The sequence below is a fragment of the Gasterosteus aculeatus genome, chromosome 4 (genome assembly GCF_964276395.1).
Source record: "Gasterosteus aculeatus chromosome 4, fGasAcu3.hap1.1, whole genome shotgun sequence".
NCBI lineage: Eukaryota > Metazoa > Chordata > Actinopteri > Perciformes > Gasterosteidae > Gasterosteus > Gasterosteus aculeatus.
This window is the reverse complement of record NC_135691.1, coordinates 21,857,300-22,001,478: the sequence shown is the minus strand read 5'-3', so window position 1 is coordinate 22,001,478 and position 144,179 is coordinate 21,857,300. Positions and strand designations below refer to the sequence as shown.

The window sequence follows — 144,179 nt, the reverse complement described above, 5'->3', positions numbered from 1 at the left end:
CACACATGAATCTAAAAGGTTCTTCCTATGCCCATGCTACACCCTTCCACCACGTCTTGTGAATTGAAGCACTTACAGGTATTTATGTTATCCTGCTGTCATAGGTGGGCGACCATGGGTGAGTGGGGAGGACGGTTGTCCTCCAATCAGGGTTGGCGTCCAACAAGCCCACTGAAAACATAAACTGCTTCTCATTCCGTTACTAATGCACTATAGTTTGTATACCATCCCTGCAATCTTGAGCCAGGACTTGCAGGTAACCATTAAGAAAATCAGGCGGCGTGGCATAAAGAGCTACATAATTGCCGTAGTGTTTTTTAAAAAGTAAATATTTCTGTGTAAATGAGTTATGTAACAAAGATTTTAACCCAAAGCCCAAGCAAGGAGTGTACAGTTCCTTCACTGAAGGCCTTTGCTGGACAGCTATGGCTATATTTTTGTAAGAATAAAAACATTTGTAGAAGGACGCACACATTTTGGAGGTAATGACTGAAAGTGTTCCTTTAAACACCCACAGCTAATAGACAAACAGAATTTTTCTGTCCTTTGTTTTGATTTGATGGTTCTCTTTTGTGGCTATTCATCTTGCATATTCACTAAGTGTCTGGTTTGGTTAGCTTCCCTGTGGTTCTCTCAGCTGTCTAATTGGATATCAACGGGACGGAGGTTGAGCGTGTCCCCAGCTTCAAATTCCTGGGTGTCCACATCTCTGAGGACCTCTCTTGGACCCTCAACACCTCATCCCTGGTAAAGAAAGCACACCAGCGTCTCTTTTTCCTGAGGAGACTGAAGAAGGCCCATCTGTCTCCTCAGATTCTAGAGAATTTCTACCACTGTACCATAGAGAGCATCCTTACAAACTGCATCTCAGTATGGTATGGCAGCTGCTCTGTCGCGGACCGTAAATCACTGCAGAGGGTGGTGAAAACTGCCCAACGCATCACCGGTTGCTCACTCCCCACCATTGAGGCTGTCCAGAGCAAGAGATGTCTGCGGAGGGCACACAGCATCGAAAAGGACAGCTCTCACCCCAGCCACCGACTGTTTGCCCTCCTCCCCTCTGGGAGGCGTTACAGGGTGCTCCGTTCCCGGACCAGCAGGTTCAGGAACAGCTTCATCCCTGCGGCTGTCATTCTACTGAACTCTGCCCCCCCTGAATTTTGAACTCTGCCCCCCACCCCCACACACACATCTCCCTCAGTGACTGGCCCCACCCTGGCTTGACTGCCACACACCTTCCTCCAGCCACACAACATTTGCATGTTATTGTATATCCATTTCTCACTGTTCATATTGCACAACTATTTCTTACTGTACATATCTATTTATTCACTTATTACACTTTACATATGCACACACTGGTTGGATGTTAAACTGCATTTCGTTGCCTTGGTACTTGTACCCTGTGCAATGACAATAAAATTTAATCTAATCTAATCTAATTATGGGAGAGTTAGTCAGTTAGGGTTAGAGCAAATTACAAGGAATATTAGGTTCCATTGGCTCTTAGTTTATCACACCATACTGTGGCGAGCTGCGTAGAAGGATTCCGACTTTCTTTCTAAAAAGTTTCTAGTTTCTATGCCTTTTATTGAACATCGAAGAACCCAGTATACACACACTGACCAAAGGCTACCAATCTCCACTTGTTCATGGTTATAAATTAAAGTTACTACAAGGAACTTTCGTTTTGTGTTTATTTTTTGGCGTTCCCAGTGCACAAAAAGTTAACTTTTAGAAAACCTCAAATGAATGGCAGCAGGTATCAAACAATCTACAGCCTGTCCGTTCTCTCCAGTGGCTCATCAATACGGCAAATGATCAGAATCTACTCACGTTTTTTAAATAAAAAATGCAAATAGCAAAACACATCCTACAAACTACACTTCTTTGGTACATTTTTAATAACAATATGTAGCATATCCCTCCCGACATATGGTCTGATGCCTTACTGCTTGATTGTACAATTTATTCATTTAATCACACAAACCACCATAAGAGCTTTTGCCTTTCGGGGGGGCACTAATACCGTAGCCGTCCGTTATGGAATGCCGTTTTAGTCCAAATTAAATAAATTAATAAATACATAAATACATGAAATATGCATTTGAAATACATCATGAAATAAATAAATGAGGCCATAAATACATAAATATTAAATACATTTAATTATTTCAAGGTACTTTTATTTTATAATGCCACTTTTCATTTCATGGTACTTTTATTTATAATGCCACTTTTCATTTCCAGATACTTTTATTTCATAATGCCACTTTTCATTTCCAGAGACTTATTTCATAATACCGTTTTACATTTCACGTTCTTATATGCAAATCAGGGGGCGTGGCTACATCTAACATTCAGAACAGACAACAGAGCCGTGTGCAAAAAAAGGCTGGCTAAGGTACGTGAGTGTTGACATAATGGAAGAGATCGGTGGGCTCCGAGGTAGCACGCTAGCATTAGCAGATCAAATCGAAAAAGAGTAGGGTGTGGTGGGCAAAAACATTTATAATATTGGCGCTTTTTGCCCCCCTTTTACGGGCTGTGGATCCTGGACTATACTACTTTCCCATATATTCTAAAACCTTTAAACATCCCTAAATATTTGCACATACTGCACATTGCACACTGCCCACCATAGCCTACTCTTTAGCTCAATATGTAAGTTAACTTACCTACGGCCTTCTTCGGCCAATCTACTCTGAATCGTGCTGGATGACACACCAAACAGATCCGCAATTTCTCGGGTTGATAAACAGGACAACAAAGTTAGCTTGTCGCCAGGAATATCCAGAGGCGGGCGTCCAGCACCTGTGCTTGTAGTACCAGCGCTAATATTGACTTCATCAACTTGGACCTCTTCCACACGCACGCGGTGCTCAATCAGTCTTAAACAATTTAAAACTTTGTCGTCTATGTATACATCTTGAAGAGCACTTATCCGCCCTGGTATTTCCAAAAAACCCTCAGTATGTGTCAAAATCGGATCTGCAGAAAACCCATGTTGATCGATTTGATCTGCTAATGCTAGCATGCTACCTCGGAGCCCACCGATGTCTTCCATTATGTCAACACTCACGTCCTTTAGTCAGCCTTTTTTTGCACACGGCTGTGGTCTGTTCTGAACGTTAGATGTAGCCACGCCCCCTGATTTGCATATAAGTCTCTGGAAATGTAAAACTGCATTATGAAATAAAAGACTCTGGAAATGAAAAGTGACATTATGAAATAAAAGTACCATGAAATGAAAAGTGACATTATGAAATAAAAGTACCATGAAATAATTAAATGTAAATAATGATTTATGTATGTATTGCCTCATTTATTTATTTCATGATGTATTTCAAATGCATAATTGATGTTTTTAATTTTGACTAAAACGGCATTCCATAGTCCGTTTACTGACTGACGTTTTTTCCGTTCCTTTTCCTTTCGCGGTCTTTTTCCCACATTGACTTCCGTTTTTCACCCAAGCCCCGCCTTCAAAATAAAAGCATCAAACTCAGGAAATGCACAACAAAATCAACCAAAAAACATGTAATAAAAGGAAAAATGCAAATCATTCTTCAATACTCAAACTGGGTTAGTTGCACAATATTCATTTTTAGTATTCTGAATCATCTTGTCCATCCAAATGGCAAATCCTCATTGTTTTTTTAACTGTGCCAAGTAAACTGTAGCAGGGCAGTCTGATATATAATCCATAATGTATCAAAGATATTTATTGGTGCATATCTGGAAGGTAAAAACACACACACATCCTATACTCAGTCTGAAATCAAATTTTTTCCCTACTTGGGCCCAATTCCATGTTAGAGAAGTGCTAACAGTCATCCGCTATAAATCAAACTTGGTATTGAAAGCAGGCTTGTGTTTGTGCCATGGCATGCAAAAAGGCCTTCATAAAGCTACTGTATTGTGGCTACCTCCAGGCTATTCTACAACAAGAGTGCATTGAGGGAGAGTGTTTCCATACCAGGGGTGGTAGAAACAGTAGAGGACTGGGCAGAGTGGCAGAGTGTCACTGTGTGACCTCTGTGAATGCCGCAGGGTGAGCTGATGAAGCGCTATCAAGTCAAATTGGATATGTTCCTTTATCTGTTGTGTGGGGACAAGAATATCTCTAAAGCAATGAGATAAACTGTCATAAAGAATTATTATTAGCTCATTTGAACTTTCACCACAAAGAAATAACTATTTTCTAAATAGGCCTATGTGATTTATGTACACTCAGTACAAGGATGAACCCCCTTGTTCCTTCAGAACTGCCTTAATTCCTTGTGGCACACTTTCAACCAGGTGTTGGAAACATTTTTGTCCATATTGACATGATAGCATAGATCTGGTGACTGTACAATGAACTCATGTCATATTTGAAATGATATGATGGTGCAGCATTTAAACAATGCTCTATTGGTACTAAGGGCCCCAAAGTGTGGCAACACCATTACACCGCCGCCACCAGCCTGAACCGTTCATACAAGGCAGGATGGGCCCATGCCTTCTATTCGGAGGAGATGGGCAAGCATATCCGTGCTGGTCACATCGAGAAGCTTCTGCCTAACGAAGTGAACCAATCTGAGGAGGCATGGTACCTCGCTCATCACCTTGTGTGCCACAACAAGTCAAGACTGGTCTTCAACAGCTCTTACAGGGAGCCTTAATGAATGACCACCTGCTACCTGAACCCACGCTGGGAGCTTCCCTGCTAGGTGTCCTCCTACAATTCAGGAAGCATCAGGTTGCTGTGAGTGGAGAAATCCGTGCAATGTTTTATTAGAGGGACAAAGGGACCTGCACAGGTTTTTAAACTTTTTTACAACAGATTCAACATCCTCTGTGTGGACTGTTGATTTGAGACCTTTTCGCCTTTTCACAACGACTGAACGGAACAGAATTTTGACTGCGGAGGAGTGACCGAGATGCTGTATACACTCCTGGTAGATACCTATCCTTCACTGACCTGACCATAATGTGGTGTGGTCTATTTTACTCTAAATGGACCATGATTTATGAAAAGAACATCATGCTGTATTGAAGAAGGCTTAAAACAAGTGATCTAGACCGTTTTTTACTGAGGTAATAAATCAAGTCTTCTAGACTTCCAGACAACCAGACTTGTTTTTCCTCGCTGCTGGACATTAGAAATTTTAAGACACTTCTGCTTTGGCTTCACTCTTCAGCAACAAAGGTTGTCGCTTTGTTGACTGCAGGTAAAAAGCCCATGTGACGAGCAAAATAATCTGAGCATTGGCCAAAATGCAATATGGAAATCCACCAGCTTTCTTATATTGATTCAGCTATTTAGTTATAGCTTTTTAAAATTCTCAGAAACTGGCAATTTAAACAATCTGAGTTCTGATTCTGAGATTGTCAAGGGTGCTATATGATTCACATCTTCCTTTCTCAATGACTCCAACCCCTGAGGTTGTACTAAACAAAGATTTCATACATGTACAAAAATGACTTTAGTCACAAAAACTCCCAACGCCAAGCACAATAAAAGCATTTTTCCTAATATTAAAGAAAATAAAAACCACTTCCTGAGCATTTGTCTCCAAAAACAGGCTAACCAACAAAACACTTTAGATAAATTGACTGAAAGGACCATGAGACTCTTCTTTGCAGCTTGAGCAACACTGACAGATGGTGCAATTGGTGAGTTTCACTTTAAACGAGGGGAGTCTGTCAAATGGTTAGAGAAGTCCAACTGAACACCTGCGGAGAGCACTCCCCAGATTTTGCCTTTTTTGCGTCTTGCTAGACTTATTTAAATGAATTGCACTCTTGGAGTCATTTGTAGCGAATGTGTAATGAAGCTGAGGTGTCTGGTGTAAAAACACATAAATTAGCAGAGGCGATTGAGGCTAAAGTAAACAACCTCAATTATTCATTGGTTTAAGGCAGCAAAAGTAAATATCGAGTGATCTCCACCAATAACACCCCTCCATCATGGCATACATTAAAATCCATTCAGACCACGGTGGGTAATTTGTTTACCACAAGCCTGATAAACTGCCTAATTGGGGTCACTGCAAAATAGTTCTTACAAACAGCAGATTGGATTTAGGCCAGCTATGGATTAGAGATGTTGCAATGTGTAACGTGACTTTGCTCTGAAACATGAGCAAGAATAAAGGGAGAACTAAAATAAACTACAACAATATTTTACATGTCATTTAGCGGACGCTTTTATCCAAAGCGGTCACTGCTAACTCGACTAGCCGTACCCTGCAATGTGAGGGGCCAAAATGCATACACTGTAAGCAGAGGTGGAAGTGAGAACAATGTTTATTAGGTAGAAATTATGTTGTAGATCTTCAGGTGGGGGGGGGGACCTCAGGAAAGGAGATGCACTAGATAAAGAAAAAGACTGTTAGGAGGGTTGAAAAGAATGATGCATCCAGTGGGGAGGTTGGTAGTCCTTACTGCAGTAGAGGCCAGATAAGAGAGGAGGGTGCTGGCTGTATGCGGAGGCTAGAGTCTGCGGTGGGGCGAGCAGGCAGGCAGTGAAGGCTCCAAGTGTAGCAGATTCCGGCAACGGGAGCTAGACTAGAGTAGACAAAATGGCGAAATGTCAAACTCAAAAAAAACAGCTTCTCTCTCTCTGAAGCGATACGTGGAAGCCGTATTACCACTCTAGAAACGAGATAATCTGGCAAAGACTGGAGCTCCTGCAGATCCTTAAGAAGGGTGTTCACAAGAGGGTAGATGATTAACAGGTGTGATGGCAGGAGTGATCCAGCCTCCGCCCCAGGAAACCTGCCCCGCCCTCACCCAAGACTCAGAAAACAGCAACAGCCAAGCATGATCGTGACAAAAGCGACTTGCATTGAATTTTTAACCCATGGTTTTCCATTTTGTCCGGGGAGCAATTATGGGTTAGGTGTCTTGCTCAGGGACGCTTCGATATGGGACATGGACATGGGGTTCGGACCGCCAACCCTGCTGTTCCCGGCGGGCCCTCTCTACTCCATGAGCCACGGTCGGCCAACATGCTCTTTAAAATAACATAACATTCAGTAATGTGCTGTTTATTTAGCTGTGGTGAAGCCGTTAGAGGGCACAGAGTTTATGGGCAGTATTAAAGACCTTGCTAACCTCCAGCAGTCAATATTGGAAAAATAACGCCAGGAAAAAATAATAAGGTAATTTGTAAGTCAGGGGTTGCATTATGGGAAATGTAGGATATATTTTAAGGACCAAATGTTGTGATGTATGTTTTTGTTCGTCTTTCAGTCCCAAGCAGTCAATTATTGATACAGCACTTTGCCTTTAACTTAAAAAAGTGAGGTGGTTTGCCTTTTGAAATGAAAAATGAATGGTGGCATCAGCAAGAGAAAGCTGATCCCCACCTTTCATTTCATTTATTTTCATTCATACTATACTTCCGTCCTAGATTAGCCGGCACTGAACATGATTAAAGACCTGCTTCTGTCTAATGAGTCAGAGGAATTAAATAAGAAGCTGACGGCCTCACATATTCCAACATCAATCCAATTATCCCGATGCCCTTGTACTTTTTGTCCCTGTGCAAATGCACACAAAAAATTGAGTTCATGCCCTCTAAAAAACATCAAAGCGTGGAAACTATCGCTTTACAGGATCACCTGCCAAAGTCCACCGGTCGCATCGCCAGTCCCCTCAAATCGGAGCCGTCTTCGATCGTGGCGGGAGGGAGGTCATTAGGTTTTATCAGTATGCGTGGCACGTTGGAGAGATTTTCCATTCTAAGCGCAGAGAAACAGAACCTAAATCTTCAATCTGCACAATGACATGCATTTAAATTCAGCCCCAGTTCTCTTATCAGTCCTCAGAGACACACACTGAATCCTTATGAATACATGTCACAGATATGCAGACAGGCTAAAATAGAGCAAGATGCATTGCCTGCAGCTGCTACACAACAAGGCAAGTCGCACGTCAGGTCCAATCGATTGGCTGCTTAAAAAAACATGTAAAATTGTCTGTTTTTCTAGATGTGTAACCAAAAGGATTGCTTTTAGGTATCTTTTGACCTAAGAAGTTTCAATACTACTGGATTATTTCTGTCAATACCCAGCTTTGGGGGCTCGCACAACCTATGTGTGAACACTCACAAACCACAAAAAACTCTGTCCTGGCTCCTCAAGAGAATGCGTGTGTGTGTGGGTGGGTGTCTCTGAGGGATAGCACTGATCGTAAACAACGGCAGCAGCGGAACAAATAGGTGCTCTCCCCATAGGCCCCATCCCCGTGCCCAGTTGATGATGCATGATAACGCAGCAGCGAGGCCCCCGGAGGAGACAAATAGATCGGCAGCATAGTCGCTGTCAAGCACTCTGGCAGCAGAGCACCGTGCTGTTTTGCATCTCCAGATGAGGTGGTGTTGGAGTTAATTAAAAAGCCCAGTGTGTACGTAGGAGTGATTGAGTACGGTGGAAATCCAGTTCACACAGGTTTTTGAGTGGTTGTACATTCTCAATCATTTTTATGTGCAACTTTTTGTTGTTGTTTCTTTTTTACTTTTTTACTGTGACTTTGTCCATCTGAGCTAGTCACCTTGTTCAGTTGGTGCATGTTCCTATGCTAGAATACATTGGGTGTATGCAGAATCACAGTGTCCCCTGGATGCTAATCTATTCCCGGATTCACTTGCTGGTGTACTGTATGACCTGATTGGTATGATTTAGAAATGATGAGATGCTGGCACAGACCACTGGTGTGATTTGCTCACTCAGCCTCAGATACTGACTGCTTGGCATCCATTCGGGCTTACTCTGGGGGATCATGCACACAGGGTATTCAGTTTCTTCAGTTCCATTTTTGTCAGATGCTTGGTTGACAGCATTCATGGAGATGTTAGATGGATGGATCTGGATTCGGTATTTTTCTTGATCCGCTGTGGCCACACCAGATGGAATAGATAGTATCATTGCATCAATCAGAAATCACTTTTACGGCTAAATACAGCAAATATTAAACCATGACACAGAGACCATGAACATGTCCCTGTACAATGATTTGTAGAATATCTTACAAAAAACCTTCTCATTTCTACGAAACAAGTGACAGGTGAGGATTAGAAAAAGATTGTGTTTGGGGTTAAAATAACAGTGACATCAAATACGTAACAAAAGTTACCAAAGTTATGGAACCCAAACAGTGGTCACTGCGCAGCGTCAGAAAACTCACCAGTGCTACAGCGGTCCGTTGCAACTACAGTAGAAACAGTCTTCATAGAACTACATAGCATTGGCCAGGTGAGTTAGTGCCTTTTTGCCGAGTCGTAAGAAATCATGCATCACCTTTTAAAAGGAGTGGATGTATCTTTGTGTGGATGTTAACTTTAATATAATTAATGTTAACATAGAGTTAATATTAATATAAAGTTAATATTGTTTACTAATATTTTTCTTCGACAGTAGGAAATACCTGAATTCTTTATTTTCTTCGTCATTAACTTATCAAACAGAAATCACAATTTAATATGTCCTTCTGTTAATTTCTTCCCAGAGCTGCTGACTGCTGTTGTTTCGGGACTGACAATCAGGTTGTGTATCTTACTTTCGTTATTTAACTTAGCTCACAGAGGAACTGTTCAGCTTTAGTCATTCAGCAGCTAAAAGTCTTTAAGAGTCAAGTTACGTTTTAGGAAAATCATCTGTGTAATGGGGCCCCCAACAGAAGCTGGCATCAAAGCCAGTGTGTATGTTTGAAGTAAAGGGCCTTCGGAACAGCAGCCGTTTGTTTTTATGATGGTGCTGTTGGACAAATAGGACATTTTTCATGTTGTTGGGGCTTTGGGATAAAGGGCTGTTGGTGGGGTTATAATAATGGGGGATAATCAGATCAGCCTTTGATCAGGCCTAAAATCATCAACAATTGATTAATATATAAACTGTCCGTAAACACATGATCATGTTGAGCTTTGTATTGTCGTGTCAAAAAAAGCTGTAATATCCCCTTAAAATTCTCTTTAAAGAGGAAAAATATTTGAAAGTTGCGCTCAGGAATGAATCTCTTTTGCTGCCAGCCTGCAGACTGAAAAATGATCCCCTCCATTGACAATGCTGATAAGGGCATAAACTCTGGGGCACCTTCAAATAGATTCATTCAACGAATGTGCTGGATGGGATCTCGCCATCAGGAATCACGGGACGGTAAAACAGATGAGCGCCGCTGGGGCTCTCAGTCAAAGCCAAAATGTCTGAAATGTCAGATGAAACTGGGGTGAGCAAACTTGGACTGGCATCCTTTCTGCTGGGGCATTCGTTTGTGTTAGTTACTATTTGTCCAACTTACAAGATAAGATAGAGAAATACATGAATGAGTTTAGGTAAGGGAATACAATGTTTATTGAAAAGGACTGGATTTCTGATAAGAGGGAACGGCGATGAGACGTGAGGCAATCAAGAAACTTTAGACTTTGACTGCTACACAGTCAGAGTCTCCTGCTCCCAAAATCAAACTTAAGAGTTGTAATTCTCAATGAATACCCAAAGTTATATTTAGATCCTGTGGATATTATTATCTCTGATACCTCTGCTCATTTCATTTCACAGGGTCACATTTCTGCGGGGAGGCTTTTCTGATGAGTTTTAGCTCAAGCAATATGATTTTCAGTCAGTTTCTTTCGGTTCATCACTATTCTTTGTCAGTGCGGGAGTGTTTGGGCTGGAGCGAAGGTCTCAGTGGATCATTTTTATTCGTGAGTGCTAGAAGAAAATGTTAATTGCCTTGCCAGCCACATTTACAATTCAGGCACTCCTCCCTGTTTCTCTCACACACACACACACACACACACACACACACACACACACACACACACACCACAAAAAAGGTCAATAGAAGAATAGTCAATAATATAAAATGTATTCTTGGCTCCATTACAATTTAACTCAGAAAACATTGATTTTGAAAACAGGATGAAGGGGCTTTTCAAGCAAATATCAGATCCTATGTCCCAATCTGAAAACTAAAGCAGGAAATTAAATTTTCCTTAATAAGAAATAATTGCCTCTCCCCGTGTTGGCACTGTAGTGACAAAGCTTTAGTGTGTGTACATGCAGCTGGTGTGTGTTTTGGCCTGTATGTGTCCTCCGCCACCATCTGTTCTTTTAACCTCCTAATTCTTTTAAATTGACCTTTCGACCTCAAACAGGAAGCACTTCTTCCCCAGATCCCCATTCTTTACTGATGCCAAGCTGTCCACCGCAGTCCATCAGAAAACTGTCTCTTGTAAAATGCCACACAAAGTACGGTCACCACTTCCTCATATGTCATCGCCTTCCCCTGTAATTCTGTTGCAGAGACAAATGGCCGATGTATGGCTGCTATGTGTTGGATAAGAAAATGAATGAGGGTGATAAAGTAACTGTAGGCCTCCATCCATCCTTCCTGATCAAAGGAGCTTCGCTTGACAGATCTAGTGAGTCAGAGGGAGCGTTCGTCCTCAGCGTGCAGCACAGTCAGCGTTTCCACGTTTCTGTCAGTCTGTCGGCTCCATTTCTGAAAAATGTCTCTCATTAAAAGATAGGTATATGGAGCACTGATAATAATAAGCAATAGCGATCAATAGCACAGAGGAAGAAGATATCTAACAATTATATAAATGAATACATTTAGGCAGAATGTGAGGTACATTTTAAAAACAGTGCAATTTCAAATAGATTTTATGTAACTATGTACAGTTTTATTTTTATGATCTTTATTCTTTATGAATCTGGTGTTAAATGATAAGATGTCCAGGGAAAAAGAGGGAGCCTAAAGTGACAATGATAGAAAGACTGAAGCTTCTGGTGAGATTTAAAAAATCAGTCAGCGGTTGCGGACACCGATCGCACGCATAACATCTCTTCAGCTGCTTCAAGGGCTGCCAAGGATATGCTTCTAAACACACCTTTAGAAAGACTAATTAATTGTTATTAATCTAAGAAAGAACAACCTTTACTTTAAATGTACTGGACTGGGTGGGATTGAACTCCTAACACATTCACATGTCCCTTTCAGTGCGCTACACCAGAAAAATCCAAACCCTTTACACACTTAATTTTTCTTAGCTGTACCCAGGACAAGGATGCTGATAAATCTTAGCATATGAGTTTATGAGTCAGTGCTACACATCAACAACCGTGTGGGACAGTGCTCCGCACAGCATGCAGCACGGCGTCATTGTGAAATAGAGATTGCAGACTATAGCGGACTATTAATGACAGCAGAAGGGAAGGAGAGTGCTGAGCGCGACACAACTATGCATGAATGGAGCAAACATGTCCTTGCATTGGAGTCCTTGCCCAGCATCACATCTCCAGCTCTTCATCCTCTACATGTGCTCTAGTCGCATTTTAATCGCAGTCAGGTTGGACAAAAGCAAAAGACCAAATAGTGGTTTCTTCATTACAGCGCCCGGCTCGACTGCCTTTGACCTAACGGAGGACTGAGGGGAGATATCGATCAGAGCAAGGCCTTGGCTGACAGCTGCACAGATAACAATAACTAAATGATGGATCTTTCAATAGGCAACCCCAAAGACAGCCTTGGGAACAGATCTCCGCCGCCTTCAGCCAGAACTAAGTGCAGGCAGCGGCCCCCGGGACGTCCCCTCTTATCTGTGATTTATCAAGCTGTATTCCGTAACTGCTTGCCAAACGCTGCCGCCTGTGTTCCAGCGCCGCAGGGTTAGTTTCTATCTGACTCAGACTGCCGATGGGGTCCTCAGATCTGACTTTTTTTAAAACCTTTTTTACCTTGTCCTCCCACCTCTCTACCTGTCAAACATTGCAAGCTCCTCTACCTCCAGGCCAACACAAACACCCGGTTGGTGTTGATGGACAGCGACAGTTAGTAGAAACAATACAATACTTGTGAGCGCACACACACACACACGCAAAAGACTGTTTATAGGGTGAAACCAGAGCTGCGTAGCAGATTAACGACTTTATTTCCCAATTAGCCCACTCAGCAGGAGAGGAAATGGCTCTAACGGGCCTTCTGTTTCCTTTCTTCTCAGTGCATGTGTGTGTCCCTAAACAAGCGTTGGTGTGTGTCGGCTTCCTCTGATCTAATGCTTAAGTGTTCAGCTCTGCTCTCTGACAGCTGCCCGCTTGCCTGTGGCAGTCACATGTTGCTCTCACCTCCTGTTCATGTGAATTCCCCTGACACAGGTCTGCAGATCAGGATGAAGGGTTGAAAGTGTATCTTTACCTACCAGTAGCGTAGTACCTGAGCTATAGCTTTTTTTCAGTAGTTTTTCTGTTCATCTTCATCTTATGACATTTACTTTGAGTTATTTTTCCTTGTCTTTTCATTTCATTTGCATTATCTTTTTTTATTTATCATTGAGTAATATCACTTCATGCTGGGGTTGCTGCCCAGTTGTCAAACTGTCCCCTTTTAGCCAATCACGTGTTCCCAGGACCTAGGAGAAATGCTTTGGGGTCATTGCTTCCTTCCCAGGGTCCAAAACATTTTGTCGGTTTCACTTTAGTTAACATAACCAAACCAGGCAAAGGAAAATACTGTTTCTTGGATTGGGATATGTTGTGTTCTGTCACACAGACCTTTCTTACTTCTCAGTTTCTTACATCACTCCCTGCCCTCTAGCTCCCTTCCCTGTGGGTATCCTCCTACTTCACGAGGATCCCGGCCGCCCCTGTGCTGTCTGCCAGACAGTGCTCTGTCAAGCTCCATCCTCGAGCTGTTGCCATAGAGACCGTTAGCTGTGGAGAAGTACAAGCGGATGGATAGTCTGGGAAGAGGACAGTGAGCGGTAGCGATAGTCGGCCACGCCTCACTGCCAAAACGACAACATAAAAGAAATGTTATCCAAACGTTCAATCGAAATGAAAATGGCCACGGTTTTGGAGACCCAAAGTGTAATGAAATGTGTAAATTCAGGCAAAATATTGGCCTGCTTTTTATTTCGATAACATTCTTTACGGCAAGTGATTTTAATTTCATTACTGCAGTTATTTTGAAATTATTTATTTTAAAGTCTGTAAATAAAGTTAACAGAAGGTTAAAAATAGTTATGGGATTGAATACCTTCTAATAGTATAGCTACCATGGAGGAGAAAGCAAGATAAGACATAATAATCCGCTGGGGTTTATTTCCGTATGTTTATTCAATCAACAGTTAATAATTCTAAACATTTCAAGACCACTGCTTCCAGGGACTAATCTATAAATTCTCCTCTCTGAAAGAAGTTCTCCAGTAAATAGCTAATGCTTCTGAGGCCATGTCCTTTTGACAGCCAGAAAAAATAGTGGCAATGCTGTAATAAGGCAGATAAACTAGAAACACCTGTGTGGGTGGAAGGAAGGGTCAAAGCGACAAACAATTACTCCATATGCAGCTATTGCCGTTCACTTTCCTTATATGAAAGGAAAACTGCAAATATCTCAAGCGACCCTGTAAGTTGTTTATAAGGCATTAGCTTACATTAGTAGCAGTAACGTGTAGTACACTGATGGTTGTCCATCTTCAATTTTTTTTTATTTTTTATTAAAGGTTCAATTAAATGTGAGTTGAAGTTTTTAATATTATTTATTTTTGAATGCCATTCTCATCTGAGCTGATGTATCTACTCAGTCTCCTATTGTCCTTGAAGGGTTAACCGCAGAAGACCCACCAATGAGATAAAGTATTTGTCATATCTTGTGATACTAGTGGGTAAGCACTAGATGACTAGATTTGGGTTGCTGTTGTTTATTTTACAATTTTTAAAATGTCTTTATCTGAGCAATATGCATAGTTCACTAGAAGATTACGAAAATGCATCATCACATTCATCTCTTCAAGTTAACACTACACTGACCTATATTACAAGTCAGTTTCTCTGTTTGCAATAGACACTTTACATGTCAGTAGGTCGGACACTGCCTCATCTAATACAATGAATAATGGATATGTTTGAGTCAGAGGCAGCAATTGCCAACACTCGCTAATGCCAGCTCATTAAACCAATCTTCTATTTCACCCTTACTGTCATCCAGGATTCATAGAACATTATTACATACGTAACTTTTGTTTTCATCAAGTGAGATTGGTACAGAAGCAGTTCATCTATTAATTATTTTATTATATTTTTTACACTACTCAAAATACTCTGATACTCTGAATATAAGTTATCTTCTGAAATGTTGTAGAAGTGATTCACAGGTTGGTGAATTCCAGTCAAATCCAGTGGTCAACCAAAGGCAAATAAGATTCTTCCCTTGGATTTTGGTTTATTTCAGAATGAATCTCTTACGTTTACGACACATACATTAGCATTGTTGATTTGTGAATGAAATTGTCAGTAAACTAATACTATGCTTTTGTTAGGAGGCCTTTGGGTTGGTCTGACTGTAGCTTTGTACTAAACATACAGATATCAATCCAATGTTATCTAATCTTTTATCTAATCGAACACTGAGAGAAAACAAATGTACCTCCCAAAATGTCCAACTAATGCTTTAACACAGTGGGCAATATAATACACACAAGTGTAAGCATGGTATGTTAACAGACTAATACAGATGTATAAACATTCAAAGCTGAGCGATAAAAGTCCCAGCGCCATTTGCATGCATTTATCTTTGCTCTATTGCGGAGTTATTTGGAGGTATGCAGGAAAATTGGGGCTTAGGTAAGTACCAACCTGCAAGCACAAAGGAAGCAAGCCCAAAATGCAGAAGTGAACTTCAAATGTGGTCACATTGACTGATCAACTGTCAGGAACGGGGTAGGCAGAGGCAGGACCCAAACGCAGACCTCTAACAGAAGCTCAATTAACAGCAACAAGGGATCCAGAATTCATAAACCGGGTGCTTCTACTAGGACACGCAGGCATAACATGCAATGACGCGACAAAGGACACATGACACACATGGCTTAAATACACAGGGAAGGTGCAAGTGATTGGACACAGGTGGAAACAATCAGAGACACAGCAGACAATCACAGGGGACGACAAGGCAGGAAGTGAAGTAACCCAGGGACACAAGAGGCAGAAAACTACAAAATAAAACCGTAAACAAAACCAAACCGAGACATTAATATCATATATTTATGATTTATTTATTTTTAGCTTCAGCTGAAAGCTGAATCACATCAAAAACATTATCCCAATAACAAGTTAAGAAAGCTGAAATTAAGCATATTCCCACCTGCCCCTTTTTTAAAAACAAGGTGACGAGATTCAGAATACTGGAGCTAAAGGTGAAGTTGCTTCTCATTCATAAAAGCCGGTAATGACGGGGTAGTCTCGTCAGCGGCTCACAAGTAACACACTTAATATGCAACAGCTCTATTTGGGTCATTCTTCAAAGGAATTTCATCATCAATAATGAATGGCTCGGCTCTGTTTCACAGTGAGGGGTTATCTTGATCACACGTTCACAGTAATGAGGGCCGGCAGTGGCTTGATAGCTAATTTACCAAGCATTAACTGTACTGTGTACATACTGTGGCCCACAGCGCACTGTGGCTTCACACGGGGCCAAGTGGTAAATGGGTGCTACGTCCCCTTTAAGGGGCAGCAGCCATCTTACAAGAGGAGGGAACTACAGCTCCCAGAAGGCTCATGTCTCACACAGGTGTAGGTGTTTAGGCCACCTGATTAAGCCTAGACTTAAGGATGGGACGGGCAGAAGGGAAGGGTACGAGGAGGAAACCAACAGGGCGGATTGTTTGTTTGATTAAGAAATCATTTTCTCCTTTGGGATGCTTGAAGTTGTTTTTGTGGTTTTTGTTGGATCTTTATTTTTCTGGAAACAAGTTAGAAGTTAAGAAGTAACAAGTGGGCTATGATACAGGAAAATAAAGCATTTTTTCTTCATTTAAAACCCTCTGATAGTGGTTGTATATGTTCTCTCATGCACTGCTCCCCTCTAGCTGGCCGTTAGGACCGCCCGTGACCTCACAGTACACAATCCACCTCTGTGAAGCTGTCTTAAACAACGGAAGTTATGATGTAATTGTTGGTCATTCCATTTTTTAAATGTCCTTTAAAGAGTCTTCATTTTACATTTTTCTCCTACAAGACAACATAATTAAATAGTATAATATAGTATAATTAGATAGATAGCACGACATAGTGTACTAGTTCATCAATTACAGCAGGGGTCTCAAATTCCGGCCCGCCTGGTGCAGCCCGCCAGCGACGGGGGGGGGGATACGGCCAACTTTGGCGTACCGTCAGCACCACCCCCTCGCCGCCCGGACCATTAGCGGCGCCGGCAACTCCCACCCACTCGTCGACCGTACCGCACCTGAAATGACTTTGAGATCCCTGAACTACACGGTCATCATATGTGCAGTTCATTTCCATATAATGCAAGAGGCCCCAGAGTGAAGTATAACTTACATCTAGTGTATCCATAATGTATAGTTCATTTCAGGTGGTTTTCAAAAAGTATTGTTATTCATCCCAAGCTGGGCAATTATGCTACTTTGTGTGTAGGTGTGTGTGTTCCTACCGTTGTCGAACAATTTCAGACTAAATACCAGTTAATTGGGGACAGCTTGTTGAATAGAATACTGCAGAAATGAGAAATGACACCAGGAATTCAGATTGAGGCACTTCCAGGATAAAATGTTAGTAAATAACCCACTAAGGAATTTTTTAAATTTTACGCTTCTTAAGGAGGGCATTAACAAAAATAGTGACTAAGGTTACTCTCGTTATATATTAATTGTCAGGGATGCATGGAGAAGGCAGGACTCAAACGCAGACGTCGAAAGCAAAAGGACTTTAATCGTCAAAAAGGCAAAAAGCAAAAGGCCAACGGGCAAAAACACACACACAGGAACTGGGGGGCAAAAAGGCACACAGGAACCGAGCACATCCAGGATGATAGACAATGACACGACAAGTCACACAAGAGACACGCGGCTTAAATACACTAGGGAGGTGCAGGTGATTGGACACAGGTGGAAACTACGATCACAGGGGATGACAGGACAAGGCAGGAAGTGAAGTTACCCAGGGACACGAGTGGCAGAAAACTACAAAATAAGACAGGACGTGAACCACACCGTGACATTAATGAAGAATGTATTGACCCTAACTTAACCTGATTAAGCCATTTGTTGGACATGGAGCCAGTGTAAAGACTTGGTGAACTGGTGTTATGTGATTCAATTCAATTCAATTAATTTTATTTTGTATAGCCCAAAATCGCAAATTACAAATTTGCCTCAGAGGGCTTTACAGTCTGTACACATACGACATCCTCTGTCCCAAAACCCACCATCGGCACAGGAAAAACCCTTCCAAGTGGAAAAAAAAGGGAAGAAACCTTAGGGAGAACGTCAGAGGAGGAATCCACTTTCTTGGTCCCAGTAAGGACTCAAGCTGCAGTGATGTGGATTAGCTGAAGCTTTCTGATTGACTTTTTGCAGACAGACAGTAGTTGAGTCTACTGAAGATAAATGTATGGACAAGTTATTCCAAATCTTGTTCAGACATACATTCTTATTTATAATCATTGATATATTCTTTAGGTGAAGTACCCTGATTTTGTAACTGTCTTTATAGGGCTGTTCAGGTTGAGGTCTGAATCCATAATTACACCTAGATTTCTGGCTTGGTTTGTGGTTTTTAACATCACTAATCAAAGCCCAATCTGACTTTTAATCATTCATTCTTTTCACCAAAATCTATTGATTCTGTTTTATCTTTGTTTAATTAAAATGTTTTGGCACATCCAGTTGTTGATTTGGCCAATGCATTTACCCAGCCCCTGTATTGGATTATAGTCTCATGGTAAAATAGTTATGTAGATTTGTGTGTCTGCATAACACACTTTGTTGTTTTCCATAATCTGAGTTAATAGAAGCATGTAGATGTTATGCAGAAGGGGCCCTAGTATTGAACTTTGGGGAACTCTTCAGCTCTGTAATTAGCTACAGACACAACTTTTTAGAGTAGGATTCAAACCAGTAAAGTGCTGTGCCAGAGAGTCCCAGTTGATTAGTCTGCCCACTAGTATATCATGGTCTATCTTGTAAAATGCTGCACTGTGATGAAGTAATATAAGAAATTGTGCCATTGTCTGTGTTTAAGTGGATCTTGTTGAAAACCTTAATAACAATAGTTTCAGCACTGTGGTGCTGTCAAAAGCTTGGCTAGAAGGCACAAAAACATTTTAAAGTAGTTTTCCTGTTGAAAAAACATTTTTTAAATGATTTTACTTAAAGAAGACAGGTTTAATATGGCCCATACTTTGTAATTGTTGTAGCGTTTAAATTATCCTTCTTTAGGAGTGATTTAATGACAGCATTTAATAGGGCTTGTGGGAAGAAACCTGAGAGGAAGGATGTGTTTACAAAGACATCACTAGTCATGCAGTTTGAAATATTTTTGAAAATGTGTGATGGAAAGATGAAGAAAATCTAAGCAGCGGGAAATGAAATGTCCCCGAAAAAGACCTGAGTAAACACAGCGTGCAGATTTAATCAAGTACAACAAATTACTGAAGGACAGCAAATATTGGGCCAAAAATATCAGAGTTTTATATTAAGGATGAGATTAAAGTCCGACCTCAGAGGGATCCAATAATGTTACTCTTTTACATGGAGAGAAGACTTCAGAGGAGATGATGAATTATACATACAGTGTGTGCGTGCTGACTGTACTGCATGCTACATCACAGTCTGTCAGGCTCCCAAATGTTTCATATGTTGGGGGAAAATGACATAATTCCTTTGTGTCATTACTGTTTCAAAAATTGTACAGGATATGAAAACTATCTCCAAAGGTCGCTTGGAGGAAAGTGTGAACCACAGTTTGCATATGTAGCAGCATCAAAATTGTTTTTGTTGAAGGATTCTGGAGGGAGGTATTTGTGGATTTCTTCCTGCACGCATAGTAGGATGTTTTTGATTGGAAAGGGTTTCATAGTTTGTACCAAGCGTCGCAGCGAGAGCATACGTTTGAATTCCAAAAATGCTCGGGAAAGGAGCGTCTTTTCTACTTTATCCTTGATCGGTCTGCACAATCCAATATAAAAGTTTCTTAGGTTCTGCAGTCCCACAGTTCATTGTTCCCACAATATTCAAAGAGTGATGTGAAAAAACAAATCTAGCATCTGATAAAACTAATATTGTAAGGTGGCATTGTTCTTCCCTATGTATCTGAGGACCTATCAAAAGTCAAAGGAAATGGCATACTCTATTAATATTAGCTCTTGTATAATTGGTCATAGACTAGAAGCATTTATTCCCTCTGATTGTGAGAGCTGACCAGTATTTCCGTAACTATTTTCGGTCAATAAATGCCATGGTTGTTAGACTCTGATTGAAGCTGTTCGATGCTACGATTGGCCAGTCTAAGGTTAAGATAAGGATACATTTCTATTCTCACTCCCCTTTTATATCTGCTTTGGTCTCCACCAACAGTGAAGGAAAATATACAGCTCGTCCGTCAGCTGTGACATTTTCCATTATGTTTTTTGAGGCAGATAGTTCTGTCTGCGATTTGCTAATGAGCCGGTAGTGGTCAGTAGTGTCACGGTGTGGGTTTGTTTCCTTTTTTTATTTTGCTATTTCCGGCCTCTCGTGTCCCTGGGTTAACTTGCGCTGCCCTGTTGTGTTTTCCCCTGTAATTGGGATTGTCTGTCGTGTCACTGACTCTTACCTCCTGTGTCCAATCACCTCCACCTTCCTAGTGTATTTAAACCAGGTGTGTCCCTTGTAAATGGTAAATGGACTGTACTTGTACAGCGCTTTTCTAGTCTTCCGACCACTCTAGCACTTTAACACTACATGACATCATTCACCCATTCACACCCATTCATACACTAATGACAGGAGAACCATACACAGTGACACCTGCCATCAGTAACTACCATTCACACACTGTAGTCGTAGCTACCGGAGCAATGTTGGGTTAAGTGTCTTGCCCAAGGACACACCGACATGCGGGTTAGCAGAGCCTGGGATCGAACCAACAACCCTCTGATTGGTGGACGACCGTGCCCCCCGCTCACCCACAGTCGCCTGGGTGGTTGTCTCTTAGGTTCATTGTCTATGTCGGTGAGGTTTGTTTGCTTGTATTCCTGGTGTGCATTTTGCCCCAAGGCATTTATGTCGAATGAGTATACGGTTAGTCTCGTTGAAGTTTATTTGCTTTGCTTTTTGGTCCCCGTTTGGTCTCCTCGGCATTCTATAGTTTAGTAAACTAAGCTATCTCTGTGCTAATTGTGAGTTTGAGTCCTCCTGCCTCAGGTCCTGGACTAACTGACAAGTAGGCTCCTCAGATCTTACTGAATGAAGAAACACGATCAAGATGATGATGGGGGCGGGACAGAACTGAAAAAACAGTGGCGGGTCATGAAATTAAAACCATTAGCTGAAAGACACTAAAAGGCTAAATAGAGCTTAGGGAATCGAAGAGTCATAATTCACCTTTTATATTATACATTGTCTTATCACCCATTGTCAATACAAAAATATAGATTATTGCATCTTTAAGTCCATTCTGCATAGGTGGTGCTCCTTTTAACTGTCAGCTTTAGCTCCCCATCCAACCATTCAGTGCAATTAAAGGCTCAATGACACACTCCAGTTCAGCCCGTTTTATGCAGACAACTCAATACATAGCCGATGAGCTTTGGGGAGTGTTACCTGGAGAACAGGTTAAATTCAACTATGCCGGGTTTACTGAGCCGGCTCCTCTTGAGCTATTACTCAGTCCAGGCTGGCAGCTGCCCTCACGGTCCTAATCACGGCATTCAAATTCAGTCTCTTCCTCACTCTCACGTACGCCTCTGCAGTCTCCTGAACATCGATAAGTGCGACAGCATCGTTCCCGGGAGACAAATGCATGTACCTGTCTGCAAGAGTGAATATTAAGAGGCAAGGGGGGTAAGAGATCGAAAGGAAGAGGGAAGGGAAATAGCAGAGGGGAGGATGGACGTGCTGACAGAAAGAGGAAGTGATGAAGTGTGTTGGATTACAGGGTGACATTGAAAGAAGCCTCTTCGTCCCTTTTTTACTTGATCCCTCTATTCCACTATTCACTCACGGCGGGGTCTTCACTTCCCACATATCATGCAACTCTCCCCCACCTTCCTCCCCCGTCCGTGAGGGTCCACCGGCTGTCTGGTGACAATGTGTCCGTGTCCGTCTGCGCCTCGGAGTGTCACAAACATTTTCCCAAGGCAGCCGTGAATGAGATCATTGTCCTTCGCCGCATGCACGGCGGGAAGCGGGAGGGAGGGGGGGAGGGGAAGGTGAAATGGAAATCAGAAGAAGGCTGACAGTAGACATCGAGAGGGGAGGAAAGAAGAAGGCGAGAGGAAATTAAAGGAGGGAAAAGGAAATGAGAAACTAAGGGAGGAGCCAAAGGGGGAAGGGAGGAAAATGATATGGCTGATGGAAGGGGCAAGAGGGTTGGGAAAGAGATAAAGAGAGGGATATGGGTAGAGAGGGATGGAATGAGGAGGGAAATTAAAGATGGGAAATATAAGAGGTGTCGTCAGGAGAGTGATAGCGAAAATACTTAGAGGCAAGGGGGAAATAGATACAAGCAAAAGCAATGAGAGGAGATTCAGAGAAATTCATAGATGAGCTGAGAAAAGGGATGAAGTGTCAGAGAAGCGATGAGGGGGATAAAAGTTAACGAGTGGATGGAAAAAAAGGGAAGAGTTAGCAGTCAAGGCAGGTACAAGGTTAAAGGAACCAAGGGAAATGAAAAAAGGGAGGAAGTAAAGGGGAAGGACGAAAGGATGAACATGAATTCAACATAATGCACATGCTCATATTTCAACAATACATAAATATTATAAAATAGTATAATATCAACCAAACTAATAATTATGGAGGCCCATATTTGGTTATGTTTTTAATCTGGAAATAAAGACTAAATTAGCATCACTATTCAGAATCACTATTTTTCATTTTTTGTGTGAAATTGTACCGCAATATTATTGAGCTTTATCATGATTTTACGCATGCGTCTGCAGTCATTGTCAACGTCAAAGTTGACAATGACTGGATTTTACTCAGTCCAGGAAATGAGTTGGACCATCAAGCTCTCGACACATATTTACTTGATGATAGACTGGATGTTTCCTTGAGGTATTCTGTGTAAGTATGTTCTATCTAAATGTGTGTTACTTTTTGAAGTATTCTGCCTCATGTTAATGTGACTTCAATCTTTACATATTGTAATGTTATGCATTGACATTGATTCATTTTATATGTAGCTATATAGAATTGAATGAATTAAGATTTTTACACTATAAATGCTGCCATGTTTATCTCAAAGCATACATTTTCATTGATGTTAATAAATGGTAAAGAAGCAATTATTGTGTAGACAATTTTGGTACATTTTTGTCTCTTTAAAGTCCAGAATAGTTTGTCACTGGGGGGTACCCTTTTAAATGACAGGAAAGTACCCTTTCAATGAGGTACATTGCTGTACCTGTATAGATTAAAGGTACATTTATGTCTCGCAGGGTACACAACTGTACTTGAACTGGTACAATTTGATAAGGTACATAAATGGACCAGGACTGAAAGGTACACAATTGTCTCTCAAAAGGGTACCTCCCCTGCGACAAGCATTTGTACCGATTTAGGTACAAACTGGTACCTCTATTTTTGAGTGTACATGATGATAACATAGTAAATTCCTTTAACAGGACAGTCTCCTTATGCCAAGTCTCCATTAAAAGCCAACCGCACCACCACGGCACTGATCCCAGGGGATCGACATGCTTCCCGCCAGAAGAAAAAACTGACATTACACAGGTTAGAACCACAACTCCCCCCTCTGTGACTCCCGGGGCTGTGGCATTTCTGCCACAGAAAACTATGAAACGCACACATCCTTTAACAAGTGCTCAGAGCAGCTGAAGACAGACTCAATGCTACAGCGACTCGGCATCGACTCTCGAAGAACTAGTGTTATTAAAAAACAGGAGGAGAGCTGATTTGCATGCTCATTTCAGTAAATATATCTGCAAGAAAATACATAACACAAACCCTGTAACCTCTTTACAATTTTTTAGGTGACACACCGCACCTTTGAGGATCTGTTTGTGACAGTGGGGATCTGTGGAATAAATTCAATTCATAGGTCCTTAGTCAGGTCTTTGCTTTACACCAGCTATGAAAGCTTTGTACTCCTGTGTCGCCAGATTTCCTAGATGATCTAGAATTTCCCTTCAACAAAACAAAGAGGCATCGACAGGTCCGGCAGGCCATTATTTTGGGGCACAATACAAGTGCTTCCACGCACGGACAAACACACACACACACACACACACATACAAAATAAACTAGAGCTATAGAGCTAAAGACGGATAATACTTAAATGCGCTGATTCTGAATGTTAAAAACACTAATAAGTAAAAAGAAAAAAAGGCAACATTACATTAATATACAATATATAAGTCTATTTACCTAACCTTGTGCGTGTGTGTGTGTGTGTCTGCTAATGAAAGAGTTTCGTTGACCCCAAATGCTCACAAAGGAGGTGGGGCCACCATGGATTATAACGAAGCTCTGCATGACTCTTAACCATATTACTAAACCCCACTAGAAGAAACGCTAAAAGCGTTGTGGGACTCATTCTGTTCACCTGTTAATCAAGGTGTGGGTGACCAGTGGCATCATCTTACTACTCCTGCGAACAACACACTTTCCCCTCTGTAATAGAGACAGGTTGTACTGTTTACGGTCAACAAAAAACAATCTGACCTTGAAACCTTGAAAGATTTTTGTTTTTTGAGTGCACCAGATAACTTTACACAATAGACCTGCACTGTACACCGTTTCTGGGAAATGTCCTGTGTAAAAGGATATTTTCCATACAGGGAAACACTGACTCACAAACGACCAGAAGGTAATGCCGTTATGTCCTCATAAAAAGCTGTAAATAGTACGTGTGTACGCACAATGTAGCTGTGCAGCCTTAAGTGTATAGAATATAATTTCAATCAGGAGAGACTTCTGAACTTTTAACAAGCAGAAATATTAAAGTCCAAAGTTGTTGGAGCTTGGACTCCATCCAGCCGGAGGATAGACCAGTGCCGAGATGAGAGGAGGCATTTCCCCCCCTTTGTGAGTCCAGACACTGGTAGTGGTTGTAGATTTTCTGCCTATACATATCTATTTCAAATCCGTTGTGAGTATACATGACCTAAGGTTACTCATTATTGTGATGTGTAACTGTCATATTTCTTTCAATGATAAAAGGAAGGTGGAGGTGGAAAACAAGTGAAATCTGGCTTTTTGGGGAGATACAGGGTAATATTAAGAAGAGGCCTCACTTTCAATATACACGCACCAAACCCTGCACACACCCATATCACAGGCCTACCTGTACGCAGCCCTTAACAGTGTTACATCTGTTCGCGTGGTGAATCATCATGTGCTTCGGCCCACTCACATTCCAGAAGACTGAACAATGTTTGCATGCATCCCCAGGATACTCTGCACGGAGGGGAGGGACTAGGCAATAAAAGATTAGGTGTAATTGGAGAGGATTGAGTGGAAAATGTCTGGTCTGTTGTTGCCTTTCAAGGACAAAAAGGTGGCGTATTCATACCGATTTGGCAAATGTCAGGTACTGTTGTCACGGAGCGGGCACGGCTTAACACACACACTGCCATAAGACTCATTGTCTGACTCGCAGTGGTCACATCACTGACGTCAGCGGTTCTTCAGAATGAGAGTGGATTCTTGCAATAACTGCAATATGTTGCAACCCTCTTTATTTGGGGGAGGATTGTTTGCCAATTTTGTCAGTTTTCTTCGTAAAGGTGGGTCATTTCAGAAACGCTTTCATTATTCAAGCGGCAATCTTCACACACACAGACACACAGATTCTTTTGGTATACAGAACTTTACCTCCTGCCCACAGGCTTCGTATCCCTCCAGCCAGATTTATAGAGTTGTTGGTGGAGACACACAGCATGGTGGAAAACACCAAGGTGAACTCAATTTGGGAAAAAATAAGTAGCAGAATGTATGTACTGAACGTAGAGAGAAAAGATAGCTAAAATACTTTACTCATGAATTATAATCTGGGCCTGAGCAAGTATTACTTATTTTTGATTTGTTCAAATTATAATTTTTCCATGATGCATAAAACTAGAAGGTCATTACAATGTGCACAATTTGAGTAGGGACCAATGTAATAACTGTCTACCTAGGCTGTCCTAAAGCCATCACAGTGCCAGTGAACTGTGTTGTGAATAGCTAAACAATGTGCACACACTGCAATGTGTGAGTGTCTGCGTGGATAGCTGGCTTTGGTTTGCTTTATCTTGCATAGCAGCTTAATTCAAATGACATCACGCAATCGGGGAGAATTGCGGGATCGTGACGGGCTCCATTAATGTGCCCGTGAGCACACCAATCAGCACAGGAACTGCTGGCGTTAATCATCAAACATCTTGTTATGTTGATTGGAATGCCTGTTCAACAGCAACGCTTTAAGTTCTGAATCGTTCCCATGCTTGAAAAAATATACATATTATACACTTTTTTTCATTTTTTGGAAACGCTTATTCAGTAATTTGGGGCTGCTTTAACAAAAGGAGAGTAGTGAGAACCCAGAAAGACATCTACAAAATGAGGGATTCTCTCATATTCAGAACTTAATGAAATGGTGCCGTTAAGATCAAGCTGATCATCAATCTAACGCAGTTCCCTCATAATGTCATGTCAACGGTAAAACAATAACATAACTGCCTGCTCTGTAACGAAATAGACATTGAGAGGGTAAACATGAACATTTTTTTTACTGCCTTATTTTAATTGTCTTGGTATACATTGAAAACATGACCACATGCTCTACACAAGAACATCACAAAGGCAGATTCCTTCCATCCAGCTGCAGCTGAACGATCACATGTAATGCACAGTTCCCAACTCCAATTAGGAAATTTTGCACACCGAAGTAAACATTGTCTTTGCCCTCGCCCCGTTGTCTCCTCAGACCTTATGGACTGAGCCTAGATTGGGGTCAGTCCACACGGTGACAAATTGGCCCTGGAATGTCTTCCCGCAGACTGCAATAGAGTTTAAAGCACAGAGAGGGATTTTTACGAAGCAGGACCTTTAGACGTTTTATTTTGTTAGTACGGGACACTAGATCTAGGGCGACTGCGGGTGAGTGGAGAGCATGGTCGTCCTCCCATAAGGATAGGTGGTTCAATCCTAGGTCCTTTACCCCAACATTGCTCCTGTAGCTGGGACTCGTGTGCGTGTGAATGCTAGTTAATGATGGGCCGGTACGAATGGGTGTGATTGGGTGAATGGGTCGTAAGACAAGAAAAGTGCAATACTAGTACAGTCCATTTACCATTCAGTCTCATTAACATATAGGGAGAAAATGATAGCATGTAAACACCACCTTATTTAGAGAAAGGACGAAGCTCTCTTCATGGACATAGCTCATTTTCCACAAAATCCACAGAAAAAGCCACTGTTAGTTGCCAAATCGGTCTTGGGTCCATTTTCCAGATGGATTTGCCTGCAAAACATTACGCCTGTCTCTATGTTTTTAATGACTGTTTGGCTTCTGGGGGAAAATAATCCTGTGTAACAATAGTGTTATCTCATGCAAAAGACCAACTGAGCTTTTCATACAAAGAGAAGGAGGTCAGTGATTGGTTGAGACGCAGCTGCCTTGCCACCGTTAGCCTATCGGTGACCTTGAGGGAGCCAGGAGAAGGTTTTGTCCGCTCAGCTGCCCCAACTGCTGTTATCTCTGACAGATACTATCCCACCCTTTGTGTGTGCGTGTGTGTGTGAGTCCCTGTCTACGTGACGGCTTACATTTCACCAAGTACATCTGTCTTTCTGTATTTGTGCTCAGAGGTCTGCAGCTTACACCACCTGTGTGCTTATACTGATAGGGGAGATAATATGTGTGTCTTAAACACATGTTCCCTGTTTTCCTAACTGCTGACAAAGTGCTTTCAGAAAAACAGCAAAAGCAAAAAAATGAAAGTCGAAAGTATTTCTCATACCGGTGATTCACAAAGTGTCTCACAAACAGCATGAGGAATTCATGCAAATGTACACCCACTTTACAAGTTGAAAAAGATGCAATGTGTAAGATCGGGCAAAACTTTTAGTCAACAGAATATTCTTCATATTCTGCAATGTTGATGCCGCTAGCTGCGGCCCCGCCAGTCTTGTCATACCACTTGTACCTGGAGAGGTGATGGTGAGTCACACCACAAGGAGCAGGATGCCCTCAGGATGAGAACCCCCATGCTAGGTTTTTTACTAGTAAATGCTGCAGCAAACTGTTAATTGAAGGTCCGTTCGCTCCCCTTTGGAGTAGAGTAGTAGAGTATTCTTAAGGTGGCGGAGAAGAGGAGAAAACACAAGTGGTTTTCAAGTTTCTGAAACCTCAGTGGTTGTCTCAAAGAGAGCTTTGATCCCATCAGATTCAGCCCGCGTGTCTCCATGTGAGAGAGGCCTGGGGTCCTAGGTAGGCTAAGATTGTCATAGTCTCCAACCAATCAGATCTTTAGTTTACCAATAACAGCGCAACATTAAGATGCGCTGTGATTGGTCAGTGGGCCAGCGTGAGAAACAGTTCACGATGAACTTTGTCTGTAGATAGCATTTGGTAAGTGAACAGCTTTTGTGTTTTTACATCTGCAGTATCACGTTCATTTGTGTTAGTTTGTGTTGTTTTTTATTATATGATTAATATTGTTTCCTCTGATGTAAATAATATTTGAATGGCCCATGCTCTTGAGTCTTTTAGTGCTGCAGTTTTGATTAATTGTTTTGTTCCACCTGAAGTCCCTCACCTACCCCCTCCTGGACCCCCTACAGTTTGACTACAGAGCCAACAGATCTGTAGACAATGCCTTCAACATGGCTCTCCACTTCATCCTCCAGCTTCTGGACTCCCCAGGAACCTACGCCAGGGTCCTGTTTGTGGATTTCAGGTCTGCATTCAACACCATCATCCCGTCTCTGCTGCAGGACTCTCCTAGCTGCACGTGCCCGACTCCACCTGCAAGTGGATCACAGACTGAATTCACAGACAGGAAGCAGCGTGTGAGGCTGTGCAAACATGTCTCAGCCTCTCAATGAATCATCACAGGTTCGCCCCAAGGCTGCTTTCTTTCCCTTTTGCTTTCTCCCTGTAGACAAACAGCTGCACCTTCAGTCACCAGTCCGTCAAGCCCTTAAAGTTTGCGGATGACACCACCCTCATTGGAGTCATTTCTCGACTGGGGATGAGTCCGCCTACAGGTGTAATCTGACCATCTGGTGACCTGGTGCAGCCGAAACAACTTTGAGCTTGACGCTCTGAAGACAGTGGAGATGGTTGTGGATTCAGGAAGAATGCAGAGCTACCACCCCCATCACCATGTGTGACTACCCCGTGACCACTGTGGCTTTGCAGATTGGAGTCCGTTTCCTGGTCTCCATCATCACCCAGGACCTCAAACGGGAGATGAACAGAGGGAGCTCAGCAGAGCATGTTCTTTCTGAAATTCAACATGCCAATGACGACGATGGTGCACTCCATCCTCTGCTCCTCTATCACCATCTGTTACGTTGCAGCAACAAACCAAGGACAAGGGCAGGCTGCAGCGTGTCATCCGCTTCAAGGACCCTGAAGCGAGCTAGAAAGAGTGTAGCCGACCTCTCTCACCCCAGACAAAAACTGTTTGTTTCCCTTCAATCTGGCAGGAGGCCGAGTTCTCCCACTGACTGACCTTTGGACACTTTCAATAGTATTTCTGTTTGCCGGTGCACTTTCTTTTTCCTGCCAACTTTTTATTTTTTTATTTGGTATTTTATATCTTATTTTATATATCTTTCTATTCTATTGTTAATTTAATTCTAAATTATTCTCCTTTGTTTCATGTATGAACCACCCACCATGACAATTCCCACATATGTCCAACATACCTGGCTAATAAACATTTCTGATTCTGTTCGGAAAGCCCTCGAGGGAGGCCTCACTCCTTTGTTCTCGTCCCGGCCGGAAACGAAGATACAAAAGAGTCAGCTTGCGTAAATTCCAAAATCAAAAAGTATTTAATAACTAAACAACGTTATAAGGAATACAATTACAAAGTGAAATACAAAACGAACAGTAAAATATTTCGCGAAATAGAGAATTCTCTGAGCAAGTCTAAAGCGACTTATCAAAGTGGCTGCAGGAAAATTGTAACAGTCCTTTCCCCGCTTTGGTCCTTTGAAAACTCTTGAGCTGTCTTCTTGGGTGCATTTGAATGTCATTGGCTTCTCCTTCAAAGTGTCCCCTCCTGGACTGTCCCCTTCACATCGAGGTGTGAAGCTGCAGCTGTAACCTGAACCTCTGTCCCTCACATTCCAATGCATTCAATGTAGATACATTTGGCTTTATGCCTCAATGAGTGAATATAACAAAGCATGCATAGTTTAAGTCTTCATCTTCTAACTAGTACACCTTAATTACAACACATCATTAATGATCACCGTTCATCACACTTCATCATAAGATCTAAGACAGTTCATGTGGTCCAATTCTCAAGACATTTGCCTCAATCGGCTGTCTTGCATTAAGTTGTTCATTTACTACCTGACAGGAGAAAAAACTCAGAAAAACCCTCTTTGAGGAGGCAATTAGCATCCGTCCCCAGGTTTTAACATCACATTGTGATAATGTTAATGTGTACAGTGTTTATATAATTTACATGACTATAACTTGTGTTTGATTCAAATTGCATTCACATGCTTTTGTACTAACTAATATATAATAACACACAAACTACAATTCTAACACTAAACATTATTACACGTATTATAATTTCCACCACTAGGGGTGCACTTCTTGCTTAAATCCCTAACTATTCAGGATCAGGATCAGGAATCAGGAAACATTTATTTACCAAAATATGCCAAACATACAAGGAATTTTTCTTGGCGGTTAGTGCGCGACAGTAGACAGACAAGACAGCAGTGCACAAGTAATAAAATAAAGTAAAATGAAATGCTAATGCAATGGGTTAGTAATGGGTTGCTAATGCAATGGGTTCTGATTAATGTAACATTTTATTTTACTTTGGATGTTACAATGTCATGTGAATATGAGGTGTTTACACAAAACAAATGGTAACCTGTAACTCTGATGTCATGATGAGGTTATCAGGTTATTCAGCTGTAGTGAGACGGCACAGAAGGCCCAGGTAGAAAATACACAGCCCGCCATTGTGAAACCTAAATAAACCGTCCAAGCATACAGCTACAGTTATAGTGTCATAGTTAACACAATAAAAGACCGGTGCCACGCATACATGTCGCACCACGTGCATACTTTTGCACTATGACAATGGTAAATGGGCCACCATTGTTACAGAGTGTGGCCCAATCGCAATATCTACACTTCTGCTTAATATCTACACGGACTCACACATGCTTGACATTTGGAGCACTCTTTGCACATTTCTAGTAGTATGCAAAAGGATTTAACACACCATTCATAGTGTTCCGGCGTCAAATATGGGGTTAGGGACAGGTGGGAGAAGTCAAAACTACATAGTTAAATGCTTCAGTATATGTTTGACAAATATTTGGCATCCTTTGTCATTTGTCAAGAAAGTTTTTAAAAAACCTAAAATTGAATGTCACAAACCCACAACTGTACGTAATAATGTCTTACTGCACTGCTCTGTGTGTGTGAGCCCTCGGTCAGGTCTTCACAGGGTTCTCGGAGGCAGCAGCGCCCAAGGTGACACTTCTAGTCTTATCACCACTTCCTGCTCTTATCACTGAGCGAGGCTGAGCTGAGCCGGCCAATCATGTGCACGTGTGTAGAGAGTGAGAGCAAGGTGGTCTAGGACTAAAGCCAGCTAGCACAGAGAAGGTCAAGGGGCAGAAAAACGTAGGGAAGCCAAATCTACAGTGTTCACAAACACTCCAGACTCTACCCACACACGCAAAATGTGTTTTGAGTTATACAAACACTGCCCCAGGCTGTTGTTGAGGCAGACTTATAACCTTGTAGTTTAATCCAAAGACTATGCTCTTTTGGAGAACGAATTAACTAACTGCCACAGTTGAATGACAGAAAATAACAAATTTACATGATCATCATGTTGCATTGTGATAGTGGAAGGTCTCCAGGCTTGTTAATCACAAAACGAAGTGTGGGCTTTCTCTGGTTATTTTCCCTGCGAAAGAACAGTTCAAATCAGAGATATGGTATAAATAGATGACACGACTGTGAGATGTTAAGGAATCTTTAATAAAGCAAAATATATTCTGTGAGTTACTGTTTGTCTTTTTTTGGGGGGAGGCAATTAGGAGCACTGGAACAAGACTAAAATTACTTCTTTCTATTGATGTTTTCACGCGGTTTCCAGCAAAACCAACCTAAAACTGGGATTTATTGGAGCAGCCACCAAAAGGAAGCCAGTATGTCCTCTAGTTTGAGCTCTATTTAGGTCTCCACCACCGGCTGAGATAAATCTTTCTTTGGCTAAATACAACGGCCTGCTGCAGCTTGAAGCAAAGTTAATGAGGTGAGATAGTGTAAAAGGGGCTTTAAAGACACAACTACTGTGTAGCCATGGCGGTGCAAAGAACAACTTTGTCATGTTGTGTGCCGTTATAGAGCACCAATCAGGCTATCTAGAATGCTGGTGTCTGTATCCCAGTGTTTAAACGTAAGAAGGGCACATTTCTGCGTAAATGAACTTCCCTGATCATTTGAATTGCCTTTTCAACGTCACCTTGCATGATCCTGAAGATATATAAAAGTGATACATCATTAATTTGTTTAATGTATGAATGACAATATCATTTTCTCTCATCAGTAAAACAGACTGAAAAACAGACAGTAAAACAGAAGGCTGGAATACAGCCAAACAGGCTGTATTCCAGCCTTCATACTGTGGACTACAACTATCAGACTTTCAGGCTGCCCATGTGGCTCAAAAGGGTACTGCAATATATATGAACGTTACTTAAATAATTAGACAAGAAATTCATAAAATTCATAAAATGCCCACTAACCAAGCCTAATAACCATTCTTGCGACCCTGTCCGTGGGAATGGTTGCTCAAAGAGTTTTTGTTGGGCTGAGTTTCAATTCATCTAGGGAGCATCCATTACCAAAAGCACCAGGTTAGTCTGATCTTCACCTCCTGTCCACGGCTCTCGGTTTTATCTGATCAGGAAGCCTGAGACTAATATAAGATTACGTCTAACACACGTCTCAGTGAATATGAATCAAACTGCCACTGCCTCTATGAATCACAGAGATGGCAAATGATTCCCTTGTATGCTGGGGCAGCTTTGCCTCCAAGACATGTATGTGTTATCATGCATAACAGAAACTCCAATCTGCACCCACACAAATACACATGGAGTGACATAAGCGAAACGGCAAGCTGAAATACATACTCTCCTCTCAACTCTTTCCTCCTCTCTAGACTCTCTCTGCCCTCTTACAACACGACGGACTGGCCAATCCCCTCCGGCTGTCTCAACCGGTGCCATGCGAACCACCATGCGAGCATCGGAAAGGAGATGGCGTAAATATAAACGACCTGATGACCTGCTTGAATTTCAATCTTTCCTCCCCTCTTTTTCTGCTTCTATCTCTGCTGCCAAAAGCTCTTTCTACCAATCCAGAATTGAATCTTCATTTTCTAACCCCAAAAAACTCTTTTCTATCTTCTCCAACCTCCTCGGACCCCCTACCCCTCCTCCCCCCACCCCCCCTTCTTCCGGGAGACTTTGTCAACTACTTTACCAAGAAAATAGCTGACATACGCTCCTCCTTCTCAAACCCACCTCCTACTACTTGCGTCCCACTGACTTCACCTATATCGCCCTCACTTTCCTCCTTCACCCCCTTGTCTCCTAACCAAATTCTTACCCTAGTAACCTCTGCCCGTCCGACCACCTGCCCTCTTGACCCCATTCCATCACATCTTCTACAATCTATCGCTCCTGACCTTCTTCCTTTCTTCACCTGTCTCATCAACAACGCTCTGTTATCTGTTATCTGTTTCTTGCTCTTCTGAGTTTGTATCCTTATGGTTGAATGCACTTATTGTAAGTCGCTTTGGATAAAAGCGTCTGCTAAATGACAATGTAATGTCATTCTGAAAAGACCAGCGTGGCATTTTTATCTTTTGGGTCTTTTATGTGGAAAGTATAAAACACAATTCACATACTACTGAGCAGATGGATAAGTGTACCTGGATTTTTAAATCCCCATCCAACATTGCACAGCCTGGTAATGGCTAATAACATAAAGTATAATGGTTTAATGAAGCTGAATGGTGAAGATCTGAAGTATGGGATTATTCATTTTATGTCACCCCATAATCCTCCACGAAGAACACTCCTGAGTATACATTCTTCTGTCAGATTTACTAACAAAGGTACAAACAAGTTGGCTTTGATTCTGACACACACGCGCCGTGTAAGCAATCCGACACCTATCCATCTCCCGCCTACACAGTTGGGAGAAAACAAAACAGAGAGTGTGTTAACAACCTGCTCTCCGTTCTCAATGCTGATGAGCTGCTTCTCTGTTTGAGGGGGGCCCTGCGGAGTCTCGCTGACGCCAGATGTCCCAGAATAATGGGTCTTGGTTTTGTGTACCTGTTAGCATTCGTTTAAAATAAGAAATCCATCTAAGGGGCTGCCTCTTTTGCGTCTCTGAGTGATTGGTGTGCATTGACATGATGGCGCTGTGCAGCTCAATAACAGTCCCTGTAATCCGAGTAATAAACATTGTTAAGGTGATTATGGCTTTTGTAGTGTCGTTAAAAACAGTTGAGTGCTGTTTTTCTAAAACCGAGCAGACAGATAAGAATAAAACCATCACCAATCCGACCATTAACTGGACCTAGTTTCTGCAAAAGTTGGCATGGCAACCAATCAAGGCACAAGAAAAGTAAATACACCAGCAGTGACGGAGAGCATTTTCTATGAGCAGATATCTGAAATCAAATTTTTTTTTAAGTAAAAAAAATTAGCATGCAGTGTTAATTTTGGCAGCTATTTTTGATTTAGTCTTAGTCTTAGTCTTTAGACGAAAAATGCATATTAGTTTTAGTCACATTTAGTCATTTTAATCCTTCTTAATTTTAGTGTAGTTTTCGTCGACGAAAACTCGACTAAAATGTAATTAGTTTTAGTCTAGTTTTGGTCCCATTTAATAGCCATATTAAAATCATTTTCTTCCCTTCTCAGGCCCAGGGACCCCCTGTGTTGTGTCTACAACTGCATAATAGTCTAGCTTGCAGTACTTGGTTGTCCATTAGATGTCCCTCCTAGGACAGGTCTTGTGTGAGCGAATATAAATGACATGTGAAAAATCATTATATGAAAGGATTTGGATTTTAACAAATAGCAAGCATTTATTTGCAATGCAATTTAACAAATTGGCAAAGGTGTAACAACTTCATGAGGACCAGGGATCTAAACGCAACACTTTGTTGTCTTTGTCTGTTTACTTGCAACGCTTTTGACCTGGACACCGGAAACTTGCTCCTTTATTGTTTCCACTGTGAAATTGCTTGTGCCAACAAAAGAGACCCCTTAACATCCCACAATCGTTGCAATACATTATTTTCTTGGCTGCATCATAAACCAGCCATTCTAAACTGGACCCCCACTTTTCATTTAAGTCTTTTCTTTCTCTTTGTCTCTTTGTTTATTTTTTGGTTTCATGACCAGTTTTTCTCTCTTGTGTCCTGCGGGTTTTCCTCCACCTGCTCTGTGCCGCCACGTCCTTCACCCTAATGACTTTATTATGTTACACGTGTTTGTGACGGACCGTCTCATCCAGCCGAGGAAACGCTGTCTGCCGTCGCCAGAGAACAGAGCAGAAAGGTCCGACAGTCTGTTAAACGGGTCTTCATGTTTCTCTGAAGCAGCGCGGCTTCAGCCTGCTAACAGTCAGCTAAACCGAGACAGCTGAGCTAAACTAACGAAGCCACATTCAAACTCGCCGAAGCGTAAAATAGTCGTCGCGGTCCGTAGTCGGTGCACAAGAACCACCGCTGCACCAATGCGAGCGTTCTGGGTTCGTGGAGGACGAACGAGGAATAACCGCCTTACTTTGCCGGTCTGTTGTCTGTCAGCTGCGTGCAAATTTAGGGGGGAAAAGTATCGTGACTTCGTCAACCACCAACATGTTCGTCTCGTCTCGTTAACGAAAGTTAGAATAGATTTAGTCATAGTTTTTATTTTTTAAGATCGTTTTCGTCAAACGATAAAGCATAAAAACGTTTTTGGAATGCATTGCTGCTACAAGACATATGACCTCAACAAGGAATTGTTCTTCACACCTACGTGTGAAACAGTCTTGCGATCTGATTAGTCAAGCCACAGACAGCACAGAGGTCCCTCTGCTCTGGACTGAGTGTTGACAAAGACACTCCTTCTCTAAAACTTTCTTTCCAAACGGACTCTGGTCAGTGTGAGGTTAAGACTGTAGTATCTCTTCAAATCAACCTTTCCGAATCGACTTGCGTCGATGTAAGGTTAAGACGACAGAGCCTCCTCAAATCAACTTTTTGAGTCGATACACGTCGATGATAGGATTATGGATTCAGGCTCGAGAGCTTTCAGGGGTTAGAGCTCCCAACGGCAACCCAACGCTTCCCAGACCTCTTCGGTGAAACCCTTGTTCAAGTTGCTCCAGAAAGGTCATCCCACCCCAAGCAGCTCAAAAAGGAAGAAAGCTTCCTCTACCCCCTCGGATACAGCTTGCTTGTTCGAGAGCACGAACAACTCTTGACCCCAATCCTTCCCATTTTCTACAATTTATCGCTCCTGACCTTCTTCTCATTAGTTATGTCATCTGGCTGTTTTCCCTACTCTCTGAAGGAGGCAAGAGTTAACCCACTCCTGAAGAAACCTACCCTCAACCCATCTGAAGAAAACAACTACAGACCGGTCTCTCTTTTTATCCAAAACTCTTGAACTCTTCTCTCATCCTACCTTGATGGCCACACCAACCGGGTAACCTGGCGAAGATCTGTGTCGGAACCTCCTCTTACTACTGGAGTTCCTCAGGGTTCCGTCCTGGGTCCCCTCCTCTTCTCGCTCTACACCAACTCTCTCGGCTCTGTCATTCGCTCGCAACGCTTCTCCTACCACAGCTATGCTGATGACACCCAACTAATTCTCTCCTTCCCTCACTCGGACACTCAGGCGGCGGCACGAATCTCTGCCTGTCTGACTGACATCTCTCAGTGGATGTCCACTCACCATCTGAAAATCAACCGACAAGACTGAACTACTTCACTTTCCGGGAAAAGATTCTCCTACACAGGACTTGACTGTCAACTTTGGCAACTCCATGTTAACGCCGACTGTGACTGCTACGAACCTCAGCGTAACACTTGACAGCCAACTCTCCCTGACTCCCAACATGGTGACTGCGACAACACGATCTTGCAGATACACGCTCTACATCAGGGCCCGGTTTTTCAAAAGGTTTAATCCGAATAAAATTGATCCGGGTTTAGTAATCCTTTTTTTGCGATCCGTGATCACGTAATCCAGCTTACTTTTGAGCCAGTTTTTCAAAGCAACATCGGATTGGATCAATCTGATCCAGATAGGAACTTTTCAGGATCACCAAATCTGGATAACCAGTGCTCAAACAGTATAGGAAATCACAATGTAGAACTATAGATATGTAAAGAGCAACAAGTAGAATAGCCAGTGTGGGGTCAATATAACTTTATTTTTATTTGAAATGAAAACACACACATTTTTAAAAAACTAAAAAAAAGAAAAACACCACTCCATCCTCTTCCAGCAGTCCGCTCATCTGAGACCTACAACACTGTAATCCATTTTTTCTTTTGAAAAATCCATTTTCAAGATTTGATCCAATCCGTTATCCAAAAACCTAGTGGATTGCTTTTGAAAAACCGGGCCCAGGAGAATATGTCCCCTTCTCACTCAGAAGGCAGTGCAGGTACTGATTCAGGCTCGTCATCTGCAACTCTCAGGCTGGTCTCCCTGCTACCGCCATCCGACCTCTGCAGCTCATCCAGAATGCAGCAGGTCGACTGGTCTTTAACCTTCTGAAAATCTCCTACACTACTCCACTCCTCCGCTCTCTTCACTGGCTACCGGTGGCTGCCCGCATCCAGTTCAAAACATTGGTGCTCACCCTACATCCCAACCCGCATACTCCCTTCTGCATCTGCCAAACTGCTTGTTGCTCTCTCACTGAGAACAAAACACTCGACTAGATCACGACTCATGTAATTACCTCATGTCACAACGGCATATTATATACTAAAATAGAGAAGCTGCTAAATGTAAAAATATAAATGTATGTTCATTTTGCATCAAAGTAGCAGAAGTGTGACTATTTTACATTATAAATGCAGTGCTAAAAGCCAAGGGTCGCAGGTGACTCTCTTGGCCCACTCTAATATTGAGAGACCAGTCACTTCCTTACAGTAATGTTCTTCCACATGTCACAGCTCAGCTTTGAGACATGAGAGTAGCTGGGGCCACATGTGCTTTTGAAATGATGCACTGGCAGTGTATCTGAACTGTCAGTGAAACTGGGGCGGGTGCAGCTAGTAAAACAAATCACCTCAATGCCCCTGCTGAACAGCAGATGGAAAGAACCCACACAAGACACTGTTTTCATTTTGTTTCTTTTAATGGAATGTGTCTTTTCGAGGTATGAAAATAGATCTCACATTGAAATAAGGAATTGGACAGAGAGAGGGCACAGCTGTAACTGTGTGTGCAATGATGGCAACAGGAAGGCATGTTGGGGAAGCATCACACCAGGAGCATTAGATAAAGGGCACAGCTATTACCCTGTGTGGGAGATGACAACACCACCAAGGCATGTGTTGGTTTGGCTCTAGTCGATGGCAAGGGGGGGAAAGCAGTGGGGAACACTTTCCAGCAAACAGGAAGAAACACCAGCAACAGTTAGGTCAAATGTTTCCTGACAGAACAACATCCCATCATCAGGACAAAGACTACACAGGAAGTAGTTGTCCGTCACGTTTCGCTAAATGTTGCCCTGTATATCGCCACCTTCACAACAGATACATTATGAAGCTTGTTAATTTTGTCCTGGAGAAACTTCAAAACCTCCATTAGAAACATGAACATTATCTAATGTGACAACAAATCCACAGTTTATTCAAGAAACAGATTGGTGCTGACTAATGTCTTAGATGTTGTTTTTTGTTGTTGTGAGGATTCTCTTAACCAAGAAGTATTTTTTAGGTGTGGTGGGGGGGGGGGGGTATTAATCACAAGGTTTAGGCTGGGTCTATTGGTGTCCTTCAGCTTTAGGTTTCACACCACATCATGAAGCCAGAACAAAAGGGTTATTGGTCCCCACTCACTACAATGTAATGCAAACATGAAATTGCCTTTAGAACAGTCAATACAACAAAAACGGGGCATGTTACTTACTAAGCTTCTCTCTATGACCACTGTAAAAAAAAACTGACTACGATTTAAGACTCATACGAAATCAAGATATAGCTTGTTTCTCTAAAAACGCTTGAAAGCGATTGATGCGCACAATAAAAATACTAAGACGTTGGTGCTATTAATAAATCAAGCAGGCATGCAGGTATCAGATATCTGTGGTATTTAGTATATTCTGAGCTGTAACACTGCACAAGAGAAAAAACATAACAATGATTCTTTGGTTCAGTTGAAAAATAAAAACATGATCAATAATCGAAACATTTCCCAAGTAATAACTTGATTACCTACAGCCACCATCCTAAAATAACAATATGTAAGCTTATTCCCAGGGGACTATGAGTGTAACACGTGGGGTAGGAAGGCGCCGAGCGAGCATTTCTTGTTCCTTTCCGGAAACAAACACACTGAACATTCATTGACGAACACATTTGTTTTATAGAAAATATATGTACATCTAATAAATAGGGGATAAACCCATCACAACAGTACAGTTGTGTTCACATGATTTTTGTCCATCAGTCTTTTGTGAAAGGAGTCTCTGTATTGAAAAGGGGAGGCTGGTATGTGGACCTCAGCACATGGAAGAGGGGTCCTGCAGAGTGGAGGTCTGTGTTGAAGCGGCAGGGGGAGACCCTCGTCGATACCCATCTTCCAACCGAGTTTCCAACTAACCTGCAGAAGCAATCAATTAGACATTGGTCTCATGGGGCCGGACGCAGGAGGCAAATCTAACGTCACCGGAAACATGGACTGGATGTAATAGGACTGCAAGCTGCTCGCTTCATTGCACGGGTCAGCATCAAGCGCATACCAACAAAAACGCTTTCCCCTCTTCAAGCGAAATTTTAACATTTGTTTTTTCCCATGATATAAATCAACAATTTTGATGAATATAATGGATTTCTCTGTAAGCCTATAAATGTAATTTAAGTCTAAATACACTGAAATTAGTTGAAGTACACACCATATGTCATTGATTAAAACATTGAAATATTTACTCCAACATTGCCAGAATCCCTACACAGAAAACGTGACTTTCAACCTCAATGCTACAGCCATGCTGATCTTACAGTGAAGGGAAGCCCTGATCATGAGAACAAACAGTACTCAAAGTATGTGCTTGAATTTACAAATGTCGGGGACCCACCTGACCACATTGTATTTGTCATTCACACGTGTAAGTCTGATATTAAAAGGCTTCGTATGAAGAAATATTACTCTGTGCAGTGTTGGCGTAAAGCCATGTATTATGGATAAGGGGAAGCCCTACTGGTATAAAAGATCAAACCTGTCTGGGAATGGATATCCAGCATATTGTATCTCGATGAAGGGGGCATGTGGGTAGGCCTTTAGCAGAGGCTCCCAAACTTCACTTTATGTCAAAGTAAATCCTCATTTTGTACTAATTTCGTCCCCTCTGTCATTTTTGCTCAGGGTCTGGTCTGTGAGGAGGACTGTCACCTATGATGGAAACAGATGTCCTCCTTTTAAGCACAAAGATCCATGGAAAAAATGATTTCACCCAAAATACAGGTCCTTCATTTGCAAAGGGGATCGCCAGGTGGTCCCCGGACCCGGGGAGCCCCACCGTCCCTTAATTTCGCTCTCTGTCTTACCCACTATTGGCGCACCAAAGTCCGCGGGACTGGCCGCGGGTCACGCTACGTTTGGCGGGCTGCGGACCGTCTTCTGGCCGGGCATCTGCACGACGAGCAGCTGCTGCTTCTGCCGAGTGGACTTTACGGCCAGGATCGCCTGTCGGTTCTTGTACTGGACCATCTGCAATGTGATCGCCGCGTTCCAGCCCTCGTCCTGCGGGCACCTGAAGTCGATCTCCTTGCCCTCCGCCATGACCACCGTGAAGTACACGTACTTGCCCTTGCGCTCCACGCAGTCCACCGTCTTCATGTTGGCGAAGTGCAGCTCCTTGACTTTGCCCGTGTCCCCGCCGCCCTGGTGCGGCTGCTGCTGCTGCTGGTGGTGGTGATGGTGGTGGTGGTGCTGCTGTGGCTGGTCGTGCTGCTTCGGCGGCAGCAGCAGCACGCTGTCCTCGGTCAGGACGCAGTGCTTCTTCTTCCACAGCTGCAGCAGCCCGTCGCTCCGCTTCTCCAGCAGACCCTCCTTGTACACCTTCATCCCGTTTTCCAGCATCCTCGTCCGGTCGCTTCAGGGAGCTGCAGCGGGCGGACGGTCGGTCGGACGGACGGCGGCGGTCTATCCCGGAGCAGGCGGAGGCATTAGATGCGGCGCGCAGGAGGGTTTGGTTGTGGTGGGATGGAGACTGTCTGTCTGGCTGCTGGTCACAGTGTGAGAGGGGCGGGAGGGGTCTGCTGGAGAGGTGCGCCGCCCCCCTCAGAGGTACCCAGCCCCCAAACTCTCACAAATGAACACATTATAAGGGGACTTTACTGTCCAGCAAAGCCCTAGTGGAGATAAGTTGCACAACAAATAGCAAAAAAAAGGTTCACGTTTACAGTACAATTCATTGAGGTACTATACTATCATTTTTGCATACATTGTAGTAGTAAATTACCAGGGTTTCAATAAAGATACATCTGATGAATGAGCAGAGGCATAAAGGAAAGAAAACAATAATACCAAATGTCACCTGCCAAAAGCGTGTAGGAAACAAACTGAAAAGAAATGTGGTCTTTATGCAGCTCAAGTTGCTACCTACCAGCCAGGACATTATGAATGGTGAAACATAACGACAAACATGTGCTACAATGTGCGGCTTCTATGTTGACCCGACACTTCAGGGGTCCTAAACTGGTCATGCTCATTATAATGTAAACATTTGGTTAAATACATTGATGTAAATGCGTCTATATGTGGTTGCAGGGAGGTGATGTGGTCACTTTGATTTAAGTACAGTGTTCCCCATGCAGGTCAAAAACCATCTTACATTATATTCTGTGGGCAATGGCGCCCTCTTCCGGTACAAGGTGGCAGGTACACCAGTGTGTCACAACAAAATAGTGAGTGGAGTCATTTTGCACTTGAAATACATAAAATCAATAAAGTTTAGTCTCCAGATCGTCAAGTTCAACAGATTGTCAAGGTAAATATTTTATCCGAGTGGGACAGATGTTAACTGTATAATTTATGCATAGTGTGGCTATTTCTATACATGGTAATGGTTAGTGTTATCAAAGCAAATCTGCTTCTGACAAACTAAATATGGTTTGAATAAAATACAATAAAACCCAAGTAGTGCGAGGATTTAAACAGCAGCAGTGTGACTGTTTTACAGCATTCATGGTTATCCTGCAGTGGGATGGAACGATCCCGTCTCTGCAGCAGGAGGTGGAGGGTGCTCGTGGTTATCCAATATGGGTAACCATTTCTTCAGCTTTCTCACGGCGCCGGCCTTGTTAACCAGTTTTTTAAAGCAGGTAACTATTCCACCAACCCGATGGGACGTTTGGTGGACATTATGGGTACTTTAGACAAGTGTTCGTTTATACAGTACACTACATACAACGGAGTTATAAAGTAGTATTGGTCAGTGGCATTATCTATATCAGAATTCTCCATTCTGGGAGACTTTCCTTGGCAGTAGCAAAGAGTTTTCAAACTTTAAATTGCTTCAGTTTCAATTATTGGGTCTGAAAGAGTCCAAAGCTGCCCAATGGAGCGATGGATAACCGCCAAAACCCCTCTAAATATAGATGTATTATTATAAAGACATGCGCAGTAGTCACTTGATTCACTTCAGGTGCCGGTGGATGATGGGGCTCAGACTAAATCACATATGTTAACAGGACAAAATAATGGTTACGGTCACCTTGAATGGAATTCTTAATTAAACCAGATGAGCCTTAACATACCATTGTGCTGCTGGTGCGCTTTCAAGCTACACAGAATTCCCTGAGTGCCAAGATTTTTAAACTTCAATTCACAAATATTGAACTACAAATGAAATAATATAATTATATTATTGTGTTGATACATTTAGGGTTTTACATTAAATCATGCTTAGAAGTTTGATGAAATTGTGCAGCCACCAGTTAAAGGTATTGCAATTGTAAACATCTGTATCAGATAGGATCTTGAATGTATAAAAAACCTGAATTCTAAGTTTAGGTAGTGATCACATAAGAAAATGAGTTGACCATATTTCACATGTTTAACCAATTTATTCATGAACATACACGTAGTTATTGAGTACATTAGTATTTTTGTAGCATAGCATTTTGCCTTGACAACAGCTGCTCAGAAGGAACCTACTGAAACCCTCAGACCTTTTTTCCTATCAACATTATCTGAATACTACCTGCAGAATGAGGGACCTGATGCTGCTCAACACAGCCCTCGCCTGCCTGTTTAAACTGAAATAAAAAAGGCATTTGGAATGGGGGGGGGGGGGGGGGGTGTTAGGCTACAGTCTCTTTAGTCCCCCTACCTGGCTCTGAAGTATTGCTCTGACCTTCTGGGTAACAATGAGGAGTTTTGTGATGGAGGGTGATTGGCCAGTAGGATGGCCTCATTACACTACCCCCCCCCCCCCCTTGTCTTTCACAGTGATTAAAATCTACCTGGACCTCATGAGCACCTGACCGGTCAGGAATTGGTGAGGTAAGTGTGATAACCGGATGGGGGGGGGGGGGGGGGGGGCAACTTTAAACCGTTTCTCTTTGATGCACTACCCTGTTCCTACCGAGCCTCTGAACACAAAGCAGGCCGGTGCACAAAGTGCGTCTTAGGAGTACTGACACCAAACCAATGAGGGGACACCACTCAAGTACAAAGTGCTATAGAAAACAGCCCTGCAGCAGCCTCAGCCTCTCTGCCCCAAGATCTGGTTAAAAGACTACCAGGTTGCGCCAAGAGGTCAAAATAAAAACACCATTTGTGGCTCAATTTAGACAAGTCCATTCCAGTTTTTGGAGGAGAGGGGGTTCACCGCTGGTGCCAGCCAGTCTGCTAACTGGAATGTATGGCGACTGGAAAGTAAGTCATGCACAAGTGGCCCAAATACTGAGTGGAATAGACCCCCGGGCTGCAGGTGACCCATGTATCCTCCGTCACTAGAGCTAGAAATGCTACAGTGCTTCGGCCCCGCTCAGATTCAAATGGGACAACCCGGGACTTGAGGAAAGGGTGCGTCATACATTGATGTTGCCGCGATGCAGTCTAACCCACAGCTGTTGTCTAAGAAAACACAACAAAAGACTTCACAAGAATCCAAACTAGTTTTAGCAGTGAAGAAACAAGTTCATGCTATTTGAGGGAGATCTTTTTTCCTGTATTCTATCTATTGTACAGAGAAGGAGGAAGAGAAGGAAAAACAGGTCTAGTAAAATACTATGTATATCGAGCTACGCAGCTCCCAGTATCATACCATGAGTTTTTGTAACAAAAATCTTGAAACTTTCTTCAAATTCTCTACCAAGAAAAATACAAAACATTATAAGGCAGTAAGTAACTATTTTTTTTTGGATGTTTCTTTTTTACTTTTAATTTGAGAAGCTGTTACAGTGCAGTCCTCAAAGGCAGCCGGGCCTCACTGCTGCTTGCACTCAGCTGGGGGGACTGCGTCCTTCTGTAATCAATCACATGGATGGAGACGGTAAATTAAAACCACTCAAAGAGCGCGCGCGCGCGCACACACACACACACACACACACACACACACACACACACACACGCGCACGCACAATTTAAAATGGGAAAGCTACAGGACATTTTGACCAAAATCTCCAAAGACCCTCACTACAGAGCAGATACCATGATGCCAAAACGTGACAGTACTTTAGTCTGAAGGCAAAGGATGTGAAGTGTTCAAATGTCGTATTTTAAAACACCGTAGTTTAGACCTAAAATCGATATCAGAAAGGGATGAACCTCCGAACGCTAGCTGAAAATGTTTCAGTAGATAGAATGAAGACAAATAAAATACATTTCGTACGCAGACCTCACTGTTAAACACAACTCGTATGAACGGAAACAGTACTTTCAGGTCTGGAAAAGGGCTTTAAAACAAAAAAACAAAAAAAAGGCAGAGTTTTTGTTGTGTTGCAGGGTAGATGTTAACACCAACAACCCGGCCAGCTCAAAACAAAAGGTATCACTTGAGTGAATCCAGGCTGAAGAGCTATTTAATACAAGCAGTTCCTTCCAACAGACACTCGTCTGAAGGTGACGGCCCGCTGCAGCTGCTCTCCAGTCAAAGGTCAGAAACAATTGGACCTGCTGCATCAGTCTGCTCCCATCAGACTGATTCAGTTTAAAGATTGTGCGTCCCTTTTGTCTTTATCTGCTGCATTTAGTGGCATTTCTATTAACCAACATTTAAAATCTGAGCAGTTGCCTCGTAAGAAACCACTGACAAAACACAACGACAATTAACTAACGTTTTCTGTAAAAAAAAAAATGACGTAAGGAAACCAGAATAGACTGTAAAAAAAAAAAAGTCCTGTTTGTTGTCATTCTACCGCTACACAGCACGCCACCTTTGTTTTGGCACATTCTGTATTAAAAAAAAACCTCAAATGCAGATCTACAGAAAAGACAGCTGAAAAGCCCCAATGTGAACAGGATGAGGATAAATACCATAGATGGATTTTAAAAACAAAAACATCCATGAAACAAAAGGCAAAGAATGAAAAGAAAAACGTTAATCTTACTAAAACTCAAAAGCCTGTGTTTGTGAATGGATGGAGTTCAACGAGGTGGAGGAAGAAAAAAAAAACTGGCCAGGCTGGACTCTTAACATACAGAATACAAGGGCAAATGCAGGACTCACTATGGGTTAGCAGCAAAATAAAAACACACCGGGTGGTGGAGTTAGTAACTCGAGGGTGCAGCACGGCGGCAGGAGGAGAGGGGGCGGATGAATAGGGTGCAGAGAGGTATGGAAGCACAGGAGGAGAACGAAAGCAAAAAGCCCAAACGGTGTGGAGCGGGGAGGGTTTGATGGTAGTAAGCTGACAATTCACAAGCTGTACCTACCAGGATAGGGTTATTTTTCTACTGTCACCACTTAAACCTAGTGAGGAAAAATTTAAAGAGTAGCTGACAACAGATGCCAAAGTGACTGGAGATGAAGCAACATTAATGAATAGAAAAAATAAACTTAAAAAGCAAAGAATTAGCAGAATGTCAGTAGTTTTGGTTGTGTAGAAAAGCTTATGTGTCAAAGGTACAGGCCGCTTCAGTGTGGGTAAAAAGATCCCAAACAGCCTAAACTAATAAAGTAGCAAAAGCCCTGAGAAAACCTGATGTGTACTAGGACTACACGTTTAATCTAGTATGTATAGTGAGATCATGCATCATTGCATAGCATCAGCCTTTAGCCATTTGACCTCCTTCATGAAGGTAGTGAAGCACATGAGTGAGTAAACTGTACCTTAGGAGTCCCAGTCAAAATACAGTAAACTTCTGCAGGCCTAATAAGTCTTCATTTAATTACGCCTGAAGGTTTCGCATATATAACATCAGAATTGATTGTTTTTTGTAACATTTCACTGTCATTCTCTTTAAGGTAGGTGTATATGCATTTTCTTTAGGCTTTAGTAACATGCAAACTTTAAGGGACAGTTCACCCTCCAATTCTCTAACAGATTTCCCTCTTGTGATGCCATTTATTTATAGTTTGTAGGATTTGTTAAGTTCCAGATTTATTGTCCAGAAAGACGTCAGTTTTCTCTCCAATATAATTTGACTATAGGATACACGAAGTTTTTGTTGAGATAATTGTGATTGAGTTTTTCCCAAAAGTATTTTGGCCATTAAGCGCTAGAGCCTCATTACAGTGGAAAGACTTCCAGCCCACATCTTTAACTACTTAGCCATCCAGATGGCTTAACAGCACTAAGGGGGAGAGGAAAAATCTGTTTGTTTTGGGGTGAAATGCCACTTTATAAAGGACTATACAACGAACTGATTAAGAGGAAAACCATTAATGGGAGTGTTTCAGTAAAAGTCAGAAAGCCAAATCAAAATGATGACAAAATGAACGCTGAAGCAAAACGCTGGTGTAAAATGAGATGCATTTGACAGTGCATGTTCTGCATGTAGAAATCTGACAAGCCAATTTAGGACAGCTGTTCTCTACCTGTTGGACCCCGGATGATAGCCACGCAAAACGTGTCTCAATGGGACATTAAAAATATCGCTGCAGCTATCGATGCCTGACAGTAAGCTGCTTCATTTTTTTGAAAAGCGCATCCTGAGCCATCAAAGTTGAGAACAGCTGAAAAAGGTCTTTGTCAGGACACTGGAGATCTTTAGAGGGGCGGGTGGATGGAGGGGGGGGCGTGTGATCTCACCTTGGGATCGTAATCTGGATCATTCTCTTCATCAGCCTCCTCCTCTCCCTCCTGAACACACAGCACAGAACCACTTAGGACTGCTGGGGGTCTTCAGAGCAACCGTAACAAACACTCACCGATTAATAAAGCTCTTACCTCATCGTCAGCCTCCTCTCCCTCTTCATCGTACTGTGAAACACAAATGTAAGAATTGGAGAACAAAAAGATGGCTTCAAGTTTTTCCTTTAGAAATACATTCGGACATACTGCAACTGGCATCTTTGGCCAAAATGGTTGATTCAAATAAGTAGGTCTTCAATCGTTGGATAGTTTGACTGGAAGAAGGGAAGTCAGGCCTTTTTGTAATGTAGAATCAAATTTAAAACTAGCCCAGCCGGTCTGAACTTCAGCTGTGCGCTGTTGAAAATGTGTGCAGGTAAGAAGCAGATGAACAAGCAGATTGGGGTGTGCAGACACTGCTGACTCTTTAATGGAAACACGGTCAGCATGCCGGGACGACGCGTTAGAACCACGCTAGAACCAATTCAAACACGAGCCCTGGTGCACCAGTTTCAGTTTTTCATTCAAATGAATGTTTCAGTTTTTGGGACTTTTCTCTTCAGAGTTTGTGTCCTTATGAAAATAAGGACAAACTTAACCAAAGTTGCCACCGGGGGAAATGTTACTACCCCAGTCTCTAGTCAGAGGATTTAGTCTTTTTGATTCTGGAAGCAGATGAAACTGCTCATTTAGGCGTTTCCACTGTAACGCACCTAAAGTTTGAACAAAAACAAATTATCGACACATTCCCATGTGTCCTTATTGACGTTAGGTTGATCGATGCTAGCGGAAACTCACGTCGTCATCGTCGTCCTCGATGGCCTCCCCTGTGAAGTAAAGCACGGCCCGAGGTACGATACGTTCCCGGATGAAGTGGCCGATTTCAAAGTCTGCAGCCAGGACGGCCTCAGAGTCCTCGTCCTGAAGACAGTCCAACAGTTTGTGTTTAAAGCAAAAAACATGTGTCATTAAGATTAACAGGCAGTGTTAGAATTATAATACTAAACTAAGCTTTGAATGGCAATTGGAAACAAAAATAACATTCAGTAATTCACTGATTGACATTTCTTAAGGCAAATAGAAATTGTGTAGAAGATGACTTACCAACTCCGCATTTTCTGGAACTGTGAACAAATGAAGACAGTTAGTTGCGCAAACAACCGACTGTTTTAGAACAGTCAGCTGGCCATGTACGAGCGAGCCCCCCCACAGGCTGCGCATTTCTTCCTCTGCGTACTTACCGTCTGGCGGGGTGAAGAAGTTGAAGAATGAGTCGTTGGGCACCGTTTTGGTGACAGTCCTCACTGTGCCACGGCCCTTGTGCTTCTGTTTCTTTTTGATAGTTTTCAACGTGACGTTCTTTCCCTTTGTCCACTCGATGGTGCAACTGTGGCGAAAGGGCGGTGTCGGGGGAAAGCACGGTCAGGGTCAGTCAAACTAAATGATGTACGTGGTTAATCTAGCCGGGGAGGTGTTGAGTAGAAATTGTTGAGCAAAACTTTATAGCAATCATGTGCAGTAACAAGGCTGATCTTATAACCGTGCAAGGACTGTTTGGGATTCATTGTGCATCCCTTATGAGAGTTGCTCTAATGCAGATATGTTAAACTCAAAGCCCTCGGTACAATCATATCCACCCTGGTCTCCTGGTAAAAAGAACAGAATAATGTCCATACGCTAAAACCTATTAGGGGTGAAAAAGGTGACAACGGTGGCCTGATTGCTCCGGTGAGAACTGCAAAACAATGTTTGATTTCACATCAGAAAAGGCTCCAATAACACCAGGAAAAGTTGCTAGATTTGTCACTTTTGACAAAAAGATAATCACCAAGAGGGTTTGGAAAGTCGCCGGATTTAGTAAGAAAGCCACAAAGTTGGCAACAGATTTAGAGTGAAAGGATGAAAAGTTGGAGTGGAAATAAAGACTCTGTAGAGATCAATGCTGATTGGCCCTGGCTCGTCAGATCAAAGATTTATTGCAAAGATCACAATAAACTTTTCTCCTCATCTGACTGCAAACTCCGAAAAGCTGGCCGTGAGTTGACGACACAAAGCATCAGTTAGTTTAGAATGGCCTCATCTATGATAGAGTTTGATAATGGCGCTTTCTCAAAGTAATTTACACAATCCAACAGTTTTTATATGCAGCAGCATTTCCTTGTTTCCATCCCTGATGCCGTCCCCAGAGGGCAAAGATGACTCTGGTTGAAAATAGTAAAAACTAAAATTTGAAGCCAGGACTAGGTATTAAACACTTTAGGGAATATAGATACGATTTTCTAGATGTAATTAATGGGTAATCAGAAAGGTTGATTATATAATGGGGAAACAATTTATTGACTTATGAGCTGCGGATGAACTTAAATACTTTGAAAATCAAAACGTGCCTATATACAACAAACATTAAAATTACAAGAATGTTAAGCCCTAAAAATGTCCCCCGTGATTAGGTCAACAGACATTGGGTACATCGGGTGCTGCGCTCACCCTGTGCAGCACATGATCTCCGGCCCATCAAAGGAGAACGGGTCGCTCTCGTCCGGCTCTGACCTCATCTTGTAGGTTTTCGTCAACACCGTGTTCGTGAAGAAGTCGTTGGCCTCGAAGAGGAACTCTAACGTGAAACTCTGGGAAGGACCGAACCAGATGGCGTTTAGCGACGGGGCGGCGTTGACCGACTGCTTCTAGACATTCAACATGAGTCACGCTCACTTACCATGGGCTGTCCGGGATCTGAGAACTTCACTTTAATGTCTTGTAAATGTTTTAGGATGGGTTCATCGTGTTCCTGGGGGGAGAGACAGCATTGATAACAGCTTGTACAACTTGGCCAGCAGATGGAGTCAAAGCTGGATTTTTCCATCACAAATTCACAAGTGACCCACTTCCGCTGCCACTTGAGCCGTCTGGATGAGCCTACCTGCAGCATGTCACTGAGCAAATCCACGTTTTTGAAGACAGTTAGCCAGAACTCCGGGATGCCTTTGGGGTCCTCCTTCTCCTCGTCCTTCTTCTCTTCCTCCAACTTGGCCTTCTCCTTCATCTCGTCCTGGTTGAAAGACATTTCATTTTCCTTTTTAAAATGTATTTTAAAAAACACTCCATGTGGGATAAAAAATAAAAATTGTTTGAATAACTACATATATCAATCGGTCTCAAAATCAGCAATATAATCACATTCTTAATTTGCTTCATGCCATTTTGGGAAGCTATACTGTTCTCAGTAACCCAAGTCTGCTCTGGGTGACACTGAGCTACGTGCAATTGTGAGATAGAAAAGACCGGCCAAATGTTGGCAGACTGGGAGCATGCAGGTGTATACGTCACCTGTACCTGCTTACTTACTGTCAGCTCTTCCTCCTCATCTGCCTTCCATTCACACTCCTCATCTGTGGGCTCATACGCTGCTTTCACTATCTCGCTTCGCTGTAGGAGAAAACTCGTCACGTCAGGGATCACAAAACAACTCAAGTCTGAGCCGCTTTTGTGGCCTATTCTGGATTTATTTCAGTAACAAACTGGTTTAACAACATTTTAAGAGTCTTAAATTCTACTCAATGGTACTCTACTCAAACGATTAGAAGACATTTCATTTAGGACAATTGCTTTTTGGTTTCCATTCATAAGCAATCCGTTTTATTGACACTACCAAAGAGCTCCTAATCACAAGCTAGATCAGAGGAAGGTTTTTTTTCCCCCCTGGATGCACGGCAGTAGGGATCAGCATAAAGATGGCAGCTCCTCAAGGAAACAGATGAGGGAAACTACCAACCACGTAGCATACTACCAAGTATTTGACGATTCATGGGACACGAATCAGAAAAGGTCTTAAATCTTTTAGTACTTTGAGGAAGCAGTTTGCGTTTAAAAACGCACCAACAGAAAGTCACATCAGCCTCAACTGAATACGATACAGGAGGAGCATAGACGACGTACCTTGTCGAAGAGAGGCTGGTAGAGGGCCGCATACTTTCTTTCCAGCTCATGGACTTCTTCGTAGAACTTTGCCTCAATGTGGGCACATTTGACCTGTAGGTTCTTAAGGGCGTTCACACGTCTCTTTACAACCTTTGGTAAGCTGGGGGTGACATACGAGTACAAGATGAGTAAATGCCTGGCATGAAGATCAGTCATTTCACTGGGATTTAACTGCAATTAAACTGGGTCAATTCAGCAACAATAGCAATTCAATAGCATTCAGTATCAGTTTCAGATTTGAGAAAGGCTGTGCAAACATTGTGACCGTGCATTATCTTTGCCTCCAATGTGAAAACACAGGACAGGCGGTGCAGCAAATCGCAGCGGAACGACTACATCAGCAATTACTGAGCTTTAGAGCAGACCAGCACTCTCCCAAGAGGATCTCCATTAAGTGTGGTGATGTCGTTGTGAAAAGACAGACTCCATTGTAGCGAAGGTCCATTTGTTTAGACCCTGAGGAGTGTCGGGCTCTTCTTTCAGTATGCATCGTCTCCAATTGCATCAGTACAAACTATGAAGCAACGTCCTTTAGTTAGTAAAACAATGCAATCACAGCTCAGTGCTTCAACTGAACCTTTATAGACAATGATTAGGACGACATGTTTTACATTTCAGATCTCCCATCTCTCGCACCCTTAGTTACTTAATAAAAAAAGAATGTAACCAAATACAATACCCCCTAGTCATTGTGGAGGTTATTTTATGGCTTCTTGCCAATTACATAGTCTCAAGGTAATTTAGCAGAATCTGACCCATGCTGCACAAACGTGCTGCAAGAAGAAGTCTCACCTCTCCATGTAGCCTGACGGCGAGCCGTTCAGACCATCCAGTCTCTCCTGCAGCGCAGCCAGGATCTGTGGGTTCTGCATCATCTGCACAGTCAGCTGACGAGCTGAGGAATAGAATCCATAGTCATATCCATGTAGAGCGTTGCAGATTCAGCAGCGTGACAGGTTTCTCACTTCAGTTTTACCAGATAGCTTAACTGAGTAGGGTTGCAAAATTACAGGAATTAACTAATTAAAGCACAGCATCTGCTGCATTCCAGAAATGTTTGAAATATAGTTGTGAATTAAGTTTTATTGCTCAGCCTTTCGTTTGCGGAAAGTTTTATTTATGATAAGTCTCCTACTCGCTCCTCTTGATGGCCCCCACTATCTCCGAATAATTAAGTCCACTTTTATGTGGACATGCACACAGCCTACTCAGTTTTAAAAAGTTAGCCTACTGTATACAAATTATATTAATAAAAATGTATTAAAATAAACAGGGTAATGCAAGGTAATGACTAAGACGTTCAAAAACAGAACTATTCTGGCAGACAAAGTTCCCAAATAGCTGCATCCAGGGTCCAGCTGAGCTAGGCTTGCAGTCTTATTCTAAACTATATTCAAGTTCCCTGTTATATGCTTTTGCAGAAAAGCATGTTAGAATTACCCAAATTGGCAACCTTATCCTTCAAGGAAGGATTTTGAGAACTTGCTAGAACTTTTCAGACCCTTGGCAACCCACATTCATGCTCAAGACAGAAATAACTTATCATTCTGGTCCGTATACCAACCCCTCCGGACATACATCATGTGTGATTAGCAGTGTTTCATAGACACACAAGAGGCAGTCAGCAATGGTGTGCTCTTCCAAGAGCAAGTGGACATGTGACATATGGTACAGTCCAAGTGTTTGACACATTGCTTGCACCTTATCAAAGCTCAGGCGCATCCCCGCCGCCAAGTAAGAAGATTAGAGATTGGAAGTCACTTCTCTGTTGGCAATTTCTGAGACTGCGTAGATCCAAAGAAACACTTATGCGGGTCTGAATTCACACAGTGCAAGATGTTGCTTTTCTAGTGGAAAGATCAATTTGGTTGGGGGTGAAATAACCAGATGGGAGTGGCAAGGACACCACCCTCATAGTCTCTAAACACCAGTTTCATACATTGCTTGCAATGAAAAGGATGTCAACTGTGCAAACATTAATCTTTGTTAGAATGACTTGAAATTGACACATTTGCTCACTGAGTGAGGAAAAATAAACCCAAAATCAGCCGGTTGCCTTTTAAACACTTATCCTGATTTTGCAGCCTTGATGTGTGAAATTAGCATATGTACGGGTTACCAATGACAGTTTGGGCTGCATCTTATTGTTGGTATGCAGCAACAGTATTACTTGCGTTTATAATCTCCCGCCTTGTGAAACGCTTTTCTGAGAGCAGCCAGAAAGAGCCTCCTTACAGCCTGGCCTTGAAAAGACTGTTCAAACTTGTTATAAATAGATGAGACCAAACAGCCGTCTATATGAATCTACAATGAGCCAGGAGTCGGCAGATATGAGAAACTAAATTATTTATTGGGTGCTAAGTGTTGCGTCAACAGCATCACGATCCCAAAATAAATTTTGATTTGTGGCTCCCACCTTGAACTACAATTAAAAACCATGTCATTATAAATCTTCTCAGAATAAGTACCAGACAGCACAACGCAATGTTTGGAATGGCATTATGTTATCTAAATAACATTAAGAATTTAGAACATTATCATCCGTCTTTATTTCTGCAGTTTCGTTTGTATTTGAAGACAGACCTCTTGTAACTATTCTCACATAGCTGGAAGTTACATTACCAGCAAATTTCATTTAGCAGATTCTTACCTTTGCTGTTCTCATCTTCTCCGGTCTCCTCCTCCTCCACTTCCTCCACGTCCTCCATATCTGCCGGGTCAATCTCAGCCTGGTCTTTGCTGCTCAGGGGGACACAAACGGGAGGGTCAACAAAATGCAGAAACATCACTGGTTGAAAGGGCAGAACCAACAAAGAATAGGATAGATTTTGATATAGAAATTTTTAGTCAGAATTTGTCATAGATCACTGGGGATGTAATCTGAAAGTGTGCTACAATGTTTTCCAAATGCAGCTTCAAACGAAACACTTAATCCTAATTCTGGAAATACAATTGCTTCCAAAGAACCTTTTTTTTTTAAATGACTGGAAAACTTAATTTAGTCGGGAAAATTTAAATTCACAACTGAAACGTTTCAGAATACGTATGGCTGAAGGACTTTACTAGCATAAGAAACGATAGCTGTAGCCCTTCTTGCATGCCCAGCTCAAGGTCACTTCAGTTTGTAACCAAGGAGGAAGAGTTCAGTCTCATTTCCCGCAGAAATCAATTGCTGCACCACGGCACAATATGGATGGATTGCCATTTGACTGGAGAAGTTTTGGAACTACTTACTCAGTGTTTCCCCTTCCATTAAATTACCCCCCCGCCTCCCTAAAAGGTCTATTGATTTGGTTAAATTGTATTTTCTATATAGCGCCAGACTTAAACAGAATTAATTCAAGGTTTCCTTTCCTATAGAACAGGCTTGTTTTCATTGAACAGACTAAACAGCCTTAGGTTTTATCTCCGCAACACAGCATGCGGTTTCTACATGGTTGCCCATTTATAATAATTCTGACTTCAGGCCACACAGGCCTCAGACTAGTGGAGGAGGCGTGCGTTTGAACCATAGCAGCACTGGCAGATGATGCACTTACTTGTCGATGTCTGCCATCTTTGCCGAGTCTTGAGTGATGCTAGAGAAAAAGAGAAGGTAATTAGTCTAGAAATACTGGACACGAGGTAATTCATTTTGACAAATCAAAAACTCCACATTTGGGTCAAGCAGGATTTGCATACAAGTCCTTGATGCAAATACTAAGATGGTTGTGCTGTCATGTTAAAGTAAGAAACCAATAAACCACAGTTGAAAGGCAGCTGCGGATGTTTGTGGTCTTTTCCTAGTTCTTGATTATTTTTTTCCAAATTGAAGACGAATGCATCTAAACTACCTTTATTATTAGTTAATTGTTCCTTTAAAGAGTGAACTTTCATTGTTGTACTATAGAATAATTAGTGGCACTAAAAAGTGCCATATAGAAAGTAAAGAAATGATCTAATCAAATTCACCAAGCTGCCACTTGACACCACTGGTCAGAATTAGAATCGCCTGCAGCATAAGTCATCGCAAAAGGGTTGAGACCGACAAAGATGCTTCATTGTGGTCTTTGACTGGTATTTTACTGCTTGTTTGCAGAATAAGCAACGTATTTCATTAAACGGATATCGAAGGGCTAACCCGGGCGGATTTGATAGCACGGTAATCCCAGCACTCAATGCTCTCATTTAAGCCAACAATGGTAAAAAAAATTATTAAAATACATGGCATATATTAAGGCACAATATCTGGAGTAAGCCCCAAAACCAAGTTGTATTCTCTACTATGCCAAATTATAGACGAGAAAGCAATGCAGATTTTGTTTTAACAGCAGCACACATTCCTCAAATATACTGTAAGTGGGCAAAATGGGATTATGGAGAATTTCAAATTGGGTTTATAATTTTGAAATGGTCAAACAGGTTGTTTTTGTAATCTACTATACGGATGGGTCAACTAGTGGCGTTTGTCTGCAGATTCTCACAACATCTGTACACGGACAGCTTTAGCATCTCCATGTAACATTAGGTCATCTCCTTTAGACAGAATACTAGCTGCCCCCCCCGACTAGTCAAAGTGATGACTTGTAACCAAATCACAGCGTGAACTGGTCGTGCTTTGTTTTAAAAAAGGCACCTGCCAAGCTTGTAGACTGCACGTGAGACCTTGCAGCTCATCTCACCAGTATCACAAAAAGCGACCAAAACCCGGATCGTTACACATCGTGTCGTTCCCTCACGTGTGTGTATGAGCAGCTTCAACTCCACGTCAAACCTGTCCAGCAGGGACACCATTTGCAGTCCCTGGGACTAACGTGATGTCGGTCCTCTCCTAATCCTTCCCCGGCGGCCACGTGTTGCGTGCCCACGTCTAGAGACCCGTTAATGACCGAATGACGGCAGCTCTGACGCCTCGCTTTAAAACTCAAGTCTGCGCGAGCGTGCCAAACCGGGTAAGACGTGAATTACCGTACGACGTTAAACCACGAACTCCGAGACAAGCAGACCTCTAGGCCACCAACCCGGCTAACTTTAGCCGGCCGGCCCGCTCTCGACACCGCGCCGCCTCGACGGGTCCCGCTACTTGCTGCTAGCTCGCGTGCTGCTAGCTCGCTGCGCACTGCTCGGGCAGAGCGAGGACCCGCTCCGGCGGACGCGGTGCCGCATCTGGAAAAATGTGCGCCAGTCGGTAGGAAGTGGTGACAACCGCCCGTTACCGGTCGTTGTGTAACGTTACTGGTTGTCCATTTTAACCTCGCGCTTTAACTAACGTCACTTAGGTCCAAGCTCCAGAACCGGGCGTCATCCTCCAATAAATAAGGTCAAGTCCCCTAAAAAAAAAAAAATACAAGATACGAGACACGTGCCAACATATCCCCAAAAACGTGACACTTGAGGCAATTGTGCAACGTCATGGCCCTTCTGTCAATGCAGCAGTTGTCACACGGGAGCAGTGGACGCGGACACGTATGATGCCATTGTTTGGTTATTTTGTTAATCGCGTGCAGCGCTGACAGACATCATGGTGGAGCGCCGCTCAATGGCTGCTGCCGCCGTCTGCCTCCACTAGCTTTAGCAGAGCTGCCTTCCCTCTGACGCCGCCAATTCAAGCAAAGGGGTTGAAATGTAGCTTCTGGAAGGACGCACTAGCGCGGGGCGTCGGTGGGCGAAGCCGTTGCCGAGTCCGGTCCCTTACCTTCGCTTTCTGGCCGGAGGTCGGACTGAAGAAGCGGCGCTGCGCAGTGGCGAGGACCCGGGGAAGAAAGGCTCCGCTCCGATGGCGGTAAAAGGGAGAGAGATCCCGCCGCCTGCGCTCATATACATCCGACGTCATCACGTAAACCGGCAGCCGCTGCTAGTGGGAGGGGCGAGGGCGAGGGCACAGAAGATAGTGAATACACACCATCACCACTATGACCCTCATCCTCTCAAAAATGAACCCTCTTATTCCTCACCCAATTAATTTCCTTCCTCATCCTCATTTCCCTCCCCATTTCATTCTTGATCATCATCAGCATCATTGTGTTCAGGATCATACCAATGTTTTCGTCTGCACCAGCAGCTCCAGCAGCTTCATAATCCAACATATCCTTGCACAGCAGCAGTCATCTTTACCCTCATCATCATCGCTGAATCAAAAGCTCACCTCCTCCCCAATACCCTCATTGCCATAGTTATCCTCCTCATTGTCACTGTCATCTGCAGCACTAGCAGCAGGATATTTATCAGGAATCAGGAATCAGGAAACATTTATTGCCAAAATATGTTATACATACAAGGAATTTGACTTGGCGGTTGGTGCGTGACAGTAGACAGTGTAACAATAGACAACAAGACAGCAGTGCACAAGTAATAAAATAAAATGAAATGCACATCGTCCCAATCTTCTTCCTCAGCCATTACCCTCACATTGCAATAACAACCCCCTTCCCTTTAACTGCTTGGACCATCATGTCCCCGGTTATCCCTTTAAATAACCCTTAAATTCACAGTTAAAATATGTTCTACAGAGTTTTATGACATCATCTTGATTTATTTATTATTCTTCCACAAAGTGCTTTCGCAGAACGTTACAATTATTGTCATTTTCTTAAAACAACTAACTAATTCCATCATCAGATCAGATCAGAAGTTATATATAATGAAACATAAAAATCAAGAAGCATTTACATAGTTGCACAACTGCATCACATTATTTCTGGATGCCATTTTGATACATCATGTAATCATTTGATTTAACATATTCAGCCTATAATTAGGAACAGGGCGGACCTGCCAGAGTCCACAAGATTAAAAATGTACAATGTCACCCACGGTGTTTTTATGCATCCTGTGTCTTTGAAGTGTTTTTCACGGGAATACTTTGTCCTGCCAGTGTGAGGGAAGCTTCTACACCTCCCATACCAATGACAGATTATTTAATTGCCACCTGCCTTAGCGCTGTGCCACCTGTTGGCCTATGCAGGGACTAACTATGGAGTAATCACACATCCAAGCTTTTTTCTGCTCATTAGCCAAATCACATCAGAACCATAAATTCTATTTATTATCTTAATCACCAGGATCACAAGTACCCTGATTAATGAGTGTATATATTTATTCAATCAGATTGCTTTCTCTATGAAAAATGCTCATATCTTCGGTTTCATTGCAGCTTCCATTTGCTTCCGCCCGACTTCAAATTGCGACCAGCTGTCAAAACCAAATAACGGAAGAGACGTTAACCAAACGGCTCTAAACTGAGTGCCTATAACCAGATGTCCAGGAGAATGTGTGTATTATAAATGTTACTCAGTGATGAGGTGCCTCCAAACACAGATGCACTCATAAAACATCTTTTGACCCTGAACAAAGGCAGCCAGAAACTGTGAGCATTGCAATGTGGTCCATCCATCAGGCAGAACCCACCTGCGCCTTACATGTCAGAAACTGACCAAAAAAAGTGAACATTGTCTGAACAAATTCCTGAGTTATGCATGGCTAAAAATAACATTATCTGGCAGACAAATGAGAACTCAGTTTGGTATTTCTAAAATGATTTGTTTGTATTTTTTTAATAATTTTCCAACAATAGTCTAATAAACCGTATTCATTGCAGGAAAAGCTGATTGAGTTATTCCGCACTTTCCCTTCTAGGACGAGTCAGCCGTGTCGGCTCTTGCTCTCTTTGAGTTTTTTCAGGGTCTTTTGGGGCAGTGCTGATGTACAACAGCCAACAGAAACAATGCCACGTGAACTGGGTCAGCCTAAACACAAACCTTATGATGGAGAAAATCAATTACTTCTTTACAAATCCTAATCTGAAAAAGAAAAGCTAATCAACAATAGCAAGTGTTGATCTTTCATGCTTTCTGACTATGACTGCTGTGATCCTGCACCTGGTACCAAGCATGTTCTTTGCATAGATATTGATATTTCTACCTAAAAGAAGAACACATTTTATTCACATTTTAGGAATCCAACAATTTTCCTTTAAGTCATTGCCTCTGACATCAAGTTTGAACGGAAACATGACCTGACACTTGATCCCATCCTGCCTCATTTACTGCAGTTTATGAATCTCATATATGACACGTATTTCAAAAAATAATTGCACATCAATTCTCACAATTACATAATAGAAACAGAAGAAATTTTCATCAGAAAATAAATAACTTTATGCAGTATCACTCTGTGAAAGTACTACTTTTATAAAAGCATGATTTTTTTTAGAGATTGGACGTCACATTTTAGGATAAAACATTCCCAATAACAAAACTCCTTCTCTGAACAAAACCCTCACCGCTGACTGTGCGGTTCTGGAGGCCGCCTGGGCCGTCAGCAGGATATGGGATGAGCTCCAGACTGTACTGGATCATGGGAGGAACAGCCCTGGCGGGTAAAACCAAGTGCAACTCAGGACATGCAAGTCTCAAAATGTTGTATCAGGAGCCACAACACTGCCGCTAACTTCTCCTGAAAGAACGATCGCTCCGTTTGAATCCCTTCAGTTGGGAAAAAGAGATCCCCGCTCCTCGGGTTGAAAGGATAATGACAGCGCACAGGGTAGTAACCCGGACTGGTGCAAGTGTTAATGGAAAACAGTGAGTAATGTGGTTGCACTGGGAAAGTTAATTTAGACATGAGTCCCTGACCACAGTGATGGAGAATTACTGTGGAAAACCTGCAGAAAAAACAATATTTATTTTCACATACGGAGCTTTCATTTCAGCGAGGACAGAACGTAAAAAGCTACAAATAGATGGAACTGGCAGACAAAGGCATTAGTATAACTGTACATGCAATGGACAGATAGGGAAAAGATTCCGAATAAATTATAACAAAAAGGAAGAATATCAATAAAAGAAATGTAATTAACTACTTATAAAAAACAGCAATGTTTTAAAAAACAAGCACAACATTATAAATGTGAAAAGAAGCAAAAAGACAATGTCTTGTAGACAGCAACACAAACCGTGCCTCATCTGAGCTAAAGGCTAATGTCAACAATGTCAACACGAGTGAGCCCTTGCGCATATTAATTTGGCTGGCAGCTAAATGTTAACACATTCCTCATACTCCTCCCCGAGCACAGTATCTCAGTCGGGTGAAATGTACACCAGATCTGCAGATGCATTTAAGTTGAAAATTCAGCAACAAGCGGTAGCGCTGACTCAGAGAAAGGGTTGACATTTGGGTTTTTGGAACTTATGGTTGAGGACATTTTCCCACTGAACTCAGCTCTGACAATACAATACAATACAGATCAAACAATATTCCCCCAAAAACTAACTGCTGAGCCTCCATTAGGGGGAGAAATGTCAGGTCCCTCCGGAGGGCACCTGGCAGAGCGGTGCAGGAGAACCCGCGGCCATTAAACTGCAAATTGCCATGCAGAGGCCCCCGTACGCACAGCGAGGCTCCCTAATGGGCCGCTTAATGAGACCATCAAATGCAAAGAGGAACCTTAGATGTGACTCTCGATCGGCCAGCCGGGGCACTCGGCTCCCGGGCGTGTGGGGGCAAATAGTTAGAGTAGACACAACACTCGTCTCCAGAGTGTTCACTGTGGGCGGCACACAATCATTTTGCACTGACACACAACTGATGACTCACAGTCCAGCGTATAGCCACGTGTAAAATACTATATCAAGTCTATTTGTCTGTGTGTTGTGTCTACCTTCTAATATTTGGCGGTGCCACTTCTTGTCACGCTAATCCACCATCTGCTCACAGTCTGTTCACACATTCTGATTCCTCTTGTTCCTGCTTCATCCTCTCTGTGAAGCACACTTCATTGACAGCCCATGAAATCTAGTTTTCAATGTGCTGTAGAGCACCACTACAAAGAGGCTCCGTAAATCCAAGTCATTTGACCATTTACCATTCAAACCAACGCTTTCCTAACTGACATCATCCCGTAAATTAACTGGAGAGGCACTCGGTGAGCGCAGACCTCCAGCGAGGTTTCAATAAGCAAAATGGTGTACTAATGCGTGTGTACCATCTGTGCTTTGGATGCAGTCCAGAATATAGCAGGTTCTTTCCTGCCCCCTGCTTGACCCTTCCAAACAGAAAAACATACCAACAAATCAAACCAAAGACATTAACCCCTTGGGGAAGGTAATAACAAAAGTTCCAATGTATTCCTTATGAGTTATGATTCAGACAAAAAACAGCCGTGTAGTATAGAGTCCACAGTCATGCTGGCAGCTCTCAGAGGTTGTAGGCTACTCGGGTGCTCACCATGAAACATGTTGATGTGATATGATGTTCATCAAGTTCATCGACACTTCATCGGCATCATTAGCAACATGTACTAAACACGAAGTACAGATCAGCTGTATGTAATTGGTCATTAAGCAAAAGATCTCCTCAACTGTAATTGGCGCAGAGAGGTTCATGTCATCGTTATTATCCCGCTGAGCCCCGCTCACTTTAAAATCTACGGAAAAAAAGACAAGGAAACACATAGATTCAGAATCCGTTCTCATGTGAAATATGAACCAAAACACATGAGCTTTAAAGTCGAAGGTCGTGGCCAAGAGTGACGTGCCGCCCACTTGCACCAACCGAGGCCAAAGTCTGAGGTCATAACTCGCCGTTTGAGTGCTTTCTGCTCTGTGGCTCTGCAGGATGGAACTGATGACAACGCTGTCATCAACTGCAAGATGTGACTCGACGCCTTTTCAGAAGCCGTAAGGAGAGATGCCGACTGAGATACCATATTTAAATATTAATGGAAGCTACCAGCTCCCTTTAACCCTTTCCTGGATGGCAGATGCTTCTCGGTTTTCTCCCCACGCTCTCCCCTCGCCCAGGACAAAAAGTGACTATTACAAAGTTGACGGCAAACCTCAGATGGGGCTGAATGAACACAGCAGGAGGGAGAGCATTATTAGCTGCAGGGCTGATGTTTGCTCCACGGCATCCCGATAATAAGGAATGCTTTCAACATGCAGGATAAATAATCTCTGTGAATACAGACAAAGAGAAAATCCTGTGTAACGTAAAATGTGTTCCTTTTAAGCTAATTTATCAATGAGCACTTCAAAGATCCGGTATCATATTGAGCAACCACTTGCTGAAAGATGGAAATCTGCATTATTTTTCGAGTTAAAAAATAAACAGGGTGTGTTTAACATTTGATTTCATGCTGTGCTTTGCGTGAGCAAGAAGTGTAGAAGAAGAACGTTAGACAGCGCAGGGATTTACACCAAGCTCCTCTTTCTCCTCTCTTTCTCTATAAGAATTCACATCTCATTAATGCACATCACTAATTCAGCTTCTTCCCGGGAGTTTTTGTGCTTTCTCGCCTCGACGGTTTCCTTGGATCATGATTTTGTCTCGACATTTTTCCTCCCTCCTGCTATGGCCCTGCTGACTGCTTTCATTATTATTATAAATATTAATCACATTACTATTACTGTCATCATAAACCAACGTTACAGACTTTCCTTCTTTTCCTGAACTTCCCTCCACAGAGGTTTCTGTGGGTGGCGGTTCTATCGGATGGCGGTTGTCCCTGCAGGGGTCCTGCTCTCAATATCTAAATCACTTCTGTTGTATGCATTGAATGCATTGCACGTCTGTCTATGCTGTTCATTCTGTACACATGACATCCGCTGCAGTCTGTCCATGCCGGGAGAGGGATCCCTCCTCCGACGTTCTCTCTAGGGTTTCTTCCCTTTTGGGGAGTTTCATGCTAGCACGCACAGACTGTAGCTCTCTGGGAAAATTTGCGAATTTGGAACATACAAAATAAAATGAAGTGAGTTTATTAGTTTATAAGTTTATAAGAAGGTGAAAACACCTGTGAAGAGGCTTTAACATGAAACCTTGAAGATCAATTACACTTCACAGCAGGCCCAAGGTCAAAGTTCAATGTGGCTAAAAGTTATTTTTTGCCAATTAGCCAACCAAGGGATGCCAGTACACACCATCCATGTCTAATAGGATAGTCATCATTTACTACATGAACTTCACGCTGTATTAAAGAAGACATGAAACTACAGATTGAGACTAAACTCATAAATTAAGTGAGAAGTAATTTTCTCATCGACTTCCCTCTAACTTCTAAGGTCGCCCTGATGGTCAGGAGAGAGAATGCAATCTTTAAGACACTCCCACGAATTCACTCTGCAGAACCGGAGGTTGCCGCCTGATAACAACAGCAACCCACACTATCTCCCTTACGCTTCACCACACCATGCAAACACATTTCGGCAGGAACATTTCAGTCTGACTGCGCCAGATCATTCAAATACAACTACTTATCTCCAGAAATGGTCTTTCCATACAACATTTGTCCTTCCACATCCTGAATACACAGCCTATGCTGCTGCAACATGACATAGCAGAAGAGCCCGACAAAAAGTGTGCAAAAAGTGTGACAAGACTGTGATGGGAGTAATCCACCGGGCTCCCGACGCACCGGATCCCGGCCCTGCGGCCTCTGTTATGGGAATTTAACTTTGCCTTGCCAGATGGGATGTTTGTCACAAACCACCACTGTAAATCGTCAGCGATTTGTTGCTGTAGAGGAGCTCAATCACTGCATGTTTGATTTTCAGAGCTGCTCTCGTCCCGTGATGTACGGCGGGATGAGAGCAGCACATCGCTCAAGTGGCAACAGGAAGCTACAAGGCGCATCGGAATAGAGCATCATCACAAGCCATCACGTCAGAAGCCTGCACGTACACGTTTGATTGGAAGGATTGGTCGTGACATCTGGGCACCTTGTGAGCACACACACACACACACACACACACACACACACACACACACACACACAGTTAACGGGGAGTAGAAATAGATCAAGCTCTGCAGGGGGAGATAGGAAGATAGAGAGGCAACGGGAAACCTACACAAGGCGCTTGATAAATACTTAACTAGGCTGTAGCACATGGCATTAAACTCTGAGCCTGATGGAGGGGTGCAGGCGAGAGGGGAGGAGGGTACAGTGAGTGTGTGACACCCTTACCCTGCCCGTCTGTGCCAGGTTTCCAGCTGTAATCTTCTGAATATTGTTCTGATGCTGCCTCAGAGCATCACATTCATTATTATCACCAGGGTGATGTGGCGCCAGCCTCAAGCACATTGTGGCTGATGTGATTGGGAATCTAATGTTGACTTTTTCTTTTTTAAAGTTAAAACAAGTAACCAAAGATAAACATGAAATGATTGGTTTAGATAAAAAATGACAGTAGATTTCAAAGATAGATAGGTAGATTGATCATTTCAAAGACTTCCAATCTACTAAATAAAATCTATCTTTTGACCAAACTGCCAGAACGAAGCAGAGAGACTAGTCAGGCAGTAAAAGCTAAATTACAATTCTGCAGAAAAAGGTTGGGTCTGGACTTTTTTGTCAATAACACATATACCAAAATTGCAACTACATGTTCCAACACCTCAATCAGACAATTTTTCAACTGACTCTGAAGTTCTACGTGCTGTTTTAGCATCTTTCGGCTCATTATATTGGTTTTACAGACTTTACTGATTCCGCTATTCCAGCTCTCAACAAGCTCATCTCCTACACTAAAAGGCAGCTGTTTTCAATGTTTTGAGCCCAGCTTAAATGATAAAGACAAGGATAGAGATCAACTATTGAAAACAGAAGAGCAAAGAGGTTCTAAGGAGACATATAGTGTATCTTTGGCTCTAGTTTCATAAATTGTGTTTTAGCGATGACAAAAAACGTCCTCTTATATATCCTCTTTGTTTGTGTTTTAAGATAATTTTACAAGTGAACATCAGATCACATTTTAGGCCGTGAAATGGTAAATGGCCTGTACTTGTACAGCGCTTTTCTAGTCTTCCGACCACTCAAAGCACTTTAACACTACATGACATCATTCACCCATTCACATCCATTCATACACTGATGACAGGAGAACCATACACAGTGACACCTGCCATCAGTAACTAACATTCACACACTGTAGTCGCAGCTACAGGAGCAATGTTGGGTTAAGTGTCTTGCCCAAGGACACATCGACATGCGGGTTAGCCGGGCCTGGGATCGAACCGACAACCCTCTGATTGGAGGACCACCGTGCTCACCCACAGTCTGGAAATGGATGCTGCAGAGCGACTGCACATACAGAGACACTGGGGACAGAGAGGGAACGAGGCTGCTCTGTCTCTCGCTAGGTTTTTTAAATAGCTCCACAGTGAGAAAAGCCTGTCTTCCAGAGCTATGGTTGGTGCCGTCAAGTCGCTCCGTAATCCCATTACTGCCGTGACTACAATGTGTCACTGTGTCAATGGCCAGTGGAATAACAGGTCTTACAAGCCCTGCTCCGACCAACACTCACATCTGTGACACAAGTTGACGAGGATGAATTACAACGTTACCATTTAGTATAGCAAGGAATGATTAAAAATGCGTGAATGCTAAGAAATTGACTGCCACACGAAAAAGACCCCATGGGGCTGATTGCTGTTGGCTCTCATTAAAACACATGATGTGTATCACACAAGAGAGGGGGGAAATGTTGTAACATTTCAAGCCACAGTGTGAACAAGCGCAGGTTATCAGGAGCAAAACATGATCACTACAAATGAAAGAAAATTAATTCATCTGTTTGTGATGCACAAAATGTATCAATACTGTTTGGACATAACAGAACTGGTAAGTCACAAATATACAGAGACTATTAAAAAATAAAGCTCTATAGGATTAGTTGCTAGACAACTGTCACATCCTGAAGCCCTGAGGCATCAGTGTAAATAAAGAACGGATGCGCGAGAAAACAAAGCCAAGAATAATGCGAATGCAGGGAGGCATGTTGCAAAAAGTCTTTCAAGACAGACATGTTTTGAAGAACAGGCGCAGCAGAAACACATTTCAGCTCTAGATCGGATACAGACTTTGTGTGAAGTGTCTCCTTGAAGGCGTAAGCCTTTTTTTTAATTCACCCCCATGCATTATTCATGACCTCGTGCTCCCATCGGCCTGCTCCTGTGCTATGGCCTATTTACGGGGCCACTCGTGCATCCATTACGGTGCAGTGCCAAGGCTCCTCTTTGAGCAGCTTCACAAGCACATGAATCCATTCATAACCTCTTGCACAATAACGGCAGCAGCTGGGTTGTTTTAACCTGGGTATGGCTAATTCATGGATCATTGAATCATGGTTCAATCCATAATAAACAACAAAAACCAATCCATTAGCAATGTAGGGACAACTTTCTAACCTAGCAAATTCCATGTTTGTTGGCTCAATAAATTCACGGTCCCCCGACAATGAGTTCCAAAGTCTTATTTAATCCCTTGACTTGCACCATTATATAGAGTTCAAACTGCTGTTTTTCAACTCTTTGTTTTTTGACTAAATGGACATTTACATTTACAATTTACATATGTAAAACTACTGACATGCCAATCAACCCCAGATAGCATGTTAGCATGCAAACATGCTAAACTCAAATTGTGAACAGGACATTGCACCTGCTTAGCATTGTCATTGTAAGCATGATTGCGCATCAGCATTTAGTTTAAAGCACTGATTCACGCTTTGGGAGGAATGCAAAAAAACTGAAAGACCTCCAGTAGTACTGACGGGGAGTGTTCACTCACTACTGTTCTAGTGCTAGCGTTGTAGTCAAATCCTTTTACCTCCTTGAGCTACCTTTTTTTTAAATGAGCCAAATTAATTCTGTGGCTTTTACCTTCGTATAACTGTCCGAGACAGAGGCTTTGCAGCTCTTCTGAGTTTTTATCTGAGTTTTGTTGAATGCACTTATTGCAAGTCAGCTAAATGACATTTAATGTAATGTAATGTTGCTACTAGCCTATTGTTCACCTCTGTTCTTTTCTCTATAGGGAAAATATCCTTGTCAAAGTTAATGATAATTGCAGTTTGAATACAATGAGTGTGAATAGTATGAATGCCACATAATAACAGCCTTGGACTCTTAGTCGTGTTTATATTGTATTTCAAGCTTTTGACCCTTTCAACAGGACCACTGTTTTAAACTGAATTAAACTGCAACATCGCAACATTGACTGTCCACGGGGGAGCGGGGTGGGCCTCTGAGGAGACGAGGCACAACTGGCTACTAATCCTCAGGTTCAAAGAAAAGCGCCTCATCGGCTAGTTTTGGGGGGAGAGAGGTCATTGTCCGCGGCAACATGGGCCGACATGTGCGTTCTCACGCTACAGCCAGTCTCTGCTGGACATTGTAAACGCTGCCGGATTGCAGTTCACTAATAGCACACTAGAAGCAATAAGGTTACAATACACAGGCAGCTTGCAGCATGTGCAGCATGTGCAAACCAAAAGTCACGGGAACAAAGTTTGCGTTTGATCCTGAGCAAGTGTGATGGAGCAAATATAGATGGATAGAGAAATGTAAATGTTTGCACGTTGATATGCAAGCGAGAACAATGTTACCATTTGTAGCAGGTAATGTCCACTCTCTGTTTAAATAATGTTAAAATCACAAACCTGACATGTACCGTGAGTATATAGTATTGATTTTACCCCATTCCCTTTCAAGCCAGCATCCAGTGGGGACAATAGATTTGATGTCTATCTAGTAAACAGTGTCTACCCATATTTCCTGACCCCTTCTATCAATACAGGCAATGGAAACTCCTGTTTTAATTATGTTACTGCTGTTTCTGGCCACCATACTCGCAGGACCACAGCAGCCTTTGTAGGTGTGGTGATGAGAAGCTCTCAGCAGTCGTCTCTTCTGAGTCATCCTACCTTTGACTGTTAGCTTACAATGTTTCAACAAAGAAGACACAAATCACATCTGTGTCTGTTGGTAACACAAGACCCATTTCAGTCCTCATCCGTCTGCTTTTATTTTCCAATAAAAACCTCCTTTCTCTGTCATTTGTTGTTGATCCTTTTCCCATGGCGTAAGACAGAGAGGCACGACGCTGCTTCAGAGGACGCCATTTATCATTAATATGTGGAAAGGAAGTACACTTAAACCTCATGTAAGACGTCAACATGATAATAATCTATTCTGATAGCAAAAAGGCAGAGTCTGGATTTCGATACCAGAGTCAGAAGATGATAGCAGTTGGCGTATTAGTATCAGATTGATTACTGAAGGCGCCTGCAGGTTACAGGTTAAGGGGGCTTGGACTGTTCAGTCAATCAAGCGACTAATAACAAAAACAAACAAGCACAAGAGATGCAAAATAATAAAGAGGTGTTGAATCTGGAGGCAGAAAATCATCAAGATTAAAAATTATTTAAATCAGGCTTAAAATAAAATAAAAAACATCAACAATGCAAAACAACTGCAAAGAGGCATACATGATCAAAACGAGGCTCGAAATGTCCACGCAAAAAAACAATCACAGAGGGACACAAAGCAATCAAAAGGGGAGCAAAATAACAACAGAGGAACAAAACTATCAAAAAGAGGTTAAACGTTGCCAGAAACAAAGACAAAAGGATCACAATGATGGCAAAACCAGCAAAAATAGGTGCCAACAAATCCGAAGACAAAACAACCAGAAGCACAAAAGAACAAGAAGAGGTGCAAAACAGTCACAGAGTTTTTCTGGTGGGGGCCCTTTCAGGTGTGCGTGTCCAGCGTCCCGTAGTCTCATAAGCCGGCTCCTGCAGAATGTCTGCTGCTATAAAATGGGGAAGAGACAGTGAATGTGAAAAGGATTTCACGTGTTTGACAGTTCAGAATCATTAGTGTCATCATCACTGTGGCCTTCATTTCTGGACTGTTTTTAGACGGTCTTTACCTGCTCAGTTCACTCTTGTTTTCCCTTTTCAAGCGTTTTCAGTATTTGTGGCAGACATCAGCTGACAGTGAGTCGGATAAAAAAAATCTTTCAACCCACTTTTAGTTGCAGCAGCGTCGTGCCTCCGATTTTCAACTTGTCAAATTGTCACTTGGTTTTATTAAGTCCACTTTAACATCCACACCCTTCAGCTAAGAATATATGACACGAAAAAGGTGGTGATATCAGAGCCAGCCAGCGGCCCGTTGTTGAGAAGCACACACGGCAGAGTGGAATTAAATCATCAGACTGAAACAAACCTCGGGGCAGAGCTGAGAGTCGCTTCAGGTGAGGATGTCACACGTTATCAGCTTGGTGAGAAAAAAAAAGGATGGATATGATGACACAAATCTGTGTCGTTGCACCAAATCTGGGGAAACAACTGTAAAGAAAATGTGAATATATGATGTCTTTCACATGCTTGCAGTCTGTGATTAAGATTAGAAAGAGTAAAAAAAGTTTCATCATCAAATTATACCTGATGTACTAAAAGTAACAAGGCTCATAAAGCAAAAGCAAAAGATTTTTTGAAAAAATATTATATTACTGGCTTAAAATTAGTGGTGAAGCTGGTAAAGGCGTAGCTATATATAATGTAAAGCATCTTAATGCACACCAATAAAGTAGGCAGCCTCCGTAGTGGAAAAAATGAATGTATGTTTGGTGAGTACTTGTTGATGAGTCAGAATTAGTAAAATACTAATGCGCTTAAGAGTTCAAAACATGAAGCATGAAGTTATGCAACCCAGTTTCCAAGAAGACACCAGAGGGTTTGGATTTTCTTGTTTCAGTGTTTCCACTTTTGACGGTAGATGTAACATACAGTACGTTCCCGTATTCATAGCAACAGAGTTAACAACCAAAAGCCAACCGTCCAGACAGCTTCTTGTCTGGACGGAGCGGAGCCACACAGAGGTGTCGGATAAGGCGCTGAGGAGTCAGCACATCGGCCACACAGACAGGCAGGCTGGCAACCGTGCCGGCTTCAGATTCTCTGGGTCATCCGTCCTCTGTTGCTTCAGCCATTACTCCCAGTGATTGCACATGCAAAGCTGTTGGGAGTCACTGGGAGAAACCTTAGCTTTCATGGAGTTCACTAGTGGGAGGGGGGGGTTTTGAAACGACGAATTGGGGATGTGATGGGAGGCAGCATGGGAGCCGTCTTCCAACCTGTAGACACGGAAATGCATTCTTCTGACCTTTCTGCTGTTTTTTGTCCGTTTTTTTGGCAGCTATAGATTATTTACTGAAAAATCCTGATCACAAACTGACACAACAAGATCGGTGTATGTGTGCATTATGGGTAAAGGTTGAGGTTACTATTCAGTTTTAGAATGAACCTAAAAAGTTCCCCTAACCACACGGCTTTTGGGGATGGCGACGTAGGGCCGGCTGTCAACCCACGACGAGACACATGATCTCGACAGCTATTGGATGAATTTGCTACACGCATTCTTGAGTATTAGAGTATGAATCCTCCGCACTGTGGCATGCAGATCCACTCTTCCTTTGAAATACTTGTGCGTGTGCGGACCAGGAGAGCTCGCTGTCCACGGCCTGTTAAAATACGCTGCAGCGGTCAACCTATATCTGAGCAAACCGCGCTGCGTTGATGATGTCGGCCATTACGCCACCATAGGATCGGCTTTTTGTTTTTATGGCGATGCAAGCCTTAATGAGGGAAACTTAATTAAACAGGGAGGCATAATGAATGCAAAGAATTTACCTTTGGTAAAGTTTCTGGATCATCAGGAAGTCGGACTTAGTTCACTTGGGTCTGCCAGAACAAACTGCTGACTATAAAGCTTCAGTCCGAGCGACAAAAACATCAAGCAAAATGGCACTCACTCTCTGGAAGAGCTTTTGGCGATGCTGAGGGATCTGGGACTGGTGATGTATGTCAGTCCATCACAGCGTGAGAGATTTATAAACAGCATTTTGACAACTATTAGATGGTTGTAAAAAAACGGACATTGAGGTCAGATTGAAGAGGCCTTACAACCCCAATGAGACGAGGAGGAGAGACCTTTTAGTAAATCTAGTTTACGTAATTACTTAATTGTTATTGACACAAATCTGCCGTGGATTTAAATGTTGTCCGACAGCGTTTCTACCTTTCCCTCTGCTGAAGGAGAACAGGAAGGAAGCATTTTAGCATTTAGAATGTTTCAACCGTCCTTTTCATGGCCAATACTTCCCTTGTATTCCCAATATATCCCTTGGGAACCTCAAACAACCAAAAAAAACGTTTCTGTTTAGCCGTGAGGCATCTTGGTGAACTAGTTGGTTAATTAGGATACATACCTCTACCCGAACTGGATGAAATGAAAAAATCCAGCATCATCCTTTTGTCAAACACTTCTCTTCATCTGTGTTTGATTTACCAACAAACTACCATGTGACTAAAACCCTCGGGCACTGAGGTGATATTTTCCGTCACAGCCTGCTCTCTGTACGTCCTACCGAGGGCCAACGTCTGAGCGACTCACTTTTGTCAGCTGCCACAGCTCAAAGGGTCACATCTGAACGGCAAACATTGTTGTGCGCTTGTGAACAGACGGTCCTTAACAACGATGCATATGTATACCCTCACAGACATGCCTGCTGGTACCAGCCAACCTCTCTGCTGGCTGGCAGCACCTAATTCTCTCCGGCTTCCCCAGAGAAAATATCAAACGTTTCACAAGATCCCGGCTGCCCACTGCGAGTTAGAGGGGATCACCCTGAGCGGTTGCACTCCTGTTATTAAGGCTTGTGCAAGAGCGGGCGTCGTGTTTTGGAGAATATGGGGGCAACAGATAAACAGAGAGCTGTACTCATCGGGTTCCCCAAAGCAATTCCTCTGTCTAAAAATAGCTGCAGCTCTGTCGACTTGGACGAGAGGATGAAAAACATCCTTATATGCGTTCAAATGAGGAGAGAGGCAGTAGCGGCAAACACTCATCCCTTTTGGCCAGCGAGCAGGTCTTGTTGGCATGCGGGGGATGAGACTAAAGCTCACACCAGGTCTGATGGTCATTCAGGGAGGAGAAATCTCCACGTGGGAAATCTGCCCAGACCACGGAATGGCTCGATAGAAAGCAATGGTTACCTAAACCACACGTCACACTTTCCTCATCTCTGACCCAGATGTTAGGAAGGAGGAGAGGGGAGGGAAGTGTGCACAGCACGGCCCTGGGAGACGGCTCGGTCTCTCTGCAGTGCGTTCATGTCTGTGTTATCGAGGCGCAGCCAGAAAAAAAGGGAAGAAAATCATAATAAAAAGACGACTAAATGCTACACTAATCCGGCTGTGAATAAGAGCGGCTCGCTGCAGCAGTTCTTTTATGCTATGTCGATTCCACCGAGGGGGGCGGGGGTGCTGGAATAAACACAATGCTGAGGCGGCAACCAGCGCAACCTCGCCGCTCTGCTAGCACTGCGGATTAGCTCACATTGTGTCTGTTAACCCATTTAAGCCTACCAGCCACTAGGGCTGCAAAGTGGGCAGAGGACTTGTCAGGTGATGTAACGCCCCCTCGGTCGGCCATAATGGTCCTCAGCTATTCATCTACGGCCTGAGCCGTGGACGCATCACAGAGCTCAATGGGCTTCAACTCAAACCCTCTTTTCTTACTCATAAAAGTGGCACTCCAGCACGCGCTCACACACACACACACACACACACACACACACACACACACACTGCAAGCTGTTTCCCCCCTGCACACCAGCAATGGCAGTCATATGCACAGTATGGCCCCCATCTGACCACTGGGCCACGAGTGGGCGAGTCTTCAACTCTGTGTCAGTCTGTTTGCAATCTGCTGAAACAAAACTGTTAGATATGTTGAGTTCCCAGTCACGGCTGCGTGTTTGTGGTGACTCAAACCTTCTCAATACCTTTTGTTTCTCGTTGTTGCTCTTGGCGGCCTGTAGACCAACCGGCCCCCGGCATACGCTGTGCCCAGAGTATGGACTCTCTACAACTACCAACACGCTTCCTCTCATGAAACCAAAATGTCTGCCTATATATACTGATCAAATACAGGTGTGTGCTTATGGAAACATGCCATGCAGGCATTTTCATCCGACCCCTTTATACGAAATGATGCTCATGTCCACCAATGTAAAGCCTAACAGCATGATGCACGGCCACATCAGTCTGACGGTCCGTTGCCAGGGCGATGCCAGGGGGGGCGGGGTCTGAGGAAAAGGACGATGACAACACAGAGAGGAAAGCAGCTTACAGGATGGTGTTTCCCTTGTCTTCCACTATCACTGTGTTCTCCTCTCTCATGATTATCTTCTTTCTGTGGGAAAATGTCCTTTTTCTCTCGTATTGTTCCGTCCTTCTGCTCACATCTACTGTCCATCTTTTCCCCTCCCTCCCCTGTGCACCTGTCCCTCTTGTATAATCTCTTTCCTCTTTAACACCTTCCACCTATTTCTTTCTCTGCCCGGCCGCCCCCAACCTCCTTCACCTTGTTCCACGTTACCCACGCTCCTCCCACCTCTCCCTGTGTCTTTGCCCAGTCAATCCTCCTTCGGCCCCCTCTCTGACCTTGAAGGAAAGCCAGGATGATGTATCCAAGCAACAGCAATCATGCCGCCCACTGAGTAAAAGGATGGACAACATTTTACTTTAAGATAAAGAGCAGAGAGAGATTGTGATTGGAAGGCGAGGGAGAGAAAAGGGATGAGGAAATGTAATAACTAGGAGAGTTTTAACAGTGCACTGCATTGAATGGATTACATTTCCTGTGTGTCCTTGATGAAACATTCCTATTAGTATCCACCGGCCAGATTCTCTGTCTGTCTGCTTGTTTGGCCACTCGACAAATGCATTAAAACAGAAATCAATGGGATATTACTTTTACTTCCACACAGTAAAAAGTAGAAAATACCCCACAATCTACAAAAGTTTTGGTGTTTCCTCTCGATATCCATGATGGCGCCAACGATGGCTGCCAAGGTGCTTCTGTGCGCTTTTATTTTTTGTTGTTAATTATGCTTCCTGTTGCGATTCCCAGAGCTCTTTCACCAGAGATGAGCTCTTGAACATCCGAGGAACAACTCCAGCGGAGTTACTTAAATATTTTTAACTTGAACTTTTGTTCCTTTATTTTTAAACTAACTAATAGCATTATATTTTATTTGATTCCTCCTGCACTGTTGTCTTGTCGTTCATTGTCGTACTGTCTGCTGTTACGCACCAACCGCCAAGTCAAATTCCTTGTATGTCTGTCTGTCTATTATGGCAATAAATGTTTCCGGATAGATGGTAAAGATCGTATGTCCTCCTGTAGAGACTGTACATTCAAACAGAATCTCATTCTGCATCTATAGTTCATACCTCAAGGACAGCGGTGGAGAATCTGCCCCACTGATCGTCTCTCAGATTTGACTCATAAAGTAGTATTCTGGAGAAAGGATAGGACTGTTGGATACATGCATACAAAGCTGCATTTTGCTTCCAACATCACGTGTACAATCTGTACAACTTCCCTCATTGTTTCTAAAGCTGTTCCTCATCCTCCCTCCATGGCAGCACCTTTATTGATGCAAAGCAGGGGAGTAAAGTAGGGAAGCGACAGACTGGGGGTTGATATCAGATGTTTAGTTGTTATCGGAGAGGGACAGGAAGGACTGAGCTGATCCATGCACCTTTGGCAACGTCCTTGCCTGAGGAAATGTCCCTGTGCCAGGGCTGCTCAAGCTCACTGGGATCTCTATCTGTGTGGGTTCAGTTTGGTAAAGCAAAGGGGTTAGGTGTTATAATAATTATAGTTATAAAAAATCATGTAAACAAATTCTCAAATCTATTATTTTTTGAGGAATTTGTAATGTGTGGAACCAGCACAACTCCAAAAATCACTGAAGTATAATTTGTAATTATAAACTTGTAATTCTGTATTTGAATATTTTTTCATGTCTTTTGTACTGTCGTATAATGGATAAATGACAATATAGAAAATAATTGACAATGACGAAGCCTGAATTCCCCCGTCTTACCTCATCCTGCATCCGGTGATCCTGATGTAAGGCCTCACAGCCGGATGGAGATGGTAGTGAGTCCGCTGCCCTCTACCGGTGGATCAGCCCCTCTACAAAGCCTCGGAAATGATGGCTTTATCTCCAAATGTTCTATGGTAAATGGTTTTATTTTAAACATTTAAATATAATTTTAGAGCCAATACATTAGTGACAGGGTCAACTACATATATGAAGAAAAATATAAAAAATCAAAGACAGACATTTAAATTACTTACTGTAATTTCTATAATTTGTATTAATTGAAAGCAGGTTTTTTCAGCATAAGTTGAGAGAGAATGGCCCTTAGCAAAGCATTAATGAAAGTAAATCTTTTTTTCAGGCATCCTCGGCAGCTTAAATGCCTTTCCAGTGTCAAGGATTATTTACCAACCTGCTACAGCAGCACGAATAAAGGGGAGAGACGCCCAAGACTGTATGTTATGAGGAAATTCACTTACCTGACCTGAACCTAAAATATCTGAACATGTCTGAACCTTCAAACAGGTCTTGAAAAAGTGCCAAAACATCCTCAATCTGAAGGTTGACAACAGATGTGCGTCCTCATAAAGATGTACGTGCAAGAAGAGACGCGCAATGATTTTATCTATTTTTTACCTTTAGTTTTTGCTGTTATTATTTATTATTGTTCAACATGTTTTTGTCTTTGACTTAATGAACAAGGGTCCATATGTGGTCTAGATTGTATCCATCTTTCAATTTTCATAATGGAGATAAACTTAAGAGTAATGACCGTCCTCACCCCCTCATACAACACCAATAAATACAGAATGAATAACAAATGCAAGAATACGGTTGCGATTGACAGTGACCGACCCAGGATGCCATTTGTTTTTATTCTGTTATGTTACATTGACCATAAACTTACAGGAAGTTACGGTTTCCATGGAAATACAGTAAATATATTCACATCCTCAGATTGGAAAAAGGGTAGCTGTGTATGTGTGACGGAGGGGGGGGGGGGGGGGGGGGGGGGGGCAGTGTGCACAAGCTGAGGACAGTCAAGTCACGAGTTTAGGGATAAAACCAACTTTGTGTAAATTTAAAATCAGCATTGACCTACAGCTACAAGCTGAAGCAAATCAACATAAACCCACATACAAAAGAGGAATAAATAAAACGTATTATTGTACAGACACAGCAACAACAACAACAACAGACAGCAGACCTGTTTATTTTGGTACACGAGAGAGCGAGAGAGGGACGAAGGGGCCCACGTAGAGGAGTGGTCTCTCTCTCCCTTCCTCTCTCGATCTCTCTCTGCAGTGGCAGGAATAAGCATCCGGAAAACCTACTGGTGATTTACTATGTTGATGCTTTGGGGAAGGGAGGGGAGGGGAGGGGAGGGGAGGGGAGGGGAAGGGGGCGGTGGGATGGTGAGCTCTGGGGTCGCAGTCACACTTGTTGCTAAGGCTTCTTATGGCACGTCCCCTCGGAAGCACCACAGTGACTACAGCCGCGCCGCGTCAGGGTCCCCCAGCATATGGACTTATTCCAGGTTATTGCCATCATCATGAGCTCACCCACACCGCAGCCTCCTCCCACATATCTACCCCCTCCCAGGTCCGACTCTAGAAGGCACTGGTATATACTTATTTCTCCACATTCTGATATCTGGATTCTCCTTTTAAGATGAGGCAATGAGGATACACAAAAATACTCGTACAGATACACACGGGCCAGCCGGGTAACTTACGGGGGGGTACAGTGGGCTCCCAACATCTTTCTTTATACCTGTGTTAGCATTACAGAGTTATCAACGCTCAACAGTCTGCTGACGGCGGAGGCAATGGGATGTGTAAACGTCAACAAGGCCAACATCATGACACGGTATCAATGTTCAGGTACGGTGTTTGGGAGCATTTCGAATTGCCTGAATTAGTGGTCAGTTAGTTGCATCTTTGGTGGGACATGTTGGCCAGAGCGGGTCATAGAAAGGTCCGGTGGGGCTTGTATTATGCTGCCTTTTTTTGTGGATCGATGCTGAAAAATAATCCCCAAAAAAGTGTTTTTTCTGTGCTAAACACAGCCCTCTTAAACTTGTACCTTTTCATGGAGTCTTTTATTTCATTATTTCCCAGTCTTTAAAATGGCAAAATCTTCTTTCTCAAGAGGAAGGCAACAGATTAGAACCACGGTTTATACTTGTGAAATTTCCAAAAGCATCTTTATTTTAGCAACTACGTGACGAGTAACAGCGACAATTTGAGGCCTCTTTGATCTAATCGTGTACCCCACTAATCCGTTTTCTTTGTGTTTGTTTTCTTGCTAATGTCCATGTGTATCTACAGAGCAGTGGACAGAAAGACACACAAGGTTGAAAAGACTGGCTTGTGCACAGAGCGCGGGAGTGTCTGCTTCAAGAGCCGCGGTGCTGAAACGCCACGCGCCGTCCCTCCGGGTATTTACACAGTGAACGGGGTCGTCTCCTACTCTACACACCGAGTTTGGCTGGTACTCGCGTACATTTGGAATGGTTAACTGTGGTGATAGTAGTAGTTAGAAAAAGTCTATCTCCTCCCACCAGTAGCTTACTAAAGTGTCTATACTAGTTCTCCTGGTAAACATCTGAGGCACAAAAGCACTGAAAGCGGTCATCGTTGCTCTGAATTGGACTGTGAAGTGTCTGCAGTCAGCAGCTGAGGGGACGTTGGGACTTTCTCCTCCGTCTAGAGGAGGTTTTTACATGACCTCAGATCAGCTCCTCTTTGCATCTTTTAGGTTGTGTGTGTGTGTGATGGCACAACACACGGATAATTAAACTCAATTTCAAGATACGATTGTTGTTTTTAGGGCGGCACGGTGGTGTGGTGGTTAGCACTGTCGCCTCACAGCAAGAAGGTCCTGGTCTGTGTGGAGTCTGCATGTTCTCTCCAGGTTCTCCGGCTTCCTCCCACAGTCCAAAGACATGCTCTGGGGATCAGGTTGATTGGGGACTTTAAATTGCCCGTAGATGTGTGAACGTGAGTGTGAATGGTTGTATGTCTCTGTGTTAGCCCTGCGATTGGCTGGCGACCAATCCAGGAGTTGGCTTGGATAGACTCCAGCCCCCCCGCGACCCTGTGTGCAGGCGGTTTGCAGATAGATGGGATGGATCAATGGTTGTTTTTAAATGTTAACAGAATTTATTTAGGGAAATACACATACTCACTTTTAGTTTTAAGTTAAAAAATGGAAAGTTTTCTCCGTTCCCACTCTTTATGCTAAGCTGAGCAGCTGCTAGTTGCATTGAACGAGCGTGAGGGTCGATCTTCTCATCTAACTCCAAGCAAGAAAGTGCATGTCTTGGTTGATTTCAGAGAACCTTGCTGACTGATTAAAACGTACCAACTCCCTTTATCTGCAACTAGGGCAGTGGTCACTGAGGCTCATGGGAAATCACCCAAAAACATATTTTGACCCTCTGAGCAGAGATCTAAAAGAATTTCCACGTACATTTTTTTTGCTAATAACACCGATGTGACATTTCCAGTGCATTTGTGCCCCAAGTCAAAATACTGTACATAGCGCTAACGTCCTAACCACGCTCCTCAGTCTGTACATGCTACCTCCAGTCTACAACGACGCCGACTTCGGTCTTTCAACATTGATTTCGCATCCCAAAGGAGAAGATTTGATATACAGCAGAAACTCTTAGCCTATGTACCTTCTGACTATGTCCCTTGTATCATTTGTCTTCCTTGTCCGGTTCTACACATGGAAACCCGGCCTCATATTAAAGTACCCAATAATAAAAAAATAAATGTCACATAGATTGGACCCATTTGTTTTTCGCTCCCTTATGCCTTTTGTCCCGAGCAGACCCCTTTTCACAAAAGACATACCGAGCAGAAGAGCAAAACGTTAACAAAAGAACATTCAAATTAAAGGTTTACTTCTCTTTAAATCTGTGTTGCCATATGAGCCATATGGTACTTGTCTCCATGTTAAACGCTTCCCTGTGGTTTGAAATGTGAATCAAAGTAGTTTTACTCCATTGGAAAAAGAACAAAAAAACAAAACAGCTATAAACTAATAACAATGGCTGCTGTCTTTGCCTCTTACATCAAGGCAAATCAACAAGCTCCACAGCGACAAAAGAAATCACGACAAAATCTCCCCTCCAACTACTTCTCCTTAAAGCCGCTCCTCCTCTTCGCTTTTGGAATCTGCAGCCCATTCCAGGGTATTTGGAATGGGCCGGTTAAAAATAACATGTTTTATTTAAAAGTGTCTTTGTGTGAGTGAGTCTCCACTTCTCTGGACGTGTGTAGCTGGATTAAATAAAGACAGACGAGAAGAGTGTCTGAGTCACTTATTGTGAGAGGTCAAAGTTCATGTCTCGAAGTCATGATGCCTAAAGTTCATTGGGTGTTTATTGAGTTTTTTCATGTGTGCGTGTGTGAGAGGACATCACGGTCTCTCTCCTCAGGGTATGGCTGCTACTTGAAGACATAGTTGATCAGGACCTGAAGGAGGATGAGGAAAACGATGATGATGTAGTCCCGCTGCTGGAGGAAAGAACTGCCCTCCACCCGGCCGGCCGCACGGCTCCGCAGCACGCTGATGTTCCTGCAAGCACACAGTGGTCATGTGTAGAGGCTTGAATGGCAGCAGCCATGTGCCGGCCAACGGGACGGTGTGACGGATGCCCTTCTCACCTGTTAATGTCCTCCTGCGTCTTCTTTATGGATTCAATGGCACTTTGAAGTTCACAGAGGTCGGCCCCTTTTTTCCTCAGCCGACTGTTATGCTTGCTTTTGTGTCCTGTGACAAAGTGTGTTCATTACGACTTCTGCATTTTATCTGTTCACCAAATACAATACAATTTCAAAACATTTGACATAACTCAGGGAAATATGACCCAAGTACATTAATGAATAGACATCTATTCTTCCCCAGTTATACAACAATAATTCCTAATATTATAATCAATAAAATGCAATAAGCATCAGCATATTGAAGGATGGCTGGATTGGTTAACGATTAAAAACTGAAAACAGTTTTCACTGTCACACTCGTCTCTCTTATAGGTAATTATGTCCTCTGACAGCATCCAACCTATTAGTACACAGCTCATACTACTGTTAATGGCAAGAAAGACAAAATATTTGTATTTAAAAGAATAGAATTGTCTCTTTGGCATTTTGGGGGAGGGGGAGGCGTGTGGGATTGAATTCAAAGCAAAGTTCCATTTTTTAGATAAATACCATATCGCCATATATTTTTTAACATTGACGATTCTAACTAACAACGAACTTTCGACGCTTGGACTGAATGAAGTATGAAATATAACCAAGGTTCCTCCACCATCACAAGACACCCCTAACACCACCAGAATGTGCGGTTTACTTACTCAGTCTCAGCCTACTACTAGCAGTCTTTTGGCCTTCTGCAGATTGGTTAGAAAGTGAAAGCTTTATCGCTGTCTAGGTAACATGTGACTAGTATTTCAACAGCAATTATACATGTACAAAAAAATGAAAATCTAGCCCAGCTGTTACCTAGACATTTTCTACCGCCTCTATGGCTGTTGTGTTCTGCCATTGATCATGTTATATTGCATCTGTATATTTAGACAATATACTGTGGGTCAGTATAACCAATTATTGATAAAGTTAGTCTCAATTAGTGTCTGTGTGTGTGTGTGTGTGTGTAAATGAGCAGGACTTACGTTCGCTGCCAGATGAGTCTTGGCGGTCGGGTTCAGGTGAGGAGCAGCCACTCTCTCGGCTCTTAGACTTGTCACTCTTGTGTTTCCTCTTTGGCACCGTCACCTACACACAAACACACATGCACAAATCCATGCATAAGCGCGCACACACACACACACACACACACACACACACACACACACACACACACACACACACACACACACACACACACACACACACACACACACACACACACACACACACACAAAAGGGGAAAGAGGTCAAACCCAAAAGGCCACACAGATAACAGCTACACCCAAATGAGCGCAGATAAAAACTCATGATAACAACTCATCTATACAAGCAAAAAGCAGAATACTATATAAACTGATTTGTTTACCAATCAATAAAACATTATAATGTTATGATGCAAGAGCCCCCCCCCCCCCTCCAAACAAACACATTCATAAACATGCTGGTCGGTATTGGCGTGTAAAAGGCATGCAGGTACATCGCCAGTCATGTCTGTCTGCCAAGAGCTCATTGAAGTGGTCCAACAAGATCAAGCTCTCATTCTTAATGCTTTATTTAATGTGAGGACATTTCTTTATGAAGAAAAACAGGTTTCAAAGTTGAATTAAAGGTTGGCAGCCCAAAAATATCACAGATCAAAAGCGAGCCAGGAATTTATTCAAAAAAGGATAAAATAACTTCTGAGAAGCTGGTAAAATGAAGAAAAAACTGGTGCTCCATTTCATTTGTCTGATCTTAATTGTTTTCTTTCGCTAAGGAAAACTATTCTAGAAAAAGGGTTTTTTAACCGAAAACTGTATCAAACTAGAACCACCTGTATCAAATGTGTCTCTTGTGACTTCTGTACGCAGTACCTCAAAAGCTAAAGCAATGAGCATACGTAAGCAGAGCCTGGGCCCTTGGCAGGCGGTTACACTGATCAAACGGGCTCACAGCAGCTGCACAGACGGCCTCCGGCGCCTCAACACATCACAAGCGCCGAGCTGCTTAGCAGGAGTTGACACTTGGTGGGCAAACAGCGTGGAAACAGACAAAATGAAGAACAGGTGATGGATGGGGAGCGCGTGGCGAGCACCCTGAAGCGGCCAGGGGCTGGTCGCTCGGGTGATGTAATGGATTTTCTCTCTTTTAGACTTTGTATGGGAGAAAAACAAATAAGTGAGGAAAAAAACGTACGATTTTCTCTACATACTGTTAGCTAATGGTGTCACAATTTTTAAGACATTCTTGAAGAATACCATTTAAATCCTTAAAAGGGTTTATTATCATTTCACTTTAGAAATGTGATTTGCAGAGATATATACATACATCTATAGATCTATCTCTCTATATAACTCTATCTCTATATATATGTATATATATATATGAAGTGAATAAAGATGATTTCAACGTATATTTCACCATATTGCAGTCAATTTTATGAGTGCTGCATCCTAACAAACACCATCAAAGGCATTTAAAGTGCCTACTGAGTGGAGGTTATTACACTTACTAGCTTTAATTTTGACTGAAAAGGAAAGAACATCTGCTCAACCACTTACTTTAGCATGCACTTTGACATGACCTTCCCTCCCATACAAAGGGAACAGCAGGTGTCGGGTGGTAGGAAAAGAAAAGACAGGTACAAAAAGAAAGACAGTGGCGGCAGCGGCAATGGCAGCACAGCGAGGACAACACAAAGAGAAGAAGCGACAATGAAAACGATGCACCGGGTGCTGCGTGGGGGGTGGCGGGCTGCTTTCTTTCATTTTTTTAAAAATATATAAATGGCGGTTTTCGATCGGGACGACCTACCTGGCACTTGCAATTGTCCCTCCGCGGCCCCTGGTTACTCAGACTAATAAGACTGCCAGAACGTACCATAGGGGTGCGGTGTCGGACCTTGGTCTGGATACAGCCGTCTTTCTCGAACTGGATCAGGTCGTTGAGCGGATCCCATGGCCTTGTGCTGGGGAGGGACGGAGAGACACAGAGGGTGAGGAAGAGAAAACAGTGGGACAGGTGTGGGGGAGACATGGGGGAGAAAGGATGACAAAGACGAGGAATTACAATAATAATCACCCAGACCAGTTTGACAGCGGCTCTGCAGTTATGTCGAATTGATACTAGATGGCGCCCTGTCACACCGGATGAGTCCATATTGAAGATGGAAGCGCAAACGGCCTTGTAACAGAACTCTGAAACCTAAGTATACGTCCTAAGAGTACAAAAAGTACTTAAGGGGCTATTTATGTAATTCTAATTAAAGATGAATGCACAACATCCCACAATACGATTTTCTTTCAAATATTTGACCTACAAACTGCAACAAGGATCAGTGTTGGGCATCTGTTATCAATCTTTTTATAACATTAGTTATAGACCCTTGTCAAGATGAATATGTTTGATAATTTTAAATACAGCCTGACCAATGACAAGGTAGACAGATAACACTGTCTGATATCTGCTCGACACACAAATAGCCTCCAATTGTGTGAAAACCGTCTCCATTGTTTGTCAACTATGCACGCTGACAAGCGTTATTTTCATTGCAGAATATGATTGGCTCAGTATATCTCAAACCTTGGTCACAATGATTTGGAGACTAAATTATAGGGATTTTGATTGTTTACATAAAAAAAATAAAGGCCAATATGTTACTGATATATATAAAACCAAAAATCTGGCAGCCATTCTTCTTTGTTGCTGATATTGCTAAGCTCCTCCTATTAATAGTATGCTGTAGTGCTGAGGTAAAGGCACTAGATACAAAGGAGCCCTTGTTAGATCCTACCGCCTACTCTAACCTGACTGAACCCACTGGAGGAGCCACTCACTCTGCATATCTGTAATGCCACTCCCCGGTGACAGGGTCCTGCTCAAACAGGGCAGGGTTCCACTCCTCGCACTTGGCTTTCCGTTCTCGGGCGGACTTCCGCTGAACTTCCTCCAGGAGGAACTTCTCATTGGTGGCCTCGGTCTGGTCCTTGTTGTTGACGGCCCGCGTCACGTGCTGCCACAGTCTGGGGATAAAGAGGGAACAGAGTCATGAATCAGGAATCAGAAAACATTTATTGCCAAAATATGTCAAACATACAAGGAATTTGTCTTGGCGGTTGGTGCGTGACAGTAGCCAGTGTAACAATAGACAACAAGACAGCAGTGCACAAGTAATAAAATAAAGTAAAATGAAATGCTAATGCAATGGTTTAGTAGAATAAGGCTATGGGTTAGTATAAAACAAGAAAATAAAGTTAGAGTTAAGAATTTAAAATATTAAAAAAGTTTAAAAATATTAAGCATAAAGTGCAGTTCATCTGCTCTAACAGAGGGAAAGAAGGAAAGGCGCCGTAGTGGGCGTGACCTAAAAAGTTTGAACAGTCAGATTTTTAAAGACAATCCTAAAAATATATCCAAATGCTGAAAGGGTGAGAGGTGAATTCGGCCACAGAAACTACATTGAAAGGCAACGATTTAAAAGGCCACGCTCTCATGTTTCAGGATCTGCTGAGGGTCAAAAGTCCACCTTTCCGATTCAAGTTCTCCCTGCTCCTCTGGTGGGACGGTACAGCGTGTCAGTCGACTCTGCCTCAGCTCTGTTGTCGGGTTCCAAAAGGTGTCCACCGTCCCTGTCTTCTTGTCGTTGATGAAGATCTCACTGTCCTGTGGTGGGTTTGCGGAAGAGGGGAGGGGGGTCAAAAAGCTCTCTTTACCAGCCTAAAGACATGCAGGATGCAATCTAAAGCCAAGACTGCAGATCCAAACGGCATGCAGTCGTGTGGAAAATGTGTCTCACCCAGTGTCCTTCCAGTGTAGCCAAAACTTCCTTCCCTAGCTTGATCTTTCCACAGACTTGATTGACGCAGTCACTGCTGCCTAGAAACGGCTGGAGGAACGAGAGAAGAGCAGCAGGAGAGGAAGGTGGGGGGGGGGCAGGAAAAGCAGGAACACAGGACCGAAGGAGCCCAAAGACAAAAAGGTGTTGACGGGGAAGGATAGGAGAGGAAAGAGGACATGGGGGTTTGAAGAGGGGAGATACATGCACAGACAGATTACTTGCTGCCGTTACTGTGGATAAAGAAATACTGTGGTTTATTATGTGTCATTTCATCTATAGTTGTGTGTCTATAGTAGTTTTTGTGTGGCTGATCTTCTGCGAGCTTCAGTCATGGAAAAAACGCTTCAAAAAAAGATTTATGCCCAATTTAACAAAAAAATATTAAAATTAAAAATTAACTTCCAATATGGCTTACTGATAAAAGTACGTCAACTTAATGGTTCAGAACGGTGTAACAGAGACGCCAATCAATATCTGTATTTGAAAAGGAAACGTATTGATTCCTTGTTAGCGTTCTCTGATGTGTACCTGTCGCTAGTTTGCGATGGCATAATGCCGTTGATGGGATGATTGGTGGAATGGAGGAGGGGGCATTTTCAGGGGTTGGAGAAGGATTGGCATGGTGGAGTTTGCGATGGCGTGGTGGGGTAAGACATTCAGAAAAATCATGTAAGAAACTGTTTTCTTTTGATTTAAACTCCTTTAGGTGCTGTATCTAGAAAGGCTTGAGGAGTTCCCTCTTAAAGGGACAGGAGGGTAGTGGTAGACGCCTAAAAGATCTCTTTATAGGCATCTTAACTATTTCTACAGCAATAGAAACTCTGAAGTAGTATATCATACAACCCCACAAAACATTAGCGTTTTCTATTCTCTAATAGCTATAAACCGCTCTAAATGTTCCCATCTAAAAAAAGCACTAAAATGATCTCCTCTTTAATAAGAATGTTTCTATTAAACACAGCCATACCTTCAGTTTGAACTCAAGCTGAGCACTGTATCCTGTTTTCTCACACGCGATGGTGATCTGACCGCCCAGTTCCAGAGTCATGGTGCCATACAGGATGCCTACCCAATGAAAAAGCCCCAACAGGAATCTCATTCAGCACCGACATATGGGAAACTCTCAGACGCTCAGAGCCAAGCAACTTGTTCTAGCTTTTAAAATGAGACAAGCAACATTACAGTAACTTAAAAACAAAGCACTACTGGACTGAGATTGTGTTGTGATAACTGTCGGGTTGCACTGACCTTTACAGTGAGCATAGGGCATGTTCATCACATAGTCTTCTCCTCTGTTGAGGAAAGTCAGCCGAGCCTCCCCGTCCAATATGGCCGACAGGGAGTTTCCTGCAATGTGAAGAACAGTAGTAGTCAGTAGACAGATGTGCTGGCACATATTAAAGCAGGAGAACAAATATTGTTGTTATTTGAGGTGACTAGGTATTTTAGTTGTGTGAGGGTACCATAGAACTTTGACTTGGCGAGGATGCTGCCACTGAGACAGAATCCGTCCTTCCTGTTGCTGACGTAGAAAGCTGACACTGGAGGATGATGCGAAACCTGAAAAGAATAACACACTGATGTCGTAGGACTGACTGCTGCAAATATAAAGACACAAGGTAACTCATTTGAATTAAAATCAGCCGAAACCATCCCTGTTAGCCATAGATTTATTTGATTTATTTAGTCATCCAACCTCCCCTACTATACGAGTTATTTGGTCAGATTGCTAGTAGTTAGTACTGTAGTACGCTACAGTAGCACGGCAGTTCTTACCTGTTCTCCTATGTAGAAGGTCTTGCTATTGGTGGCCTGGTGGAGCCACATGCAGCGGTACGTCTCTCCAATAATGGGGTTATAAGGCTTCTTCAACCCCTGAAAATTAAAAGCCAACATTAAGTATGCTTTTAGTACGATATACATAAACATGGAGCATGTCAACTCCATGGAAGCCCATTGCCACCGATGTGATGACAAAACATTTAGTTAACTTTAAACACTAAGTCATTATTTCCAGATAAGTTATTATTATTTTGAGATAGCTCATTATTTTGCAATACGAAGCAAATATTTTGAGAAAGAAAGTACTTTGAGAAACAGTCACTATTTTAACATTCATTATTTTGGAATAATCAATTATTTGGAAAAAAGTTTGAATGAATTATAATGATTTATAGGATAATTTGGGGTTTTCATCTGGTGTTTGGAAACAGGCTTTTATAATACTGTATGAAGCTTATGAAGTGGGTAGAATGTGTTTATTCTCCTGACCTTAGGCTTTTTGTAAAATCCAGAGATGTACCACTTCACCACCTTCTTCATCCGGTTGTAAGCGTTCTCTTCAATTGCGGCCCTGAGAATGAAACAGAGTCCGGATTGAGACTGATCCTCGGCAAGTGTTTCTCTGCTACTGTGCACTATAGTAACCTTTAATCTTTTCCCTGACACATACAATGAAAGGGCCAGTGTGACACATTTCAGCCAGTCTATTGACATGGCACATTACAACACCAAGACATCACTGCTAGATTAATGAAAAGAAAGATATGTTTTCATCTTTCATCTTAAATACTACAGAGTAAATATGGGGGATATCGCTACAATCTAATTCAATAGTTAGTGTAAGACCTGCATAATTGTCTACACTTTAGTCCTTGTTGTATTTCCAAAAGGAAAAACAATAAAACACTAGTCAAAGGTGGATAGGAATCTGTTAAAAGTATGGTTTGATATTTTTATGGCCAGACATTAATTTATTTATAAAATGATATAAGCAAGGTTTTTCTATCTTTCTATCTCCATTTATTTGATAAGACTTTAAAAGCAGAACATGGGAAGGGCTTACTCTGAGAGGAAGTCTGCGTGGTAGTAGTAGTCAGACAGTTTGTCCAGAAAGGACCTTGGCTCCAGGATGAAGGTGGGGAGCACCACCTTAGAGAGATCCATGCCGGGCCGCACCTGCTTCAGCAGAGTCCAGATCAGAGATTTATTCTCCTCTGATACCGTCTCTGTCTGGGCAGCCTCCCCAGCCTGGAGAAGGAGATAAGTATAAGGATTAAAAGGTTATGTATTTTACTACGGCAGACATCTCAAAGCGGGTTGAACAGGTCAAAGTGCAAAGGGTTTGCACAGGCAGTTCCGTGAAGCTTGACTGCTTGCAGCTTACAAATATAAACATTAGTCCTCGGGTTCAGTACTTTTTTAAATTATTGCGCTGTCAAACTTACCGTGGGTCCTGTGCAGTCACCCACCCACGGCAAACCCATACAGATCAAAGCCTGTTCAAGTTACAGCTTTAGTAATAGTGTAGGAAAACGTAAAATACATTTTCACCTCATTACGCAAGAAAACCTTAGAAGAAAATAGCATTTAGCTGGTTTTAATTCAAGCTAAAGATGAAACTGCCCGTAAGAGATCCTTTGAGTGTGGAGTGCTGCTGCAAAATGTAATAATTATTAAAGGCTTTGCATGCAAACTTTGTCCTCTACCTCTCCAAGTTCCTCATGGGACTGTTCCAGGTACGGGGTTTCCCGCAGAAGCTCGTTAGGGTCCAGGTCGATGTAAGAGTCGTCCTGGCGCTCTGAAGTGTCGCTGTCACTCTCCTCACTCTTTTCCAGGCCTTCTGGGTCGGACTCCTCGTGGTCCTGTTCACCCTCCCTGTCCGACTTGTCTGAGTACAGGTCAGGGTCTTTCAGGTGGTCGCTGTCATTGAACCTGCAGGAGAGGGCAGATCGTGTGCAAGGATGTTCACAACATAATGTTACATTTTAATATAAAAGCCAAGGGGGAATAGTGTTGCCTTGGATTTGTTTTGTACTCACTGGAAACCATGGATGTTGTGGGCTCTGAGGAGGCTGTAGAAATTAATAGAGTGCTCTCCACCAGTGGCTACTGTGCTCATGTCTTCTTTCCCCTCGCGGATCATGGTCCTTTTCAGCAGGCTGGAACACTTCAGGGCTAGCTCTAAGGCGTCCATCCAACATCGACCTGGGAAAGACATTCAAAGACACCAGCATATTAGCACGTAAAAAAAGGTAAAGAATGAGGTTGGCAGATGTGTGCTCAGACTGTCATAATGAAATGTATAGATTTAAAACATTGAGGATTAAAGATGGAGGAAAAAACACATCAAATCAGATGTTTTTTTATTTATGATGTCATCAAAGCAATTTTGACAAAAAAGACGTTCAGGGAGTAAACAGTATTACAAACTTAATACCCTCAATTGTATTTCCATCATTTAAAGCCCTCACAATCTTGCCTGTAGGCTAATTCTACTATTAAATGCCTTTTGTTAAGTGTTCAAAAGGTTGGGCAGGAACAAGCTGGTAAAAAAGGGAATCATACAGATGTTTTATTTATTACTATTATAGATTAATATACCAGTATAGAATCCTGGTATCGTAACGTAAGTAATCGGTTATAGTGATATTTATGGCAGGTATCGTTTCGTTATTATTTTGGTATTGTGACAACTCCACAGCATATATGTTCAAGCTTTTCACTTCATTGTCATCCCTTTAACACTGAGCATGAAGCATCTGGTCAAACGTTTTTGAACGTCTCCACACAATCCCCCTTGATACCCCTGTAAGACTGGTTCGAGATAAGCCTTTGAATTTAAATACATACGTTTGACTACCCCAGCACTAAGAATAGCGATCAAGACAGGAAGAGACGGGATTGGATGTTTCAGCACCATGGACAGAGCACAAGACTGGATTCAAATTGTCAAAAAAACTATGAGGACTAAATGAGGATTTAGGAAAGGAAAAAAACAGAGTTTAGGGAATCCGACTCCACTTGCACTAAGCTACGTAGTTATGATGCGACGAAAGACGCATGTTTGTGACGTCAGTCTGCAGAGGCCAAACTGCAATTTCTCTAAAGATGGACTACAAAAAAGCGCATCTTAGATGCCTTCGTCCATCAGTTGTTGTTGTTCTCGTGAACGACCAAAGATACGTCATTATTTAAATGACAAGGAATTGTGGGACGGAATTATCTCCTTCCCTATTGTAAAAGATGGTCCAGTGGTTCCTATGCTAAAGGAGCTAAATAGGGAAGCATTAAAGCTCCTTTCCTTAACATTTAGAGTTCTCATCATGGCTGCCACTTACACTACTTCCGGATTAAGAACCTTTCAGAGCAAATTTGATCATTAAAATCCAGCCCCTACGGAAGGATTTATTTTCAGCACGATGGACAGGAGACAGTTCAAGTAGGGAGAGGCTGGTGTGGATGTTTCATCATGTATTAGTTAAGACATGCCTATATTAAGATAATAAATTGAGTTGAAAAGGTTTGAGAGTTATTGTTGGAAAAACTGAAATAATGTTCCACCTTAGTACAAGAGAAGGTCTGTGCTCTTTCGCACAGAGGTACATTGTGTTCTGGGTCACCAACATGTAATCAACATGTTGCCTCTTGCATCTTTCAATGTTGTTGCTGCAACACGACCCAGATAGCTACAGTTTGATTGGCAACATGTCTCTTACCATCAGACTCGGAGGCAGCACGGAAAATGAGGTGGCTGCTGGGTAACGGCTGAGTGATGGAGCCGACTCCTTCCCCTTTAGGACCCTGACAGAAAGAAAGAAAGGAGGGAATACTTGAGGCCTACAGCTCAGGTAGTTCTTGTTTGTTATCTCAGTCTCTTCTCCTTTGAGGCGGTTTGAGTTATGATGTACTCGGTTCACCTTTTTTTCTCAGTTCGTCATTGTTTGCATGTGAAAACAAAGGAAACGTCCACTCTGTGGTGAGTCGTTATAATAATGAGCTATGAGAGGGGGACAAGAGCTAAATCAATGAAGTGTTTATTCCAAAAGTGCAGGAGATGACTCGTAGAGCAGGAGCGCTGTAATCTAAAAACACAGATTGGCCATTGTGATTCAAGCATTCTCAGTGAGCAGACACACGGGGAAATGGCACGGCGAGGTCAGCCATGAATACCAAATCACAGTTGGAGTACAGCCGAGCTGAGAACACAGGGACAAATGGAAAATGTGCAGCGCCCAATATGATAATTGTTGGCAGTATGTATAATGTTCTCTGTCTGTCTGCAAATTAAAGCAAAGATGAGCTCTCATTCATACAGCCCACATCTGTTACTATTTATTTTTGTAAATGCAGCAGACAAAGGATTTTTGTTCCTAATGAAAGACCTTCCCCCCAGATCCCTTTGTGTTCATTTTGTTATGTTCATCGCTTAAGAGCAACGTGTGCTTCATTCAGATCCATCCTACATAATAAATACAGTTCAGTATTCTGTTTGTGTCGCTTTCCCCTGATCAATCCCTCATTAATCATATAAATAACGGAACGATAAAGTCAGATGCATTTTTCCATTGTAGTGTAGGGATGAATTAGGAACATATTTTTTGACGTTGTGTCAGTGAAAAAACATGTGGCAGCGAATTGATGTCTTATTCATATTTCAATCATTTAAAGCCCTCACAATCTTGCCTGTAGGCTAATTCTACTATTAAATCCCTTTTGTTAAGTGTTCAAAAAGTTGGGCAGGAACAAGCTGGTAAAAAACAGAATCATACAGATGTTTTATTTATTACTATTATAGATAAATATACCAATATAGAATCCTGGTATCGTAACGTATCGTAATTAGGTAATCTATTTCAGATTTAAAGAAAGAGTACAATCATAAAGTCATTTAACACATAAATATGAAGCTACAGCCCGCTAGCTTAGCATAAAGACAGGAAACGGCAAAATAATCCAGACAAAAAAAATCCAGACAAAATATTGCGTGCATGACTATTTCCTCGAGGAGGGGACAGTGCAGCCGGGACAAGATATACGGTACTCACAGAACAGTAATGAGCATTAAAGAAAACAGATATGATGTGGAAGTTTTGTCTTAAGAGGTGGTAAGTGGTAGATCCTGTAGCTTTATTTTACTGTACAGTCTGCATTCCCATATTCTTTCTTTCACACTATTCCTTTACATGCAAACCTCCCACATGATCAACAGGATTTCTGACATTCTAAAGCAGGGGTCTCAAACTCGCGGCCCGCGGGACGATATTTTGTGGCCCCATCCTTAATATGAAAGTGTAATGTTAGTGCGGCCCGCAAGTTTTATACTGTAACCCCACTGTCAGCTGCTGTGTGGGACATGTTATGATGTTCTGGTTTCCTACTGTGTGCTTGTCCAGTGAACGTGGCATGCATGTGACTGACATGGGGGGCGGGTCGTGTGTGTCGGCCGAGGTGCAGAGAGCAGGAGGGTGAAATTCAGTTTCCTGCCCTCTTTCGCGCAGGTGATCATGTGACTAACCGTTAGCATCGCTCGTTTAATAAAGTTTTCCTTTACGACTCACACTAACAACACATGAAGCATCTGACGTCACCGACGAGCGTCTCCGTCCATTACTACGCAGCTTCGATTCACGTAACTTCACGTTTGGCTATAAAGGAATTCCACGGTCACATGACCTTAGGTCTCCCCCGCTGAGTTAAAGGAGGACTAGTGTTGTAGTCTCATTCGGACCGATCCCCCAGGGTGGGGTTCAATGACTGCTTTTGAAAGTGAGTGTTAAGTTGTGTTATTGTCGACCATGCCGTTCAGACGCTAGTCTGGCCCGCGTTCGGTTGAAGTGGGCTGCATCTGGCCCGCAGCTGATTTGAGTTTGAGACCCCTGTTCTAAAGGGAAAAGGACATGTGTGTGAATAACACACTCCTTGGTACCAAAACATAAACATATTACTTTAAGCCCTACAAGATGTCCTTGAATGATATCTGATCATTGCAATTGTTTAGTAATCTCCTCCTGCCATGCATGTTAATTTTAAGGGGATTTTTTTTTTTATCAGCGACCCCAAAAAGCACTTTCTTCCTTTTGCATTTGATATTTATTTTATCCTTTATAGGTTTGACAACCTATTAAACTTCCTTAAGGTAGTTCCAAAGCACTAATTAAATTAAAAAACTGGAAATGTTTGCCGGATAAACCCGGGATATTGACCCTATATTGCCTGCGAACTTAAAAGAATTAAATACTGACCTTGACGGCCCAGATGGACTGCTCCAGCGGGTGGAAGAGCTTGAAGCAGAAGCCGTCCTTCTTGGAGGGCCTCTCGATGAGCTCGCAAGCGTTGAGTAGCACCGTTCCCACCCACTGCCCGTTTTTATGTGTTTTATAGATGAGCAGGACGCCTGGTTTCAACACGCACCAAAGCTTTGTCCAGCTCTTCAGAGTGCCACGGATCTGGAGCAGAAACAATAAGTCAGGAGCCTCACCTCACCAAAATCTGGAAACATGGATTGTAGGATGGAAGGCGTTCCCACCTTTAGCCAGTCGGCCATGACGATGACAGAGGGGTCAGTGATGGTGCTGAGCAGCTCCTTGGTCGCCCTCTTCTTTTCTTCCCTGTAGTTTTTCTTCTGCACCTACAAAGAGCACAGGGAGGAAGACCATTTTGACAACGTCAATTCCACACAACTGAATATTAAAACTCCACAACTGCTTTCTCACCAATCACATTTGGCAGCAAACGATGGGCCTGGGATGACACTGCTCAACCGTCTGCTCAAATAACAGCTGGAACCTTCTGATTGGAGTGTGAACTTTGTATCCACCTTTAAATGTAATACTTCCTGCGCTATCCTGTATTGTGGTGGCGTTGGTGCACGATGGGAAAATGACACCTATCTAATGTAAGTATTTCACGCATAGTGACTCTTCCTAGGGTATTCGAAGACAAATTATGCCTGCCTTGGTGTCCACAGAACTTACTCTAAGCTGATTTAGCTCACTCACCTTGAGGGACTCCTTCTTGGTGAGCTTTCCTCCGGATGCCGACACGTCTTTGTCTGAGCCATTGTACAGCTTGGTTTCAGACTGAACACAGGGGGAAGGGGGATTGGGTTTATTAGCACGAAATAATAACAAAACGGCTTGTTTCACTGCTGCACTTTGTGTTAAGTGATCTGAATGAAGTCATCCACTACATGACCAAGTAGAATTTTCCTAGAACATTAGTAGAACATTTTTTCACAACATTGGCAAAGAGCTGCAACATCTTTGCAAAACAGCGTCTAGAAGTGACGGTTCTCTTCTCCCTCATGTGCCTTCCTGTTTCCCTGGTGACCCAAACTTGCTCACTTGGCAGTACGAAGCCTAGAACCGGCAGCGCAGGTTCTTTCCCACAAGCTCCCTTCACAAGTTAATTAAAGCAATTCAAAGTGGAGACAGGCAGGAGGCGTGTGGGAACCATAAAGCAGGACTACTTAAGGTCTCAGGCAGCCACAGACAGGCCTGAATAAAGATGAATCTACAGATGTGCTGTGACTCACACAGAGACTCAAACTCCCACGTTCCTTCCTAACAAATATGTTGATGTGGGCCTCATTGATAAACTACACAGGCCTCCTCCACACTGAGCTCCTTTGAAGGAATGTCTGATTTACAGTTTTGGTAGGTAACCGTTTGATGTGTACCAGAGTAGACTGTATGTGAGTCATCGGGATGTCGGCCAGCTAACGCTAAGGCAAGACTGCGAGAGGAAAAGGAGACCTGTAGTAATTTCCACATTCTCTGGTCTCATTACAACGAAACCAAAGCGCCCAGAAGTTCCTCCCATCAGCTATGGAACTTCAGCTTGGTGGGTGGATTGGTTCTTACCTTGCTCTTAGATATGGAATGTGAATCCTCTTTCAAAGGCAGAGGCAAGAGGTCCTCCTTCCCTCTCTCAAAACCTGGGACAAAAACAAAGTCGAAACAGCATAAATACTGAGTCACCATTGTTCTCCAGGTGACCAATACCAGCACTAATGGCTGTGTTGTGGACCAAGGGGGCCATGGCCCCCTCTCTGGTGGTCAAGTATCTTTACTGAATAACTCTCAGGGACCTGATTGAAAATGTCAGATGAGATTGTATTTGTGTGTCCTCTAGCACAGCGGTTCCTAAAGTTGTGGCCTTTGGGATGCGCCGAGGCCGCTGGAAGATGAATAAATATTATGGTATTGTTGATTGATGGCGCGTTTTAAATAAAGTTTTATGTAAAAAGAAAAATCTGCAATATGTTTGCATCAAATAAGTTTTACTTTACAATTTCAACTTAAAAATAAATACAAATCAATGTACGTTAATAATGGACAGCTGCCTTCCATCTGATGATCTTCTGTTTAAAACAGTTTTATAATTAATAAACAGAAACTGATACTGCTAATTGCTAATGATGTTGGCTATTTAAGCTAATGTATACTACAGGTCAAATGGTAAGATTCACTTGCCTTTGCCTTTGGGACTCTAGGTGTCTGTGTAGCCAAGTGGAATCTCTCTCTAATGGCAGTCTGTCCTTCAAAGCAACCCGTAGCAGCCACAGAATGGAGCTGACAACAAGCTGCTGAAAGTCCTTAATCTGAACTGAGCTAAAGTTAGATAACTTGGCTGGTAAAAGGAGATTCCCTGTTTTAATCCAGAGTTTGGCTGGGACAACGTGGGGGTGGACGGCTAAACAGAGTTCATTAACAGACTCGGTTAGTGACTTCTCTAGTGATGCTGCTGAAGAGAATGTGAGCTGTACTTCTCTACTAACAACACGCTGTATACGAAGGTAGTTCATGTAGATATAGTGTGTTGCAACAAGCTCCACCTTGAGCTCCACCTTGTTCTGAGCCTGTTTCTAACCAATTAGTCTACCCTAAGCAACAGATTCCCCACTGAGGTCTTGGAACTGGGTGAGGCTGGTGGTCTCAAGGGAACAAAGAGCCTGTAAATATTTGATAGCTTCCATCTCCTATCCAGAGGCAGCGGGCCGGTATTCAGCCATGAGAATAAAGGAAGCACTGTAGAGTAGCACCATCAAATGAGGCGTTCATCATTTGGAAAAGGTGAAAAATCCTATTTTACGATCCATTTTAATTTAATAAAACAATTTTGTGTAGGTAGTTGTGGCAAAATGGGCATCATTCTTATGTATTCTTCCTGCAAACTTCAATGTGGTCGTGCAGACAAATTGGATCATAAATATTTCATTGACTCCAAGGAAACTAAAGTTTGGATACTCCTATCAAAAACAATGTGGTATGCCTAAGGCTAAGACCTGTCTCCCCCAGCAAACAACCCCTAACAAACAAATTGTTTGTTCTTTTAGTCTTTCATTTAGACGTAACACCGGACCATCTGTGTCCACTTGACACATCTCCATGCCAACTTCAGCTGGAAATCAACTCGGGGGCGGGTTATCCACAACAGTAAGCCCCGAGAGCATGTCTTGTCCCAAACCCTCTAAATAATGCAAACGCAAAAAAAAGGACAAACAATTATTTCATCAAAGCATGAGGAGGTAAACATAAAACTATCGGCAGCTTGTGGAAGTATGGGTAGGTGACAAAATAAAAAATAAAATAATAAACGTGTAAATGGAGCTTTCAAAGCATTTCTGGTTTAGGAGTAAAAACCCACAAATCAATCTGACAGTATTTCTATTTGTATAGTAACAAATAAAATGTGAATCCAATTCTGAGAGCAATGAACACCAACTGCATGCTCGATCAATAACTTGTGCATTCAAGACGGGCCAGTGTTAGGTGAGCAGTATGATTCAAGTTTTTTTAGATGAAAAGTATAAATGCGTTTCTCGGTAAATTCAGTGTGAAAGTCAGCATAATCTTGACCCTTTCCCTGTGTGAATGTCCGGGAGTGTGTGTCTGTGTGTGTAACTGAAGGCTCACGTCCCAATGCAGACTGACAAAAACAAGAGCTGCAGTGCTTTCACTCTATATGAAAAGATCATAGACCGGAGAGAGAAGGGAAAGAGTAAGCAGAGCTGCGTGCTGCAACAATGAATCTATTTCCACTCTAATGCTCTGCCTCACAAAAAGAATACAGTCGCCCAAAGCGTTATTAAGCCTTGGACATCAGCCACGAAGACAGATGTGAGCAAACACTCCCTTCAATTCAGTCATGTACAAACATCTTCTTCTGTAAACATCTTCCTTTGACATATAGCAGGATATCAGTGTCACTGTTGGGGTAAAAAATGGGAATACATTTAGCGATGTATTCCCATTTTTTTCCGACTTAATCAAGCGAAAATCAAATAAGTTGCTTTAAATCAAAACGATAAAAGTAATGTAGCTATGAAGAACACTATGCTTACATCTCCCTTTAATTCAAAAGCAATGAGTTACTCTCAACGCTGCTGTTATAATTTGTAGGCAACAGATCACCTGAGACCGACAAATGAACGGAGAAGCTGCCAGTCCAGTTACTGTTCTGAATATATCAATTTTAGAAGGTGATATCAAGGATACAGTAAGAACCTACAGCAGGATCAAAGTAAAGCGGTACGGTCGACATGACAGGGCACTTCAATTAAGTTGGGGGTCTCGTGAGAAAGCGAGAATGGTTGGTATCAAGGTGGAAGACGGATAGAAGTCACCCAAAACCGATCAATCCTACACCTCCCATAATACAACTCCGAGGCTGAGTCTCTTAGACATGAGCGTCTTTCAAAGTACAAAGTCCGGTTGACTGTAACACAAGCTTCCTCCAACCCTGGTGACATCGACAGGGTTATTCTCTAAGAATTCAAAGTAAAAGGTTTGGGCACATTTCTGTCGGGTACTGTATAAACTCCTGTTGGGACCAAAAGAAAATGCAATTTCTACTGTAGGGCATCTAAAACACATTTAACTAGTCATATCTCACATTATCGTCATGTTCAGAGACAGCACTGAATGAATGTGCCATCTGCCAAGACAAGGTGACCTCAAGATGAGCCATCATTTCATCTAATTATCGACCTCAAGGGCAGAGCTGTTTTTTCCTCATTTGCTCATTAGCTTCATAAAACGGCTCATTTTCAACTTCCAAATATATTTATTTTTTAATTAGTCCTTGGTAGCCGTGGAGGCAACAGAAACAATGCGTCACATTGGAAGGCATGCGTCACATGGAAGGCTGCGCCCACAATATTAAAAAGCAATTGCACAGGTGAAGGACCAAATGATATTACCTTGGAATGAAGGGTATTTGTGGGTTATCACAATGGTTTGTGGGGAAGTCAAAATTTTGAAAGCAGGTTGGTGGAACCCAAGCTCTGCTCACAGGAGGCTTGACGACAAGAAACCACGTCATCTATTGGTTGGAGGGGGTGATATTTCAAACGTTAGGCATTAGGCAGGTTGCATTACCATGGACGCTGTTTTGGGTTGGTGTTCTAAATATAGTCCGCCAGGGCAGAGTTTGTTTGCATTGCCAGAAGCTGGCCTGTTCTTTGGCAAAGACTGCAGGCCGTGACCCATATTTGGATCTTATGAAAAGGCTTGGGAGAGTCAAGCTGCAATGTTTTGCCAAGAACATTGGAAACCAGGAAAAAAAGCAAAAAGTGTCGAATGTATTGACATATGACACTGGTGCCATACGTTATTGTCCATTTGGAGTTAAATAGATCATAAAGCAGGGATGCTTTAGGGCGGGGCTACCGGTACAGATTTAAACAAACTTCACACCACCTCTACGTTGTCTGACGAAACCTCAAGCTGTTATAACCACGTGCAACGTGTCTGGTTACCGGGGGTTCTTTCTCACGTTTCACGGAGACGAAGTACACAACTAGTTAAGGTTTGGTAATCAAGCTTTATTTATGATTTCCCACCAGTAAATCGCACTTTCGGCGTTGAGACTCCTCGTCTGTCCTTTTTGTCTCGCTCTGCCGGATCAACACTTCTGCGTATGTGACAGGGAGACAAACAAGTCATTCAATAGAATGCAGCAGAGGCCAATTACACCTTCATCTCATGAGACGAGGTGCTGGTTTAGAGCGGAGAGAAGCCTCGTGCCAAAAGGTCACCGGCTTGAATGATAGAAAGGTGAAAGGTGAGAAAGGCGGTGACGTACAACTTCCCTTTCCTCGACCACCGCTGGGATGCCCTTAGGCATGGCACTGACTGTCGCGCGAGTCTGAATTACTGCACCTTTGTGCACTCACAGCATTTCCTGGATTAATTAAAGGTCAAAAACAGTCGGGTGGAACAGAACATCCATCCATGCAAAGCTCCGGGGGCTGCCAGCTGTCAGACTTTAGGACAAACAGTGGGAAGATCATAGGACGAGGCCATTTTAAAAAATGAACATGAAATAGATTTAATCCTCGAGGTTCTGGGGGATTTGGTGTACTTCTAAAATATAAAAAGGATTATCGTTGCACTCTCATCGTTGGAACCTGGAAAAAAAGGCGAGCTGAGTGGAGGCCTGAGGTGTCCTTGTTCAAAAGTTTGCACCGGCACGTTTCAAGCGCAGCAGTCGTTAAGTAGTTATCTATATTGTTCTCTTCAAGTAAAGTCAGGCACCTCGCAGCTATGACCAAGCAAATTTCTTAATGTGTACATACTTTTTGATGCAATAGTACATAAGTAAGTTGCCAGTACAAAGATCCTGTGTGTGACTTTTGTACCTTTTTGGCTCACGTTTGCAGACAATGTCAGCACTATAAGTAGTTGATATTAGGGTTGGGTGATACAAAACGTCATCACGGTATTTGGTATGATTCTGGCGATATCCCAGTACCGATCACAGTGTTTCTATATTGACAATCAAATTCATTCACTAACGCCGAAAAGGACCGCCGACCACCTGGACAGCTGTTTAGCGCTCATTGTTCACTGCTAGTGTTGCCACCAGAGGCAATACCAGCAGATTAACAAACTTAGCAATGAATCATATTCTGATGTAACTTGCTCCAAACCGCACACAGCTCCTCTCTAGGGCACAAGTTGTATCGGTGCATTTCTGGCGGGCGAGCTGTACCCAGTATGCAGTTTGCCCGCATCATTTTATGAATGTACAAATTGTGTACAAATATTATTGTTACAAATTGTTTGTGTCCCAAACGTTTGTGTCGTGGTGGTATCTCTCCATCTCCCCCAGACACTGGCAGTTTGCGAGCTGTGGTTGGTGTTGGGGGCTTCTGCTTAGTGTCCTTAGTGCCGTTTTACTACTCCAGAGTGTCCGTACGGAGGCTACGGTGACATATCACGGCTGCGAGTTTTGAAAATCCGGTGTTTTGTTTTTGCCATATCTGGAATCCTGAAAGTCAAACAGCTTATGGGGACTAGGGTTTCCTTTCACATCCGTGACTACAGCTGCAGATGACCGAGCAGGTGCTGAAATAACATGAAGGAAAAGTGGGAATCAGCGCTAACGTGAACAAACTAGGCTAACTAGCTTACGTCTATTTTCCAGGTAGAAAAAACAACTTGCACCAAAATGTTAGAGCAGATGTCTTAAATAATTGAGGGCGTCTGTTTGCAGAATATATGATTATGAAGTTGATGGCGCATCTCCTAGCAACGCTGGCCCTTTTCAGCAAACGATTTCCTCCTCTTTAAGATGCACACTGCAGCTGCAGCAGTCCTATTGATCAAAGTGAAGTTTGACTTTAGAATCCTATTTTACACTTACTGCCATTTTTTTTCATTTATAGATACAGAACACGTACGGTAGGATAAAGTTGCCCCTCGACTGTGTTCCTGGCACTAATGCGTTTGACTGTATATAAGTTCCTCTTTCTCTGCTAACATGCTGAACGTGCTTTTTGCAGCAGAAACTTGAGCGCAACCTCAAGTCTCCATCTCCAAATTGGGTGCAGTATATTGATCAGAATAGCATTACATACTCTTTCAAGCTTCCGACAGCAATCACTACTTAAGAGCACACTCAGTGAAAAACTATTTGACCCACCTTTGTCACGGCATGTGCATCTACATCCACTAGTACAGAGGTACTATTCAATCACAAGGTGAGACTACAGGGTCTACTAAACGGCTTCTCCTGGCAAAAAGGCCGTCTCCACGCCATTAAACACCCACCTGGCAGCGAGATGGGCGACAGCTCATTGTAGCCCCCGAAAGAGGCATTGCGGATGAGTTTGCGTCCGTCCGGGTGCTGGGGACGGAGCGCCGCCGTACCCCCACACATGGAGAAACGCCGACGACTCAGCAGGCCCTCCTCCTTCATCATTGGGCTGCCGGGAGCTCCCTCGCCGTGAGCGAGGAAGGGAGGGAGGGACGGGAGAGCGACGACAAAACCCAAGGGTGGAAGGTCGAGGGGGTCGGGGGAAACAGTCCGATCCGTCCCACGCAGCTAGTGAGCCAAGCGAATAAACCAACCAGGACAAACAGACACACACGCAGACAGACAGCTCAGACACAAACCAAGTGGAGTACGCTGCTTCCCTCTACGCTTCCTTCGGCAGACTGCTCCCTCTCTCCCTCTCCGCGAGTGTCTCTGAAAGCAGCAGCCTGTGAGTACTTAATAACAAATAGGCTGAGCCCCTCCTACTTCCTCTCTCCTCTAGATGGGTAGGAGAACTGCATCTTGAAAACATCCCCCTACGTTACACATCTCATCTCTCTCTTCTGCGCTCAGCTTTTCATTCAAGATTCAAAAGGTTTACCGCTTATTTCAATGGATTACTCATTGGGGTCTATATGACCTGTAGTCAAATGGAGTCTCTCCATCCCCTCTTTAGAATCAGTGGATGATGGGGACAAAGTCAATGCAACAAGCAGATGCATGCGCTCAAGCTGCTACTGGTGCTCCTGCCTCTCAGCTCGTGGCTGACGCAGCCTCCTCTCAATCTCTCAGCTTGTAAACTGTGACTACACGCACACACTCTCTATCCAATCACAAAACATTGGCTCTATTGAGGACAGAAGATCACACCATTGCTCTGTTGACCCTATACCCATATTCTGCACTCTTAAAGCAATCACTTAGCTTTAAGTAGGCCACCTACCAGACCAACAAATAGCTTCATGCAAATATCCACCTCGCCAAGTCATACTTGCTATTTAGTTTGTTCAGCTTTGACTAAGGAGACACAAAGGCTCTGGTGAGCACGGGTCACTGAATGCTGGATTGAAGCATGTGCTTCTAAAACGTGCTTATATGGGATGCTTTGTGTGACAGAGCAGACCACTTTCCATTTGTTGCCTCGATGGTGCGAACACTGCTGCATTTTTTACAAAATGGATGGGGGCCTGTTTACACAGGTTGATGATATATTAAGCTATTTTGAATACTGTCAGAAGCCATTAAACCTGGAGAGGTTGTTTGGTAGCTTCGATGAGCTGTGAAAGATAATCACTTCTTCAAGGCCACCAACGGTGACTGTATCTCTGCAGAAATGAATGGCCCTGCCTGGCTTTGGACCGTCTCTTTCAAACCCAATCTGCTGTTGATCCTTCCACATATTACCGGAATGCTAATCTTCCTTTCAGCAGACTTGTGCTGGCAGCCTTTTAAAAGACTCATAGCTTCCTTCTGGTACGACACCAAACCGTGTTACCCACTGCCCATTGGGGACATTCCATCCGAGGTAGCTAAAAGAAGTAAACAGTGTGGTCCCCTCCAGAACATTCTGAAAATACAGATGAATCTGCAATCTTTTGCATGCCTGACTCCAATGTACTTTAATTAACACAGGTAATTAGGATGTGCAGTCTGCGTAATTCAGATCCCAAAACTCATTAACCTGCTCACTGTGGAAAAACCCATTTCATCATCTGGGTCATTTTTCAACTTATTTCTAGTCAAGCAAAACCACTAAGTGTACAAATGCAAGCACTGTTTGGCGTGACTGGCCGGATGGAGTTTGAGGTGAACACCTGACCCAGTACTTTGTGTCTCGTGTGCATCAGGCCAGCTGGTGTCAGGTACATGGAGTGCTGCTATGCCAGGTCAGTATAGAGGTGAGTTAGGATCTACAGTAGAGCAGTAGCCAAACACAGGCTTTGAGTCCCACTGCAGGAGCCACAGTTAGTGCTAGACACAGCACTGTGCCCATTTCCAAGTCATGATTCTGCAGTCAGTAGTTGCACCACTTTAGCTAAGTTAAGTGCAGTTTCTTTACATCTATACATATTGGATGGTTTTTACGTGAAATTTGGTGAACCCTGAAGAGTAGATTTTGAAATATCTCATATGTCCTGTATATGCATAATAGAATTGACAATATTTTATCCATCCATCCATCCATCCATCTTCAGCCGCTTATCCGGGTCGGGTCACAGCTCCAGCAGGGGACCCCAAACTTCCCTTTCCCGGGCCTACCAGATCTACCAGCTCTGACTGGGGGATCCCAAGGTGTTCCCAGGCCAGTGCAGAGATATAATCTCTCCACCTAGTCCTGGGTCTTCCCCGGGGCCTCTTCCCAGCTGGCCGTGCCTGGAACACCTCCCTAGGGAGGCGCCCAGGTGGCATCCTCACCAGATGCCCAAACCACCTAAACTGGCTCCTTTCGACGCAAAGGAGCAGCGGTTCTACTCCGAGCTCCTCAGGGATGGCTGAGCTTCTCACCCTATCCCTAAGGGAGACGCCAGCCACTCTCCTGAGGAAACCCATTTCGACCGCTTGTACCCGTGACCTAGTTCTTTCGGTCATGACCCATCCTTCATGACCATAGGTGAGGGTAGGAACGAAGATTGACCGGTAGATCGAGAGCTTTGTTTTCTGGCTCAGCTTTCTTTTCGTCACAACGGTGCGGTAAAGCGAGTGCAATACCGCCCCCGCTGCTCCGATTCTCCGGCCAAACTCACACTCCATCTTCCCCTCACTCGTGAACAAGACCCCGAGGTACTTGAACTCCTTCACTTGGGGTGAAATATTATAAGTATGAGTAGACCAACACAAATTATCATAGATATGGATTTCTAGATTTGTTGTGGAATAACACACTAGGATTTTTGAACACAACAACTTCAGGATGAATTGCATCCTATTTTTTTTTGTGATAACTAGCAGATACTACAATGCTACCGGGCTATAGAGGGCACCTGGAGCGCCCCTCCTTGAGCCCAAAAGAAAAAAGAGATAATATAAAATTATTTTAAAAAAAATTATCTGTCATACGCACATCCTGTCTTCATGTTGTAGCTGCGTTGGGGTGAAAGACTGGTTGCAGAAGGCAAGTCTAAGAAGCACTTTAAATAAAAAAAATGTGTGAAATACAATTTAACAAGCAGCATCTTTATGGACTCAGCTTGGGGCAACATTGGTTTTGCACAATGTTGTCGGGGACATTCCTGACTTCATTAAGATGGCGAGAGGTTTGCCACGCAGAAGAGCAAAATTCCTCTTTAAATAATCATAAATTAACATGTTCAACATATATGTATTTATATAATATATATGTAATAGAACATGTTTATTAGACTTTATTAGTCTTACATAAATACGACAGGACCCCAGTAAGCCTGGGATTAGCTTCCCAACAAAGAGGCCTGCAGGTATCTCCTGCCGTAGTCCCCTCCTTCGACTCTCACTAGCAGACAGACAATCACTCTGAAGAATAGAAGGATCAAGATATCTTGTTTCTGTCCACGTTTTGTCAGTAAAAGCCATTATAAGTTGGTGTGACCTTTGTTCTATCCTCACCAGAGCCTCCTCACAAAGACTATGCACACATAGGACACAGCAATCTTCATCCCAGGGAGGGGGATTCGCCATGAGCTGCGCACGCCACCACAGACTTTAAGCCCCAACGAGCAGCAGTTGTCAATGGGCACTACTACACACTGTACCTTGTTTTCGTTCAGGCTTAAACGGGAAGAAAAGTTTGCACAGGTAAAGCGTTGACCCCGATTGTCCCAATCATGCTTGGATCCGCTCTTGCTTCAGATCCAGGTCCTGCCTTGGGGCGTCCGGACAGAGCTCAGGCCAAGGGGCCGGGATAGTCTCCATGGCTTCGTCTTGTGCTCCTGTACTTCTACGGACTCTTCCCTTATCTACGGTACATGTGTCGGCTGTCCAGCCATGTGCCTCTTACCACTCAGGCCTCCCAGGGCTCAGCCCCTCATTGGGTGAGAGTGTGAGCGGGAGAAGGAACGGATTGGCAGCAGCTGAGAGTGTGGATATGAGCAGCCCCCTCCAATGCGTTTAACCCCGTCTGACAAGGCATAATCCCTGAGGATAAGCTTAAATCCATGCTGACCCCACCTGCTCTATCGCTCTCCCACTCCCACCTCACCTATCAACTCACTTCCATCCAAAAATATCATCATCCTTTTCTTTGTTTTGAAAGTTTTCTCAGTTGTCTCGTCCTCTTACTCCCTGATGCTGTTCCCTGGGCCCCCGCGCTCTCGCTCTATAGCACAGGTAGACTCTCCTGTTTACATGGAAACCTGACGGCCAGTCAGTCAAGGGCTGTCAAAGCGACACCAAGCTCCAAAGCGGATTGAGGGAGCCTTGTCAAACGACCTCCTGGGGTTTATTTTGGGCTCTCAGGGAGTCATAATGGAAAAGAAGGGCTCACTTGGCAGCCAAACGAGACACCAGACTGAGTGCGTACACAAGGATGCAACAACACTCAGTGCTCCAGTCTGAATCATGAACTCACATCAACATCTTAACATAAATCATTTTACATTTGGAAGCTGACCAACATTGCCTTTTTGAGGTCTATAATATTTGACTTATTTGAAAATAGATATTAATGTTTTTCCAAATATATATACTGAAACACTTTACTTTTAAATTTCTTAACACTCTTAATATCAGTCAATGGTATTGGACAAGGAGCAACACGTCTGTGGCCAAACCCTCTACCAAAAAGATTTTCTATTTAATAATTGATTGTCAGGTTTGTAAAACTGAGGTCCAATACAAAAAGTATTACTTAAAAGCTTGTGTTTACCAGAGAAAATTCCATTAATGTCTTGGACATACAGGGTCAGGCAAACAGAGCACGATGAACCACTAAATGGAAAGAAGGTGGCACCACAACAAACCTGCCCAGGGAGGACCAATACTTAAGGATCAGGCAGTGAGGCATTAATCATTGAGGCAACAGAGAGACCAAAGCCGTCTCTCAGGGAGCTGGAACGCTCCACAGAGGAGACGACCACAGAGAAGGTGGTTGACTACGAGTCGGAGTCACATGATGTTCAGGTTATGCACCCCCATTTAGTGCGCTAACACACATCTCAAGAGGCATGTGAACAATTTCTACCCTTGGCCAGCGATTTCATTTAAATGTGAAACCAGGTTTTATTTGGTAACAAACCCCAAAATAGGACGCAGTGATTGGCCATAATGACGTCAGATCCTTTTATAGAGAGGGACAATTGATTAGTGGCCAAATCACAAGAGGGTTTTAGAGAGTGATGCACTTGTGTATAAATATATAGCACACCAGCTAGTCAGAGGAGGCACTTCAGTTACTCTGACCAAACGAATGTGATTATGTTCCAACCAAACTTGTGACAATTAGACTGTTGAAATCATGGTACTTGTTTTCTGAGCAGAATCAAGGTCAAAAAAGCAGCAGAAACATGGAACATGAACATAAAAATGATGGTCATCATCCATTTTCACCCATTACTTCTACAACCTACTTCTAGAATCATAAATAACAATGTATGTGCAACAGTCACCAAATAAAGATAGTATCTTGAAACATTGGTCCAGAAAAACAAAATGAGACACTCGTCAGCTAGAAATCCGTTGCCATGGATACACATTTTGTACTGCAGTAAATCGGGGATGAGAAAAAAAGAAGCTCCCATGCTGTTTTGCCAAGTCACGCTTCACTGATGCAGTTGTGGTCTGACGGTGGTGTTCTTGGGCGGACAAAAGCTACGCAGCTTGGAGCTCTGTTGCTTATACCAATCACCAAAGAGTCTTCTTTTTCTTTCACTACGCTAATATGAGTTAACTTGACAAAAGTGTGCGAAGAACTGATAAAAGCAGATAAAAAGAAGAAGCTTAAATAGAAGCTGTGGCGAATGATTCATATTTCACATGCACATAACACTAATCGTAGCTGCATGTGATGGAGCGGTGGGACAGTATACAGGCATGAAAACGGGTCAAGGGTGGAAAAGGTGAGAAGGATATTACCCCTCAAGGGCAGGGGTTTTCAACTGGTTTTGTCCCAGGGATCATTTTTTGCGTACTGACGAGGGGGGGGGGGGGGGGGGGGGTTGACAACAACTAATAGAGGACAAGTCATTAAATACTCGTCATGCATTATATTGCATTGCATATAATGTGTGCTGGTCAACTAGTCTAAAATTAATTTTAGACACATTTTTGCGTAGTTTAGAGTGACAAATCGTACCAGCGTACTATGAAGTCAGAATGCGTATCAGGTTGGCAGGTCTGCTTATTGATGGACCACTTTACCTTCTGCCTTGTCAGTCCCCTCACCTCAAAATCGACCTCCTCAAAAACGCTAGCGTTAGCTAATAATTTTCCACCAGAGCTTTAGCTAGCTGGCCAACGTCGATGTGTTAAATGACTCTATTCATCAAGCTGTAGCTTAGCGTTAGCTAAGTCTATGTCAACAAAACTCCTGGGTAACTTAACTTAGATAGACCAGAAAATATTGAAATTATTGAAACCATCACTCACCCAGTTCCCAATTCACTGAATCTCGCGCTCCCTTCTGACAGGCGCACCTGTTCGCAGTTCACTGAATATGAATACCCCCCCCAAAAAAAAACCTCATCGAATCTACACGATTCACGTAGGTCACCTATTTTGGTTTCAAAACGGCGAATTTCGCCGAAAGGGGAGGGATTTTCATGCCTGAGTATAATGTGTGTTACATGTTGCATAGAGGTCAATAAGAGGGATGTCTATTATTTCTGTTATGCTCACTCCCTTTTGTGGTTGGATGCAGGTTTACAGATCTCTGAAAAAAAAACTGAGTTGTTAACTCAAAGTTAGTCACGCAGAGGAGGGGGACGGTTACTATAGCCAAGTTCTGAGGGTGTATACTACATGTGTCTAAATGTCCCTGAGCAGCCTGTTCCCGGCTGGAGTGATTGTGTGCCGCATGTCATTGCTCTACTCTCTTTTTCCACATCTCCTCTTTCTTCCTCCACTATCATCACATGGGTCACATGGGTGCCCTCTAGTGGGCCCCTGCAGACGTGATGATGCGTTTCCCCATAATATGAATCAGTCCGCCGCATGCTGTCTAAGTGGTAAATTGATCTGTAACCAGCGCTGTTATAACATCCTAATCAACAGTTAGCTCACATTGTTTATTTTCCTCGGTAGCTATGAAACATTGCTGCCTGCAAGGAGGTGCGCTATCTATGAGGACGCTCATAGTCATGTATGCTTACCAGATTACACCTGTATGGTGTGCACTGCAATAAACAGCTAGTTGGTTGACAAAAAGTGACTCAATTGTGCTGGGATATTAATGTTAACACAGCGCAAGAGAGAGTACACAACTGCTGCACTGGTGCATACATGGACATGTGTGTGTGCGCATATGTAACCTGGGATACCTTTGAACACAACAGATACGGATACAAATGTCCATTAAAATCTTGGGAGATCACTGACTACAGCAGAAAACCCACAAGAGGGCACTGTAACACAAGCGGTGTGATGAGAGGTGATCCCTGGCCGGATCAGACCGCAGAGAACTGGGGCGGTTTACCGCCATGCAGCCGGAATATGAAGACGCTTTCCATCATCTCTACAGTGCAGCGCCGAGAGTCTGATGAAGAGGAGTACTCCTCCTCAGTTCACCACAGGTACCTTTGCTGTCAAAATGTTGTGGCTTACATGTCATACACAGCAGCTGTAATGATGTGATTTCCTCCATGCAAAACATTCACCATGGCACAATGACAAATGTACCAGAGCACCAGAGCTTAGAGTAGACATGTTTGCCTGGAGACCGATCACGGACATACAAACACCTGGCAACATACTCAGTGTCTGCAGGAACACAGCGATAAAAGAGACTACTGAGGTGACAAGAAAGAGAATATTAACCTGATCAGACTGTAGCTTTGTGGCTGTGCGTCAATGTCTCAGGGGAAAGGTACGCGATAAATATAACATTGACAGCTGTCGCAGGGCCCGCAGATGTCCAATATTATGTCCAAATCGAAAGTGTTTTATCAGGAGATCTGGGACAAGTCAACTTTGACCCTCAGGCTCATCACCAGCATCATCAGAAAATATTATTTGTAAAAGCTGTTTATCTTTGTCTAATATTAAATGTGTTTGTTGATCTGAAACCACTAAGTGTGACAAATATGTAAATAAATAAGAAACACTGAAGGGGAAAATATTCTTTCTGTACATGGGATCTCCAGAACGAAGGCAAATACTTTCTCACAGCACTGTAAATCTGTCACATGAAGAAGACCTTACAGATAAGAGAGGGATTACTCCCTCTGAACCGCTGGTTGACTTTAAAAGCAAGAAAATTGCTGAATGACCTCAATTGAATGAGTGTATGTTTTAAAACTTACTTACCTACTTAAAGGAGGACACGAGTTGTTATTTCAGTGCCTTCACAGAAAGGGGTGGATTTATTTAACTGGGAAAGGCGGGCAAAGTAGAGACCATGGATTTTATTTTGTGGTTAAAAGAAATATTTCTTTGGGAGGATTTGGGAGTGTCACAGTGTTGACTGTATTGATTGTATTGACTGTATTGTCACAGTGTTGACTGTATTGACTGTAGTGTCACAGTGTTGACAGTGTTGACTGTATTTAACTGTATTAAAATATATAAAACAATATTTTATATTGTTATATACAGTGTTGACTGTATATAACAATATAAAATATAACAATTTTATATTGTTATATAAAAAAGTGCTCTGGAAATCAATTGTGTGCTGAATTTACCACGATGATATGAAATAAGTGCTGAATTTGTACTCTGAACAGGCTTGTTGGAGCACATTACAAAAGTAACAAACCTGTTTTTTTTCCTGTTTTGTAAAGATATCGTATCTCAGCAGGAAGAGATCGTTTTCTTATATTTGAAGTTGTCACACATTTGACCACATCCCAGTTTGTTTTCATCTCACCTGCATTTACTAACTCTCCTGTCATTTCAGATCCTCCCACATCATCAGCTCTTTACCCTCACCTGCTTCTCCTTGCCCTTCTCACCTGCAGCACATCCCCTTGTCAGCCACTCACTATTTAAGCCTGCAACATTCTGTTGTTCCCTGCCAGATTGTCTTGCTTGCGAGCGTTTCTAAATGAGGCCGATATCCTTCTGTTCTGACCTAGCCTGCCTTTTGCCCATGAATTCCCTGCCTGGTCCTTGTCGGATTTATTTGCCTGTCTAATTGCCATCCTGGTTCTGACCCCGTCCAGTTTTAGTCTACGGATTCTCTGCCTGCCCCTCTGGATTTGTTTGCCTACTGACGGATCTCCCGGTTTTGACCTTGCCTGAACTTTTACTAAAATCCACCTCGCTCTCCCACCATTGTCAGAGTCGTGCTTTTGGGTTCCTTCGTGCACCAGTAACCGTTACAGAACTAAGCAAAGAACCTGGCCACTTTTTTATCTTGATATATAGTAGCTGTTTTTGTCATATTATATTTTCTTATTTATGAGCTATTTTTATCATTCTAAACTAGAATGTGGTGTTAGTGCCAGTCATAAAAAGCTTATACGAGTTCAAAAGGCCATCTCCGTATTATATGACATCATGAGAAAGTGTTGAGCTGTGAGTATATTCACAACTAAAAATAATCCATGGAGCTCAGTGTAGTACTGCAAAAACCAAAGCTGACCTATAAGCGGGAAAAGGGGAAACCGTGCATCCTACCGTGGCTGTAGCTGACCCCCGGGCTGAGGCTGGACGGGCTGGCCACAAGCTCCCTGCTGGGCGTTTGAAGGCCCGCCTCCTTCTCCTTCTCTTTGTCCCGCTCCTTCACCTGGCGCTGGCTCATCCTGCTCGGTGTCAGAAGGATGGTGTCATCCGCGCAACCTACTGCAGCTGCAGAGAGAGAGGGGCAGCCACGGCAGGAAAGATCAGACATGTTGCCTTCTTATATCACATCAGAGAACATCTACAGATAGTTTCTCCTGGAGACTCTGTTAGGCGCGCCCGTTTCCTAGCACATTTTGATATTGTGTGCAACTTTTGTTTTCATCCTTGCCTTATGATTGTGTGACTGTCCCCTATCACTACACCTTGTTTGCCTAGTGCTAATGAAGCGAGCAGGCTAGCAGGTCCTCATGAGCTTTTTGCAGTAGACCAAATATAAATAAAATGAGAACACATTACTTTGTGGCTGCTGAGCTCCAATCCACCTGGGCATGCAAAACAGTCGGTGCCTCCATACCAAACACAGGATATGTTGAATATCGTTCTTAGAATAACAGCCATGACACGATTTAATGCAATCAACCATACAGCCCTAGATGACATTATACAACATCTGAAGTCATCCTCCTGTTGTTTAGATATTTTTCCAACACAAAAATATCAAAAATATTTCAAACTGCATGACTAGTGATCTCTCATGAATGGTAAACCCATCCCTGCTCTCAGGTGTCTTCCGACAAGCCCCAAAAACTGCTGTTGTGTAAACCACTTCTAAAGAAGGCTAATTTTTCCCAAAAAATTATAATAAAAAAAGAATTAAAGGCCAATATCAATCGTGCTGTTTTCAAGTAAAACAATTGAAAAGGCGTTTTTTCAACAGCTAAACTACTTCTTTGCCACAAATAACGGTTTTGATCTCTTCCAGTCAGGCTTTCGACAGCACCACAGTACTGAAACTGCTCTTGTTAAGGTTTTCAACAAGATCCACTTAAACACAGACAATGGCGGAGTAAAACTATTACTGGATCTCAGCGCACCGTCTGACACGGTCGATCATGAGATACTATTGGACAGACTAATCAACTGGGTGGGACTCTGGCACAGCATTTAAGTGGTTTGAATCCTACTTGAAAGACAGATAATACTTTGTGTCTTTAGGTAATAATCCAATACAGGGGCTGGGTGAATGCATTGAACAAGTCAACAACTGGATGCGTCAAAACTGTCTTCAATTAAACAAAGATAAAAACAGTAATGTCTTTTGGTAAAAAGGATGAACGATTGAAAGTCAGTGCTGAGCTACAATCACTGCTGGTAAAAACCACAAACCAAGCCAGGAATCGAGGTCTAATTATTGATTTGTACCTCAACCAGATTTGGAAAAACCTGTCAATGCATTTATCTTCAGTAGACTCACCCACTGTAACGGCGTGTTTACCTGTTTCAGTAAAAAGTCAGAACGCTACAGTTGATGCAGAACGCTGCAGCTCAACTCCTCACAAGGACCAGGAAAGTGGATCACATCACACCAGTTTCTGATCTGCCGATACCTTACGAACCGCCACGAAGCCTTAGGTCGTCTGGGATTGGTCTACTTTCTGTTCCCAGAATCAAAACTAAACATGGAGAAGCAGTTTTTATGCTCCAGATGTCTGGAACAAAGTCCCAGAAAGCTGCAAGTCTGCTCATTTAAATCCAGACTTTTCTGTTGACTTTAATTGACCATTTAAAGAAATTCTTAAAACTAGACTGTAAAAGTTATGCTATTTTTAGTTTAACATACTTTTTAAATTGTTTTAATGACAGTTTAAGTACACAGAACCATGGAAAAATAAACATGGGAGACACAGGAGCGTTTGTCGGAGGCAGCTCTCTGCCTTCCCTGAGAACACCCGCACTGACCCTTCCCCTGACGGCGAGCACAGCCCTTAGCCTTCCTTTAAAAGGTCACTTGCTTACCGGAGGTGACATGGTGCTCTCTCAACTCTGCGTGGTGCTGGTAGGGGTAAAGGGTGGAGACCAAAAAATAAAAGTACAAGAGGGGAGGGGGGGGGCATCCACCATGTGTTGTTGACCAGATGTTGGAGGACGGATGGGATGGATGGTATTGGGCAGCATCACATCAGGGCAGCAGGAGGAGTAGAAGCCACACAGGACAACAACAAAAAAGAGGAGACAAAAGACAAAACAAAAGAAAAAAAACATTAGTGTAACTGAGGACACAATTGGACACAGTCAACAGGTCGGGGCATTGGCAGATATAATGACAGGGGAGAGATAATGACAGAGGAGTGTCTCTTGCCTAAACATCGGCACGTGCACACACACACACACACACACACACACACACACACACACACACACACACACACACAGACACACACACACACAAACCAAATTGTTTGACCGTCTTTTTACATTGACCCCATGATACCATTTTAGAAAACGTGTCATAAATATCTTCTTACAATTCATCCTAAAAGTGCCAGAGTTTGTAAACATCTCGTTACCATCCATAGAATAGTTATTGAGAGGTTTAACTCAAACCAAAGTCATTAGGATGCATCATATGGGAAACAAAAATATTATTTTTGTCAGCGCAGGTTATCAGTTCTTAAGTTAACTTTTACATTTTGGTTGTCAATAAATGCCTTGTTCAGGGTTCAATTGTACTTCTCTCCATCCTCAAACCAAGATGGCAACAGCCACAAATCTTTGTGTTGTACTTTGAATTCGTACTATTAATTCGATGTCACTATTCATGTGTCTCCTGCATTATCATTTACTGAATAAATTCTGTGGGCAAATTCTCTGTCCACATTCACTACTATTATTGTACTAGTATTAAAGACACATTCCTTTTACGGTTCTTTTATCTAAAAAAGATGTAAGCACATAACCACCCAAAAATGTTATTGGGTCCAGCCCACGGCGCATCAAAAGCAGCCGTCACTGGCCAGATGTTGAGCTCTGGCTCCAAATACCTCCGCTCAGCAGCTGGACAGAAAAAGGCTCTCTTCAAGTGTACTCACCATGCCATGTGAGCAACGCATCAGCAGCAGTTAATGCACTCAACCTGCAGAATATTCTAAACCTCTTCACAGGCGACATGTGGCATTTGTGGAAGTATCCATTTCACACGAACCTGGCACATGATGGCAGTCCGTGTGGCTGAAAACTGACGTCACAGTCATACCTGAAACGACGCCAGATGCCCTAATTGGACATGGCTCACTTAATCAGGAAGGGGAAAGCAGAATGCTGAGTCCCCATTGGCTAGGGACCTTAGCAACTGTCGGACAGGATAGACAATACTAAGAGCTGCTTACAATGAGGAGAAAGGATTAAGTAACTCTCACTGAGCGTCAGAGGTCGATTAACAAGGCTTTGTGGGAGAGCCTGGAGAGGGGTTTTCTTATTTAATCTTGGCTCGGCTCATTTTCCTCGCATTTCCTCGATGGGAAAGTTGGCCACTCAATGAACTGGGGTCACAGGGGCACGGAGATAAGCAGAGTTTGGAAATAGCTCACATGTTGAAATAACCATCCAGAAAAAACACAGCCTGAGCTAGTCCCAAAACAAGAGCATCACTACGGCTTTAAGAATTAAAATGAATCATTTCAAACTGCTTTCTTGGCTACACATTGACAATCAAGCCACTAGGAGCATGACAGGCCAATCAAAAGTTGGTTTGTTCAATATCTAGACTGACTAGAGACATTGAATGTTGCCAATGTTCCAACAGAGGCAGGTCATATTCTTTGGCAAACTCCTACCTTCCACTTCCAAAAAAGAATAGAAGGGCTGTGCGAAGGAGTCAACAGCAATGGGCCTGTGACACAGCCTACTCATACCACATGGGGCTTGACCCCAAACCTCGTATCATATTCATCTGCATCATCTGCAATTTCCTCAAGCTTCAGGCAAAGTTTATGCCCACAGGCGATTGAGAATGTGTGGGTGGTGGCGCAGCTTCCTTACATCTCAACAATACAACACATGAAGGTAGAAGGAGCCAGAGCATTACTTTTAGTTGTGTTCAAATGTGCAATCGGATCAGCGATGGACTGTTCGGGGGTGTCAAGTTCAATTGCACAGAGGTTCGAGTCCGGGACGGTACTAAAATGATTTCTCTTGAGAATGAATGTAAGCCCGGACACAGCCGGTCCCTCGCAGTTGGGATTCTAGTGTGTGAGTGTCTAGCGCGTGTGGAAGACGAGAACGCCAGAGAATGTCTTATGTCGTCAGAGAGGGAGTGGTCCATGTTCATTTTGGTTGAAGGGGCACAGTTCAGGCATTATATCTACTCACAGAGAACCAATACACAATTCTCTAGTTGGATTGGATTGACGGCTGGAGTAGATCGATTAAGCTGGTGCTGGGTGCCCTGGGCTTTCAAGGGTCCATCCTGTTACATAGAATGTTAGGGCATCCCAAACCGTTATGCAGGACATTTCTGAAGGAGACTTTGAATTAAATAATAATTGGAGGTTTTTAATGAGTTTTTGGTTTTATGCCTGAAATAATATTTGTGAATGACAAGCTTAAGAGACAAAAACTATTTGTTCTATCACAAATAAATGATCAAGCTGCAAGCTTTTTGGGTGTCTTAAGAAAGGCAGATGTTACCCGAATGAGACTACAAAACCTCCTCACGACTCCTCAGGTCCACCTTCCGCTTTGTGTTGGAGGTGGTTATGTGATCATTTTGTTTGTTTGTGGTATGGTTTATAGTTTATTTGTGAAGATTATCTTACCAGAAATAAACATTGGCTCTGGTTATAAACACTGCGCTTATTTTCTGCAATAATCCAAAATGGGATACATTCCAGTTAGACTCATTTGTCAATTAATAAATGTGTTATTATTTTATAGAATCATGTGGTGAATAACATGAATAACATACATTTCAACATACATGTGTATAATTTAAATTTAAAAGACTCTCTGGCAGCTTAAAATGACATGCTGCCAATCCAATCCATGCCATTCCAGTAAAGCCCATACATCTACCATCAAGAGCCGTCAAACACAACCAGTCTTTTTGTTACACAGCAGAAGAACTTGGAAGACCCAGTTTTAGATTTGATTGTGCAATCATGGCATTGCCTCTCTGATTTCACTGCAATGACATCATTAGATTTTGTATGAGTAACAGGGGGGCCACTGCAAAAAAGTGTGCATCCCCCCCCCCTCTCCCTGGTCGGCCGAACCGTTTCCCCGACTGTCCCCGACTGCCCCCCCCCTCTCCCTGGTCGGCCGAACCGTTTCCCCGACTGTCCCCGACTGCCCCCCCCCCCCTTCCCCGAAGTTGTAAACCTAGGGAAACCACTGAATTGGGTTGAAAGTTTTAGGTGTGTATCACCGCATGCATATCAGGCAACGTTCACTGGATTAACAGACGATGGCATCGTCAACAAAAGCTTGTTTGGTGGACGAGGGGGGAAACCGATAAGGCTGGTTTTTAGGACAAGGTGACATTTTGCTCTGCGTAGGGGGAATTCTGTCTCCCTTTTATCTGGCTTGCAGACCAAAGCTGACAGCACGCTGTGTCAATGACCTCACATACAAGGACAGTGGAGGAGATTCTCTCCACTAATGATGAAATATCTCAAATGTTGTCTGAGGTACGGACATAAAGCAAAGACAGAGCAGGGAGAAATAGCGCTAAATATTTTCCTCTCATTTTGAGAGAAGATGATGCTGTGGTTTAATTGAAACGTTTTTTTTTTTTTACTTTTTTATGATTCATTTACCAGTAAAAATGCTTCCATTATCTGTGCCCGATTTTCAATTGATCAAGCTGGTGTGACGGACGGGGATGGAGCCCTTCACCCAGATGTTCCTTTCTGGAGGTTTGATGTACACACCGTTACAAAGTGAGAGTGAAGTGCTTGTAATCACACCATACCGTAGCACCTTTTCTAGTTAACAAGGTTAATCACCCTGTCAGCTGCCAATAGCCCCTATCCACCCGGGGCTTTCAGCTCCCATTCATGCTTTTGACCCCCAGCTTTCACAAATCTGGTAACTGGACCTAGCACACATTTGGAACCATTGCCCCTAGCCTGAATTTAATCCCTAACATTAAGGGAGCATGTCGGCTTTATCATCTAGACTAGACATGCTAATCAACCGCTGCATAACTAAGAGCAGCTTGATAAAAACACTTGCATCCTTAAACTATCTTTTGAAGTTTAATATGATTGTGTTTTACCTGTTTGGATGAGCTCTGATAGATGGACTGGTCTAAAAAAGTACAGCTAAAAGTAAACCGGATCAATCAACAACAAGGACAGCGCAAGATGTTTGACCCTTGATCAATTTTCATGTTTTTTCAATGACTGAAATATTGGTCAACTTCTCTTTTCCAGGATAAGTGTGAATCATGTTCTCTGAACTAAGCTGTGTAATGTCCTCTGGTATCTTCATTTATTTCCTTATACATTGCCACACTTCCACATGTTACATCACGCTCAACACAGGCTTAGCATAGTCGTTCAAAATTCATCACAAAGTTTTATTAACCCACAGCCAAACTCCATCAAGTAATTACAACAAATTGACCATACATACTGTATATGGTTAACAGAAAATACCCTCATTTCCTCTTAACAAAGCCTTTAACTCAGCACACTGTCTCTGGCCCTGAGAGGATGAAGAGTGCTTACGAAGGATAAAATGCAATGACATATTACATAATGTTTAAACATCACTCGCAGCAAATTTATGACCCAGTTTATTTTAGCAGCAGGAAAAACAGGGATAACAACAACAATTGTTTTGTTTGTTTTGCTTTATCTGAAGGGCCATTTATTGACATTGACATTTATTCAGCTTTGAATCAAAACATGTCAATATGAAGTCAAAACATAAATGCTGGTCTCTGAGGTGACTGGGGAAAGATGAAGAAAAGAATTTGGAAAGGAGGTTCATAGAGAACAAGAGCACGGTGCTTGTCTTGTGCGGAGTAGCAGTCGATTGTTGTCTTTGGAACATTTCATGAACAAAAAGAAAAAATGATCATGACGGTCATAGGTCTAGTTCTCTAAGAGGTAGAATCCTCATTACAACCCCAAGAGAATGTCATCCTTTATTTCCTGCATGAAGGAAAGCACTAACCACAAACTCCTGACATCAAAACAAGGCAGAAGGCAGCTGGAGCTGGTTACAGTGAAAATACTCAGCTTCCTCAGTAGGGCTAAGGGAAAGCACGAGGATAACCTTCATCACAAGTTACAATTAAACTCACCCATGTTCAACGCCACTTGAAAGCTAAAGTTATGTTACTACTGCAAAAGCTATTTTCTTGAGTGAGTCTTCTGACCACAGCACTGACGTATGATGATTATAAGACCTGAAAGAAAATGTAATGACGACAAAACAGTGAGTGTTTTGTAAAATTTTGCCAAGCAAAACATTCAACAATTCAACGGTGTCATTCTTGCCTTGCTAACAGCTTACAGTGCAGCCGAGCGCCAAAAACACTGTGTGTGGGCCAGCATGTAGGTAGTGTGAGAGGCTTCACCCATCAGAGACCTGACACATCGGTCAGCAGGGTTCAGGCAGGCAGGGGGGGCTGTATGGAGGCAGAGACCCTGGGAGACACCCTTGTGGTGGCTGAGTAACAGCCGGACTGGAAAGATAACACGCACCATCAGGAAACATCTGATCGCGCGGTCACAGAGAGGATGGCCAGAGCCAACTCTGTTGGCCAAAATACTGTCCAAAGTAACGGCTGAGCCAAGGTAGTAAAGAGCATCCACTCAATTCAACAGAATGCAGGAGGTACAAAAAAAATGCACTTTCACATACTGACGTGGTTGTCGCAAGTACTAAGATCCTTTGCATCTCAGCGCTCTGGCGACCTCGCTGCAGAGATAAATATACGACCACGTGGAAAACAAACCTACAATCAGTCATGTGAATTTATATGAAGGAATTATTGATAGTGCAACACGAAAAAAGGCAACAGTAAATAGACTTTGTCAAAACTATTGCTATTCATTACCTTACTTTTAGTTGGGGACTAATCACACTTTGAGGGATATAAACATTTTTACCATGGACAGGTAGCTATGGGAGAGCACTGATGTGCAGACAACGGGCACAGGATCACTGGATACGAACGCTCAAACATGGCGGTTCTCAGGACACTTCTGCTATGATATAATTAGCTTTGTTTTATGTTGGCTGACATATGGACGTTACAGAGAGAGCTGAAGACATCCTCAGGAAGTCATAATCTAAAAATAAGTGTATTATGTCTGTGTGTGGAGATGCGACTGCGCTATGACTCAGAGGATGTGTCCTTCGGAAGGTGTGTCTCACAGTTTGTAATCCTCTGGTACAGAACAAATATGTACAAATGTCAAGGTCGGTGACACCTGACGTGCACGCCCCCTGACTGCAATTGCAGTTATGAAGATATAATGCCATTTCGTGGTGCTATTTTTAGGTTTAGTGTTAGCGGGTTCAGCCTTGGATTGGTGAGTCCTTGACTTTAGCCTATAGCATCACGGCGTGGACATGGACAGTAGACATTCCACTTGTTGTGATGTAGATTTTGTCAGAAGAGGGTGAACGTGTGAGCGCTGTGCAGACGTCCACTTCCACTTTTCTCTGAATACTTACTTTTCTCTAATTAAGGTTACTTGGCCACTAATATTAAGGGTCCTTTGGTTAATAGGACTGAAGATTTAAAATACAGTGTTCCCCCTATTATAACAGGGGGTCTGAAATAAAAAATAAAACACATTATATATCTATTTCTCCCACACACGGCAGTTCTGCACTGACACATGTGCGAATAATATTATAAATACGTTAAAAGAAATGGCTGTAAATGGGGTTTGTACTACAAAAAATGTATTTCATTTCTGCTACAGATACAGTGGGGCAAAAAGGTATTTAGTCAGCCACCAATTGTGCAAGTTCTCCCACTTAAAAAGATTGGAGCGGCCTGTAATTTTCATCATAGGTACACGTCAACTATGAGAGACAAAATGAGGAAAAAAAATCCAGGAAATCACTTTGTAGGATTTTTTATGAATTTATTGGTCAATTATGGTGGAAAATAAATATTTGGCCAATAACAAAAGTACATCTCAATACTTTGTTATATACCCTTTGTTGGCAATGACAGAGGTCAAATGTTTCCTGTAAGTCTTCACAAGGTTGTCACACACCGTTGCTGGTATTTGGCCTATTCTTCCATGCAGATCTCCTCTAGAGCAGTGATGTTTTGGGGCTGTCGATAGGCAACATGAACTTTCAACTCCCTCCAAAGATTTTCTATGGGGTTGAGATCTGGTGACTGGCTAGGCCACTCCAGGACCTCGAAGTGCTTCTTACGAAGCCACTCCTTCGTTGACCGTGTGGTGTGTTTTGGGTCATTGTCATGCTGAAAAACCCAGCTACGTTTCATCTTCAATGCCCTTGCTGATGGAAGGAGGTTTTCACTCAAAATCTGACGATACATGGCCCCATTCATCCTTTCCTTTACACTGATCAGTCGTCCTGGTCCCTTTGCAGAAAAACAGCCCCAAAGCATGATGTTTCCACCCCCATGCTTCACAGTAGGTATGGTGTCCTTTTATGCAACTCAGCATTCTTTCTCCTCCAAACACAACGAGTTGAGTTTGTACCAAAAAGTTATATTTTGGTTTCATCTGACCATATGACATTCTCCCAATCCTCTTCTGGATCATCTAAATGCTCTCTAGCAAACCTCAGACGGGCCTGGACATGTACTGCCTTAAGCAAGGGGACACGTCTGGCACTGCAGGATTTGAGTCCCTGGCGGCGTAGTGTGTTACTGATGGTAGCCTTTGTTACTTTGGTCCCAGTTCTCTGCAGGTCATTCACTAAGTCCCCTCGTGTGGTTCTGGGATTTTTGCTCACCGTTCTTGTGATCATTTTGACCCCACGGGGTGAGATCTTGCGTGGAGCCCCGGCTCGAGGGAGATTATCAGTGGTCTTGTATGTCTTCCATTTGTGGGAGCACAGTTGCTTTCTTCACCAAACACCAAGCTGTTTACCTATTGCAGATTCAGTCTTCCCAGCCTGGTGCAGGTCTGCAATTTTGTTTCTGCTATCCTTTGCCAGCTCTTTGGTCTTGGCCATAGTGGAGTTTGGACTGTGACTGTTTGAGGTTGTGGACAGGTGTCTTTTATACTGACAAGTTCAAACCGGTGCCATTAACGAGTGGAGGACAGAGGGGCCTCTTAAAGAAGAAGTTACAGGTCTGTGAGAGCCAGGCATTTTGCTTGTTTGTAGGTGACCAAATACTTATTTTCCACCATAATTGACCAATAAATCCATTAAAAATCCTACAATGTGACTTGTGACTTTTTTTTCCCATTTTGTCTCTCATAGTTGAAGTGTACCTATGATGAAAATTACAGGCCGCTCCAATCTGTTTAAGTGGAAGAACTTGCACAATTGGTGGCTGACTAAATACCTTTTTCCCCCCACTGTATGTGTGAAAGAGGACGGAGAGAAAAAATGAAGCCTTGTATGGCCCGACAGGAAATCCATGAAGAGATCATTGTCAGCAGCAGGGCGCATTTGTGACACTGGAATAAACTGGAGCAATCCCACTGGCTTTCTGTTTGTCATCCCCCCTCCCCATTGCAACATGAGACCTAATGAAGCCGCGACAGTGACTGTGAAGAATTCAAAATAAAGAATGCCTATTGCTAGTGGGGTCTACAGTAGTTTGGACAATATTGTGTCTTGTCTCTGGTTTTATCTTTCATGAGCAAGAAATAGGAGGTGGAGAAGGCTGATATCGTCTCAACACGCCACCTCACAGGCTGCAGGTAGCATTGCATTAGATAGTAGCAGCGTTTTAGTAAAGCAGGTGTGGTGGGGGGTAGCTGGGTGAGTGCATGGGCCTCACACAGAGTGGACTCAGTTTCACCACTGCAGGGGGGAATCGGGTTAGGTACATGTTACTACAGAATAATGCTATTTCCTGATTCCGTTCATACAAAGCCACCATAATATTATTATGTTAGTATGCACCACTCTCAGCATGGCTCAGTCACAGCTGTGCGCTTGGCCACTGGCCAACAGAAAGTTAAACCTCAGACCGCCATCAAGGCGCGTCTCAACAGTGAGGAGGTAGAACATCTGGCTGAACACAGCTGGATTTCGATAGCTAAAGCACCCAGCAGTAGGTTGAAACTAAATGATAGTCACACTTTTAAGAGCTTGGTGTAACTACAGCATGTTCAATCATCAGGGCTCCACACACACGTTGGTGGCGTTTCTCAGTAGGAGCTTCATCTTCCTGTGACCGCAAAAATGGCCATTGGCATGGCGTCACCTCAACCACTTGCAGGAATACATGCTGCTTATTAATAATGTTGCTTCGCTGATAACGATCTAATATCATACCTGTATTGCCTGTACTGTAGTAAGAAGTTGATTGTAGTGGACCACTCAGACTGAATAACAACAAGAAAAATCACAATTCAATCGGATTGATTTTGGGAGTCTGAATTGAAAACTCTCAATTAAGCTCACTGTGTAATATAATGTCACTGTTCTAAAATGATGCCCTGCCCCAGAAAGTTTGCATCGAGTTAAAACTTCGGACTCCAGCAGCTGTTCAGAATAAATGAGCACAGGCCTCAGCCGGTACTATCAATCTGATTACTCTCACTCCGGCCCAGCTGCCTGCACCCCAGTGCTGCAGCCAAGAAAAAGAGCAGAGACGCTTTAGCGGGCAAAAAATTCACAACCAATGGTGGAAATCTGTGGTTACCCAACTGCAGCCTAGACATAGATAATTGTTACACATTTAGGTAGCAACTAAGAATCCTGATCCTCTGAAATTGTGTACATGAAAGCCTCTCGGGGTTCTTAATAGGACTTCAGTAGAAGTGCATTAAGTAGCCATCATCGTTCTATAACGCACTGGATCTTCGTCCTCTGTTGCAAGCAACCAGAAACTGACCCTCCCTTCCGGTCATTCGCCCGGATGGTTTGAGTATCAGCCCGCAGCAGCCTCCCACTACAGGCACAGTCAAGCATCGATCGGAAACAGAAGGCCCTTAAGCAACAAATGTTGTGCCAAGCAACCCTCTCCACCAAGCTAATGGGAGCAGCATGATCTGCGATAGCCATCAATGAAGCCCTTTGGCAAAATGTGCCGTGGGTTTGTTGAGTCACAAATACAGAGTTAATATCAAGGTGCAGTGAAGGTAGACTCTGCTTCCGAGAGTGAAACTCAAGCTAACTTCTTATGGCATCACATGACAACAAAACCTTCAAGTATACACAGTAGGACCACCTTCAACCTGCATTTCAATCCGCCCACTCAGGTTTTTCTGTTTTGACTCACTCACTCTAAAGAAAGAGGAAATGCGTACCGTGTGTCGGTCGGTCCAGGGAGGTGAGCTTGTCGCTGCCACAGCTTCTCAGTCTGACAAAACCTGGTCCGACAAGCCACTGAGCTCAGCCCTGTCTCTCCCACACACACTGACACACACACTCTGAACACTGAAGGGAGGAGACGAGGCAGACAGAACGAGCATGCGAGAGAATTCGAGCCTCCCTGACTCTGATAAGTGCCCTTTCCTCTTTTTTCTTCTTCTCCTCCGACCAGTAATGGTGTCCTACTCTGTTAATGTGTTACATGGCAGCAATTTGATTACCCTTCGTAAGCTTTTTGTTATCTGGAATCCTGATCTCCCCCTTGTATCTCCCCGTGCATCTAACAGTCATCTACGTCTACTTTCTACAAACCTCCCGTTGGGCATTTTTGACGTACAATGCAACTCTTTTACACATTTTTGTCACGCAAACATCATGTGACACACGCGGCCCTAAAACAAGGAAGTGGGCTGTAGCGGTACATAAAAGGCTCAAGTGAGAGCCACAAAGAGAACCTGGTGTGCTGAAGATGCCACTGGTGCGAGTCGGAGTTCTGTGAACGCCGTGGAACACCGCTACCGTAATCCAAACCACACAGCTCTTCTTCATGCTCCGGTTTGCCGAGGTGCTTCTGCAGCAGTAAACCGAAGCGAGCTGTCCAATCCCCCATCTCGGAAAACCACCCCTCAGGATGACGCATGTACGACGCAGCTGCCGTGTGACCTCATTATATGGCCAATAACACAAGCTTTTTTTGGCCTCTAATCCAAAAATGGCATACCCGTGATAAAATGTGTAATTACTCTGGAACTACTTTTTTTTGTCAGGATAAAGGGGAACCCCTGTGAGTGTTCTGATGTGTAAAATCTGATTATATGTTACTAGTGAAGAAATAAATTATAGTGCAAATAAAAGAGCCTTTGAATTCTGATCGCCTGATAGAAAATTGTATCCAGCCCTATAAAACATGGAGATGCCAGGAAGACACACATCTAAGTCATAATCCAGTGTGTGGACAATAATCCTGGAAAGCTACTAGGCTTTAGGGTAGGCCTTACAGCAGAGAAACAGTAAAAATCTGTTTTTTTTTTTACACAAATCCGGCTGTGGTTGGCCGATTCGACCCCCTAACCCTCCTAACGTCATTTAAAGGCGACAAGAAGCTCTGTGACTCATGTAAGGCGGCTACTGAACGTATTGCAGTCGGAAAACAGTAGACAGAATTCATATTTTTTTTCATTTTATTATTTTTAAAAGGTAAGGCGCATTTATGGTTTTAACAATTCCAGGGCTTGGTGGTTATTGTACTCGGTTTGTCTGAGATAAATGTTACAGATATCAGCATATTCAGCGTTGAATGCTCTAGCAATTTGCTGCCTTGATTCCTTGTTAGCTTTTAGCTCTTACGGATTCATTTGCACGACCGCGTGTACAATTTTGTCAGTTTGCACTCCCGTGCTGGTGTTTCCGTTAACCTGCTTAAGTGTTTACCGGCACCGCTGTCTAAAGCCACACGGAATGAACATATGTTGCCGACTGTCGTGAAGGCAGATGCATTAACCAAAGGCGCTTTGCAGAGGCAGAAACACAGTCCCTCGCCTTCCAGAGAAGACAATCATCTGCACAACAAGATTCAGCTGAATGGTCTCTATGTCATCAACAAACACATGTAGAGTCCTGAGGCAAGGTGAAACCGAGGTCCTCTGTGTTTACTTTGCACAACAGGACATGTTTGTTAGTACTGTGCAATTAGGAACAAAAAGGGTGGGTAGTGTAATGGCTGTAAAAGATGGTACAGGATGACTGCTACCTGCTGGGATTCTCACCACATTTGTCTATAGATTGTTAAAATATGATGTGGAAAGGGAGAAGTTGGTTAGTGGCAGGAAAATGTACTGTGAAAAAAAGATAAAATGTTGTTTTGTTGAATCATCTTCTTCTCCAGGGGGAGGGGCTGGCTTGAATATGTCAGTCGCCAGGTAAATCATTTTAAGGATGGGCTGAGCTAAAGATTGAGATCACAGTCGTTGTGTTCTAAAGGTTTTCATACATCAGCGGTGTGGCAAATAAACAACACCAAAAATGCATAATAAAGGGCTAAGCATTGGAAAGGGCTTTTATTGCAAAAAAAGGGGTGGCTCTGGTATGCGCTGGGGAAGAAAAGGTTGGAAAAAAGTAATAAAGTTTCACCGCCTTGGTTCCAAATACAGAGCCTTTGTATTGTGGTTGACTGTTTGGATATGAGTGAGAATAGCTTCATGAGTGTGGGGCTAAAACATCATAACATTTTGTCAATATTGGAAGAATCTGTTATTCAAGTATAGATGAAGCAGCTGCTGTTACAAGTGCTAGGAACCGTAATTCACATTTTTGTCTTAACATGCCTACAAAGTAAATTGTGGTCCACATCTAGAGAGCTATAATCATTATTCACATCATGAAGGTGGGATGAAATATATCATTTGCCTTTTTACAGAAGCCCTGTTCCTGGGAGCAAACAGACAAGCGCAAAGGAAGAAAACAAGACTTCCATCAAGGCAACTCACAATTGTAAAAATCATACAAACCAAATGTGTCCCATTCAGGAACATGACGCTCACTGGGCATTATAATACGACTAAAGAGCTCAGCTGCTGGCAGAAATCTCCTGCAGAGTGATTCACACTGGGACTACAGTGACTCAAAGAGGAAGAAATAACAAAGCACCCATTTATAGTAGTGGCTGTGGCAGGAGTAAAAACTAATTTGTAACTAATTTGGTACTGCACTATTCCATTTTCTTAAAAATAGCTCCAAATGGATTACATGATGGAGAGTCTTTCAAAAATTGATTACAAAAGGCACTAATTTATTAGCCTAAAACGTCCCCTCAATTGCAATGTCTCACACATCGGATATGGTGAGTGATGTTCCAACAAGATGGTTGTCTAACAAAGCCTTTTCTGGGCTAGTTATATGTGTTATGTATGTAAACAGATAAAAAAAGTTAAGCCAAAACCTTGTGCCAGGGATCTATCAACTTTATTCTTTACCGTCACATACAGTACATGTAGTCAAATTTCAACCTCTGCATTTTTTAGGATCCATTTTGTAATATGAGATTCTTTATGTCTCCTTTCGGTTTTTAAAAGCTTAACTTGTTTTATCCAAACATACCAGACTTTTCTAGCTCTTCTATTATTAGCCTTCAGCCACGCAATGAGGGTAATCAAAAAGCACCACCAATCAACCCTAATATAGCACTGTTTATTTTTGCTGGGCAAATATTTAAAAAATGAACTATTAATTTCTCGGTTAGGCTGTGAGTAACAGCGATTAATTACATTATGCTCAAAATTACATTGAAAACTAGAGTATTGCACGCTTTTATTTTAAAGTAATGCTATCGCAACAATAAAACGCCTTCTGGTAGAGATTTTAAATGAAAATGTCCATTTAAAAGTGCAGTACCTCTCGCCATTTCCTCAGTTAACGTGCGCAGCAGGGTGAGCCCCTCCCAATGCAAAAAAAAGAAAATAAATGCCGTTAACGCATGATGAAATCATTGTCGCCGTTAATTGCTACTAGCCATAGTATTTTGAGAAAATAATTGTTTGATTGTTTTCCACATCGCCAGCATTACACTTGGCGTACAGTTTCCCTACGTATATATTTTTACAATATCCCATGAGCCATAGCCTAAGCCTCACGATCCAATGAAGCACAAAGGCTGCAGATGCTAACACGTTCACTAATTAAACGCTTCACATAAACTAGAAGTGAGGCAATCATACAAACGCATCACTAACTAAAGACCATCTTTAGATTGACAACAGCTGTGACGTCTTATTGGGGGAGACTTTAATATTGCACAATTTATTCTTTTTCTTTTGTACCTCTGAGTGTTAAGAATTGGACTCCTGAGCTTTGCTATTTGAATTTACATCAACATTACCTGAAATCTGTTTATAATTTGCAACATAACAGAAGGAATTTGATGTTTGGCATATTCCAAAGTATAATATCTCAAATCATGCAGAGAGAACTACACTGCTGAATGGACTATGAAGGACTATGAAGTACCCATGCATTATAGCTGCAGGAAACACGTCTAACACACGATGCCAGACATGTCTTCTCAGCATTAAAGCCAGCAGAAGACATACTTCATCATTAACCCTGTCAGAGAGCTGATGCACAACATATTACCGTCCTGGAGGCAAACTTCACGTGTGTACTAATTAATTCACACCAGAGGAAAAACGGAGCTCAGTGGCATTTAAACATTGTACAATGAAAACCAATCCTCAAAGAGAACCTACACACATACACACAGGGTGTTTCTACCAAAAAGCCGACCCGGTCTTCTTCATTCCCTTTGCTATTGATTGCGGACTTCAAATCAATAGCCCACCCGCCACCTCGACCTTTTCTGTCGGGGAAGGATTGAGAAAAATCTTGGCAAAAGACACTCCATGCAAGGCTTTCCACAGCACTTTAAAAAAAAAAACGCAACCTCGCCCAAGTCGTCTATGGTTCACTTTGTCCAGTCTATTTTTGCAGCTCTTTTATATCTACAGACTTTCATTTGCACTTCTTTCACGTTGAGTGTCTATTGGTTTACAGCAGAAGTCACTTGCTGGCGGGTCACGGCCCGGATCCAGACCCAGAAGCCGCACCATCCGGATCCGGACCTGAAGCTAAAAAAGACGGGTGTAAAACCCGACATGACCTTTTTGACCGGAGCAGCTTTGGTAGTCTTTAGAGTAGTGGCTTAAAGCGCAGACCAATTGCATTCGAGTTAAGCCATACCACTCGACTCTGAGTCTTTATGCATTTTAGGCAGGGCGATATCGTCTCAACAGTGCAGACAGATTAGAGATATAGCGGCAAATTCCAAATAAACGGCGGTGGAGAGAAAAAGAAAGATAGCAACATTCTTTGTCTATTTTTTCTTGAAAGTAATAGTAGCTTCCAGACTGCCAATGTGGGCCTTTATATTCAGTCAATTTGAGCAGATGCACACACACTTCTCTTGGTTTATGTAAAGAAAGATCTCAAACTAAAGTTCTGTCCATCTTATAGCGAGACAGTCTGACTGGCTGATCAGTGCTGAAAAAAAGTTGGGTGAAAATTCTGGCAGATGAAGGCTCAATCATGAACCCCGTGGAGATATTACGGCCACGAGGATGACCGTTTTTCTGTCCGCATTCAGATGATCAAACCCTCTCAATCTGTGCTCCCCTGCCAACAGCTTCGGTGTTCTTACCTCTAAGCCCCCCCCCCAAACCCATTGTTGGAGAGCATAATGTCTGTCTATGTGCCTTTTCATTGCTGTTTATTTTGAACAGCAGGTCACCAGCTCTTTCATTACAGTATGTGCAATGCAAATGATGTCAGAGCGAGGGCCGAACCGGCACACACCTGGCAGGCTTCCCAGAGCCTTTCATCTCGTGTTGGGAGCCGTCCGCTCTACCGACGGGCCAGCAAACACTATACGACCCGTAGCCCAAGTCTTACGCAGTCCTGGCACTGCGGGTCATGCAGTGATAAGGCAACCCCCCGGGTGCACCTCTAAGGAGGCTGATTGCAAAAATCGTAGAGCGCTGCATCAAATTCAATCAAAAGGAAAACGTTCAAAACAGACAGTAAATACACCAACGTGGCTTTCAAATCAATTCCTGCATCAGTAGTATGATCATGCAGCCCCTGAAATAAGCCTGGGGTGGTGAATTCTTCAAAATGATCAAAACTCTAAGCGAGACTCGAAGGAGTAGGAAAAAGCTTTCAGCTCCGCTTCCATCCGATCCCATGGCGTGTGTGCTGGCCAGCCAGTTGAGTCACATGGACGACATGTATTAATCTCAAAAGGGCAAATATCACAGAAAAGCGACAAGATAACAGGATCGGCTTGGACCCTTTGGACTCACCAAAGTCTTCTCAGGCTCCTGCTGGGACTCGGAGGAGGACTCCATGGTTGTGTTTAACCAGAGTCGGGGCCTGTCAGCGTTGCTCTGACGACGGCATAGCTGGGAAAAAGAGAATGAGTGCGTTACCAAAGCAGCATAGGTTTCATTTATTTCACGTCAACGTGTTCGTGATGCAGTTCTATGTTGAAAGCAGATCTTTTCTGCCCTGGACTAGCACTAGGTTTTTCAAAGCACCCTTTGACCGCATATGGGTTTGTTTGCAATATCATGACTACTTATCTATCACATTTCAAAACAACATGCAGGCCAAACACAAAAAGGATTCCCCTCATTTCTGTCATTGTATACGAATGCAGCAGAGACGTGCTGCCCATCCCCCGCTGCCTTTTGTCTCATCCCAAAGGGAGCTGCAACGATTATATAATCTGCCGGTAATTTTCATTCAAGTTCTGCGGGCAGTATCGCTTCCACTGCCTTCATGCACCAAGGCAAAAAAGACGTTTTTGAAGTTGAACGAAATGTTCAAGAGCCAAAAAAAGCAAGAACGAGACTTTCAAAAGTTTTGCAGTACTTCATCAGCAAACCAAACCAAACATTACAAAGTAGCATCTGCAAAACGGAATTGGCATTTCACAGCAGCACTGCGGCAACGCATGAATGTTTTAAACACAAGCATCCTGGAGCCACCACGTCTTCTCCTAATCGGTAAGTTTTAGTCAACTAAAAGTATTACATTACATGTCATTTCATTTTTAACCCATGGTTTTTACATTTTGCCCGGGGAGGAATTAGGGGTTCGGTGTCTTGCTCAGGGACACGTCGACATGGGACGTGGCACATCCGGGGAACTAACCGCTAACCTTGCGGTTTCTTGCGCCAGCCTCCATTTGGCCGTTTCCCGTGGACTGGACAGTGACAGAATGTGCCATGGGATTTTCTGAGTGATGCTAACTTGTTATACAACACAAACTATTTAAAGGGTTAATATAGACCTTATTTTAAGGGGCTGTATTTATTACTTACTTTGGGTCTTGTAGCATTTGTTGAATAATAGAATAGACAAACTAATGGGAAAAAATGTTATGTTTTCGACAGGATGTCAGGAATCAGGAATTGTTTGACCAAAATATGTCAGACATACAAGGAATTTGGCGATTGGTACATAGCAGCAGACAGTTAGACAATGGACAACAAGACAGATAAGACGACACAGAATGGGGTACCAAACAAAAAATAATAGATGCAGCAATGAAGGCAGGTGCTGATTTCACGGATGACCTCTCAGGAAAAGTATACGTCACTGTGTCGTCAGTAAAGCGTGTGTTGGAACTTCTTAAAGGCAAACGTTTATCACCAGACCCCAAGGCATTGACAGCAAACATAGGCAACGGCCAACATCTTGGCAGCACGGTATCATGGTACCATGGAGGATGCGTAGGTCTTGGATGATATCAAAGAAAAGCTATTTCAAGAACTACTAGACATGAACAAGGAAGAAGGAAAAGGAGAATGTCCCAGTGGGGAGAAAGCTGCAGAGGGAAATAAAAGATCTGAATCTGAACCTCCAGCAACCAAAAAGAAGAGGCTGTGTGACCTTCTCCAGAACAGAAGAACCCACCTTACAAGTCACAAGACTCACTGTTCTTGGTATGTTTGGTACAGGAAAAGGCTTTGACTCAGTTGTCGATTTAGTCAAACTTAACAGCTCACTGTGAAATAATAAAGTTGCTTTACTAATAAAACAGTGTGACAAACCAAATAACAGTTGTAGCGTGTGTATGAGACACAAGACGGAATACAATTATCTTACACATGTGTCCAAACTTTGAACTGGTACTGTGTATCACACTACCAACTTCCAGACCCTTCAGGAAATGAATCCATTCCGTAGAAAACACCAAACAATTGTTTAATTAGTTAACTTTGATTATTTGTTCAACAAAAAATGAATAAATTAAATGAAACAACTTTGATCAATCAAATTGTATTGGAATCCCAGTATTTTTTTTGTGCCAAATTGTTTCCAGCCTCTGCCTCTCTTTGTTTACACAATTGTGCACTCAATAAATTTAAATTTTTATTTGGACAAATAAAGATGCTCAAGACATCAACTTTGGGCTTTAGGAAATTGTGATGGACATCTTCAACACACAACCTTTTTCAGATTAACAATAATTGAAGTAATCGGTGGCTGCACAGGTAACCAAATATTAAGCGGGACCCTGAATTTGGATTTCCATAATTATTGACGTTTAAGATGCCAGCTCCTCTCAGAAAAAGACTCCTAAACTAACAGCCAACCAACAAGCGGCAACCAGATGTTGTGGCTACACTTTCGGGAAACTGTCGTGCTGCCGTACATGCGCCCTACAGTGGAAGCCTGTTTGTTTGCAGCTGCAACAAAAGGCTCATCAACAAACCCTTGAATGGTCAAAATGCTGTTGTACACACTAGAATTGTAACGCCACTAATTCCAGCACAAAGATTAATCCTCAACATGAGTTCAGGAACAAGTGGGAGCATCTGTTAATTACACTCTATGCGCCCGGGGAGATTACTCTGGGCGGAACAGCTGCCTACCAACTCGTGGTCATCCTGGAAATGCTTTTAAGATTATGGGAAGCAGCCCCTCGTGCTGATTGCTGCTTTGTGTGGACATATTAATGGTATGAACCCTGTGGTACCAACAGAGATTACACCTTGTCAAACTGTGGGGAAACAAGAAACACTGAGTATTATTTGTTAATGGTGTAGTCTGAATATGCCCTCTCTTTATAATATGTTCAACAGCAGCACAAAGTATAACATTGGCTCAATTAGGAGTTAAGAACTCAAGCCTTGGAAAAATATGCATTAATAATGCACCCCAAATTTTCCGATGAAGACTGACGTACGAATCGACCGAGCAACTGACCCTAAATGATCAGCCTCTGAAAAGGTGCCAAGAAGGTAGTACAAGGAAAGAAAACGGTTTGAGGAAACCCTTGAGAAACAAATGGTGCCTAACATCAGACGAGGACAAGGAGAAGGTCATTAACCCCCCCCCCCCCAATCAGTTATTCTACTAATGTAACGCTCCAGCAGCCTCTTGGCTCCGGCCAGCACAGACTTCATCTGGCCTCAACTGTCAAGGAGCCCGTGACACTTAGACAGATGCTCTCCACTCCTTCTCAAAACCAGCTTTAGCAATCAGTCCGTGACTCAGCCTGGAGTCACAGCAGAGGTGGGAAAATATCACAGAAATCAAAGGCCAACGCCACAGGGAATAACTCGCAGCATTGTAAGGCACCGTTTCTTTTTGTCATCTATTACAGCCCTTGTATATTGTCTCTGAAAGGGTAGCAATGAATATGTATGTCATTTCGGGATGCACTTAGTGTTTCATCTTATTGTCGGGTCTAGTTAGTTGCGGGTCACTGACAGACATTTTTTGTATTTAGTTTAAACTCTTATCCAAAGAGACTCCATGTGCAACATATGCTTCTCCCTCTGCTCCTGATTATTTTTAGGATGACTAAGTCCACATTAGCTCTGAAGTTGCTCTCAGTATGCAGCTTCCCTTCTGGCATGGATGGAAACATTTTTGTTTTTGAGCGAGATGTCCCGACAGCTTTTGGATGGATTGCGATTGAATTTTAGTATAGATATTCATGTTCCCAAGAGAATTAATTCAAGTCACTGGGGATTGTTTGATCTAAAAGTATAGTATAACTAATGGTATTAGCTGCACTCTGTTTGTAGTGCTACTTAGTTGATGTTTAATTGGTAATAATCCGTATGGTAGCATGTTAGCGTGCTGATGATAGCATTTAGCTAACCGCTGTGCATGAGCATGCAGAGGAATCGTCCTCTTTCATAATTGTATTATTTGGGCCTATTTACCCAAAGTTTTATTATGGGCATATTATAGAATCCACTTCACATGACGAACAATGGGACCATGTTCTATTGCCTTTACTACGACCCACACTTTAGTGCCACTGTGGCTTTTTGCACAAGCTGGCCTGCAACAATCTTTTTCAGCCGTACCACAGCAGTCTGTCAGCTAAGAGCTATGAGTCACTGCCATGGATAGAGGGGAAACGCACAGGGAATCCTAAACTTGTGGTTTGGCCGTGGCCCCGAAAACAATGCCGGACACACTGGCTGAGGGGTTCCTCCGCAGAGCCAAAAGACGGCAGGGAACCTTTTGGGACGGCGTGTTTGAAGTTGCCAAATCTTCTACTTCACACTCCAGTCCAAGGGGGCATAAATGAGAAGGTGTGTGAACACGCATAACTGGCAACCAAAAACAAGACCAACATGTCTTTTCAGTCTTGATAAGCCAGTGGCACATTACTAACTGTAATCCAATTATCCAATAAGTATAATACATACAAGTTTGCTTCAACCAAAACATACATTACGTTAATTATATCATGCTCAGTTTTAAAATGATGAGAAAGAGGAAAGATTTATTTGGATTGCCTGCCACTTTTGTTTTGAATGTGCCGTAGTTTCTAGTTTGATTGCTTTTTTAGATTAACCGCAGGGTTCAGCTCAACGGCAAGCGAGGATAGCAATCATTTCAGGACCCTAAGCTGATTGTGGAGATGTTGCAGTACGCTCTCGAGAGGCCAGAGAGGCCACTCCTGAGGAATGATCACCCGCTGGTTAAGACCCCGTGCAGACGGACTCTAGTTTACCTGAACCCGGGTTCATTTTTCACACCTACCCACTTTTTAAATCGCGTGCACATGAACCCAGTGAATCCGATTGACTCCGTGTAGTTGTTGGTGGCGCTTTAAGGTGCTACAGACAACTGAAGAAGACAGGAGCATGGGTATAAGACATGCGCGTATACAAACGAAAACTCCACAGAAGAAGAAGACGACGACGACTGGGTTGGATTGCATGCAATCACCTGGGGCTATCCGATTAGGTATGCGGATAGCGTGCAGACCAACGTGCACCAACAGCAATCGGATTTCGAGTTTACTCACTTTGGACCCCCGATTCGAGGGAGTGCGGATACGGAGTGCGGATACGGAGTGCGGATACAGTGCGGTCCTCTGCACGATAGGGCTATCCGGAGACGGGGTTCATCGGGATCAGGCAAACGAGAGTCCGTCTGCACGGGGTGTATGTGGGACTCATTATGTGCCACCATGCTACATCAGTGCCACAAAGCAAAGCACGCCATTGGTACAATATCCCATGCTGCTGGTTCTTGTTATTTCTTTCAGACTTTGGCAATTAAATGTAAACAACAATCTTTTCTTCACACAAATATCATGTATCAGAAATCATTACTATGCAAACCTGTGTACATGCCGAAATGAATGTTGCCCATAGCAACAAACCACCATTAAGTATGACTATTGTTGGCAAATAAAATGTTTGCCTGTGCTGGCTCCACGGATGACAGACACTTCAAGTTGAAGTTAAATCTCTTTAAAAGGAGGGGACAGGCCAGTGGTCGAAGGGCCCGACTAACCACGTAGACGGACTTGAACACTGTCGCTTCACTGGACTCTACAGTTAGGCACAGCGTTCCTTTGACCTAAATGCGAATGTCAGCACACTGACATGCTCGCAGTGACAATGCTAGCATGCTGGTGTTCAACAGGCATCATGTCGCCTGAAACCACCCGTTCAACAACACAGCTGTTTAGGGTCTAAATACCTGTTTAGAAAAGTGCAGCTTCAATGTGAATGGCTCTGCGATGGAAACATTTCATGGAAAGCGTATAGACATACCATGGAGACACAAATAGAGGCATCAGAAATCTACGAGACCTATTCTTTTAGAAATAGCAGACTCGATGTAGAGACAAATCAAACATGAGGCGATGCTAGACATGCCAGCTTGTCAAGACGGCCTGATGGACAATGTTTCCCAAAAAGCTTTCTATGGAAATAAAAATAGGACATAGGGGACGAGTGGAGGTGACAGAGGGGACATTCAAGTCCCTCAGTGCTACGTAATCTTCTGCCTGTCCCAGTTTGGTGCCGGGCTCAAGTCATGCAGGTGAGGAACAGAAGACTTAGAAGCAGAGGATTGCCGTGCTGGAGCACAGAGAACCCACCAAAATGAGAATCACTTTTCATCCCCCGAGGCAGGGAGATTTATAGAAATCTGACATTGTACATGTAGGAATAGAGAGACTGAAACACAGAGAGTACGACTACTTTCAAGGTAAAGAGCCGATTCAGGACAGGCCAGTTCCCAATGACTCTTTCATAAGACTTACAGGATTGCATACACAAAAAATCATCTGGCAGACATTCCTGTAGCAAAGACTATGGCCCTCCCCTATCGTGATCAAGGACAATAGACATTTCTGTCCCCTCCCCGTTTTGGCAGGAGTAATAAAGCAGAAACGACAGACAGCTTTGAATGAATCAGTTTTACTCAGCGAGCCGAGATATGGGGTAAAGTAAGGCCTTCACCAATACTTGCAGGAGTCCAGATGCAAAGGCCGGCTGCAAACATCCTAACATGTAGCAGTTAAAGGATAATGCTGCTATTATTATATTGATTATTACCATAGTTCGTCTCAACTTCCTCTGCATGTTTTATTGTCAGACCCAATAATATAGATTGTTCCTGAAGAAAAGAGGTCACAAATATGTACTTCAGTTTAAAAGGAAGACAGCCGTTTCATTAACAGCCTCAGTCTCAAAGGACTATTCTTGGTGAATGTTATTCAGCCACCCGGACACCCATGTAGGGCTGTGATGAGAATTAACTTGGTGTAGTCTAAATAAACTACAGCGTGTGTCTGCTTTACAGGGATAAAGGAACATGTAACCAAGTGCAACAGTGTGGCCCACTGAGGTGCTTTAATATTTGTTTGACATCAATAGAGCTGCATGTCAATTCGTTGATTTTGTCTCTTGCTGGGATTTGTTGACACACATCCAAGCAGTTTTCCACGTCCCGCCATTGTATAACATGCGGCATACAAGCAGAGTCAAATGGAGCATTGCTCAGCCAGAGGCAATACTGAAATCACGCGAATGAACCCAATTCAGAGTTATATAACAAGTGTTATTATTAAAACCGTCCTGTGGTGCTTCAATATCATCGTTAAACTAACTAAAAACCACCCACATTTCTTTTTCTTCTATGACACCCCCAATATCTTTATCATGCTGTGTGGGAGGACGGCATCCTGGAGCACAACTATCAGGTGTGTCACCTTGCAAAATGAAAACGCTTTTAAATGCAACAAGGTGACTCACTGCTCACTAACATCCATTTATCTGATCCATCAGAACGGCTCGTGGATGGTAATGCTGATGAGCGCTGTGAGAAGGTCTGAACTCCTGTGGAGTCAAGGAGACGCAGGTGACCTCAGAGCGCATCCATACCCTCATGGGAGACACGCTGCGGCTTTTTGACTCGCTTTGGCTCGGAACAAAACGCCACCCGACAATCCCTGCCACTGACACGGACAGACAAATTGGAGAGAACGTAGACAGAGAGCTGCTCTGTGAGAGATGTGTGTGACGCACACAACCCAAGCGGAATTATGTGTGTGTTTGTGTGTGATGTCTCTTGCATAACAGAACAGGGGAGAGAAGATGTGAGGCTGAGAAGTCTGCACATTTAGCTTAAATATTGAACCATTTAGAGGATTGGTGGGCATCACATGGGCGTAAATAGCTCAAAGGTCACATCGGTAGAAGATATTCCTGTGACCTGAAATTGAACTATTAAAATAAACTGCATGGTGGGGGGGGGGGGGCATCGCAATCATCATCTGTACTGTACGTGATCGGTGCCCTTAGCAGCTGGACGGATACGATCTACCCCCTCGTCTCAGCCCGGGATTATGGACGGCTATCTGCAGTGTGTCACCACCGGACACATTCTCCGTGTGTCTACCTCGCTATCACACATCATCGGGCTGTGGTGGGATGTGACCTCAATGCATTAGCATCTGTCACCCGGACGGAGGCATCCCACACACAACCATGCAGCTTGAAAACCACCAGACGGAGCCTCGAGTGAAACTATTCCTCCACACGGGAATATAAACAGAGTAGGTGTGTCATGGTCAAGAGAAGCTCAGTTCCACCACACAAAGAGAGGAGCGGAGGCTACGGGAGCGACGTGGCACAAGAGCAAGAGAGCGCAGGGGAGGTGAATAAAAGGACCTACCTCGTGCAGCTCGGGAAGCAGAAAGCACCATTACATTCCCAACACAGCCTCTGAGAGAGGACGAGAGAGAGAGGAAGGGAGGGAGAGACATAGAGATGACATCACCATATTCTTTTTCTTCCTCCTCCCCTAAAATGTAGGCTACCGCTTCAGGGCTGCTGGTGTCCGCAGCAGTCAGAGCTTCCTCTGTGTGAGTGTGTGCAATGACAGCTTTCCATATAGGCACTCCCTGCTGGTGATCACATCATTGTATTGGAGTGGTGCAACCCACTGAAGAACAAGTGACTGACTGATATCATGAAAAGATATCATGTGTTGGATCCTCCATGGGGGAGCAGAACACATGAATTACTGCCGTGCTAAACAAGTTCCTGGGGAAAAACAGAGAACACACAATACTGCTATTCCTCCTTGGATGGAGTCAAATCTGTGACCTTCAACCAAGCTAACAACGCTGGTTCAAGCTAGAGCGACGGCGTGGCGGCACTAGTGTTCCCGAATGCCCCTTTCTCAGAGCGCCACGGCTGCGTAAAAGCGTGGACAGCATATCATGTGACCAGGAACATCCAATCACAGCAGCTTATTCCTCACGTCTCGATATCAGTCTATACTAAATATGGAGGAGAAGCGGACAGGTTTATTGCAGGGCTACAGAGTTTTACAATCTGTCAATTTCTGTTATATGGTACTTTATTTGCAAGCTGCAATACTGCTATTGCTTTGTTTGCGTGTGTGTGTGCGTGCGTGTGTGCGTGTTCCCAAGGCTAAATGTTCTATTTCTGTTTTCCTGCACAGATTTCATTCCATCTGTCAAACTTAACAGATGTGTAGGTTGAGATGAAAATGAAGATGGGTGCGAGGAGGATTTATGGGGAATAGGTCTACTAATTATTCCTCAATGTTGTTCCATCATACAGGTTTACAACCATGACAAAAGTCCAACATATGGACGTCCCAACCATTCTGTGGCACAATTGTATATGGGAAAGCACAGCACAGTATTTATGTCATATTTCAAGATCATCAACTCTAGCAGTCTTTTCCTCAACCAGTCTGTTGGCTGTGGAGTGCAGTGCATGTTTGTGTGTGTCAACATGCATGATGAATGTGTTCTGTGGTGTGTGTGTGTGTGTGTGTGTGTGTGTGTGTGTGTGTGTGTGTGTGTGTACTGATCCAGGTGCAGGGGAACATGCTGTAGACAAAAGCACCCAGCTGTGAATGTGTCCCAGAGGGAGGAAGAGGCTAAACTGAGGTCGGTGCTTTGGTTGTAGTACCAATGTAATGTTAGGGGAACCACTGGACCTTAATCAGAGCTCTCACATTAGAAACTGGCTCTATGACAACACACAATATATTTAGAATTCATGAAGCAGCTGTTTGCGCTGCATCTAACAGGCATCTCTTCCATGACCGCTTCCTGCTGTCGGCGGCGCTACAATGGGACACAGAATTCAAAAACTTCTATTCACAACCTTGAACAAAAAAAGAAGAGCACATGTTTGGAATCCGTGTCTCTCTGTACGTCTTTGTGCTCCGTGTCAGTACTACGGACAGCTCCGCTGTCCAATCGAACACATTCACTTACCGACGCTTGAAGGAACGCATTCTGCTTCGAAGGATGAAAGAATGGGGGGAACAAAAGTGCTTTCAGTCTTCACAGGTAGCAAAACCATTTAGTTAGGTTGACTAAAGTTCTGTTGAATGAGGAAGAAAAGGACATGATTTGATTTTTCAGCAGCACATCGGACTCCATGACGTAGTCGAGGACAGAGACGATGAAAAGCGTTGCTTCACAAGAGCAGATGTTTGTCAGCCACAGACGTTCTCCAATCAACCCAGTGAGTATAGTCACTACATACCTAAGCTTCAGGAACCAAATATTTCACAAAGACATACACATGAATGTGCTGACCAGCCGTTAATAGAATATATGGAAGCTGCTATCAGCCAAATTCCTGCCCGGAGACTAAGCAGAGCCAGCCCAACCTGAACACAAGGAGGACAGACGGATCAACAAAGATCGGCATCTGCTTTTAGCGTCTGATACAACACGCTAAAAGGATTCCATGTTGATAAAGACATCACATACGTTTAAAAAACAGAGTTATAAGACCCTTCTGAAAACCCCTCTGTCTTTACGGTCTCTTGGATTTACCATCCTAGCCCTTCAGGCAAACCACTGATATCATTACTCAAGTTCACGTGAGTTAGCGTCACTGCCACGATGCGTTTCCCCTCCGTCGCAGCTCAGCCCCTGAGATAAATAGAGTCAGACCGTTTGGGATTTTTAGAAAGGTGCTGCACACTGTGACTGAAATCCGTTGGATTCGAAAGCTGAGAAGCTGGTGAGGTTCCGTATGGGCGTGACCTGCTGCGGGTACCAACACATGCTAATTAACCATATGAAATTGTATCCTTGCTGAACACTGTATGCCAAAACTTTAGCGCCCCTCGGTATAGCTGAAAAGCGATGCACTTAGCATCCCTCACAGAGCTGCGGCTGTGGGACTCGAGTCAAGTTAGTGAACGAGGACACGAGGAAGCAGAGCACGCACAACACTCGGAACTCCTTCAGTTTAACAACAAAGTCTGAGCCAAGGAGGTGTTGCATCGGACTCCATGAGCAGATTTGGTCCGATTCCATTGGCAAGTCGTACTGCCAACTAGAATTATGGATGTGACATGTATGCCGTGCAGCTGCAGAAACATGCCCAACAGTAGGGATGTGGCAATATCGGTTACACCATGTTGGTCACCTGACAATTCAGCAGAGTGATTCATCAGCTTTTTTCTATTGTGGAATAAAGGAGTAAACATTAAATAATATGTGTGGGTATTAGTTTCAACACTAAAGTTAAGATGATTGACATATTTCAGGTAAAATTCTATTCAACAATTCCAACTAAAGAATTTGCCTCTTCTGAAATCTGGGAGGGTTTTTCTCTGTATTTGACACCAAATGTCATAAGTTGCCCTTACATTGGCATAGAAAATGCAACTAACACAGCAGCCTCCACAACCCTCTTACTTTGATCCCGTTATAAAGAAAAATATATATAGAAAAAAGCTAATAAGTAATCGAGGGAAAAAGCTTAATGAGCATGACTTTTGCTGTTGCCAATTCTTAACCTGTGAAAACTTAAAAACAGGCTGAGCTGTCAGGCTTGTCGAGCTTGCATAATTGCTGCACCTGGTTTTTAAATAGACAGACGAAGAAGAGTGTAACTAGTGTGACAAAAACAGCAAGAGCACTGGGAGCCAGCGACTGAAATAACAGACATCAAACATCCTTCGGAGACATTCTTTCTACTACACATATGCTGCCTTTGTTCCAGCAGGAAAATATTGGAAGCCACAACAACTGAAAAAATACTTCAAAAAGCATTTCTAAAGGCACACGAGTAGAGTAATAGAGCAAAAGGCATTCTCTCGAGCATTTGTTTCCACTGTGTTTAAGGAAAACAAGAACAGATTTTGCTGCAACTGTGGAATTGAATTCATTCAACACCAGTGAATTTATTGGATCCAGCATGTTAATCTTCTTTCTGTCCCCTTTTGTAAATATTCCGTGATGCAACCGATATGCCGTCGGCGCAATGCGAGGTGTGGTAAGAGGCAACACCTTCGGTCCCAGCCAACACTTGATGAGTCAACCCGTGAGCTCACCAACTTCCTTTGGGGGTGAATATCCTCGGACAGTCTGGTGGCCGGTTATAACAATTACGCAGCAAAGCAAGATTCCTCAAGGAGTGCAGGGCCCAAGAGCAAAGGAATTAATTGTTTTATTCAACTCCTTAAAGTCTGTCACATTTAAAGAAAAATGATGTTATTTTTTTTAATAAACCATTTAAATGGTGTTTTTACACTATTGATTGACTATAACAAAGAAAAAGGATGACACAATTCTAGATGGACTTCAGTGCAACTTTTTAGGACAGTGGTGGATAATCATGCACCAGCCTGTATAACAAAATAACAGAACGACAATGATCTTTATCGGCCGATATGTGACACAATAGTGTTGCTTTGCAAGCAGCAGATCTCTCTGTGATACAGAAGGAAGCTGCAGTTCAGGTGGGCAGCAATAAGGTTCCCTTTCCTCTGAAGCTATGCTCTAGGGGCAGACGGGGGTGGACACTGAAGTTAATGGGCTTCGACACTCATAAAAGGCTTGACACTGCCACGCTCTTTTATCAAACAACAAATTCTGCTCAGCAGCCGACCCGGTGTGAGGCAGAAGAAAGCACGCTCAGCCCTGTCGTCACCGGACACAGGTGCGTATTAAAGCAATGTTTGTTCAGTTTTGTTTGATGTATGAGAGCCGGGGGTGGGGGTGGGGGGGTAGCTGAGCTTCTCGGAATAATTAAAACTAGACAATGAAATAGTGCTATTGGAATAAAAGCAGCTGTTTAGGATGTTGACACAAGCTGCTGAACAACACGCTAGAGAAATGCGGTGCGAGGTAAAACTTGACTTTTGTGCTGCTTGTTGGGCAAATCCACACCGACGGGGAAAGCAGAGGCAACTTATCTCCCTTCGGGCACATCTGGCATTTGTTGGAGCAAATTAATCCAATCAACCAAAAAACAGCCAGTGGCCTGAGTGTCCCTGCTGGGAAGATTAGGCAGCACCGGCCTCGGCATTTCAATAACTTCAGGAGCGACGCAGCATTTGTTATGGCTCCTAATAGCGTGAGTGTCTGGAGGCGGGAAGGGACAAGGCTGTCGCTGTGCCTTGCCGACAGGTGAACATTCGCTCAGTGAGGGACCGAAACTGAGGGGGTTGAATTGTTGTTCAATAATGGGCCGGCTGTAAAGCCATTCGAGGGCTATAACTGTGATTAATGACAATAAAAGCGGACTTTACTTCACAAAGCTTAGAGATAATACTCTATATTGGTATCAGTTGAGATTGTGACTAACCGCATTTTGTCCTGACGATATTATCAGATTTCTCATGTGCAAATACATTAAACAATAAAACGCCTTTGAAAGCTATTGTGGAGACAAGGCAGCTCCACCCTTCATTTCTAGAAAAACAGCTGTGGATGTACGTGTATGTCACAACTAAAACACTGATTTGTCCAATTGAGTGCATGCATTTATGTATCGTAGAAAATAATTATTTACGTAAAGCAGGAATATACCCCCCAGTCAGAACACATCAAATTGCTACTATCCCGAAAAACATCTCTATTGGCACTGCTTCATTAGCATCTGGTTTTAAAGCCAGAACAATGTTGTCTGCAGCATAAAGTTTATTTTTCCAGTGTGTTGTTTTCATTACATCTGTTTCCATTTTCATTTCCATGTGAGTATTTATACTTGTATTCCCAAAATTAGATTCTGCAGTCCAAAGAATGTCTGCATGTGTCTGCCAGAGCAGTGAGCAGGCAAAGGGCTCGGCCCTAGAAGGGAAACTCCATTTGGTTGGCAAATGAGCCGGTCGCTGTTGTGACCCTGGATTTGGAGCTTCACCTCAGCAAAAGTTTAGAATGGAAAGTCTGCGATTACCCTTCATCTACATGCAAATAAGCAGTAGATGGAAAACATGGAAATACCGTACGTAAGTGGGAGAACCCAAGCTGCCACAGCTACACAGAATCAACTGACTGCCACCTTCATCATTGACTCAAATTGCCTGACGCCAAAATAGAAGACAATACATCAAGATTATCACGACACATTGGAGGACAATTGAGGGAACTACATTTCAAGACCGCCGTGCCGATGGGCGACGGATTCGTGGTGTGAATCAGCACAACGGTCCAGAGGGAATGGAAAATATAATATACACACTTGTCAGATAGGATGTCTGAAAACAGACCAGGATGTGGCGGATGCATCCGGTGTCTGACACCATTAGGAACAGTCTCCTGTTTCAGCTGCTGGCTCCGCTCAGGTGAAAGTGGTAACAGAGCACCGGGGCTGAGGAAGCTGCAGACATGCAACACTGCAGCAGGACCGGTTGTTCAGACATGGGGGGGTAATATGTAAACAGCAGGGGAGCTCAGGTGGGAAAAGCAGCAACATTGTCAGCACTGCATGACATCCTAGAAACACACCACTTCCTAAAGGATTTATAAGTCGCTGCTTCAGCCATAAAAATCTCCCAGAATGCTTGTAGGCAAATCAAATGAAGCATTACCTGCTATTCATCACGTAATTATCTGTATACAGTGGCACATTACATACATACTAAAACGGCATACGTGCCTTCTCGAAACAAAAAGATTAGTCCCCAGAATTGTGCAAAGGCGAACAGGAGGCGTACGGAGATGGAGGAGCTGCTAGACGTTCAACGTATCCATCCATAGCCCGGTTTATTAACGTTACATAATAGCGCGCACTGCTGGACTGCGGAGACACGTAATTATGAGTTTAGCAGTTAGCCGAAATTAGCAGTCGTGTTTGGTGTATGTTTGGGTTTTCGTGGCCCTTAACGTTACCTTTGCTTCGCTGAGGGTCCCCCGGTAGGTCGTCCGTCTGGCTCGCGGGGAGTGTGTGGGAGGGGGGCGAGGAGGGGGCGGAAAACTTGCTGTAAATATGAAGGCAGTCCTCGGGGACGTTGGTCTGACTGCTAACTGTTAGCCGCCAACGTCACAATGTTCATTACTGACGTCAAGTGGTCACTTCCTCGGCTGGTGATGGCTCGCGCCTTCCTCCGTCCAGCGGCGTCACGTGTGTCCGGCAGCGAGACTGGAGAAGTTAAAAATGGTCTTCGTCGTTCCTGGGATGCTTTCGCGTGTCTGTTGCCTGCTGATATTCGGCCAAATGACTGCCCCTCAACCGCCTGCGCGGCTCTGACGGAGAGGGACAAAACCGGATGCGGAATATTTCCGGGTACATTTCAAGCTAAAAGACGCGCACAAACTGTTTTTATTTTAAATAAGGGTGACTTGATGATATGGAGGACAAAATATGACTTAAGTATAGATAAATAAATGCTTAAATGCATGTATAACAAATAAATACATCAATAAAATAATAAATACAGAAATGTATAAATATAAGTTGATACATAAACAGAACATCATTAAATAAATTATTTCTACCTTTCTGTATTTCTTCATTTATTTATGTATTTATTTATGTATTTATTTATGTATACTTAAGTTATTTTTTGTCCTCCATATGATGAAACCAATGAGACTTCCTTCCTTCCGCTGCGTGATCATCTGATTTGCCTGTTTGGACAGACATCATAAACATGTGATCCG

At 43.1% G+C, this 144,179-nt stretch overlaps 3 protein-coding genes across 20 annotated transcripts; all 3 read right to left on the bottom strand.

The window, feature by feature from the left end:
* Positions 1–38,587: 38,587 nt before the first annotated feature.
* On the bottom strand, positions 38,588–42,571 carry phlda1 (pleckstrin homology-like domain, family A, member 1). 2 transcript variants are annotated; one of them, XR_005711960.2, is made up of 2 exons: positions 40,692–42,571; positions 38,588–40,075 (listed from the first exon to the last, which is right to left on the bottom strand). XR_005711960.2 is itself a non-coding variant. In XM_040173381.2 (2 exons), exon 1 carries the CDS (start codon positions 41,552–41,554, stop codon positions 41,060–41,062), a length of 495 nt encoding a protein of 164 aa, XP_040029315.2. In that variant the 5' UTR covers positions 41,555–41,715; the 3' UTR covers positions 38,588–40,075; positions 41,020–41,059. The 2 variants fall into 2 exon arrangements, 1 of the variants encoding a protein (XP_040029315.2); XM_040173381.2 differs by having other exon boundaries at positions 41,020–41,715.
* Positions 42,572–43,522: 951 nt separating this feature from the next.
* nap1l1 (nucleosome assembly protein 1-like 1) lies at positions 43,523–57,518 on the bottom strand. Of its 4 annotated transcripts, none has more exons than XM_040173380.2 (16): positions 57,371–57,512; positions 55,236–55,274; positions 54,347–54,435; positions 52,489–52,591; positions 51,655–51,796; positions 51,052–51,144; positions 50,639–50,767; positions 50,435–50,506; positions 50,206–50,345; positions 48,960–49,105; positions 48,823–48,842; positions 48,517–48,639; positions 47,815–47,847; positions 47,677–47,727; positions 46,358–46,394; positions 43,523–44,948 (listed from the first exon to the last, which is right to left on the bottom strand). In XM_040173380.2, exons 1-15 carry the CDS (start codon positions 57,496–57,498, stop codon positions 46,389–46,391), a joined length of 1,314 nt encoding a protein of 437 aa, XP_040029314.1. In that variant the 5' UTR covers positions 57,499–57,512; the 3' UTR covers positions 43,523–44,948; positions 46,358–46,388. The 4 variants fall into 4 exon arrangements, with proteins under 4 accessions (XP_040029314.1, XP_077957209.1, XP_040029313.1 ...); XM_078101083.1 differs by having other exon boundaries at positions 51,064–51,144; XM_040173379.2 differs by lacking the exon at positions 46,358–46,394 and having other exon boundaries at positions 51,064–51,144; positions 57,371–57,518.
* Positions 57,519–76,252: 18,734 nt separating this feature from the next.
* Positions 76,253–143,794, bottom strand: osbpl8 (oxysterol binding protein-like 8). Of its 14 annotated transcripts, XM_078101068.1 has the most exons (26): positions 143,409–143,787; positions 136,961–137,010; positions 128,812–128,910; positions 112,478–112,514; positions 110,516–110,686; positions 94,588–94,661; positions 93,724–93,804; positions 93,252–93,353; positions 92,968–93,171; positions 90,442–90,526; positions 88,765–88,930; positions 88,432–88,657; positions 87,789–87,973; positions 87,215–87,296; positions 86,720–86,818; positions 86,407–86,503; positions 86,192–86,290; positions 85,911–86,008; positions 84,902–84,991; positions 84,632–84,768; positions 83,943–84,128; positions 82,921–83,074; positions 81,111–81,213; positions 80,793–80,828; positions 80,098–80,203; positions 76,253–80,008 (listed from the first exon to the last, which is right to left on the bottom strand). In XM_078101068.1, the coding sequence occupies exons 3-26, from the start codon at positions 128,854–128,856 to the stop codon at positions 79,879–79,881; spliced, it is 2,793 nt and encodes a 930-aa protein (XP_077957194.1). In that variant the 5' UTR covers positions 128,857–128,910; positions 136,961–137,010; positions 143,409–143,787; the 3' UTR covers positions 76,253–79,878. The 14 variants fall into 14 exon arrangements, with proteins under 14 accessions (XP_077957194.1, XP_077957193.1, XP_077957196.1 ...); XM_078101067.1 differs by lacking the exon at positions 136,961–137,010 and having other exon boundaries at positions 143,409–143,794; XM_078101070.1 differs by lacking the exon at positions 136,961–137,010 and having other exon boundaries at positions 82,987–83,074; positions 143,409–143,794.
* Between the last annotated feature and the right edge of the window lie 385 nt (positions 143,795–144,179).

Coding starts and splice junctions, on each gene's coding strand:
- phlda1 (XM_040173381.2), bottom strand. CDS start 41,554: ATGCTGGAAAACGGGATGAAGGTGTACAAGGAGGGTCTGCTGGAGAAG.
- osbpl8 (XM_078101067.1), bottom strand. CDS start 128,856: ATGGAGTCCTCCTCCGAGTCCCAGCAGGAGCCTGAGAAGACTTTG. Junction 110,687..112,477: donor AGAGCACCATGTCACCTCCG/GTAAGCAAGTGA, acceptor CTCTCTCTGCAG/CTGCAGTAGGTTGCGCGGAT. Junction 83,075..83,942: donor TGGCATTACAGATATGCAGA/GTGAGTGGCTCC, acceptor GTCCCTCCCCAG/CACAAGGCCATGGGATCCGC.
- nap1l1 (XM_040173378.2), bottom strand. CDS start 57,498: ATGTATATGAGCGCAGGCGGCGGGATCTCTCTCCCTTTTACCGCCATC. Junction 55,275..57,370: donor CCTCCGGCCAGAAAGCGAAG/GTAAGGGACCGG, acceptor CTTTTTCTCTAG/CATCACTCAAGACTCGGCAA. Junction 47,728..47,814: donor GAGAGGAGGCTGACGATGAG/GTAAGAGCTTTA, acceptor CTGTGTGTTCAG/GAGGGAGAGGAGGAGGCTGA.